Genomic DNA, 144,179 nt, shown 5'->3' on the forward strand with positions numbered 1-144,179 from the left:
AATAGGGTCGTCAAGCTTCCACGTACCCTGAATATCAACCAATTTAGACAACCACTCGTGTAATTCACACAGAAAAAAGCATAAGAATATCTCGTGTTCGTTTATGAATAGGTATCTATTTAGCCACTCTTCCTTTAACAAACGTGGATTCTTGTTTTCCTGGGATGAAAATGCATCAAGTTTCCTATATATCCACTTTTAAATATCTTTCTTAATGGGAAACCACTTATCACACATCCCTCAGATAGATCTTGGTCCCAACAATGGAACCATTTGTTGGCTTAAGGGGTCTTGACCCAGGTTCAAAGTTAGTTGTGCCAACCAACAAAACCCTAAACTGCTAGCCCTTTCAGTAACAACCCGCATAGCGCAGGTTGAAGTCTCACCCAAAGTAGTATTGGGGGATGATAGAACTAGGTTTATGCATCTAGAGGTTAGTTTAATGGGCTTCTACGGTTCCTAGGTCTTATTTAGATTTTCGCGAACCCTAACCCTTAAAATATAGATAATTGCAGTCACTTGCAGAAACAGAATCTAACCCTTTGCAAAGAGATTTAAACATTCATAACATCAATTAAATGAGCTGATCTACTACTTTCACACATCAATTACATGTTCATTAATTTAAATTCAGATATCAGAGCAAAAATATAAAAACTTCATAAGTAAATATAGATGCACATATACACAATTATAGCTTCAAAAACAGTCTTTATTGATATAATATTTCTATTATAGACTCTTCTTCCTTGTGCACTAAGATGCGAGGGTATACGCACTCAGCCTGTAGACTTACCAAGGTCTCTGTGCACTCAACAGCAGGAGCCTTCCCCTTCACCTAAGTACAGGAAACAGGCTTCCCTGCCTTAGCATATTTTCCCATATAATGATCTTCTATTCAAGTTACTTTCTAGACTTTCTATTACTCCTCTATATATAGCCTTCTCTTTAACAATACTATGGTCCACAGACCATGGGCGAGTCATAAAAATCCCTATTTTCTAACAAACTAAGGGGCTAAAGCCCCTTTTGACTCTTATTACCTTCATGCTCCGCTCCCTCAAAACGCGGAGACTTTACAAGTATACAAAAATTAATTACAAAATTTTACCCCAGGGGACCCTATCCTAACATGGATTGTACTAGCATGTGTAAAATTTTCTGGTGTTAACAAGGGGATTCAACATCATCCATAGATTTGGTAAATCTTGGACCCTGATAAAGATCAAGAGGTTGTATAATGTGCATGCCATCTACTTCAAAAATCATAGTCTTCCGCTTCAAATCAATTACTCCATAATTATCGAAATCCCAGTGAATGCCCAATAAAGTCGGGTATGGATATTTATCCCCAATAATATCAATAACTTCGAAATTTGCATAGGTTTTAACACCAGCTACATCAACCTAAACATCCTCTAATATGCCAACAAGAAGAATGTAGTATTGGTTTTCCATCCGCAATTGAATAGTGGATGAGACCAACTTGGGTTTTCATAGAGCTTCCCAGGTTTTTCTTGGCAAAATATTAACATCTGACCCCAAATCCAACATGGATTCCTTGATTTGAAAACCTGCAATCTGAGCATCTACTCGAAACTCCCTTCTAGTTTTCTTCATATTTCTTTGTACCTGTCTAGAATACCACGCAAGTAGGTTTCCAAAAATCAGTTCCTTGGAGAACACATCATCCTTAACAATGGTCTTCAACCTTTTCCGCAACTGACCAGTGAGCTGCTCATCATTCATAATTTGCAAAAATAATTTAAACCAATCCATTATAGGTCAGAAGTGTTCTGCAAAATCCTTCTCCTCGTGAGACTTTACTTGCTCCTTGTTGGGCATGGAATCCCCCCAAGGCATGTTTTTGGGCTCAAAGCCCAAGTTTTGACCGAATTTTGTTGTAAAGCTCCACGAATTGCAGGCACGGGGTGCAAAAATTATAATAGAGTCACAGGGTTTTCCGCCCTAGTTTTGTAATGTAATGTCAGCCTACCCATGGTCCGTGGACTATGGGATTGTATAAATAGAGCAAGGCTCTAAGTGTAGAAATATAGATAAGTAGTAGAGAAGCAAGAGTCTAAGTGACTAAGTGAAGCATGTCTTTGGGTCGTAGAGTAGGAGAAGGCTCTACAGCTAAGTGGGAAGAGGCCTAGTAGTCCGCAGCTGAGTGTGCAGACCCCTACAGCTGAGTGCGCAGGGCGGAGTCGAGTCTGTAACCAATGAATGAACGAATAAAGAGAATTTCTATCATAATTATGTGTATCTGTTCTTGGGTTAATGCATGTTTGATATAATTTGCGAATATATTGTTTATTTACTGCGCGCACTTGTATGAATGCTTTATATCGTTAAGTATAACTTAAAGCATGCAAGTAGGCTAAGATAATCAACTAACATTGGAATATCAGTAAAGTCTTGGGTAATAACACAAAAGCACAGTGTTCAGCCCTTGAGTAGGGTTGCGCGAAGGCAGTATCTCAGGCTGTGAGGGATGGGAAAGTGCGCGAAGCGACTTGCGCATAGGGTCAAACCGCAGACCACTGGAACTCATTATACATCTCCAGGGTGCAAAAACCTGGTTCTAGCACCCTCCCATACTACTTCGGGTGATACCTTAGTCCGCACTCTGCAGACTATTGCCGAAAGGGCCAGTAGTACCGGGATTTTTTTGGCTAAATCAACTCTGAACCTAGGTCAGGCCCCAATAAGCCAACAAATGGTTTCGTTGCTGAGACTGGGATCTGCATAAGATATGTCAGATGTCATATCACTAGAATCCGACAAAGAAAGGAATTGAAGAGTGGTTGGACAGGAAGATTCACTAGTTCGCAGCGCAGGAAAATAGGAATCCACGAGTATCAAAGGAAGAGTGGTTAGAGCACTACTTATATATGAAAATCCAAGAAATTTTCTTTGCATCCTTCCCCTCTGAGTTGTACGAGTGAATCGCGAAGCTAGAAGATAGTCAAGGAAGGTGTAGGCTTGACAAACCTATTGTGTGGAATCCAGAGGTGGTGCGCAGACTGGAAGCATTGGAAGATAAGATCGCGCACGCTGTGGACCATTGGCTCGATCGAATTATAGGAGGGTTTCATTGTAGATACTTCAGTCAGCTATAGCGAGGCGGAATGACACTTCCTCAAAGGACCATGGGTAAGTACATTAAATCTTTGAACACTTGGATTAAGATGCTACTGTGTGAAAAGCGGGTTATACGAATAAATTGATGTTTGGGACTACACGAAGTGGGAGGATCTACAGAAACGAGGGTAGCGTAGAACTAGAAACTAACCCCCTGATTTCACCTCTGTGGGAAAGCAAGGAAGAGATTGCGAAGGTCTCACCAAGGAGTGCGATCAGTTTGATAAGGCAATGAATTCCGCACATACTACTTCCACCTACACCACCGCCAATCTCACCATCTTCATCCCTATCTTTGCCTACACCACCTCCTCCACCACCACAATTCAATATGGCAAGCACAATAAAAATTTTGGTGCTCAAAGGAGTAGGGAATGAAGATTCAGACCAATTTTGGTTCGTGGTAAAGGTTGTATGGGAAGCGCAGGGAGTCATAGATGACAATATAAAGAAAGAAATGCTAGTCAATGCCTTGCAGGATCGCGCACTAATGTGGTACATTAAGCATTCCAATGACAATCCAAATGTAGGGATCGCAGATATCCAAGCTACGCTAAACAGGGAATTTAGCAGGCCAAAATCAGAGACACGGTCGATTATCGGATTTAAGGAAATCGCAATGCTTCCAGGTGAGATCCACTGGGAGCTGGAACAAAGGCTGAAGGGTATGATTCATGAAGCCAACATGACCTTGATGGATGGGCAACACCGTGCATGGTTTGTAGTGTCACTAACGCCGCATCAAAGGACCACGTTGTCACAGCAGAAGTTATCCACTCAAGTCGAGGCCTTGGAGATCACAATGAGACTGCATGAGACCCCGATACAAGATCCTAACCTAGGAGTCCAACAGAACACGCGCAGTTGAAAAACTTGTGTCTTGATATCCAAGAGTTTGAAACAAGACAGGACAGCTCGCTCAGGAGTGCGCGAGGAGGTATGGTGCATAAAATGTAAGGGCCAGGGAGATGACAAGGACCATTGTCCAGTCTTCGTGAACTACCTGGCGGGAGGAGGTCCAATGCCATTGAGACCAGAGGCACAAATAGGACCAAGATCGGCGCTTGCATTATGGTGCGCGATTTTTCAGATAGGAGGGAAGCATGCTACAAATAAGTGTCATCTAGTACAGAAGTATACGTAGACTTCCCAACAGTTGTTCTGTAATTTCTGCAGGTCAGTAGGGCCACGATGAATGTACCTGTAGAAGTTATGAACTAATGATGGATCGGACTCCTACCTACAGAGTTCAGACAGAAACACGAGCCCTCGATCAAAATGCATAGATGGCACACACTGGATTTCAGGGGCGCAGACGAGGTCAAGGTGGAATGGGACCAGGAAAGGTCACGGCCAACTGATTTGTTACAATTGTCGAGGGCCAGGGCATTATGCCCATGATTGTACAAATGTGACAAGAGTATCCTGCTTATATTGTACCCAGTTCGATCATGAGATAGAGGACTTGCCCAAGCTGATAGCGAGGCTATGCGATAAAGGAACACTCCAACCTCCCCCAACTCAGAACCTGCAAATGATGAGGTCTAAGCCGCGCGAGGAAGACCTGAATGTAAATATCATGCTCTGAAGCAACATTACGACAGGGGATGACAAGGGCAAGCAGCCTGAAGAGAGTTCCTGGGTTCACAAGACTCCAACAAAGGAACCAGAATTTGATTTGGAGTGTGCTAAGGAGACATTCATGGAAGCTAAGAAGAGCTTCACGAAGGCCTCCACTTCAAGTAGTAAAGACAAACTAGAACCGAAAATGGACCCATCAATGCTCACTACCTTTCTGAAGACATGCATGAAGTTGCTGCACAACAGCAAGGCTGTGAAGGGGCTGCAAGAACTCATAACTAGATGTTCTGGGACCGCGCCAGGAGAACTGTGCATAGTCCGGAGGCTCGGCAAGCACACAACGAGAATAGGAAGAGAGATGAGATTGACTGCACAAATCAGGGAATATGAAATGGATCAAGTGATTTTGGATCTAGGATCGGACGCAAACGTCCTGCCAAAGCAGACATGGGAGCGCATGGGCAGGCCCGCATTGCAATGGTCTCCTATTCAATTGTGAATGGTGAACCAACAAAAAATCCTACCTATGGGGAGATTGTAGCGAATAACGGTAGATATCAAAGGTGCGAGCGTGCTTGCAGATTTTGAAGTGATAGAGATTGTTGATGACAGTAATCCCTATCTCGTGCTACTGAGAATAGAATGGGCCACTGACATGAATGGAGTGATAAATCTAAAGAAGTGCAAGATGATTTTTGAGAAAAATTCACTATGCGTAGTGGTACCTTTAGACCCTGCGGAAGGATCGCACTACACAAAGCCAGTGTGCGACTATGATAGCGATGATGATCTAGACTATATTTACAAGATAACTGTGCGGGAGCAGGACTGGGTGAATCCAACAGTGGATGGTAGGATTTCGTGGGAGCGCAAAAGCTCTTGCACCTCAGATTCGAACGAGGAGATAGAACAATGGCAAAACCAGTTACACGAGGTAAACACGCTCAACTGCAACATGATGATAAAGTCAATGTGTTGCATAGCAACGGAAACAAGAGATCTACCTATCTATGATGGGTTGAGTGAGGTGGATGATTTCCTGAACGAATTTGAAAGAGAAGTACCAGAACAGCAGCATTTCAACACTCTGAAATGGGCACTACGCGCTACGCCCACAAGATGGTGGGGTACGCATCAAAGAAGTTTTAAGGACTAGTGCGAATGTATAAGGATGATGCTCATGTGGTTTGGAAAGCCTCAGATGCGGATGAAAGCTGGGTATGATGAATGAAACAGACCGTGCGCCGACCTCTCCAGATGGGTACAGGCGTATGATGCGCAACCAGCATGAATGAACACCTTCCTCACGATAGGAAACACGACCAACAAGTAGGAGCAGGCAAGACAATGGCACAAACGATGGCCAGGAAGTATGATAAGACCAAGCGTGTCGAAGATTATCTGCGTGGAAGCCTTTGACAAAGTATGCGAAGTACTGAATGCGGTCCACCATGTGAACCGCACTGACTGGGACCTGCGCGTACAAGTGTTCTATGGGCTTATAGGACCATGTGAAAAACCCTACAAGCACTTCTGAAGCTGAAGTATGGGACAAATGTTGTAATCCCTATGGAGCATGCAAAGCCTAGTCTGTGCATAGGAGCACCCGTAGATATGATGGTTCGTGAAGCCTGGAAAGGAGGGATCACACAGCCGCAAGAAACAGAACACATGGGATTTGAGGAAGAAATCCAACAGGGAAACCTTAGACTCCACAAACTTGAAGAAGAAAGGGTACGGTTAAGGAAGAAAAGCGCTTTGATGGATGCGTAAGTCAAGAAGTTGGAGGATAAAATCAAGGAATATTTTCTCACCGAAAAAACTAGGATGGTAAGGCAAGGTGCGTATGATCATACTGATAAGTTTGAGAACTATCGTTGTGAATTGATTAGTCTGATGCCTTGGCTTGGACTGCATATTGCTAAGCATAGTGACCAAGGTAGCACGTTGCAAAAGGTGAAGTGTGCGATGCTGACCATACCAATAAAACGTGGGGATTCTCCAGGAGCCATAATGGAGGGTTTGATGGAACTTCACACGAGTGGTGTAGCCACCTGACTACTGAAGGGAAGGATAGTCTTAGTGCTCCAGGCAGTTGGAAGAGAGCGTGGGACTATAAACTATTCTGCCCAGGAGCTGCATGATATTAGAGATGCGCGTAGAAGCAAAGAGTCACAAAGTTTGTGACCACGCACAGGGGCTTGCGCTGCCATGCGGGTTGGCCAAAAAGTGACCGTTGAAGTCACTATTCACGATGGGATTCTCAACTTGAGGCCAAAGGGAGCGGGTGGAAGGCATTTAAGACGTGATTTATGGGTAAGATTTGAGAAAATATGCAACCAAGAAAGCATTAATGAACCACAATTGGAGGGAACGGTCGAATTCGAATTCAAAAAGTGCTATAAAATACAAAGGGCTACCCAGCAAACAACACTTGGTCATTTTCGAATTGAGTGATTGAGTAGAGCCCTAAGTATTGTGAGCCGAGCATTGATTAAAGGCCCTAAAATCATGAGTGATATATTGCAGCCCAGATACAATGACAGCAACTAAGGATGGTATGGGGATAGAATAGTTGACCACCGGCGAGGCTGCGTAGGCCCTAACTATGGAGGATGTTCCAGAAGGTTTCGGGATTGTGGCAGAGATCCTGAAATCACCGCGCACGCAAAGACCCAAGAAGGATAAACAAGCAATGGCTCCCGTACGTGTGTCCCCGTGGAACCCACTGCGCAACAAACTGTCGATGGAGGAGAAAGGGAAAGTTGTCACTATAGAAATAGATGAAGAAGAAGAAGATCTGTAGGCCCTTATCATCACAGAGGGAGAAGACAAAGGCATGGAGGCGGATACTCAACCTATGCACTCTTTGAAAAAACTATCCGCCTATGTCCCCCCACAATAAGGGAAGGCCAAAGTGCCCAAGGACCTGGACAACACCAAGAGTTCACTCCAAACCCTGCTCCTCCCATATGGCATTATGTTTGAAGGCATGCACTTGGGTCGCATGCTGACCATGAAATTTGAAGATTGGGACCTCGGTGACCGCGAGAAATTCCCTCACCTTGAGAGTGGAAACCTCATGAAGCAGAACACTGCGGGGGTGGTAACAACATTGGAACCATGGAAGTGGTTGTGCGATGTGGAAAAGGCTGAGCTACTAAACCTACTATGGGTACCACATTTCCACCATGCCCCAATAACCATTTTCGTCATCAGGTAGCTGCTTTGCCTGGTGCATGATGGGTATGTATGGCTGGAGGAGCCCATCCCCATCACTATAGACCTAATTCATCGCGTTTCCTGGCTTCCATACAAAGGAAAGTACCCTGCGACCATATCGGAAGGAAAGGGCAGTGATTTGGCCCTTGCAGAGGTTATGAAGATGAATTACAAGCTCGAAAAGAAGAAGAGGGGCTACATCATCTCCAGCATCAAGGATAAAGTAGTATGCATGGCAACCCAAATCTTGGCAGGCAAAGTTATGCGGAAGTGTCGCGCAGACGAGGTACCTGTGCCAGTGGTCGCACTAGCCAAGCAGTGCGCAGAGGGGTCCAGTTTAACTGGTCTGAATTACTCTACACATAATTCTTAGAGAATTGTCGTGAAGCCTAGGAGCAGGGTAAAACCTTCCACTATGTATGGCGATTGTTGTTCATAGTGCTCGTAGCTGCGGAATTGTCAAAGGACAGTCAATTCCCCATAATTGACAAAGAATTACCGGAGGTCGCGAAGTATGCTTCACTCTAGGCCACGAAGGATTCTACAAGGATACGCGATAGCAAGATCTTCTAGGTGCTCATGGAGATGAACATTTGAATGTGTATCAACTGGAATCCGCACTTGTCACCCACGGTTTACAATAGTCTGCAGAGTTTTGCAAAATATAAGGCATACATGCACAACATATATATCAGAGCATGCAAGGATCCGATGAAGCAACATATGAAGCTACCTTTTGTAGCCACAGATGATGCCATTTTCACTGTCTTGGAGGCATGGCCTCCGGAATGGCGCGCCCTAGACATTGCAGAACCCGAGAGGTCGATAGTGCAGAAGAAGAAAGACGATGCCAAGTTGCACAGCGCATAGTTGGCCAAGAAAAGGTAGAAGGAAACAGCAGAAGCCGAGGTGCGGGCAGCGCAAGAGGTAGCACAGAAAGCAGCCGAACAGGAAAAGGCTACAGCAATAGCAGTAGCACAGGTAGCTGCCACGAACGTGGGGGAGGCCCAAACAACGCCTTCGCAAGGGCAGGAGGCAGAGGAAGTAGAAACAGCAGAAGGAAGCACAAACCTAAGGACCGCGTCCACACAGTTGAAGCGCCAACACCTAGTAGAGTGAGGAGGATTGAGGAAGAAGGTCAAGGCCTCGAAATTGTCCATTGACCTTATCACCCTAACAGAGGGTGATCTGCATGACATCGGCGAGATGGTGTGCGATGTCATAAATGAGGCTCTTCAAGATTTCATGCAGGAGCACCAGACTATGTTGGGGGCCCTCAGAGCACAACTACAGGACTTACAGGTGTGCCCCCCTCAGGTTGGTACCCTTTCAACCAACCTCGCAGTTGAATCCACAGCAGCAGAGTAGATGTTGCACGCACAGCTGACGAACACAATCGTGTTGTCGGAAAGGGCTCTGGTGACACCAAATGAGGATGACAGGCTTTCGGTTAGCATGATGAAAGGTCTTGGGGTTAATCTAGCTACCCTTCTGTGTGAGACATTATATCTATTACAGGATGGGACAACGGCAAAGCTGCGTGCTAGGCAGATCCGCGTGCTCCAAGTCCTTAGTGAGCAGAAGATAAACATGGAACAACTCAGCTTGCAGCGCGATGAATTAGTGTTGTAAAACCAACAATTGGTGCAGGTGATAGGCGACGCTTGCCGAAGCGTCCTGAAGCTAGCCATCACAGTAGATCTACCAGTGGAGGTGAGGATCCACAGGTTAGTAGCAGGAGTTTTCGAGGCCAGGGAAGAAACGAAAAAGGTTTAGTTGGAGTTGAATCTTCATATCACCGAGCTGCACTTACAGGCGCAGCCATCCACTCCCCGGGAAGTCAAAGAACAGCGCGCTAGCACTATCACAGTGGGATTGAAGGAAATCAGAGGTGGAGTGTGAGACCGCACCAACATGTTAGAAGAATCACTTGAGGTCCTCACAACTCTGCAGGAGGACCCCAACATCTTGTTACACTAAAAAATGTCACCATGACCACTTACAGTTAGTGTGGCTCAAATCAACAGTCATGCTACCCTCTTAGGCAAGTCTTATGCCTCTGTTATCCATCTCAAACTCAAAGAAGAGAGAAAGTCTTGTAAAAAATATGTTTATCTCTGGGGTCGCAGGTTCTCTCTAGCCTTACCTGCGGGGACGCTGACCATGTTCACAAAAGGTGCGTCCTTGGACGCTCTGTATGTTAAGGGACAGGTGCATCCTTCTGTAAAAGGCAAAATGCGCGAGTTTCATCTTAAAAAAGTTACTTGTGGTTACTTCTAGAACTTTCTAGAGGTCGGTTTGATGAATTGGATGCGCCTCCAGTTGGTTCATGTATCTCTATTAAGGGGGAACTTATCCCATCAATAAGGGAGCTATCCCACCCAAAGAGGGGGATTATCCCATTGATGGTGGACCTGAATAACCTCTTTACAGCACTATAAATAAAGACATTGAGCCAGAGGGAGGGGAGGTTGGAGCTATACATTTTCTTTGGGTAAATGCTGCAGGAATTAGGACTCCCATTTAGAACCTTGTGAGGAGAGATTGTCTTTGCTTGATTCTACTTGGAAGTGGGTGAGCTTTGTCAAAGTAGAGGAAAACCCTTGATGGACCCTGGGAGGAACTTGCACAACACCAAGGCCAGGTTGTAAGAGTTTCTTTGTTTCGTTATTAATACAAACTGGTTTATTTTTCTCAATAGCTTGTGTTAATGAGTTATTTCATGTGTTCCTTGGTCTGCATGTTGGATATATGTTTTATTATATGAAATGCAAGTGCTTGGTAATTGTTTGATTGTTTGTGGTTGCAGGAGTTGACTTGAAGGAGGAGCTCATCCGGATTGGCAAGGACGGACTACAACAACCGCGTTTTGGAATAAGGTAAGCCTAAACACTTGTAGTTTTCATGTTTTAAAAGGTATATTTAGAGAAAGATCACTCCATTTTGTCTTGTTTGTCGCTAGAGAGTTTAGGCTCCTAGGGAGGTCAGTTGTGTCCGCACAAACGACTTTTTCCGCCACGACAAATTGGCGACCATACTGGGGAATCCATTAATGAGAGAGTCTTTTCCTTTGTGTGAACTTTGCTCTGTGAAAATCACTTTTATTTTCTGGTTTTTGACTGTGAGAATTAGTATTTGGGTGGCTTAGCTTTAGATTTAGTTAGATTTGGTTTTTCTCAACTTTTCCAGAAGGACGCACCCTCTGAGTACTGCACAGTGCGTCTTTGGACGCGCTGTTGCCGTTTGCACAGAGCGGGCCCGCACCTGTTATAACGGGTCGCCTGCGTCTTCCTGTAAAATTTAGGAAAAGTCCATTTTTTGCTTTAATTGCTTTTAGATTTTGATTTTTCTTAGTATTTTCTACCCAGATCCTTTAGTACCCTGTCAAGAATTTTCACCTGAACTTGTTTTGTGAGCTTTGAGTGTTTTAGTGGATTTCAACGAAGTTTAGGCCTAGGGTTTGATTTTTCAATAGGTCCTGAAGTGACTTTGACGGTAGAAAGTTGTCCAGCCTTAGATCTCTCTGGTTAGTCAGCCTTCTTAGAAGTCGGGCCTGTCGAAAAGTCTCCTTGTGTGAGCAGCTTGCCATTTAAGTTGTTTTGGGTCAAATTTCGAATTACTTGTTTATAAAGTGTTGATTTCCATTTTACAAAAGAACAAAAAGATTAGAGTTTTGTTTTGACTAGTTTTTGGTTCTGCAATAAGCTAGTCCTTGATTTGATTGTGATCAAGTAAAACACCTTAGAATAATCATTGTTAGTTTTGGCCTCGTTAAGATTGCTTAGAGTAAATTTACCTTTTAGTTTGCTTATGAGTGCATTTTCATAGATTTTAATAGCTTGTTAAGATTGATTTTTGGTTATATTAGATTTATTTGCTTTATTAAAAGAAAAATACAAAAACATCTTCTTTAAAAGTCTTGTTTCAAGTAGCTTTTTGTTTTTGAAAGAGAAAAAGAGTTTTTTCGTGCATGTAAAGAGCGGTCATGTTTTTTATGCTTGGAAAAGACAAACGAATTGTTTCTTTGATTGTCTTCAATTAAGAAGTTGCTTTTATAAAGATTGCATTCTCTCAACTTTTTAGTTAAGCAATTCATCGAAAAAGTAAAGTAGTGGGTAAATCATCCTAGGTGCATTTTGTAGTGGTTTCGAGTCGAGTCAACACACCACTGGTTTCACTTCCATCACCTTTTGACTTAAGAAACAACCTTAAAAGTAACGCTTAAATTAAAATCAATCTAGTAATTTTTATTTTTCTAGGGCTCTGAAACACCAACATAGCTTAGGCTAGGGTCTTGGAGTAGGTGAGTACTTAACTCTCCAAGACTACAAAACCAAACAGATAGTTTATCTTGAGTAGATTAAATCCAATTGTTTCAGTTATACTCTGGGAAAGCTCCTCTTAAAGGAGAAGCACGAGCTCGTGTCCGAACCAGTGAGGGGATCATTCCTCCCTCGTTGGGAACGACGCCAGACAGTACGTATTACAAACGGTAAACCTCGGATTAACCATTGTCGAGGAGCCAGGGGTCACTTATCGGTAAACCTTGGATTATTGTCAAGGAGCCGGTAAGGGGATTGAGCTTGTTACTCTGCCCTTGCGTGCTGTCGGAGTTTAGACTGTTCCCCCAGGTGTAATTGTTGTGATTGGTAACTTTAGTGACCATAATCTTTAGGGTTCTACCGAGGTGACGGTGGAGGGAAGGTCCCACTGTACCTGGAGCAGACGTCGGTTATACTCACTTGGATTTTCCGGGGGGTTCACTTCACTTCGAGACGGTTAAAGTGGAGGAACTTGTGCCGGTCTATTCATTAAGCAGGTTGCCGGGGTAACTGTTCCACCCGCCATTTCTGTACTGAATCCTGCGAGGTTGGGCCTAATCACCAACTAGCGCTTTTGGTCCGGAAGACTACTGTTTGTGTGTGGTTTGACGCTCTAGATTATTTAGGCGTGTGCTTCAAATTTGTTTGCTTCTTTAGAAGACTTTAGGTGGTTTGATTTGAAATTTTTACTTTGTTTTCGTGTGTTGTAGTTAAAAATCTTTAATTGTGGCGGAATTACCGAGACAGTCCCGTAGACTTCGGGGCCAGTCTCCTGAAGTTGTTTCTGTGGCCGAATTGTTGAGAAGATCCCGTAGACTTAGGGGATCCCCTCCTCGAGACGACCCGGGTAATTTAGAAGGGTTAAAGGTCCTTGTAACTCCTCCTAGTGACAGTAGAGTAGGTTCACCTGAAGAAGGAGAATCTTCCTTGGTAGTCCATCCAGATTACCAAAGTTTAGAAACAGGTTACAATCCCGAAACTGTTACAGTTTCCGAGCTTGCTGGTAGTTTTTCATCTGCCAGTGAAACAGGCGAAGAACCTGAAATTTCCGAACCTGTTACTCCAACTTCTAGTGTCCCTGATTCACCGAGAATAGAAAGAATTATCACCGAAAATCTACCTTCTGGTTTGATTGCTATAGAAGAACTTGCTCCAGAAGAAGATATAGGTGTCTCTCACCTTGAAGGTCAACTTACTATTGATCTAAGGGAGCGTGAATCCATCTTTTACAGTCCTCCTAGAAGTACTTCTTGGTACCTTGCGTTAACCAATTTTTTAGACAACTCAGTCGGTTTTTCCACACCTCGTACTCCTTTTCCACCCGGAGGTATTCATACTCCCGTAAATATGTCTGGTCAGTCGTCCGTGTTTACACAAAGTCCTGAATCTTTTTTACACGGCGGTCCTTCTGTTCCCACTGGGTATCAGTCACTTTCTGGTACCTTTGCGGGGGCATCTCCTCAACCCATTGATCATGGGTTATTTGCTGGAAACAGTGGTAATATACCATTGGGTGTAGGAGACATTTACATGATGTCAGGTTCAGTTCCCGTTTCCCAACCTCAAGGTGGCCAATTACCGCCTGGGGGGCAACCTCAAGGTACACAAATCGTGTCTAGAGGGCAACCTCAAAGTCAGTATGTACCTATGGTGCAATACTTACCTCAAGGTCAACCTCAGCCTCAATATGTACCCCAAGGTCAACCTCAGTATCAATATCAACCTCAAGGATGGCAACCTCAAGGATGGCAACCTCAAGGGTATCAACCCCAAAGTTATCAACCTCAAGGGTACCAACCTCAAGGTCAAGGTCAACCCCAGTATCAGTATTTACCTCAAGGTTATCAACCCCAAGGTCAATACTCAAGTCAAGGTTATCAACCGCCTCAAGGTCAGTCATATGTTCCAAGCATGGGCACTGCACCTTACAATTATCAATCCTACCCTCAATCTGGTTATGGATCTCAGTACCCTCAACCTGTTACGGGTCAGTACCCTGGAATGTTAGTGTGGGATCCCTCACAGGGTCAACAGGTGTTGCAGCCAAGTGTACAGATGCTTCCTCAAGCTGGACAACCCGTAGTTTCTGGTCCAACCCAGCAACCGCAACCTGTCCAGCCAAATGTTCAAACTTCTGTAGCTTCGGTAGTTACTCAGCCGTCAATTGCACCTAGTACTCCATCTCAAACGGCTGCTGCAACTATCGCTACATCTACCATACTTACTTCTGGAGTATCGACGGCTCCAGTTTCTACTGTCCCTGTTACCGCACCTCAGACATCTTTACCGTTGTCTGGATCTACGATTCAAACCACGGTCCAGATGCCTGTAGGTCAGCCTGGTATAAGTACGGTTGTGACTACTCAACCTCAATTTGTTCAACCTCCGTACCAGGGACAGTACCAACCTGGGCAAGCTGTCCAACAACCGGTTTACCAGTATCAACCGTATCCTGGGTACACTTATCAACAACCTCAACAACCCCAGTACGGTCCGGTTAATCCTGGTTTTCCAGGAGGATATAATATCCCAAATGCGACTCCTGTTCCTAGTTATCCTGGATATCCTCCTCCTGGGGCTGGTATTGTGACCCAGAGTTTTAGAGATCCTAACCGGCAGTTACCGTTTATTGCAACTTTGGATTTACCCGACTTGACGCGCCTAACGAACGATCCAATTCAATATCTTCAGTTCTGGCCGCCAATGCCAAATAAGTTGCCCAGTGATATACCCAAGTTCGAAGGTAAGTCTGGAGAGGATCCGTCCAATCATGTGATGACTTACCACCTCTGGTGTGCTTCGAATTCTATCTCAGATGATTCCATCCGCTTACGTCTTTTCCAGCGTACACTCATTGGTCTCGCGGCCAAGTGGTACATTGAGTTACCACGGGCCTCTTTTTACAACTTTAGCCAGTTAGCTACCTCGTTCTTAACTCACTTTCAGTTGCCGGTCAGATACGATAACGGCACGGAGTTATTAACTTCACTAAAACAATCGACGTCCACGTATATTTCTGATCACATTCATGAGTGGAGACGTCGAAGGAGATTAGTGAAAGTTTTTATCCCGGACCAAATCTTAGCTGAATGGTTTGTCAAATCATTATTACCGAAGATTACTGAAGATGTCGCTAAGGCCGGAGTAGTTACTGAGGAGCAAGTCATTGCTCAGGCACAATACCTTGACTTAGTTTACACTCAGTCGGGTACGTTACACGAGAAGATTCCGGATCTTCCAAAGTCGAATCAAATCGCTGCTGCTCCTTCGGGATCTCATGCCGCTGATGGTATGATTGGTATCGTGACTACGAAGAGTAAGAAGAAGTCTTCCAAGGCCTCCAATACTCCAATAATCACTTTGCCAGATTCTCCGACAGGAGAGTCTTCTCCTCCTGAACTTACCGCCGACATTCACGCTGTAGAGTCATCTACGGCCAAATCAAAAAACGGTGGAAAGAAGAAAGGAAAAAAGAAGGCTAAAGCAGACAAGGCTCCAAAGGAGAAAACTGAAAAGTCGGAAACCAATGACGAAAAACGCAAACCTCGATATCCTTGTCTTATTTGTGAAGAGGATCATTTTACGAGAGATTGCCCTCATCGGGCCGAGGTTGTAAAAATAGTCAAAGGTTCTCCCACTCCTGCTGTGTTAAAAAATCCATTTCCAGAGCAGGAGAATAAGATGATAGGTTCTTCTTCGAATGCCAGTGAAGAACCCATTTTGATGATGTCTCATGTGAGGATTGCGACTCGATCGCAAGATTATGGTAGTAAGGCTCCTGTTGATGGCAAGGAAGCAGAATCTTCTCACTCTAACCCATCAACCTCAGCTCCTGGTTCCGATCCACTACAGATCGAAAAACCTAACCCAGACTTAGTGATTAAGCCGCCCGCCAAGGGTGTACTTCGAAGGTCTGCTTTCAATCCACATGCGAGAGCAGCCCAGAATTACAACATTGTTGAGGACTTAGCTGTTTCACCTTCAGCAATGTCGGCACTCGAAGTGCTGCAATCATGCCCAGCACAACGGAAATTGCTTTTGTCGGCTATCGGAGCTGTCGATGTTCAGGACCCGAACCTAATGATCTTTGATCTAGAAAATAGTACACCACGTCTCCCCCATCAAATGGCTTTCCAAATTCCAGTGATAGTCAAAAACAGGCCTATTCATCGGACTGTGATTGATGAGGGAGCTTCTACGTGTATTATGTCGATTCAATGTTGGAGATCGCTTGGTTCTCCTTCGTTGAACCAATCCCCCACCATCCTTAAGGCCTTTGATGGCCGTGGGTTCCGTCCGTTTGGTATTCTACAAGAATTGCCTATAGGGGTTGAAGGTAAAACCGTTAGTCTGGATGTGGAAGTGGTTGATGCCCCTCTAGACTACAACCTTCTTTTGGGTCGAAGTTGGTCATATGCTATGACAGCGGTCGTTTCATCGGTCTTCAGAGTAATTAAATTTCCACATAACGGTAAGATCGTGACTATTGATCAGCTGACATACTTTTCATCCGATCCAGCCTCTTCAGAGAGTATCCAGCATGTTGGTAAAACGACAATCCCTTATAGGGATGTTGGTGTAGGTTTAGTTAAGGATTCCGGTTTACTGGGAACTTTTCCTCTCCCTCCACTCAACGCAGATCCTTCATTTGCAACCATTCATATGATTACATCAGAAAACATTATTTATGATGATCCTTGGTTCGTCCCATCTGACTCTGAGATAGACTCACTCGGTGATGTTATGCCTTTGAGTCCATATGAAATTGCTTATGAAGCTCTCATGTCTTTTACTGACTTTCATTCAACCGAAGTCGACCAAATGAATGTGGTCAGTGAAGAGTCACTTTTCACCTCACCCTTAGAACGGATAACGTTTCCCGAAGTCGTGTCATCTGACGAACAACTTCGCGAAATCCTAAGTGTAGACGATCTACCATGGGAAGATCTCCATCACAGATCTTCGTTTTTACCTAAGGATGATGCATTTGAAAATGATTTTTCATCTATCTTTACCGCTGAATATGTCAAAGACGCTCAGGATCCAACGAAACATTCTGATTCAGAGTTGAATTTAGGGAATATTTCTCGTACTATTCCCATTGATATTTCAGTGAAGCCCGGAATCGAGGAAAACATTCATATAGGTGCCGCATGTACTGAAGAAGAAATCCAAACTTACAAGGCCCTATTCCAAGAATTCCGCGACGTGTTTGCCTGGTCTTACGAGGAAATGCCGGGAATTGATCCTGCCATTGTTATTCATGAAATAAAGACCTACCCGGATGCTAAACCCGTCCGGCAACGGTTGCGTCAAATTCACCCTCGAAAAGCGGCTGCGATTAAAGCAGAAGTCGAAAAGCTGTTGAAAGCAGGTTTCATTTATCCGATCCCGTTAACGGATTGGGTATCGAATATTGTTCCGGTCAACAAGAAACAAGGAACAATAAGAATCTGTATCGACTATAGGGATATAAATCGAGCTTGTCCAAAAGACAACTATCCTACGCCTTATATCGATCAAATTATTGATGATTGTGCCGGAAGTGAAATGTTTTCCTTCATGGATGGTTTTTCGGGCTATAATCAAATCAATATTCTACCTGCCGACCAACCAAAAACGGCATTCATTTGTCCATGGGGGACATTTGCTTATTGCAAGTTACCTTTTGGGCTTAAGAATGCCGGGGCCACTTTTCAACGGGCGATGTCTTATGCATTTCATGATATCAAGCACATTGTGCAACCCTATCTCGATGATTTGCCTGCTCATTCTTTACATCGAGCTGATCACCTTGTCCACCTACGAGCAATCTTTATGAGGTGTAGGCATTATCGAATTCGGTTGAATCCCCACAAGTGTGTTTTCTGTATAGAAACAGGTCGATTGCTGGGATTTGTTGTTTCAAAAACCGGCATTCGCGTCGATCCCTCGAAAGTCGAGGCTATCATCAAATTGCCTCCTCCTTCGAGTTTGCGCCAACTCCAAAGTTTGCAAGGGAAAGCGAACTTTTTACGCCGATTCATCCCAAACTACGCCGAGGTCACTAAAGGTTTTACACGGTTGTTGAAACAGAACGCACAATTCTTTTGGGACGAGATTGCCCAACAATCTTTTGATGCACTTAAACACGCGTTGACCCATGCACCGTTATTGCATCCTCCCAACTACAACCAAGACTACTTCTTATACCTCGCAGCTTCGCATTCCACCATTGGAATGGTGTTAGTTCAAGAAGATGAATTCGGAGCGGAGCATGTGATATATTATCTTAGTAGGACCTTGAATCCAACTGAGCTAAAATATTCGCATGTGGAGAAATTGGCCCTGGCAGCCGTTCAAGCTGTCCAGCGTTTCCGTCACTACATTCTTCTCCGCAAAACTACAGTTATTTCGGATTGCAACCCTATGATTTATATTTTGACAAAACAACTGCTAGGGGGCAAGTACTCTAAATGGATTGTTATCCTGCAAGAGTTCGACTTGGAGTTCGAGAAGTCCAAGTCTAAGAAATCCTTAGTTTTTGCGGAATTGATGTGTGATTTCCCGAGTGCTGACACAGAGACTGTGGCAGAGGAGTCCATTGCGGACGAATCTTTGTTTCTTATCAGTACTGTAGATCCGTGGTACGGGGATATAATCATTTATCTCCAAACCCAAACCTTTCGGCCTGAAGCTTCCAAAGCGGAACGTCGAAAAATTCGGTTTCAATCCCAGCCATACAAAATTATTGGAGATACACTTTATCGCCGGGGGGCAGACTTAGTTTTTCGACGTTGTTTAACTCACGAAGAGGCTGAGAGGGTTTTGAATGATTGTCACTCTGGAGCATGTGGCGGTCATATGTCTGGGTATGCCACAGCTCAGAAGGTGTTGCGCGCTGGTTATTTCTGGCCGTCTATGTTTAAAGATTGTATCATTGCAGTCAGGAAGTGCCACAACTGTCAAGTGTTTGATCGCAAGATGCGCGCTCCACCTGCTCCTCTCCACCCTATAATTGCCGTTGGTCCATTCGCCAAATGGGGTATCGACTTTATTACTTGTAACCCTCACTCGGCCGGGGGGCATGCGTATATCATCCTTGCGGTTGATTATTTTACTAAGTGGGCCGAGGCGATGCCTACATTCGACGCAAGCGGCAAAACAGCTGCAGTTTTCGTATTCAATCATATCATAACTAGGTTTGGTGTCCCACAAGCAATCATTACTGACCATGGGAGCCATTTTCGAAATGTCATGATGACTGAGCTTACAAGCCAGCTTGGTTTGCGCCACGATAGCTCTACTCCTTATTATCCGCAAGCCAACGGTTTGGTTGAGTCTATCAACAAAGTTCTAGTTACCATGATCCGACGAACCATTGGTGTTCATCGGTCGAATTGGCACAACATGTTATTTTCAGCGCTATGGGCATACCGAACCTCAGTGAAAAATTCAACAGGGTTCACTCCTTTCCAGCTAGTTTATGGCTTAGAAGCTGTGTTACCCATTGAATGCGAAATCCCATCACTTCAAATGGCTGTCGAATTACTTCCAGCTACTTCCGAAGAGGAGACACGTTTATTGTACTTGGCTAAATTAGATGAGACTCGACGTGACGCTACATTGGCAATCGAGACTCACGCGAAACGAATGAAAGCTCAGTATGATAGAAATGTAACCCCTCGAAGTTTTTCGGAAGGAGACCTAGTACTATTATATGATCAAGCTAACGATAAGCTAGGTGCCGGAAAATTCGTTCCCATGTGGCATGGGCCCTACATTGTAAAGCGAAAGCTAGCAAAAGGGGCTTATGAGCTAGTTGACTTTGATGGGGACTCTTTGGGTAAACCCAGAAATGGACTTTACCTAAAGAGGTATTATGCTTAAATGATGGGAATGGAGAAATTTTTTAGATAGGTTAGATTTTCTTTCTAGCTAGCAAGTGTGTTAGTTTAGTCAGTGTGCTTAGCTTAGAGAGTGTGGTTTTTCGTCGTTATTCTGGCTTATCTTGGTTTTACTCTTGATATTGCAGATGTCGACGCCTCTCCAAACATACATTGGATTTGCTGATGGTGCTTGTCGTAGTACACGGAACATCTCTTCCGCAGCTTGGGTTATCTATTCGCCCTCTGACGAGTTAGTTTCTATGCATGGGGTAAGCCTCGGTCAAACAACGAACAACATTGCAGAATACAGTGCAGTGATTGAATTATTATCCGAATCTATTTCATTTGGAATTCGACGTTTGACAGTGAGGTTAGATTCTGAACTTGTTGTATTACAGCTTAATAGAGTTTATGCCATTAGGAATCCTGTGTTATTAAGGTTGTTTTTGAGAGTGCGTCTCTTGGAACGTGAATTTGATTACATTGAATATCAACATATTCCAAGGTCTTTGAATACATTAGCAGATGCAATTGCTTCTCGAATGTTGGACAGACATTTACGATAATCATGCAAGTAAATTTAAAAACATTTCATCACATATGTTAAACAAGATAAGCCGGTAATAGTGATATATATAGATAGAAGTGTGTCAAAAAATATATACATCGTCTTCGATCATAGGTTGAAAACACCTTATGATCGGCAAAATGATAGTACAAAAAAAGTCAAAATGTCACATGTGACTACAAAAGTGACTAGTCAATCACTGGTGGTGCTCTCTGTATGACACCACTGCGCGGGCTACCTTACGCAAAAATCTCCTAAACGGTCCAGGGACCGCGACTACAAAACGCTGAAGCCTGATAGGAATATCGTCCATAGTAGTCTCAGGTATGTCTGCCGTGAGACGCTCTAGATCATGCTCCAACTCAGCTAGTACGTCTGCAGCCGCGTCCTGTGGGGCCGGTACCGGTGCAGCTGGATGTAGTCTATCAAAAGGCCGGAGGTTGGCTGGACGCTGTGGACCAACATCTGCATTTTGAAAAATTTTACTGTTAGTTTTGAGACGATATATATGAAAAATAAAAAAATACATAATTAGAAAACTTGTGAAAATAAAAGTACCTCTGTCGTCCCATTGTTCTCCCTGTGGAAGAACCATGTCCGGATCACCTCTGAAATCCATTCCGGCATACGGAAAGTCCTGTATCGAAAAAACCTGGTCCTCTAACCAGTGAAAGTAACTATCTGAGAATCGAACTACTGCCGCGCCCTCGTCAGGATGCCGGGCCATCACCGCAACCCATCGTATCAGCTTTGGCTCCCGAGGACCCAAGATATCAACAGTGAGTTGCTGAGGGATCAACATTGGAACTCTCTCCAAGGCAAAGCTCACGACTATAGGCCCATATCCAAAAGTCTTTAGTCGTCCGTTCTTTGCCTTGGTCAGTTGGCTCTTCATATGAGCCGACACAGCTTCACACCAGTTGAAAATGGTGCCTTGGTAACAGTCAATTGCCATCCGCATTTGGGATCCGGAAGCAATGTGTAAAGCGGCCGCGCCGCAAATTCTGGTAACCGTGAACGCTATGACTTTGAGTTCCGGTAGAGTGATGTGTTTTATCTCTATGCCTTTTGAATGGTGAGCCCCACGTGTGCACCAATCCTCGCGGAGACTATCAAGGGATTGGCCACCCGGCCTAGTCCCCGCAAGACTGAGTTGCTCACCTCTGTTCGGCAAGCCAGTGAGAAAGTATACATCCGAGGGCTCTATCTCGAGCTGGTGCCCTCCTATGTAAAAGCATTGTTCTTGAACGTTCCATCGCTCAACCAGCCATTCCAAGAATCTTACCTGGCCCCTCATGCCCGGTATGGTCCAATATTTGTATAATCCGCATGCTCTTAGGGCATCCAGAGAAGGTTGGTGATTTATTGCAGCTTCATCTTCCTCTACATGCTCTCTTTCTCTCCAGTCTAACATGATTAATGCCCTGCATATCAAAAATAGCAATTAGAAATTGATTTGGGAATTTTTGGTGGTTTTTTGAGGGAGTTGGGGTTTTGAAATGCGCACTTCTCGGAAGACGCACCCCGGCTTTGTAGCACAGGGCGCCCGGACGCAGCTGGCCTGAAGGCGGGCTGCGTCTTCCGACCGTTTTCCCGTATGAGAAAAAGTCGGGGGACGCAGGTCACCCGAAGGGCACCTGCGTCCGCTGAGAGGCGCATTCCAAAACCAAAACCCCCCCAAAAAATGAAACTAAGACCTAAAAATTAATTCTAAACGGATAGAAATGCAGAGTAGGATGTGTAAAATACCTGGATGAGACGGCGTTCGATTCCGACGGTCAGATTTTCCGCAGCGACCACGGGAAGTTTCTTGTCAAAAGCTCCTTTTTCAACCTCCAAAGTCAAACGGTAAAAATGACATGGTAAAAGGTCTTTTTATAGGTTTTTTGGGTGAATTAGTTCATTTTTTACCATGAAAAGATGTTTTTCGATGTATTTTTGCCTATTTTAAACAGGTATGAGTAATGTGTCGCTTTTGTGCAGGACAAAGGGATTTCGAGGGAAATTGTAATTTTTTCACAAATAAAATATCAGAGTCATCTTTTAAGCCCTTTTCTGACTCCTAAAAAATGAAAAGATCGCCGAGTGTTTCTTTTACACTCGTTAAAACAGAATTAAAAGACGGTCCCCTTTTAGCTCTTTTCTGACCGTAAAATCGGGAAAAGATTGCCGGGTTTTTGTCGTTTCAAACTCGATAAGGAAATAAAACGACGTGTCCTTGATCGCTTTTTACTTTTCAGGTCGACGACACTATTATGAAAGTACTCCTTGGTCGCAAGATCAAGCGGTTCCCCCAGGTATTATTTTATACTTTTTCGGGCTTGAGGGACACAAATATACGAAAAAGTTCAACGTGGAGTCTCCTTTTGTTTTTTCAGACTCTCTAAAAATGAAAAACGCCGAGTTTCTCCTATACTGGACTCGTTAAACTTTTACAGTAAAGGACCTGTTCAATTACAAACAGGAACGAACCACTCCTTCCTAGGGTTCGAATTTAAACTAGGTTGGACTCGTCCGAAGGATGAGCTTATAATCAAGCATATGTTATCCTCCTCAAGCTTGTTAAAAATAAAGAGGTACTTGCCAGAAATGGTGGGGGAAAAGAGAGAAGAATGAGCCTATTTGTTACCTTTTATCTCAAAAGAAACTTTATTACCACTCTTGAACACGACACTTTTCATTCACCTGGGTTGGGAAATCTTTTTACCTCACAGTTGACCAAACCACTTTGAAAGTCTTTAACCGGGTTCCGGGGATTAACTTTGAGTTATTCGTCACCAAGCCATCTGTCGTGTCGTTATGTGTTCAAGAGGTCTGCAAGCAAAAACTTTCATCTGCAAAATACTTGTCATCCATTTGACCATCCCTGAGTCAGTCCTTACAGCAACATTTCTTCAACTTGAACAATGATTTCGTGTTGCGGGCTTGCCTGCAACGGGTCGCTTTCTATCGACATCGACACATTATCTAGAAAGATGACTTAGGAATCGACAGCACCTTGAAGTCTGCATGCATCAATGGCAGGTTTCTCGCCTTTGACGTCAGTTTACATCATTGACTTTCGATCAAAGGATTCCGTGAAGTGTTCGACATCAAAACATCTATTCACATTTCACGGGTTGTGCTTGGTACTTTGAGAACCATTGACATTACTGGTGGTTTCTCTCACGCTTGTTAACAGTTTGCATCATCGACTGGTAATCAAGTGGTTTCTAACATGTTCGACATCGAATCATTTAATCACATGGCTAGAATCGTACCAATTCAGGAAGTAGAAGTGAAGACCCTGGATCTAGTTTCTACCATCCAGGCTGCGAGGAGTTTTGTATTCATTATCTATGTAGACTAATCATAAACAGATGGCTGCGTCCATACTGTGTCTACAAAAGTCTATAAAAAATGATGTACTGCAAGATCATTCCTGTATCAGAATAGTTAGTCCATTAGTTAAAGTTTTGAATCTGAGTATGGGAATGCCTACCTCAGTGATGATATAATCTTATCCATGTATTTTGTGTTGAAAATTGCAGGTTCCAACCAGGCCATCCACAAGACAATCCTTGAAATGATAAAGCGCTTCACCCTTCCTAGAATTACAAAACCCTAAATCTATTCCAGGCTTCGCACTTTAGGGGGCAATCTGTTACACTAAAAAATGTCACCATGACCACTTACAGTTAGTGTGGCTCAAATCAACAGTCATGCTACCCTCTTAGGCAAGTCTTATGCCTCTGTTATCCATCTCAAACTCAAAGAAGAGAGAAAGTCTTGTAAAAAATATGTTTATCTCTGGGGTCGCAGGTTCTCTCTAGCCTTACCTGCGGGGACGCTGACCATGTTCACAAAAGGTGCGTCCTTGGACGCTCTGTATGTTAAGGGACAGGTGCGTCCTTCTGTAAAAGGCAAAATGCGCGAGTTTCATCTTAAAAAAGTTACTTGTGGTTACTTCTAGAACTTTCTAGAGGTCGGTTTGATGAATTGGATGCGCCTCCAGTTGGTTCATGTATCTCTATTAAGGGGGAACTTATCCCATCAATAAGGGAGCTATCCCACCCAAAGAGGGGGATTATCCCATTGATGGTGGACCTGAATAACCTCTTTACAGCACTATAAATAAAGACATTGAGCCAGAGGGAGGGGAGGTTGGAGCTATACATTTTCTTTGGGTAAATGCTGCAGGAATTAGGACTCCCATTTAGAACCTTGTGAGGAGAGATTGTCTTTGCTTGATTCTACTTGGAAGTGGGTGAGCTTTGTCAAAGTAGAGGAAAACCCTTGATGGACCCTGGGAGGAACTTGCACAACACCAAGGCCAGGTTGTAAGAGTTTCTTTGTTTCGTTATTAATACAAACTGGTTTATTTTTCTCAATAGCTTGTGTTAATGAGTTATTTCATGTGTTCCTTGGTCTGCATGTTGGATATATGTTTTATTATATGAAATGCAAGTGCTTGGTAATTGTTTGATTGTTTGTGGTTGCAGGAGTTGACTTGAAGGAGGAGCTCATCCGGATTGGCAAGGACGGACTACAACAACCGCGTTTTGGAATAAGGTAAGCCTAAACACTTGTAGTTTTCATGTTTTAAAAGGTATATTTAGAGAAAGATCACTCCATTTTGTCTTGTTTGTCGCTAGAGAGTTTAGGCTCCTAGGGAGGTCAGTTGTGTCCGCACAAACGACTTTTTCCGCCACGACACATCTAGCACTTAGAGACCAAGGCGTGAGAACTCCAAGAGCAATATGACAGTGTCCGAGGAACTGTGCAGATAGTGGTCCTCACCTAGCGGCTTGTTAGGGTGCAGCAAGCTAAATCACTAAAGGAGCAGGTGGATGCGGCATGACACAAGGAGGCAGTTCTTAATGCGTGCATCTAGCCTTGGATCGACGAGGCCTTCACCATCACGGTAGACATCGAAGGCAAGCTCGCGAACATACAAGGGATGCACACATTGATGCAGAGAAGCACCCCAGACACAAAGGTCTCAGAACAGCGTATGCAGCAGATCTAGCAAGCAACAGCTCAGTGTGCTGCTGACCTCCACGCAGTCCGAGAAAAGTTGGAGGGACTCCGCTCGAAGATCGCCACGCCGACAGAGTGACTCGAGGGTGAGTCACGATGTTTGTGTTGGGGGCCTATTGGGCATGGAATGCTCCCAAGGCATGTTTTGGGTCTCAAAGCCCATGTTTTGACCGAATTTTGTTATAAAGATTCATGAATTGTGGGCATGGGGCATGAAAAGTATAATAGAGTCATAGGGTTGTCCGCCTTAGTTTTGTAACGTAATGTCGGCCTACCCATGGTCCGCGGACCATGGGAGTGTATAAATAGAGTGAGGCTCTAAGCGTAGAAAGATAGATAAGTAGTAGAGAAGCAAGAGTCTAAGTGACTAAGTGAAGTGTGTCTTTGGGTCGTAGAGTAGGAGAAGGCTCTGCAACTAAGTGCATAGAGGCCTAGTAGTCCGCAGCTGAGTGCGCAGACCCCTGCAGCTGAGTGCACAGGGCGGAGTCGAGTCTGTAACTGAGGAAGGAATTAATAAAGAGAAGTTTTATCATAATTCTTTGTATCTATTCTCAGGTTAATGCACGTTTGATATAATTTTCGAATATACTATTTATTTATTGCGCGCACCTGTATGAATGGTTTATATTGTTAAGTATAAATTAAAGCATGCAATTAGGCTAAGATAATCAACTAACCTTGGAATATCAGTAAAGTCTTGGGTAATAATGCAAAAGCGCAAAGTTTAGCCCTTGAGTAGGGTTGCACGAAGGCAGTATCTCAGGTTGCGAGGGACGGGAAAGTGCGCGAAGCGACTTGCACACAAGGTCGAACCATAGACCACTGGAACTCATCAGACATCTCCAGGGTGTGGAAACCTGGTTCTAGCACCCTCTCATACTGCTTCGGGTGAGATCTCAGTCCGCGCTCTGCGGACTGTTGTAGAAAGGGCCAGTAGTACCAAGATTTGTTTGGCTAAATCAACTTTGAACTTGGGTCAGGCCCCAATAAGCCAACACTCCTACAGTTCACTGAGAGATCCTTGTGAAGAAATTAACTCACGGAAAAGTTCGGTTGCATCCCTATAATACTCCTTTTTGCTTATTTGGATCATACAATTTATTTGGAAATGTGGGTCTTATAACATTTGGTTGATCAAGTGTTCTAATATCAGCTCTTGTCTCCTTTCCCCCTCTCATGACAACATCAATATTTGGTTGCGTTGAAGAACTGGGATCATGGGGCTTTGCATAGACTAGATTAGCTCCTTTAGCCTGGTTTTGATCTTCCCATCAAGTAATAATTTTAGGGCAGTGATCCGGATCTTGGGGGGAGGCCCCCAAGATCTAAAATATTGAAATGGATTTTGGGGGAGAGGCCCCCAAGATCTAGAAAATTGAAATGCCAGAAGAAAAATAGGAGAATGCCCAATAAACAAAACCACAAAGAAATTTTTTATTAAAAACAAAGAATAATTGTAAAAGCTACATTGTGTGGACAAACTGTCCTTTTACAAAATGTGACTTGTTACTTATAGTATTTTTCAGTTACGATACCATAGGTCAATTCCATGGGTGAATGAATACCATGGGTGGATGTCACAATACCATGGGCAAATACCATGGGTGAATGAATACCATGGGTGGATGTCACTTACAATACCATGGGTGGATAAAAACCATGGGTGGATGAATACCTTGGGTTGATGCCATTTTCCATTCAGATAATTCCTCCCTCCTTAAGAAGTAATGCTCCCCATTGCATGAAGTTACCTCGATCGAAACCTTTGTTGAATATGAAGAGCCACTAAAGAGAAGGGTTTTATGTGGTTAACCCATAACCATGATGAACGAAGATCTGAGGATAGAGATACCCTGCAATGCTTGTGACCAACTGCGATACTGACAGTGTGCGAACTAGAAAATGGACTTTGATGAAGCGTGGGTTTGTGGATGACCCATAACCATGACAAGCGAAGATCCGAGGATAGAGATACCTTGTAATTCTTGTGACCAACTGTGATACTAAAAGTGTGCGGCCTAGCAAATGGACTTCGATGACAAGGATTTTGTGTGGTTGACCCATAACCGTGATGTTGGTTGTTGATGAAGTAGTAGTTTCCTACATAGCCTGGGGTGGGAGGGCATGTCTCCAAAGAACCCAAGCCCAATGCTGCTATGCTGAAACTGATGAATGTGAAGCAGGTGCCTACTAAAGCGAGGTGGGAGGGCACGTCTCCAAAGGGAACTCACTTTGAATGCTGCTCCAGAGTTAAAATGGACATAGTTCAGTCAATATAACTCATAATATTTATTATAACATGTTTTTGGAAACAGAAGCACCATTTTTCATTTTCCCACATGTTGGAAATCATTATCTGGACACTCTAGAATCTCAAATTCACGTTGCAACTTTTCCACCGTCACAAAAGTTCTGAAAAAAATAACTGATTTTAAATCAGCCATATCTCCCACATCCGAACTCCGATTCCACCCGCTTTTTTTTTAAATTGAGATATTTTTCGAGAGGAGATCAAATCTACAATCACTTTATGAAATTATGCACCTAAATTACAAAACAAATATAGGAGAGTCATCGTCCATGAATTGTCATCAGAAACATTTATGTAACATAGCTGACTTTAAATCAGCGATATCTCCCTCATTCAAACTCCAATTTGACCGATTTGTTTTTTTAACTTGGGTATTTTTTCGCAAGGAATCCAGATATGCTTTTTTTTTGTAAATTTTTCACCAAAAATTTCATATCTGATCTGCAAACTCGTTGCCCAAAAACTTTCCTGCAAAAAAATGAAAAAAGAAAAATTCTTCTCGCTTGTTCCAAGAAAATGCTCTGTGGAGGACGTAGCACATGCCTGAAGCTTGTTGAATATTGCTACAAAATTTGAAACTGAAATATGCATCAAACCCTCATTCCCATGGAATCATAACCTGCTCTAATACCACTGATCCAGATCTTGGGGGGAGGCCCCCAAGATCTAAAAGATTGAAATGGATTTTGGGGGAGAGGCCCCCAAGATTTGAAAAATTGAAATGCCAGAAGAAAAATAGGAGAATGTCCAATAAACAAAACCACAAAGAAATTTTTTATTAAAAACAGACAATAATTGTAAAAGCTACATTGTGGCAGACAAACTGTCATTTTACAAAATGTGACTTGTTACTTATAGCATTTTTTCAGTTACAATACCACGGGTCAATTCCATGGGTAAATGAATACCATGGGTGGATGTCACTTACAATACCATGCATGGATAAAAACCATGGGTGGATGCCACTTACAATACCATGGGTGGATGAATACCTTGGGTTGATGCTATTTTCTATTCGAATCAGGCAGTCATCAGTTGCATGTGTATTTACTCGGTTATATGAATACCATGGTCTCCGCGGAAAAGGAAATTCCCTCACAACATGGCCTTCCTTATCATAGTTATAGAAGCTAATAAAGCCTCTTCTTCATGTCCTTCCCCCCTAGGATCCCTCCTCCTCACCCTCGAGGAGTGTCATTAACACAGAAAGCAGAACGATCAAGGCGATCTGCTAACTTCATCCAAAGACCAACATTGATCTGTATGATGATTAGGTGATCCAAGAACTCACAAAAAAAATTATTCGTAACATTGAAATACTTTTGTAGAATAGGACACAACCGAGGTAATTGACCAAAACTTTAAAAAATCTCACAATAATAGTTTACAGACATACCTTGAGGGTTGGGAAATGACTGGAATTGCGTATGACCCTAATAAGGAAGAGCATATGAGATTTTTGCAACTCTAGGAGACTACAGTGGTGGAGGTCCTATCGTCACACAAAGTGTCTAAGCACCGCGACAATGCTCAGAGTAAGGGCGATCACTCTTGATCCTTACTCATTCCGTTTAGACTCTCTCCTAGGAAAGTCAAGGGGGGTAGTACCTAAAGTAAATGGAAGAGAAAGCCTGTGGAACATGGGCTCTAGGAGATTTTAATGATGGACAATGTGACGAACGTAAATAGGTTTTGATTAACTCAGATGAATAGATTAAACGCTAACGTAACCAAGACACGACTACAGGATAGAAACAATTATAGACTGATTAAGTAAGAAAGGAAGTCATTCAGAATAATTTTCCAATATGTGATGAACAGTGACAATTATGAATAACCAATATAAATGCCAAAAACTTTAACATGCAAGAGATTTCAGATTTTAAATGATTTTCATTAACTGCCCAAGATCTAGAATTAATTAATTTTCTCCAATAAATCTAATTTAAAATGTTTGTCACACTTGACCATAGAAAAACATGCATTTAATAACACTAAGGAACTTCAAATTTAAATCTTAATTATCCTTAGTCAATAACTAAAGAAGGAAAGCAAATCAACGGGTTAAAAAAATCAAAATTTTTAATGGGCCATAGGCCACATTAAAAATTTTAATATTTAAGCAAAAACCACTTAATTTATTTCATTTTTAACTCTCAAGTCACAAATTTAAAATTTTTAGAATTTTTTAATGTTTAGGATTTTTAGGTTTTTCACAAAATGTTATGAATTTTTTAGATTTTTTAAAATTTTAGATTTTTTTTAACTTTTATATTTTTTAATGCTTAGAACTTTTTAAATTTTTTAATGTTTTTAGGTTTTTAAATATATTAGGTTTCTAGATTTTTATATATTTTAGAATTTTATTTTTTTAGTATCTTACATTTTTAGAATTTTATATATTGAAAATCGTAATAAAACCATAAATCAAAAAATAAAAATAACAATAAGGAAATCAAAATTAAACTAAAAAAACAGGTAAAAAAGAAAAAAAAGTCAAAACAGCAAATCGAAATAAAACCAATTGATTCAAAAATAAGATCAAATGAAATTTAAAAAAGAAAGTGCATACGCTAACTATATACAAACTAGGATAAAAATGAAATTTGATAATAATAATCATAAAAAAAAAAAAAAAAAAAAAAAAAAAACCTAGAAATATATGTTAACCCCTACCTAACCCTAACTTAAAAATACAATACAAAACTAAACTAAAGTAACGCATATATACAAAATAAAACAAAAAACGTCGAATGTCTCTTATGTTTTTTGCGGTTGCAAGTACTGACAGCGAAAGAGGGAATACGCAGGATTTTTTGCAGGTCGACGGATGGAGGAGGGTTTCAGCTGCAGTGATGGCTTAGAGCTTTCTGCAGGTCGATGGATAGGGTTATGGCAGCAGAAGAGATGGAGGTTGCGGGTGAGGAAGGAGGAGCGAGCAACGGACTAAGCAAGTAAAGATGAGGAAGGCCGCAGGGTTTCAGAACTTGCAGGCTTGGTCAGTGGTAATAGGGTAGCAGAAGGGATTTTGGAGCAGCGAGGGAAGGGCTAGACTGCGTGGAAGGAAAGGCATGGGCAGTGGCAAAGGGAAAGCATGGGAGCTAGGGAATGAAGGTTTTTATGACAGCGCTGAGGGAGTGGACGAATGGGAATGTACAAGAGGGAAGAAGGGTTTCGAAAGGCTGTCGTGGAGCTGCAAAAAAAAAAAACGCACAGGTGGCTGGCAGCGTGAGGAGATGAGAGCGAGGAGCTGGAGGTATAGCTGTCAGCGAGGGTTTGCTATTTCTTTTGCAGGTTTAGCAGCAAAGAAAACAGTGGGCGGCTACAAAAAATAGTGGGCAACTGAGTGAGGGTTTGGAAAGGTCACTGTTGGGAGGGTAGACAGAAGAAAAACGTAGGAAGAAACCTAAGATTTTCCAAATCTCATAAAAAAATTTCAGATTTAAAACTCTTAAAATAAAAATAATTTCGAAATTCTCCAAAAAACAACAGTAAAAACCCCAGGCAGCAAAGAAATTGTAGCCCAAGAATTCACAGATTGTAAAGTTATACTTATGCTTAAAATTTATCAATGAAACCCTTATGAAAATTCTCCATATTTAATTAAAATATTAAATCCATCTGCTTCATATTTGAACCTAAAACCCCTTAAAAAAACTCAGATTTGAATTTAAATTATTTAAAACCCTTGGACTACAAGATCTGGATATGATCACTGCAAAAATGATGTTTATGAATCCCAGATATCCAGATCTTACCCTCCAGGGCCTAGGTCTGGACTTCGCACAGTTTTATGCTTCAGATCTATAGTTGCAGGACACTAAGGAACACCCAAACAATATGTACAATGACCCAAAAAAAAAACTAAAACCCAGAAAACCCAAGTCAGAAAACTAAAGAAGATTATAGATCTATGTACATAAATGGCAAATCTATTAGATCTAGAGAGTGTGAGTCCGACTCTGCTCCCAGATCTGATGATCTGAGGCTCTCAACATCCAGATCTAACGATTTACTACAAAAGAAAATAATTTTTTTGAATTTTAAAGGAGGTACTGAGCTCAAAACCCTTCATGCATCACCCATAAAAAATATCTTATGATAAGCCCGAGATCAAATTCAATCTAGGCTCTTAAGAAAACACGGATCGGGTGTTGGCTGGTTCAACCGAGAACTTCCCCAAACGCCCGATGATCTAAAAATCAAGACTTTCTTGCAAAACTCAATTCGGTCATCAACATAGAGTGAGAAAATGATAATAAAATTTAGATTTAATAGAGATACCTGCTATTATATTCAAAACTTAAATTATCATTCAAACCCCAACGACTAAGAAAGATACATGTACTCAAATCACTTTCCGGAAAGCTATCATCAATGGCTAAAAGGAAATATATGCATGAAAATGTCACATCTTATAGTATTTCCACGAAGAGTAACACCAGCAGAAATTAACCCCAAAGCCTTTCTTTATTGCTCATGAAAAGATTACAAGACAGCTTTTCGCTTAGTACACGATTCAGAGATCGAATGATACTAACTGAAAAATGACCTCCTATTTAAAGATAAATCCTCCAATGGCTACTTCGAGTGATCATTGTTAAAGCAATCTCGATTGTTGATGAGGATCAAAATTTCTTTTAACCTCATCCATCAAAATTTTAAATATTGAGGAAATTTCGAATTTTTCAATTAAATGCATTTTAATAAATTCAAAAATTAAATTTTTGAATTAATTTCCTCAAAATTTTGACTTTGACTTAACCCCAGGGACCAAAGGCTTAAAATTTAGCAAAATAATTAATTTACCTTAGTCCCTGGAACTCTTAAAATTTAATTTTTTAAAGACCAACAAATTTTTCCCTCGAGAATTTAAATTTACCTAGGACCTAGAATTAATTAAATTTATGGCTTAGGATTTTAATTAATTTTGGCCAGAAAATTTAATTAATTAACCTATGAGGGGATAAATTATTTTCCAACCCTCAGGACACTTTACATCATGATTTTCACATTTTTTACATTACAAGGGGGAAAACCCATCTGAAAAGGACCCTCACAGACTACCCAATTCTGCAACACAAATATAATCTAGCAGATCAAGCAATTTGTAATAAAATAACTTAACCAAATAGTTAGGATTATTCCCAAATCACTTTTACGTAGACTCACTCTAAAATACTAGGACTCCCCTAAGATCCCAGTGACAAAATCCACTTCGGCTTTGGGGTAAGGCTGAAGGAAAACTCTATCGACCATCCGAGAATGGATTGGTGAGACAAAAAACCTCCCGAAATGTAGATCATCACCAAAAATTAGGTTTACCTAGGCAATTACATATACGACATGGATCTTCTAAGATTATTTACAATTTACACATGCAGAAAGGGTTTACAACATAACATGATGATCAGGCTAATGATGATAGTTGGACAGCACGAACACATCGATCAGGCGTTCTCCCTTTTGCGAAAAAAGGGGATGTATTTCTATGGGACGTTGACACGTAGTGGTCAACATCTAATCTACTTGGGGACACGTTGTTGCACTAGAGGAATGTGAGAATCCAGAATCTACATCCACGCAACACACAAAAAAACATAAGTAGAATCCATCCAAGAAATCATCATATAATGTTAATCACAAGAAATATATAAGCTCTTCATTTATTAACTATTCTAATAACATGAAAAACATAAATCTAAGTACAAAATGAAATATTGAATTAACAGGGAATAAGGTTAGAAATACAATACAAAGATGCCCATGGCATCAGATGCGTTCAATATAGTGCATACTAAGCATTTTCCTGCTTTCATGCAAATCTGTCGGTTGTTTCTTGAATGTGCCATGTCCAATTTTGCATACGGTAGGACTTTCTCCTATCCAAAAATCAAGCTATTCGTGACCATCTGATGCATCAAATCGCTTTCTCATTCTCTTTCTCTTGCGCGTTTTCTTTGTGGCGGGATGTATCACTGATGATGTGGAAAATTCTACTTCAAAACCCTCATATGAAGTATGTAAGATATGCATGACATGTCTCTCTTCATTCTGCATCTTCTCTATCAAGAATGATGGATCAGTCTCACAGGTGTCATGAGTTATAACTTTTTTTTTCCGAGGAAAAAAACGAACTTTTTTATAAGTAATAAAAAAGTTACAAGCATATGAGTTAACATTCCTGAAACCAACTGTGATATTGAGACCTGCATCAGTCCCAAAGAGAGAGCAAACACTTCTCTGTGTATCACCAGCCAACATATCCACAAAACAAAAAGTCATTTTTTCACCTAACAAAACCAGCTCGGGCTCATTGCCTATCCCACGCAACTTAGTCGAAATAGTGGACTGTCCGTATCCAAAAAATGTGGGTCTCCTTACAGAGGAAAACAACCCATGGATACCACCAAGAGCTCCATATGATTGGTCCAAAATAGAACATAGCAGAAACTAAAAACCAAAATTTACATCAACTCTGTTTTCAGATAGTGAAAGACTGTCAAAAGAAAAAACTAAAAACAGCTGATATTTAAAAATTATGAGTAAGGTGGGAGATCCAACACACGGATCTGATCCTGGTTCTGTTCAGTTATTCTCCACGAGCCCACAGCTTGTTTCAAACCTTCTTTAGAAAGCCTATCTGCTTCTTCATTTCGGTCCCTGTAAATATGATCAATAGAGAACACATTAAAATGGTGATTTAAATTTTGGATTTCTTCAAAAAGCGGCCTTAGCTAATAATTCTGACATCTATGTTTTCCATTGACCCAGTTGATTACATTCAATGAGTCCCCAAAGATCTGAACTGAGAAGATATTTATGTGTATGAGCCAGCATAAAAGGAGTTTTAAGGCAGACAGTTCGGCGAAATTGTTTGTTCCGGTCCCTAGGCCCACTGAGGCTTTTATAAAGTGACACCTGCTTAAATGGATGATAATTCCGGCTCCAGTTTTGTTATTCTGAGCTGCCCCATCGAAATAGGCCCAAGGGGTCCAATCTCTGATCAGTTCTTCCCTGCTATGAGAAGATGTCCGAGGTTCTTCAAGCTCCGGTATACTAGACAGTATGGCTGCGCTTTGGATAGCAATCACTTCCGCTGGAGTGGATTTTTCTCTAAAAATGCTTTTATTTCTTGCTATCCATATACCCCAGCATATAATGGGAGGAAGGTTCCTCAAATTCCTCTCTGAATATTGATTCCACCAGTATTCCCATGCTATTTGAATGGTTTCCCCCTCCCATCTTGTACTTTTACCTATTAATTTTTGCGCCTCTTCCCATACTTTCCTTGCAAAAGTCATGAGTTATAACTTGATCTTCCATGACTGGTGGATTAACCATGTGAGCGTCAACCTAATTTTTATCAATTTCAATTTTATCCGGGTCACCTTCAATTAACCACCTTTCAATGGAACAAATGACCTCCTCATAATAAGATGGAGCTTGTTGCAACAGATAAGGAGGCTTATGATCTATTGATGTTTCCTTGTATCTTTCATCCTCTTACCGATACTGAAATTTATGTACCTGTATTGTTATGGCATCCATCTGGCTAGAATGTTCAACCTTCATAGCACTGAATTCCTTGGCATGGTTTTCCTCCATGGTCAATAACTTATTCTGAAGACATATCTAACTGGCTTCCACATCTTTTATTACTTTTTCATTCTTTGTTTTCATGCCCATGAAACAGTTTTGCATATAGTTTATCTCTTTCTTATGATTTGCTTGCATGGTAGCTAATTTATTATTATAGTTGAATCTCATGATGGTCATTTCTTCATCCATAGTTAATAACTTGCTTTGCATAGAATTAATTTCTTTGCCATGATTAACTTTCATGGTTTCCATTTCCTTCTGCATGTCGGTCCTCATATCCTCCATATTTTGAGCACACTTTTCTACTATTGTGGTTACTTGATCAGAGTGTTTAATTTTCATGATTTCCATCTCCTCATCACGTTTTTCTAGTTGAGTGTATAAAGTTCTCATATCCTTGACGTTATCAGTCACAAATTTCTCTTGATTAAGCTCCATATTTTTTACTAGCTACATTTGACTGAACTTCATGTCTTTAACCAACTGCTTTAGTTCTTCTATAATTTTCTTATCATTTTGCCTTTCACTATTGACACTGATTTGAAAACTTGTCCCTGTTTTTCAACTGTCATGGATTTGACTTGCAACAGTACAAGTGGATGGCACATTCTGATATGGAAAATTGTCTTGAAATCTTTTAATGACAACTGGATCCTTTACAAGATCACTTTCATTCTGTTGCATAACTTTAGGGGCACAAGGCGAGCCACCTTGATCACCATATCTATCTGTAAAATCATTGACAATGTCTTGTAAAGAAGTGAATGAATCTTTAGGACAATTATTAAACCAATTCAAAGCATCACCCTCTAAAGAAAAGGAAAGCAAACGCATTTTGACATCTTCATGATTATACTAGGGAGAACTACAATATTTTATTATTGTATGAGAAACCTTGCAAAGATGCTTTATAACAGCGATTGAATCACCACTTGAGAACAAAGGCAATTTAATGGCCGCTTCCGGAATATCACGGAGAAGATCAGTAAAAAGACACGGGGTAAATGAATCATCCATGATGACTTGCTTGAAGGGAGAATGAGAGACCAAATGGATGATAGAGAGAAACCCCTGCTCAAGAAAATCAAGAGATCCACAAGAAGCGAGCTTCTAGTAGAAATTCTTGTAAAAATTGAAAGAAGTGGAGTCGCCACTTGAACATGAATCTAACTCTAGGATCCAAGAGGCAACAAACAACTGGATATAAGGGAGGGCTTCTTGTCTGAGAAATAATAAATGGAAGAAATGGAGTTGCCAACCAAACAATAAACGAACCGAAATGTCCAAGTGCTAAAGGTGCAGATGAAACGATTAATGAGATGACAAAAGATAAGGGGGTGAAAAGATTAAATGACATCAGGAAATGTTGTGCCACTTGATCAACTAATGAATGGCGGAAAAGATGAGATGACTAAAACGATGTCGAGGAAACCAAGGATAGAAAAACTCTATTCCCAGCAACGACGCCAAAAAATATTGTCATTGCCGACTGAAATAAAAAGATGAGAGATGAAAGATGAATGATGAAAGTCATAAATCCAAGGCCCAATAAGTCGATCCCCAGCGACGGCGCCAAAAATGTTGTCGCACAAAGTGTCTAGGCACTACGACAACACTTAGAGTAAGAATTGTCACTCTTGATCCTTACTCGCTCCATTCAGACTCTCTCCTAGGTAAGTCAAAGGGGGTAGTCCCTAAGGTAAATGGATGAGAAAGCATGTGGAACACGAGCTCTAGGAGATTTTAGTGATGAACAATGTGACGAATGTAAATGGGTTTTGATTAACTCAGGTGAATATATTAAACGCTAACATAACCAAAACACGACTACAAGATAGAAACAATTATAGACCAGTGCCTTTAATTTGAATTAACCATAGATTAAGTAAGAAAGGAAGTCATTCAGAATAATTTTCCAATATGTGACGAATAGTGACAATTATGAATAACCAATATAAACGCCCGAAACTTTAACACGCAAGAGCTTCCAGATTTTAAATGATTTTCCTTAACTGCTCAAGATCTAGAATTAATTAATTTTCTCCAATAAATCTGATTTAAAACGTTTGTCGCACTTGACCATAGAAAAACATGCATTTAATAACACTAAGGAACTTCAAATTTAAATCTTAGTTATCCTTAGTCAATAACTAAAGAAAGAAAACAAATCAACGGGTTAAAAAAATCGAAATTTTTAATGGGCCATAGGCCACATTAAAAAATTTAATATTTAAGCAAAAACCCCTTAATTTATTTCATTTTTAATTCTCAAGTCACAAATTTAAAAATTTTAGAATTTTTTAATGTTTAGGATTTTTAGGTTTTTCACAAAATGTTATGAATTTTTTAGATTTTTTAAATTTTTTTTTTTTTTTTTTTAACTTTTAGATTTTTTATTGCTTAGAACTTTTTAAATTTTTTTATGTTTTTAGATTTTTAAATATATTAGGTTTTTAGATTTTTATATATTTTAGATTTTTTTTTTTAGTATTTTACATTTTTAGAATTTTATATATTGAAAATCGTAATAAAACCATAAATCAAAAAATAAAATTAACAATAAGGAAATCAAAATTAAACTAAAAAAAAAGGTTAAAAAAAGGTCAAAGCATCAAATCGAAATAAAACCAATTGAAAAATAAGATCAAATGAAATTTAAAAAAGAAAGTGCATACACTAACTATATAAGGCTAAAAAAAAGGTCAAAGCATCAAATCGAAATAAAACCAATTGAAAAATAAGATCAAATGAAATTTAAAGAAGAAAGTGCATACACTAACTATATACAAACTAGGATAAAAATGAAATTTGATAATAATAATAATAATAATTAAAATAAAAAAAAAAAAAAAAAAAAAAAAAAAAAAAAAAAAAAAAAAAAAACTAGAAATATATGTTAACCCCAACATAACCCTAACTTAAAACTACAATACAAAACTAAACTAAACTAACGCATATATACAAAATAAAAAAAAGGTCGAATGTCTCTTATGTTTTGCAGCTGCAAGTACTGACGACGGAAGAGGGAATACGTAAGATTTTTTGCAGGTCGACGAATGGAGGAGGGTTCAAGTTGCAGTGATGGCTTGGAGCTTTCTACAGGTCGATGGATAGGGTTATGGCAGCAGAAGAGGAGATGGAGGCTGCGGGTGAGGAAGGAGGAGTGAGTAGTAGATTAAGCAGGTAAAGATAAGGAAGGTTGTAAGGTTTTGGAACTTGCAGGCTTGGTCAGCGGTAATAGGGTAGCAGAAGGGATTTCGGAGCAGTGAGGGAGAGGGAAAGCGTGGGAGCTAGGGAATGAGGGTTTTTATGGTAGTGCTGAGGGAGTGGAGAAATGGGAATGTATAGGAGGGAAGAAGGGTTTTGAAAGGCTGCGTTGGAGCTGCAAAAAAAAAAAAAAAACGCGCAGGTGGCTGGCAACATGAGGAGATGATAGCAAGGAGTTGGAGGTATAGCTACCAACAAGGGTTTGAGATTTCTTTTCCAGGTTTAGCAGCAAAGAAAACAATGGGCATCTTAGTGAGCATTTGGAAAGGTCACTGTTGGGAGGGTAAACAAAAGAAAAACGCAGGAAGAAACCCAATATTTTCCAGATCCCATAAAAAATTTCAGATTTAAAACTCTTAAAATAAAAATAATTTCAAAATTCTCCAGAAAACAACAGTAAAAACAAATTCGAAATTTTTTTCTCAGGAAACCCCAGGCAGCAAAGAAACTGTAGCCCAAGAATTCATAAATTGTAATGTTATACTTATGCTTAAAATTTATCAATGAAACCCTTATGAAAATTCTCCAGATTTAATTAAAATATTAAATCCACCTGCTTCAAATTTGACCCTAAAACCCCTTTGAAAAAATTTCACATCTAAATTTAAATTATTTAAAACCCTTGGACTACAAGATCTAGATATGATCCCTGCAAAAATGATGTTGATGAATCCCAGATATCCAGATCTTACCCTCCAGGGCCTAGGTCTGGACTCTGCACAGTTTTCTGCTTCAGATCTATAGTTACAGGATAGCAAGGAACACCCAAACGATATATACAATGACCCAAAAAAAATTAAAACCTAGAAAACCCAAGTAAGAAAACTGAAGAAGATTACAGATCTATGTAGATAAATGGCAGATCTATCAGATCTAGAGAGTGCGAGTCTGACTCCGCTTCTAGATCTGATGATCTAAGGCTCTCAATAGCTAGATCTAACGATTTAGTACAAAAAATAAATAAATTTTTTGAATTTTAAAGGAAGCACTGAGCTCAAAACCCTTCATGCATCACCCATAAAAAATATCTTATGATAAGCTCGGGATCAAATTCAAGCTGGGCTCTTAAGAAAACACAGATTAGGAGTTGGTTGGTTCAACCGAGAACTTCCCCGAACGCCCGATGATCTAAAAATCAAGACTTTCCTGCAAAACTCAATTCAACCATCAACATAGAGCAAGAAAACAATAATAAAAATTCAGATTTAATAGAGATACCTACTATTATATTCAAAACTTAAATTATCATTCAAACCCCAACGACTAAGCAAGATACATGTACTCAAATCACTTTTCGGAAAGCTATCATCAATGGCTAAAAGAAAATCTACACATGAAAATGACACATCTTATAGTATTTCCACGAAGAGTAACACCCGCAGAAATTAACCCCAAATCCTTTCTTTATTGCTCGTGAAAAGATTACAAGAGAGCTTTTCGCTTAGTACACGATCGAGAGATCGAATGATACTGACTAACAAATGACCTCCTATTTAAAGATAAATCCTCCAACGGCTAGTTCGAGTGATCCTTGTCAAAGCAATCTCGACTGTTGATGAGGATCAAAATTTCTTTTAACCTCATCCGTCAAAATTCTAAATATTGAGGAAATTAAGAATTTTTCAATTAAATGCATTTTAATAAATTCAAAAATTAAATTTTTGAACTAATTTCGTCAAAATTTTGAATTTGACTTAACCCCATGGACCAAAGGCTTAAAATTTAGCAAAATAATTAATTTACCTTGGTCCCTGACCTCTTAAAATTTAATTTTTTAAGGACCAACGAATTTTTCCCTCGAGAATTTAAATTTACCTAGGACCTAGAATTAATTAAATTTATGGCTTAGGATTTTAATTAGTTTTGGCCAGAAATTTTAATTAATTAACCTATGAGGGGATAAATTATTTTTCCAACCCTTAGGACACTTTACATCATGATTTTCACATTTTTCACATTACAAGGGGGAAAACCCATCTGAAAAGGACCCTCACAGACTACCTAATTCTGCGACACAAATATAATCTAGTAGATCAAGCAATTTGTAATAAAATAACCTAACCAAATAGTTATGATTATTCCTAAATCACTTTTACGTAGACTCGATCTAAAACACTAGGACTCCCCTAAGATCCCAGTGACAAAATCCACTCTGGCTTTGGGGTAAGGCTAAAGGAAAACTCTGTTGACCATCCGAGAATGGATCGGTGAGAAAAAAAACCTCTCGGAATGTAGATCGTCACCAAAAAATTAGGTTTACCTAGGCAATTTCATATACGACACGGATATTCTAAGATTATTTACAATTTACACATGCAGAAAGGGTTTACAACATAACATGATGATCAGGCTGATGATGATAGTTGGACAGCACGAACACATCGATTAGGCATTATCCCTTTTGCAAAAAAAGGGGGTGTGCTGCTATGGGTCGTTGACACGCAGTGTTCAACAGGTCCCATAGGAGAACTCCACAGACCTGGCCCTCTCATTCATGGGAACTCTCTAACATTATGTCCCTCAACCTAAGAGTGGGTACACCAAACGTGAGGTCTTGTAGCCCATAAAGGTGCCAGATATTTTAACCTATCTGTCAATGTAAAAATCTGATTCTGAAGACCCATAATAGAAGGATCTGTTGAAGGCCCACGGACTCTGAAATCTTATGGATAACCATCCATATCCTCTATTTCCATTGCTTGCTCCAAAGCATCTTGAAGCATGTTAACCTTCTGCTAAGATAGCAGAATACGAGTAATTGGTAACAAATCCCTGATAAAAAAATCTCTCTGGTGATGAGGATCAATAGGATAAGATAGTTTACTAATGGAATCCTTGAATGGTTGCATTCATTTCTAAGCATATTCCCCTTCTCAGAGGCAAATATCTAATAATGTCGTCAGTCCTTGTTGATTCAATTGTGGTAACTTAAAATCTTGAATAAACTCTTGTTTGACCTAATCAATACCAATGTTGGGGTTAGCATCGATCCGTTTTATAAACCACCTCAATGCTTGGTCCCACAATGTATTTTGGAATTCAATGAGATTAGTAGCATCTGGAATCTTAAGAGCTCTCCAAACAACTTCACACAAATACAAATGTTTCTCAACGTCCTCACACCCCCTTCCTGCGAACTCTGGGTATCTGGTAAGTGAGTCAGTTGTGACTCTAGCCATATTTGCTTGCATTGAAGAAATAAGTATGAATCTGTGGGAACCCGGTTGAGAACAACTAGTTGTACTTGATTGACTAACACCACTAAAACTACTTTTACCCTTAAGTTACAATTGAACTTTAATGAACTTGTGTACCTTTGAAAAGAGAAATTTTGGACTTTGTTATAGCACCAGGAGAAGGTCAAGGAGAGGAGGAGTTGTTCTAGTGGGTTGCGGAGTTCTATATTCTAGTATTGATTCTATAGGAATTAATCTCGTTGCACACCGGCGCAATAAAGGGGGGATCCAACCCCTCTCTAACCCCTCGGTTTTACTGTTGGGGCTAGTCGTGGAAAGAATATAACACAACCCAACATTCTCCCACTTGTTGTTTTCTTTCCACAAGGGGTCACAAGAGAGCTTAGTCATTCATCCAGCCCTGCAATGCCCATTGTTTCTCTACACCAAGAGAACTTCTCAGAGCTCATAGATTTTGCCAATGCATCTGCAGTATTCTTCAAAGTGTCCACATTTACCAGCAACACCTTTTTGTCTTCTACCATATCCCTCAGAAAGTGATACTGAACATCAATGTGCTTTGTATTTGAATGATAAGCAAGGTTCTTTGCCAAGAAAATTGCTCTTTGGTTGTCACAATCTATCCTTATAGCTTGTTGCACTAACCCTGTACTTGAACACAATATTTACAACCAAATTTCTTCCTTGCTTGCATGAGTGGCTGTCATGTATTCTTCCTCTGTAGTTGACAGTTCCACTACAGATTGTCTCTTACTCATCCAACTGACTGCACCTCCAAATAGGTTAAACACGTACCCACTTGTAGATCTTCTTTGATCTAGATCTCCAGCCCAGTATACATCAACAAAGCCACGGATGTCCAAAACTCTATCCAATCATAGTCTTCCTTGGTAACACAAACCATAATCACTAGTGCCACACAAATACCTGAAAACCCACTTCACTGTTTTCTAATGCTCCTTCCCTGGTTTTGACATAAACCTACTCAATACTCCCACTGCATGTGCAATGTCTGGTCTAGTACAGATCATCGCATACATCAGGCTACCGACTGCACTTGCATATGCAACACGGGACATGTCATCTTCCTCTTCTTATGTCATGGGAGACTGTTCAATAGATAAATTTACACCTACAGGAATAGGAACCTTCACCGGTTTACTATCTTGCATATTAAACCTCTACAATATTGTCTCGACATATTTCCTCTAGTTTAACCATAACTTCCTCTTTGCCTGATCTCTTTTAATTTCCATGCCCAAAATATAGTGCAACACCAATATCTTTTATGTCAAATTTGGAGGACAATTGGGTCTTCAAATCCTGGATAATTTCTTTGTCATTTCCAACCAAAAACATATCATCCACATACAATACCAGTTAAATAAAATGGTCACTAACTAATTTAAAATACACGCAGTGATGTGCCTTGCTTCTGGTGAATCCAAGTCCCTGTATAAACATATCAAATGTGTGATACCACATCCTTGGTGATTGTTTTAACCCATATAGAGACTTTTTTAACTTGCATAGAAGTTCTTTCTTACCCTTCACCACAAAGCCTTCAGGTTACTTCATGTATATCTCTTCTTCTAGATCTCCGTGAAGAAATGTTGTCTTCACATCCATCTATTCTACCTCAAAATCAAAAGTAGCAACAACAGATAAAAGTGATCTAATAGAAGCTACCTTGGCAACAAGAGAAAAAATATCACCAAAATCAATTCCCGGCACCTGGGAATAACCTTTTTCTACCAACCGAGCTTTGTAATTCTCCACCTTTCCTTCTGCATTCGTCTTCTTCTTGAATACCCATTTGCTGCCAATGGGTTTCCTTCTAGTTGGAAACTCCACTAGATCCCAAACCTCATTTTTGTGCAAAGATGCCATTTCATCAACGATGGCCTCTTTCCAGAGTTTGCCATCCTTTGAATCTACTACTTCCTTCACAGTTCTAGGATCATCATCAGTAATAGATAAAGCAAAATTTGAACAGAAATCAAATGGACTATACCTTTCTGGCTGCCTTCTTTCTCGAACTGATCTTCTCACAACCGAAGTTTGTGGCTCTTCATCTTCTGATTCCTCTTCTTCTGTAGAGTCTGATTCTTCCTCCTTAAACTCAAACCTAATCTTCTCAGGTTCCTTTGGTTGGACTTCATGTTTAATAACATCTTTCATCTCTCTAAACACCACATCTTGGTTGTACACAACCTTCCTTGTTCCTGGGTTCCAAATCTTATAACCCTTCAAACCATCCTTATACCCAATAAAGATGCACTTTTCACATTTACTATCCAACTTTGTTCTTTTATCCTTTGGAACATGTACATATGCATCACATCCAAATACCCTAAAATATGAAAGATAGGGTTTCTTACCAATCTGATACCTCTTGTGGAATCTTCTCCTCCAACACTGATGAAGGTGATCTGTTAACCAGGTAACATGCAGTCTCCACTGCCTCTGCCCAGAAGTCATGTCCTAACCCGGCACCACTGAGCATGCTTCTTGCCCTTTCCATCAACATATTTTTCATTCTTTCTGCAACTCCATTTTTCCCAGGTGTGTATGGAGTAGTCTTCTTCCGTTCTATACCACACTTCTTATAGAATTCTTCAAATTCCTTCTTGCAAAACTCTCCACCGTTATTTGTCCTCGACACCTTTATCTTCTTCTCTGTCTAGTTTTCGACTAGAGCCTTAAATTATTTAAACCTATCAAAGACTTCAGATTTCTTCTTGAGGAAATATATCCATGTATTCCTTGAGAAGTCATCTATAAATGATACATAGTACATAGAGTTACCCAGTGATGGAACCTTCATAGGTCCAAATACATCACTATGCACAAGCTCTAACATTTGTTTCACCCTCTTACCACCAGAGGAGAAACTCACCCAATTCTACTTCCCATATACATAATTTTCACATAAATCAAAATCCAGAGAGCTATTAGTCATACCTTCTACAATACTTTTACCATGAAGTATTCAAAGGCCCTTCTCTCCAATATGTCCAAGCCTTTTATTCCATAGCATGGTCTTTTCTCCAAAGACCACTAGATTTTATGCTCCACTTTCAGGAACCACAAAACTGTTGCACCCATCAATAATAGTGTTACCTTGCAGCTTGCACAGAGTTCCAATCCTAACTCCCCGCATCAATACCAATGCTTTCTAAACCATCTTGCAGGTATCTTTCTCGAACACTATTTTTACACTTGCATCATCTAGCTTGCTTACAAAAATCAGATTTCTGGCCAATGCAGGAATATATAGAACACCCGGAAGTGTTCTAATCCTTCCACCTTGCAACTTAAACTTTACTTTTCCACAACCAACGATTCTAGCCTTCTTATCATCCCCTAAGAAGGCATCACCACCATCATATTTCTCATACCTGCAGAACCACTCTCTATGGGGAGTGAAGTGAAAGGATGCACTTGAGTCAATCAACCATGCCTCATGATCTACATGTGTACTTGAAGAAGAATCCAAGTACACATCCCCACCTTCATCTAAGGTGGTTTTCGCCTCTGCAGAAGGAGCATCATCAGATCCCTTTCCTTTGTTAAGAGCTTTGGATTTACAGTCCCTTTTGTAGTGCCATTCCTTTCTGCATTTCCAGCACACCTTTACAAATTTCCCTAGATATTTAGATCTCCCACTCGAGGAATTATTTATGTTTCTGTTATGGGACTATCCTTGTACAAACAAGGCATCACCATTCTAGCTCTCCATACTTTTCCGTCTCATCTCCTCTGTCAGCAAGGATGAGACTATTTCATCAAACTGCAAGGCAGTTGCATTGCTACCTATTGCAATAACCAGACTATCCCATGAATCTAGTAGAGAACACAACAAAATAATGTAATTATATTCATCTAAAATTTTAATATCAATAGACAATAACTGGCTTACCACAGTATTAAATGTGTTCAGATGCTCTCTCACTTAGTCTCCATCTTTCATCCTCGGGTTATATAGCTTTTTCTGTAGGAACAGTTTATTCACCAGAGACTTAGATTGGTACAAAGTCCCTAACTTGCCCACAAATCCTTCAACGTAGCTTCCCCTGATACAATCAGCAACACTGAATCTGAGACACACAATCGTATTGTGCTCTTTGCCCTCCGATCCAACTTCTTCCATTCTTCATCGGACGCTCCCGTTGGTTTAGTACCTGGTTCTATTGTGATCCACAGATCTTTATCCACCAACAGATCCTCCATATTGAGTTTCCACAACTTAAAACTCTAACCATTAAATTTCTCTCTATCTTTCCACTACTCGCCATCTTCTTTCACCACCAGAATCGATCCCGCAGATCTCCCATTGAACAGGGTCTGCCACAGGCCCGAGCAAAACCCCTCAGTAACAAAGGCGTCCCCTTGAAGCCAAAACATCTATGATATGAAATGTAGGTTTTAACCCTGTGCAGGGGCACCTCCCCCTTGTGACCCCCCCACTACACATTGGCACAACGAAGGGGGGGCTCTGCCCCCCCTCTAATCCCCTGATTTTACTACTAGGGCTAGTCGTGGAAAGAATATAACACGACCCAAAAAATTCATCCTCAAAGAAAATTCACCTCATCACAAAATGAAAATCATCATCTACAGGGGTATCTTCATCTGGTATCCTAGTTAGTCAAGCATCTGGTTCAGGCATCTAAAATCCTTCCATCTCCCCGTGCATCACAGTAACTGCTTATGATCCTTCCATTCCACTTCCACTTCTACTTCCATTGACCACTCCTATTTCGTCATAAAAAGAACCTTCTCCCTTTCTTCCATTCCACAACTCCAGAGTCTCCATTTCTCTATTCCTCACCGCCGAACTCCTTACAGCATCACCTATGTGCTGCAACTCCCTTCTTCTAATCCTAACTGCCTGCAACTTCTTTCATGCCACTCTTCAGGTATTCTTTCCCTCTGCAATGCCCTGAAATCCCTTGCCTTCCGCAACTCTTCTTGATTCATTATATGAACTCCTTCATCCTTCCATGGCGACATTACATTCCTCTATGCTAATCTGTTCCCCCAAAAATAGAAACTTAAGCTGCCATTTGATCTTGTGGGAACGCCAACAAATTGTATTCAACCAGCAAGACTTTAATCCATAGAGGAATCTCTTTTAGTAGTCATCCTTATATTCCGAATTATAATATGGATTTTGCGTGAGAGAACGATGGGTGCTTCTCAGTCGCAAATTCAATGATATAACCTTCAAGAGTTGTGTTAACCCAATATTCAACACCCCTTGTTAACTTTTTATCCAACCAATGAAGGTCATCCAAATCAATTGTGGTCCAATTTCTTCACAACCTCGGTTGTATCGCAACCCTCGATTTATGGTAGAAGTGAGTCAACCAATTTTCTAACTTAGCTAGTTGCAAGTAGGTTCATAGTACAACGTATCTTCTTTGACCCAATTTAGATTCTTCTGTGTCAGTTTTGCTTGCTGCAAATTAAAGTAATCAACCCTTTCATGCCACCATTTTTGGATATCCCGATGAATATACCTTGGTCACATGATCTAAATCCCCTAAGAAAATCGAGGTCCCGACAATGGAACCATTTTTTGGTGAAAAAATTAATTTGAGTTGGACTCAGGGTTCAACTAAGGGTGCCAACGAAGAGGTCTGCGTAGTCTAGCACTTCGTCGGCATTTTCACCCCTTTGGAACAAATAATTGTCTCATCTGAGGCGAGCCAAAACTGTAAAATGATGTAGGGGGTATAGAGTTGATTAAGTATGCATCTTTCACAACTATTACTACATTCATTTACAACCATTCGACTCATGCACTTAACAGAAAATATACATATGCATAAAATTTTAAAAGCTCACATAAAATACACAACTGAATATCAAAATTCCCATCCTCCATATATTATTAAACAACAAATTTTAGTTATATGATAGCATCACCATTACAACTTGCAGAAATTATATAATTGCATGTGGATATCAAAACTGAAAACAATATAGAAACATGACATTACAAGCTAAGATCTCAAACATTACACAACACTAAACGCTACAACACAGTCTCAACATATACATGCACTGTCTATATCCCTGGCACGATCTTAACCTTGCATCATTGTCTAAACTTTGTTTCCCGCTACCTTCTATCTTATTTTATAACCGCGCTCGCTTGATCCATGGTTTTCAAATACCTTGGGCCATTACCTTGGTTCTACATTGACTACATCAAAATCAGCTCCTAGTTCTTTGGTACACGCCCTTATATTTGATTCTGCAAGTTCAAAAACATTTCACTGCTGCTTTGACTTCCATGTGCTCTATTTCCAATATTTTTTTCCAAATGTCCTTCACAATTGATATTCTTTCAAAAACAAAGGACCCAACAAACAGGGAGAAGGATTTAGCACACAACCCTGCACTGCCTACTGGTCGAGTAGTTTAGGCTGCCTCCCTGGAAATACTTCCCCGGAATTGAGAGGGATCTAGACCAACCTAGATATCTTTTGTGACCATTGGTACAAGGATCATAATGAGAATGTGGCCCATTAGAATAATATTCATTTCACTCAAGAGGAAATCTTGGAACAATTGGCTAATGTTTTTAGAAGCCAACGATGAACCAATGAACATCTACATAAGATTGAAGCACGACTGGAGCATATTGAATTTCATCGTCATGACTAAAGGGAGCAACCAGCACATGAAAATGTGCACCCGCCGTGTCTCCCACCCTAAAATGAATTTTATAGGCTACGTTCTAATTTTGTTAATTTTTTGGCCGGTATGGTTGTGTAGCCCTCCATAAATAAGGTGCAAAATATCAAATCATATGCTTTATATTCTAGCTCTCCTTACTAACATATCTGGTCGGAGTGAGGCAGGGTGAGCTTATGACAATCTGAATGTACCTATTTTCTTCACAGTAATATGAGTTTAAAGTTTTTTATCAACAAAAATAGATATATTATTATTATTATTAAATAAAACAAAAAAATTAAACTTAAGAACCACTGCAGTCGAGACTTTATTAATTTCGGGCTTTAGGCTTGCTTTAACACATTGTTGGCATTTTTTTTATAAAGCAATGCACCCATCTCTTTATTATTCTGCACATGTCCTGGCATATATACCCTGGACCTTTACTTTGTGTATGTATTTGTTTTTTTTAGACTCCCCTTATTGGGATTGTGTGTCCAAGCCCCACACGATGGCACATACACTCAAGGTCATTTGGTTGCAACTGCCACATCACGTTACAAGTCATCCCGCCAATTATAGAATGAAGTGTTTCTTTTGAAACCTTTTTAAAACCATCAAGATTAAATTAGTAGGATAGATCATCAAGAATGGTCCCCGTTAATTCCTTCCTGATCGGTCTTCCCTTTGTTGCATCAGCCTTCTCGATTCCTTTCACTATACAAACATTTTCAACTGGGTTTTTATTTTCTGGATGACTCATTATCCCACCTTGTATATAAGCCAAACCTTATTGATACACATTATTCGGTATGCCACATAGGCCCTCTCATAGTCATCCCACTCATTTTCAAAAATAGAGCATAAGCACCAAACTTTACCTTTTGAGCTCCCTTTAGGGGGATGACGTAAGTACTGTTGAGAAACCTAGGGTAGCTAGATTAGGTAATTTCTCTTACTTTGATAATTGCTTGTGATGTATTTTCACTTAACTTGATTAGCTTCTTCTTAAACTTTATTATTATTAGTGTTATTTATCATCAAACATCTACCAAACAATAAAATCAAAGATACAACAGGACACAAGATGTAAGTGATCAACCAGGGCCAAAACCTCTCCAAATGAGATAAAAACCCACAATAATTCTTCTCTTCTTAAAAAAATTCAATTGATAAATTCCGAGACATATGACCTTTACCAAGGCCCTCCAAGACCAAGTCAAACCTTGAATCCATCAACTTCTACAATTTCGACTTGACCAGCAGATTCTTTTGGACTTCGACCTATCCAACTCATTCTTCTGCAACTTCAATATGCCTTACAAACTATTCTGCAAGTTTGACCTACCAAACAAATTCTTCTGCAACTTCGATATGCCTTACAAACTATTCTGCAAGTTTGACCTACCAAACAAATTCTTCTGCAACTTCGACCTACCCAAGAAATTCTTGTGTCTAGCAACTTCTTCTACCCATCAAATGTAGAAACCCTAGCACGAGAGAGAGAGAGGCCCAAAAACATCGATCTAGTTCTTTATCTTCCTTTTCATCCTTTTTTCCAGCTTCTATCTTGAGAAGATCGAACTTGCTTGAGTGAGTCACAATGAGGTCGAGTTCCTTCTTAGTTATAGGATTGTGAGGGGTGCGAATTTCTCTCTTTTGGATGACTTGTCCCTTCATGTAGGTCGACTTGATCTTTTTTCCATGATGACCTCTTGGAGGGTCTTTTGATTCTATCTTGACTCAAATATAAAAAAAAATTACAATATGTAACATGCCAAATTGGGTCTTCAATACATGACAATGACTCAATTGACTTTATGACAAATCTAGAAGCACTACATGGGTGCTTCACCTAAAAATAAATCTCCCTTGAGAGCTAGTTGTAGACAGCACCCACAACTCTTTTTCTGCTAGGAGGAGTGAGAAGTACTTTCCATATGAGTTCAAGAAATCCAAGCCTCCTACCTTTGATGGATATTTTAATAAACCGGAAGATGCAGAAGCATGGATACTTGGGATGAAGAAGTTCTTCAAGTTGCATGATTATACAGAGAATATGAAAGCCAAGATAACTATTCTTAGTCTCAACGGAAAAGCAGACATTTGGTGGGAAGATGTGAAACGTTTCAGAGGCATCAGAATAGAGGAGTTGAGTTGGCATGAATTTAAGAGACTTTTCAAAAAGAAGTACTTGTTAGAGAGATATTATGACAGTAAGGCTAAGTAGTTCTACGAATTGAATATGGGATCTATGACAAATGAAGAGTATATAGCTAAGTTCTTATATTTGTTGAGGTATGTTCCATATCTTAAGGATGAGAATATGAAGGTTCAAAGATTCGTTAGTGGATTTCCATTATTATTTAAAGATCGCATTGAGTATGATCAGCCTCGAACATTGGAGGAAGTAATTGGGAAGTCGAAACATTATTATGAGTAGTCTAAGCATAAATCAAAACCTAAGTAGGGTTGGAAAGGTAATGACAAGACTAAAATAAAATGGGATAAGAAGTGAGGAAGGCCTCAAGATGTAGGTAACTAGGAGAATTCAATGTTGTACAAGAAGTTCAATGCAATTGAATGAGGACATGGATTTCAGTTTGAGGAGTAGAACAAGGGTGATGGCAAATCCTTTGCAGTGTTGGGCTTGTGACAAGAATCATGGCAAGAGATATTGTCCACAGCATCAGAATGGTAGACCTCAGAGTTACAGTGCTCAGGAGGCAAAGATAGTTGGGGATGTTGGACAGAGTACTCCTTGGATTTATGTAGCATTGGATAATATGAAGGCTAATAATCAAGCATCTATTATTGATATGGAAGGTAAGCTTTGAGATGAATTTTTTTCTATTTTGATTGACCCTGGATCTAACTATAGATATATAATTCCTAACCTAGTGGATAAATGTTGCTTGAATAAAGGAGTGCATGTAGAATCTTGGTTACTACAGTTGCCCACAAGGACCAAGAAAAGAGTTCATCATTAGGTGAAACCTTATACATTTGAGATGAATAGTATGTCTACATCATCACATCTAAATGTGCTTCCTTTGGGATCATACAATATGGTGTTGGGCAAGGATTAGTTGTACATTCACAAGACTAAGGTAGATTGTTATGATAAGGCTATTAAGTGCTTGGATGATGATGGAGAGAGGAGAATATTGCAAGGAAAGAAGAAGCCTACATCAATGAGAATGGTTACAGCTATGCAGGAAAAGTGCAGTAGCAAGAAAGGGTGTGTATTGTTTGTAGTTCATATTTCTAGTGACAAATGGAAGGATATTCAGGATGTTTAAGTATTGAAGAGGTACTCAATTTTGTAGAATTTTCAATATTTATTTCCAACAAATATTTTAGAGTTATCTCCTTGTAGGGAAGTGAAATTTTTTATTAAGTTGATGTCGGGAGCAACACCAGCATCAAAGGCACCGTATAGGATGACCACTCCAGAGTTGGTGTAATTGAAGATTCAGCTTAAGGAAATGATTCATAAGGGATAAATTAGGCCGAGTGTGTCACCTTGGGGTGTACCATTGTTGTTTGTGAAGAATAAGGATGGTACTCTCAGGTTGTGTATTGATTATAAGCAGTTGAACAAGGTGACGGTCATGAATAGGTATCATTTTTCTTGGATTGATGATTTGATTGATAAGTTTAAGGGAGTAGTAGTGTTCTCGAATATTGACTTGAGATCATGATATCATCAGGTACTTACCAAATAAGATGACATCTAAAAGATGCATTTTGTACTAGGTATGGGCATTATGAGTTTGTAGCGGTTCCTTTTGGTCTTACTAATGCTCCAGCTACTTTCATGTGTTGGATGAATAGTGTGTTGTGTCCTTATCTGTACAAGTTTGTGATAGTATTCATTGATGACATATTTATATATTCTAAGAATGAGGAAGAGCATGTAGAACACTTAGTAGCAGTTTTAAGATTGTTGGAAGAGAATTAGTTGTATGCCAAGCTTAGTAAGTGTAGTTTCTTTCAGACAAAAGTTCATTACTTAGGGCATGTTGTTTCCAAGGAAGGTATAGCATTGGACCTAGAAAATATTAGATCTATAATGAAGTGGAAAACTCCTATGAATGTGGATGAGGTCATATAATTCATAGGGCTACCAGGTTATTACATGCAATTCATCAGGAACTTCTCACAAATTGCCTATCCTGTTACATATTTGCAGTGAAAAGGGAAGAAGTTTGAATGGACTGAGGAGTGCGAATCTAGTTTTGAGCAGTTGCTTAGAAATGCTTTGGTCTTGAATATTGAAGATCCTAATAAATAGTTTGTGGTATGTACAAATCCTTGCAACAGGGGACTTGATGGAGTCTTGATGTATGAAGGATAGATAGTATGCTATGAGTCAAGTAAGTTGAATGGGCACAAGCAGAACTATGTGCCTCATGATCTTTGTTATAGACATTTTTGTGCCTTACAGCATTGGGCATGAAATGTCCATAATCCAAGGGATCCAAAGTCCCTAAATAAGTTGTTCCTACCCCTAAAGGAACAAGGTCAACCAATGACAGCTTCTCCCAGAAGTTCTCCACCAAAAACCACTCAGAAACAGTCAATTCAGGATCAATTCAGAGGCTCCACTAGCTGTCTGCGCTGAAATGCAAAGATTACACTGGCTAGGTGCACTGCAACGCAGGTAGAAGCACTACCAGGGTGCGCTGAGTGGGAAATGACAAATGGCAAGTTCATTCAACGAGGTGGAAAGACCATGGAAGCTTCCAGAATCTTCCTCAATGACACTTGCCTCAATGAATTTGACTAGTGATGAGTAAGAGGTTCTCAACCTCCAAGTGGAAGCAAGAACTGACAGAGAGAAGCCACAAGTCAAAACATGAGCTGACTCATCCTCTCTGCTCACATCTATATATGGATCTCTCACCCAGAGGTTCAGGAGGCTGGAATTTTGTATTTGCAGAGAATTGTTGTTGGTTTGAGATTGAGATTAGTACATTGGGTGATTTATGCTTTGTTGGAGGAGAGGAAGGGATTCCATTGCTGGGAGGTAGATGCTGGATCGGGCCTCACTTGGTTGTATCTCCTCTTGGAATTTATTTACTCTATCAATAAACTATTTGAGTTTCTCCTACATGTTGTATATCAATGATGTTTTGCTATGCTTACATGTTTAGCTTAATCTGATCTTGAGCTTTTTATGAATGTATACCTGTATCTTCTTGTAGTTTTCTCTCTCTTGTGATCTTGCAGGAATTCTGTGAAGCTGGGCCAGTGAGAGAGCTGGGAGCTGGGAGCTACTGAAGAGAGGAGCAGTTGGATCAGCAAACTAGCGAAAGACACAGGTTAGTTAGATCCTTCTTCCTCATTTACATTCCATAAAGAAGAATACTCGAATAGGTTTACCTGTTTGTTGCTAAGGCACTATCACCTCTTAGAGTGGGATAGGGGCATTCCGAATTGGATACTTTTCCCAACAACAAATTGGCGACTCCGCTGGGGATCGTATCTTGTTGGTCTATTTGTGTTTCTAGTTTTGTTCTTCTCATAAACTCAGGAGTGCTGAATCGAAATGCATTTGCCATTTTCAAATGCAAAGTAGAGATCTGCCACTCTAGTCCACTCACTGGGCCTGTTTTTATGATCTGAACAAATTGATCCACAAGTGCTCTAACAGCCCTTTGTGATAGATCTTAGTCCTCCTATAAATCATCCTCCTAATTGTACCTAATTGATAGCTTTTATCCGGCCAAAAACTGTTGATTTAACTGCAAACCGTAACCCAGAACCCAGAAACAACTCTCGTTTCTGCTTCAGCGCAGACTCTGTGAAGAGGTTCTGCATTTCAACGCAGGTCCCGTGAAGGCTACCTGCGCTGAATGTCAAAACCTCTGTGTTGGGAGTGCGCTGAACAGTCTTTGCCTTGTGCAGCTGTGGTTCCCTGATTCCTTTTGCTCAGTTTCATCTCTGTTTTTTGCAGCCTGTTATCAGTCAGTGTACCTATCTGAAACCCCTTTTCTTTGCCTCAATTCCGCCTCAGTTGTATAAAGAAACTGTATTTGTTCTTTGTGTATTTGTTACATCATTTGCAGTTTCCCATTACAAAAGTAAACTAGTCATACTGTCGCCCTTAGATCTAGACCTGTCATAAGTGTCGTTTTGATCTTAGGAGTGAGTTTGTTTGTTGTTCACAGTTGATTAAGCTTTTACTTTTGTCATTTGGTTTGAATTTATGCATTTCTAGTGTCGAAACAAGTAAATCACAAAGTGTCGTAATCATCTTTTTGATTTTGAAAAAGGAACTTGTTTCTGTTTTCACTTGAAATCGAATTCAAATTTGTACAACAGCTTTCTTTTTAGGCATCAATATTAAGAAAGCGAAAAGAAATACATGCATTTGTGCATTTTCATTTTGATAGTTTGCATGCTTTGATTTAGGGAAAAGTGCATTACAGTGTGCTCTATGCTCTTTGAGAAAAGTTTGTGTCTTCCTTTTCCCCTTGTAGCTAGGATTTTCATTGTTGAAAAGATATAAAAGCTTGATTATCATCTTTAGACTGCATTTAGGAATTGTATCATACATCTCGTGGTGATCCAAAAAGGCAAACTTCTAAGAAAGATCAACCTAAAATAAATTGAATGAACTTAACAACGCTTTGTAACTTAACGCACAACATAGAGGTCTAGGCTAGAGACGTGTTCCGGCGTCGTAAAGCCTGGTGACTGTCGGTCTCGCTGATGGTGGGTGATTCCTCCTGAGGGACGATAGCGCCAGTACGGATTGTGCTCCCACGTACCGTCGAGTATATATTGGGAGACCCCTATAGGCATAAAACCTTTATCCTTAGGAAACCGTGTCGGCCGCCCTACTGATCGCAATGCACTGAACACAGCATTCAGGAAGATTGACCGCCCGTACCTTAAAAAGTATTCTGCGGTTTTGCGAAAAGTTTGGCACACCCTCTACCTAGAACTCCAGAGCAGTTCCTTTTGGCCTTTTTCAGACTCTATAATGGAAAAATTCCATCCGAGCATTTGTCACTTCGGGCTCGTTAAAACATCGAAGGAGACTAGAGTCATCTTTAGCTTTTTTTCGACTCTTTAAAATTGAAAAAGCAAGTTGTGTCTAAAGCGTCTAAAATTCATTTAATTCGGAAACACATTTTCCCCTTTTGTATTTTGGTTGATCAAGTAATCCGCAATCGTGGAAGAAAGTCAATTGAAACCCCGTCGTTCGCGGAGGCTTACGAGTCAACCGTCTTTGTCTCCGGAATCGAAAACAGTACGGACAAAGTGAACTCGTTTAACCAGTTCAAAATCTCCTATCAAAGTTAGAACAAGTGTTCCAACAACATCTGAGATTCCGGTTACTCCAAACATTTCTGGAAACCCTGCCTCTACAGAAGAAGTTCAACAGCCACAGAGGGACAATGATACTGATCCTAGTCTGAGAACAAACACTTGTGTTACTGAGCCAGTTCCATCTGTAACCGGTTCAGAGAGTCTTGTTCCTCAAACATCTGTCGTTGTTGATTCAACCCCTTCTTCGGCACCAGAAATATTTTACGGACCTGACGGTCTTCCCCTTCCACCTGGTTTGATTGCGATAGAGGAAATTGTAGAAGATCCGCAAGTAAGTACTCCAACACATTTTGGAGTCGGGGTCACTCTATTTCCTTCAACATCAGAAGTTAGTCTACCACCAGTGGAAGTTCCTGTAGAATCGCTAGGTAATCTTTTGGATAGACTCAAAATGTCTAAACAACCGTCAACATCTAGGACTGTGTCAAATGACACAGCGACAATAGAACTCCCTGCCGTCACTCCGACAATGTTTGCCGGCATACCATCTGTCCCGACTAGCTCACAACCGCTAGAAGGAGTCCACCCAGGGACTATTTCGACAGTGTGGTCCGTTCCTGTTTATTCCTCCGGAATAATATCCGGCAACTCTTATGTTGAGACTCGCCAAATTGATCCATTTGGAGGTCAATTTGGGCAATCCAGTCCGCAAGGGCAGACAATCCCCTTGAGTTCCGAATTGCCACCGTATGGGGGGCAGTATGCCCTTTCTTTACCCCCTCCGGGAGGATATCCATACGGGAGTTCACAACAGTATTCAGGTTATACTGGAGTTACATCAAGTGGTTAGGTACCTATACTACCCCAACAACCAAGGGTTGTGTATTCTATGCAACAATGTGTACCTATGTCGAACATCCCGACTACACCAGCTATTGTGACAGTGTCGCAAGTTCAAACGTTGCCTGTTGTATGTCAACCTCAGATTTCTCAGGTTGTAATGCAACAGCCCCTTGACCCTGTGACTCAACCATAATCGCCTATTGGTGGGGTGACACAGGTCCAAACGGGTACAATTACCCCACACCTTGGTCCAACGGTTAGTATAGCACAACAGAACATGGCTTCGCAACCGTGGCTAGTGCAATATCAACAACCACAATTCCAACAAGTATACCAAGGTTCTGAGCAGCAGATCTTTGTGAACAGTGGACAACCGTACATTCAAAACGGTCAAAATCAACCACTTTACGGTGGTCATGTCCACCAACCGTATCAGTCATACCAGCATCAATTACATTATGCTGGTATGCAAAGGCCAACTGCTCAGGCAATTCCATCGTATCCTGGGTATGCTTCACCTAACCTGAATCAACAGTTACCATTCGTGGCAACTTTAGAGTTACCCGATTTACACCGGTTAACAAACGATCCAATTGCTTACGCCCCTTGGTGGCCAGCGATTCCTCACAAACTTCCTTCAAATATTCCTAAATTTAATGGAAATCCAGGTGAAGACCCATCGAATCACGTGATGACATTTCATCTATGGTGTTCATCAAACACCCTAAACAATGATTCGATAAGGCTTTGCCTTTTTCAGAGGACGTTAACGGGTCCAGCGGCAAAATGGTATATTGAATTGCCTAGAGCTTCGTTCGACAATTTCAGCACCTTAGCCACGACTTTCTTAACACATTTTCAATTACCGATAAGGTATGAAACGGGAACGGAAATCTTAACCAACTTCAAACAGACAACAGCCACTCACATATCTGATCATATACATGAGTGGCGACGTCGTCGTAGGATGGTAAAAACGTACGTTCCCGATCAGCTATTAGCTGAATGGTTTATCAAGTCGTTACTTCCGGCCATAACGGAAGATGTGGCGAAGGGGGGAGTCGTAACAGAAGAGCAAGTTATCGCTCGTGCGCAATATCTAGACTTGGTCTATACTCAGTCTGGCACGCTCTATGACAAAATACCTGACGCCCCTAGACCGGAATTTTCAATTCCTCCTCCTCCTAAATCAAACAGTGACTCTCATGCCGGAGATGGTGTGATTGGCACGACAAATGTGAAATCGACAAAGGCAAAATCTAAGAAGGCCCGTAAGATTTCAGATCAAAATGCAAAAGACGAAATTCTTGCTTCGGAAGTAAATGTTGTATCAGCAGATAAGGGCAAAGAAACCAAACAACCAGGAAGCAAGAAGAAACAAAGCAAAGGGAAGAAGAAGAAACAAGGAGAGTCATCTCCTGAGAAAACTTCTTCAAACCCTCCTGGAGATAGGAAACCACCCCCCTTCGGGTGTCAGATATGTGATGAGAATCACTGGACGAAAGAATGTCCATACAAAGCTGAGCTTAAAAGATTCTTTAAGAGTTCGCAAACCTCAGCTCTGTTAATTGATCCGTTTCCGAATCTAGGAACAAATCTGGTTTATAGTGGAAATGCTTCCACGTCGCAAGTGTTAATGTTGTCAATCTCGAAGCAGCAAAATGATGCTTTGATTTCGACAAGGAAAAAAGATTACGGGAATCCGCAGCTGTCGAACGGCAAGGAAAAAGATCAACCAAGCAGTTTGACAACAACTTCGACAGAAGTTGTACCACCCATCATTCCTGAATTAACAATAAAACCGCCAAAGGGAGTAGTACACAAGTCGACATTTAATCCTCGCGCCAGAGCAGCGCAGCATTATAGCATAGTGGAAGATTTGGCCCAATCGCCATCCGCTATGTCGACTCTTGAAGTACTACAAAATTGCCCATCCCAAAGGCAGGCTTTGTTATCAGCCATTGGTGGGGTTGATCCTAAGGATTCCAATCTTGTATCCTTTGACCACAAAGGATACGATCCTCAGTTACCAGCTCAACTAGCTTTCCTTATCCAAGTGAAAGCCCTCAACAAAACTGTTCATCAAACAATTATTGATGAGGGGGCATCTACATGTATTATGTCGATGAGTTGTTGGAAAACTTTAGGATCTCCAACCTTGTCACGATCCTTGACAACATTAAAAGCATTCGACGGAAGGACATATACCCCGTATGGTATCCTAAATAACTTGAAGGTTGAACTAGGGGGAAAACAGTAGAAATAGATGTTGAAGTCATCGATGGGAATCTTGATTACAACATCCTACTAGGAAGACCGTGGATCTATGCCATGGCAGCTGTTGTGTCGACCTATTTTAGAAAGATTGCATTCCCCTTTCAAGGAGGAATTACGATCGTCGACCAACAAAACTTCCTCCCTAATGGTTCACAAGTTACAGGAAGCATTCCCATGATCCATGGAAGCCCCCATTCGCTTCAAAATATCGGAGTAGGCCTACTAAAAGATCCTATACTAATGGGAACTTTCGCCCTTCCACCACCAATTGACTTGGTGGAAGTAGCGTCGATAGGTACCTGCAATATGATATCTTCCACGAAGATCTCAGAAGACGATATCGACATGGATCATGCAATGGTTTTGCCCCCAAGCCCAATAGAAATATTGTAGCAATCAATGTTTCTGGCATGGGAGGCGAACCCAAATCAACGCTCATCAAGCGTTTGGGTAGATAGGTCTAGAGAATATGGTACCCCTTTAGATCCTTGGTCGCGAGTGCATGGAACCGACGAAGGAATTCTACAATCAATGTTGATTGAAGGGGCACCATGGAATGATTGCCACCATCGTTCCCTTCTTCTAGATTATGAAGAAGATACTCAAGATGACCTTTATCACCCTTCAGTTTTTGAATTCCTTTCAAATACTGTAAATACGGTGGATTCCGAGCGAAACTTATCCAATATTGAAGAGACTCTAGCCATAAATATCTCGACTAAAACAAATGTTGTAGAGAATATTTATGTCGGCAAAGGTTGTTCTCCTTCAGAACTGGAAATACATAACGCTCTTTTTCGCGAGTTCAGAGATGTCTTTGCTTGGTCATATGATGAAATGCCCGGCATTGACTCGAGTATAGTTGAACACGAAATTAAGATGTATCCAGATGTCAAACCGGTAAGACAACAGCTTAGGCAGGTGCACCCCAAGAAAGCCGCTGCCATTAAGGCAGAAGTTGAAAAACTTCTCCATGCTGGTTTCATCTACCCGGTTCCTCTAACCGAATGGGTATCGAATATTGTCCCTGTTATGAAGAAACAAGGGACAATTAGAGTGTGTGTCGATTATAGGGATGTAAGCCAAGCTTGTCCAAAAGACAACTACCCTACACCCTTCATCGACCAGATAATGGATGAATGTGCCGGATGTGAAATCTTTTCATTCATGGATGGATTTTCCGGGTATAATCAAATAAATATCCGCCCACAGGACCAGTCAAAGACTGCATTCATTTGTCCGTGGGGCACATTCGCATATCGAAAATTACCCTTTGGTTTAAAGAACGCAGGGGCGACGTTTCAGAGGGCAATGAATTATGCCTTCCATGACATCAAGAACATCGTTCAACCATACCTCGACGACCTTCCGGCTCATTCGCGAAAGCGGACTGATCATCCGCAGCATTTAAGAGCGATATTTCTACGTTGCCGACACTACAAGATACGACTCAATCCACACAAATGTGTATTTTGCATCAGTTTTGGTCGTTTACTTGGCTTTGTAGTCTCAAAGGATGGGATTCGTCTCGACCCTTGCAAGGTCCAGGCAATCATCAATTTGCCTCCACCTTCAAATTTGCTTCAGATTCAGAAACTCCAAGGGAAAGCAAACTTTCTGAGGAGGTTCATTCCAAATTACGCCGAACTTGCTAAAGGTTATACACGTCTTTTGAAAAAGGAGGTACCCTTCGTCTGGGATCAGGTTGCGCAAGCTTCCTTTGATGCTTTAAAGGATTCCTTAATAAAAGCATCATTAATGTACGCACCCGATTATCAAAGAGACTTTAACCTGTATCTGGCTGCAGCAGATACGACCATCGCAATGGTTTTAGTTCAAGAAGTCGATGGAATCGAACACCCTATATATTCTCTAAGTAAAAACTTAAATGATACAGAAAGTAAATATTCTTATGTTGAAAAACTAGCGCTTGCAGCTGTTCAAGCGATACAAAGGTTTCGACACTATGTCCTCTTTCGGAAAACTACCATTTTGTCTGATTGCAACCCCATGACTTATATATTGTCGCGACAGTTGCTGGGGGGCAAATATTCAAAATGGATAGCAATCCTTCAAGAGTTTGATCTGGAATTTGTAAAATCCAAATCAAAGAAAGCTCTAGTTTTCGCAGAATTATTGTGTGATCTTCCATCGTCGTCCAACGATGAAACATCCGAAGAATCAATCGTGGATGAGAATTTGTTTCTGATATCTACAAGCAATGAGTGGTATGGAGATATAATAATTTATCTCCAAACCCAAAAGTTCAGGCCTAACACCTCTCACTTAGAACAAAAACGTATACGATACCAAGCAAAAGACTACATGATCGTCGGTGATACACTTTACCGTCGTGGTATCGATACAGTTCTGAGAAGGTGCCTCACCCATGAGGAGGCCGAAAAAGCCCTGAATGAGTGTCATTCAGGCGCGTGTGGGGGGCATCAATCTGGATATGCTACAGCACAAAAAATCTTACGAGCAGGATACTTCTGGCCAACCATGTTCAAAGATTGCATAACCGCAGTCAGAAGTTTCCATGCTTTTTGATAGCAAAACTAGAAGACCACCCACACCTTTACAGCCAATAGTTGTTGTCGGGCCTTTCGCCAATCCAATGGGGCATCGATTTCATGACATGTAACCCCACCTCGACCGGGGGGCATGGGTATATTATAGTCGTCGTTGACTATTTTACCAAATGGGCCGAGGCGATGCCTACATTAGATAACACTGGTGAAACAGCTGCCCTTTTCTTTTTCAATCATGTAGTCGCCAGATTCGGCGTACCACAGGCTATAGTTACAGATCATGGATCGCATTTTCGCAATCACATGATGGTTGAATTAGCTGCCAAGCTTGGGCTATCTCATGACAGCTCTACCCTGTATTATCCGCAAGCCAACGGACAAGTTGAAGCGATCAACAAGGTCCTGAAGCGTATGTTGCAAAGGATGATCGGAGTTCACAAAAGAAGGTGGCACCTAATCCTGTACTCAGCCTTGTGGGCTTACCGAACATCGATAAGGAATGCGACCGGGTTCACACCTTTCCAACTGGTGTATGGCCTGGAGGCAGTTTTACCAATCCAGTGTGAAATCTCGTCTCTTAAACTCGCAATTGATCTCCTCCCTGGAACTTCAGAAGAAGAGGCCCGTTTCTTGGAATGAATCCAATTGAATGAAACCCGTCGTGATGCCGCTTTGGCTAACGAAGCCCATAAGAAACGAGTCAAGGCACAGTTCGAAAAAAATGTCAAACCCGTGTCTTCTCAGAAGGTGACTTGGTCTTGCTTTACGACCAAGAATCCGATAAATTGGGAGCAGGTAAATTCAATTCTTTATGGATGGGCCCCTATATTGTTAAACGAGTGTTAGCAAAAGGAGCCTATGAGTTAATGGATTACAACGGAATTCCACTGGCGCAACCCCGTAATGGGTTGTACCTCAAGTGTTACTATGCTTAAATAGTAACCAGTATGCTTTTGTTGTATTTTGTTTTCGCTGAAGTGTTTGTTTTGGTCGAGTAATCCACCTTTTTATATATTGCAGATGTCAAACCTTTTGGAGACATGTGTTGGATATGCCGACGGAGCGAGTCGCAGTTCGCGGAACCTATCCTCCGCAGCCTGGGCCATTTTTGACCCAAGCGGCGAGTTAGTAAGTTTCAGAGGTGTATGTATTGGGCAATCAATGAATAACATCGCTGAGTATAGCGCGTTGATAGAACTACTCTCTGATGCCATCTCCCATGGTATACGCCGACTAATCGTCAGGCTAGACTCACAACTCGTAATACTACAACTCAATGGCATATATTCCGTCCGAAATCCAGCTATTTATCGCATGTTCCTAAGAGTTAAGATTTTGGAAAGACAGTTTGATCTAATTCAATACCAACATATTTCCATAAACTTAAACACATTAACCGAATCATTAGCAAACTATGTGTTAGACAGACATTTGCGACATTTATAAAAAGAAACACATCATCAATGTTGTACATATGGATCACATAACTCAACCAAAATAAAACCCTGAAAATCAAAATATATATATAAGCTGTTTATGGTTTACATATAATGTTCTGTAACCAAGAAAAAATCGGTCACATGACCCAAAAACTCAAAAATGCTAGGGGGCACCCTAGTCTAGTGATGCTCATGATAGCACGTCACGGCCTGTGCGATCATGCGTAAGAGACGAGTCCATCGTCTAGGCACACCAGTGGTATGCCGCTGCAACTGTAAAGGTAACTCGTCGATCCTCACATCCGGAATACCGAGAGTAAGGCTCTCAACCTGCTCCTGCACAGCTGTAAGGGTCTCGGCCACATCAAGGTCACGAAGAATAACCCTCCCGACAGCCTCTCCTGTTGGGGCAGCGGTTGGCGCTCTCGGGCGAACTGCTGGGCGAACAGGACCAACATCTGCATGCACACATGAGTTTGATTAAAGTCTTGATAGAATAAAGCATAAGGACATTATGAATAAAAACAGTAAATAGTGATATGGTCGAAGATTTTACCAATAGCGCCCCACTGCTCGCCGTCCGGCAGTACCAAATCCGGATCACCCCGGAAGTCCATGCCAACATATGGATACTCAGAATAGACCATCTCCTGACGCTCGAACCACCTGAAGAAGGTATCAGAGAAAGAAATCTGAGATTGACCAGCATGCCTAGACATGTGATCAACCCATCTCTGCATGCGTGGTTCAGTAGGAGAAGGCAAGTCGAGTGCAATGTACTGTGGCTGCATTAGTGGTATCTTCTCCAAGGCGAAGGCAGTCAAAATAGAACTGAATCCAAAGTTATTCAACTTCCCGTCCTTTACCTTGGTCAACTGAATTTTCATCTGAAAAAGTACTGCCTCACACCAGTTGAATACTTTCGGTTGGAGACACTCCAAGGCATGCTGCATATAAGATATGTTGGCCACATGAAGAGACGCACTACCGGCCATCCTACCAATAGTATACAAGATAGACCTAAGGGACCTGTCAGCAACCTCACGGATAACGATCTTACCGTCTTTACTCGGCTGAGATCCTTCCTTGCAATACTGGCGGACATAGTCTCTGACAGAGTCACTCCCTCAGGCCGAACCTGACAAAGAAACGGGGGCACCCCTCCTCGACAAGCCAGTCAAGAAGTAAATGTCTACTGCGGTCAAGGGGATAGATTTGCCCCTAATCTGGAATACTTGGTTGATAGGATCCCAAGCATCGAGCAAATACTGCAGTAAGGAAATCTGCTGCCTCATGCTAGAGATGCGGAAGAACTTCAGCAGGCCACAGTTCCGCAGCGCGTTCACCGTGACAGGATCATGTAGGGCAATCATGTCCTCTTCTTCATGTTCTCGTTCTCGCCATGTAAGGGTCATTTTGCTCCAATATCTCTGAAAAACAAACATGAGATGAGTTAGATCCTGGTTTTGATGAGAAACAGGCAAAAATTTTCATCCAAAACTGTGCAATAAAATCCTTTTCTGCGCCCAACGCACCCTGCACAGGGTTCCACCTGCGTTGAAGGTCAAACTGCCTTCATACTGCTTGACATTCAACGCAGGTTTCGAGTGCACAAGCTGCGCTGATGGCAGAGCGACCCCATCAAACCCCAGGGGCTCAGAAAAATAGGAAAACAAGCACAGAATGCAGAAAGGAAACCATGAAAAGAAAGAGATCAAGTTTAGCTCCTACCTGGTCCAGACAGCGCCGAGAATCGTCCACAGAATCTCCTGAAATCAGCTGATGAAAATCAAGAGGAAAGAGGCACCTCCAAAGCTCCAACAAACCAAGTTCAAATGAAATGGTAAAATGAGAGGTAAAAACACTTTTTAATAGCTTTTTATGTAGTTCAAAGTGAAATATTAGTGTTTTAATCTCATTTTCAAGCAAATGTTATTCATTTCTAACTAGTTTGATGCAGCAATTGAGGGTACATTACTATCTTTGAAAAGAGCAAAGCTATTTATGGTAAAAAATCAAAGCTAGACCATGTAATCGAGCAGTTTTAGCGCATAGTTCATGCTCGTTAAAAAATAAACATAAGATCGAGCAGTGTTTTTCCGCGTTTAAGCTCGTTAAAAAATGAACTATCCTCCGGTAAATAACAACCGTGAATGTTACATTATCAGCCATTAAAGCCTTGGTCGTGTTTGCACTGTCACCTCCACTTTTCCATTGGACGATCATTCACCTCCATTTGATTGTTTACCCATTTTGAGGAACAGCTGCGAAGAGTGATTTCACTAGCCATCCTTGTGACACTGCCGTGATTGGAAAATTCCAACCCTTACCTGGAATCAGCTGCTAACCCGTTTTATCACTCGTTCCTCAAAAGACGAGTCTTCTTTAAGCTCTTTTCATCTGACTCGTAAAATATGAAAATATTGCCGATTTTTGGCCTTCCAGCTCGTTAAAGCGACCGGAAGTGCTATCCCTCCTCTAGATTTTAATCTTTTTGGACCTGAGGGATTATTGCACAAAAAGATCGAGCGCTTGTTTTGTTCGGCTCGTTAAAACGATCGAAAACTCATCCCTTCTGTATTGTTTTATACTTTTTCGGACTTAAGGGATTAGATGACGAAAAAGGACTTTCGGAGTTGACTTTACGTACCTTTTCAGACTCTCTAAAAATGAAAAGGACCGAGTTATCTTTGTTGTTAGACTCGTTAAAAACATTAAATAGCGACAAACTTGTCTTTAGACGAGAACGAGTTTCACTATCGCTAGGCTCGTTAAAACATAGCGATGGGTTTTCCCGAAGGGCAAATTATAGAACAAGCATATGTTATCCTCCTCAAGCTTGACAAAAATAAAGAGGTACTGGTCAGCAATGGCTGGGGAAAAATTGGGAAGAAACTCAAAGAACTTTATTGGTAGCAAGTCGCTCTTGAACATGACACTTCCACTCCGTGCCTGAGTCGGGTTGGGTTGTTTCATTCACCGGTCACATCGCCATGGTCTCGCCATACCATCCATCTTTGGGGTAAATGCTACCAATCCATCACACAAGTGTCACCGATATGTTCAAGAGAAGTCATCCAGAGAAGTCAACCGTGTCCCATCCACTACCATACATTATCCTTCATCCTTTCATGACCGCCACCCTGAACCATATATCATCAGATCGTTTTCACCTCCATCAAAATCATTTGCTCCGTTCTGTGTCACTGATGTGGGATACATTAAGGCCCTCCTTTGACAGATCGCTTCTTGTCGACATCAGCTCATTATCCAAGAAGTTGATCTAGGAACAACCCCTTCAGTACTTTGAAGCTTGCATGCCTCAATGGCAAGTTTCTCACTTCCGGCGACAGGTATACATCAATGACCTTCGACCGAAAGATTTTGCGTGGTGTTCGACGCCAAGTCCTTTATTCACACCACGTGAATTGTACTGCAGTACCTTGAGGGTCATTATCATTAACAGTGATTCCTCTCGCGCTTGTTAACGGTTTACATCATTGACTGGTAATCAAGCGATGTCTTTCCATGTTCGACTGCAGAACATTTCTCACATGGATCGACTTGTACTTAGAGTGAAGATCGAACGAGTTTGAAGACCTCGGATCTAGTTTCATCCATCCGGGCTGCGATATATATTCAGGAAAAATAAAGACATTGACATGTACAGCATTGCAGCAGATAATCATCCTACCAAAAGGATGATGATTTCATCAAAATCATCAGTCTACCATCAGACGATTGTCTGTTCTATGTACAGAAAAATGAATTTATAAAGCTGAGCATGGGAATGCCCGCCTCAGCTAGATCATGAAAGCAGTATGAAAAATAATGTATTGTATTGTATCTTATTACAGGTCTCCTCCCAGCATTGGAAGAACTTCGGATCCTCCTAATAAAGCATTTCACCCGATAAACGGCCTCATACTTTAGGGGGCAACTGTTATAGACATTTTTGTGCCTTACAGCATTGGGCATGAAATGTCCATAATCCAAGGGATCCAAAGTCCCTAAATAAGTTGTTCCTACCCCTAAAGGAACAAGGTCAACCAATGACAGCTTCTCCCAGAAGTTCTCCACCAAAAACCACTCAGAAACAGTCAATTCAGGATCAATTCAGAGGCTCCACTAGCTGTCTGCACTGAAATGCAGAGATTACACTGGCTAGGTGCACTGCAACGCAGGTAGAAGCACTACCAGGGTGCGCTGAGCGGGAAATGACAAATGGCAAGTTCATTCAACGAGGTGGAAAGACCATGGAAGCTTCCAGAATCTTCCTCAATGACACTTGCCTCAATGAATTCGACTAGTGATGAGTAAGAGGTTCTCAACCTCCAAGTGGAAGCAAGAACTGACAGAGAGAAGCCACAAGTCAAAACATGAGCTGACTCATCCTCTCTGCTCACATCTATATATGGATCTCTCACCCAGAGGTTCAGGAGGCTGGAATTTTGTATTTGCAGAGAATTGTTATTGGTTTGAGATTGAGATTAGTACATTGGGTGATTTATGCTTTGTTGGAGGAGAGGAAGGGATTCCATTGCTGGGAGGTAGATGCTGGATCGGGCCTCACTTGGTTGTATCTCCTCTTGGACTTTATTTACTCTATCAATAAACTATTTGAGTTTCTCCTACATGTTGTATATCAATGATGTTTTGCTATGCTTACATGTTTAGCTTAATCTGATCTTGAGCTTTTTATGAATGTATACCTGTATCTTCTTGTAGTTTTCTCTCTCTTGTGATCTTGCAGGAATTCTGTGAAGCTGGGCCAGTGAGAGAGCTGGGAGCTGGGAGCTACTGAAGAGAGGAGCAGTTGGATCAGCAAACTAGCGAAAGACACAGGTTAGTTAGATCCTTCTTCCTCATTTACATTCCATAAAGAAGAATACTCGAATAAGTTTACCTGTTTGTTGCTAAGGCACTATCACCTCTTAGAGTGGGATAGGGGCATTCCGAATTGGATACTTTTCCCAACAACAATCTTGAGTTTGCAGCTATCATTCATGCATTGATGATGTGGATACATTATCTTCTTGGCAGGAGGTTCATCTTGACGAGTGATCACACTGGGAGGAGGTACTTATTTTACCAACCTAATCTGAATGTCAGCCAATCTAGATGGTTAACTACTCTCACTAAGTTTGATTTCGAGAACAGGTATGTTGACACCTAATCATCAGGATTGGGTGAATATAATGCAAATAGATAAATAAGTAATAAGAACAGTCATCGGGAGATGAAGTGAATAGTCTCTCCGTCATGTATATAATAAAGACCTACCTAAAGGAATAAAACACACGAATCTATTTTGGTTGAGGAGTTACTACCTGGTCTGACATGGTATCAGAGCCAGCTCCATTTTTGGCATAGTCTTGTAACTCCCTTCTGCTAGTTTCATGCAGTCTGTCCACTGCTGGGCTCTCTGTCCCTCTGTCCCCTCCACAGTCACTGCCACTGTCTAAACGCTGCGCATAGACCAGTCCGCCCTCTAACGGTTCTTCTCGGTGGTCTAGCTGGTATTGTTGGAAATTTAGTGGTATTTTTTTTACTATCTTGAGTCTGGCGCCTTAGACCACTCGGCCATCCTGATGGTGGTAGCTAGAGGAGATAGTTAATATGATGTTGCGATAAAGTTTTTTTTTGTCTGCAAGTGGTCTTATGTTTTGGTTCTGTAATAATCCTGTTGATGGTAGAGCTATATGCCGGTAACTGTCCCTGGGCTTGGTATTTCGATGTTCTGTAAACTCTGTCTGGTTTTTGATCTGGATCCTGTTGCTCTTGATGAGTTGTATCAAAGCGGAAAATCTGGTTCTAATACGTCTATAATTTCAATCTAAATATGCACTATACGGTTTTACTATCTCATACCCGGTCCCTTACCTCGCTCAGGCCTCCAGCTCGCCGGTTGTGACAGAAATGCCGGTTTCAACTATCTTTGCATTTCAGCTGCTTCTCCATCGATAACGACCACACTGTAGATGTATGGCTTATTATTATTATCATTTGCAGTGCTTATTGTTAAAGATTGTGTCAATACTGTGTCTAGATGTCGAGGGTGGTAGTTTGATGGTTGTTGACCTGTAAGGATTGCAAACCATTGTTTTTAGCCTACAGAAGCCACTCAACAACACTGGATTGCCACCTACAAACAAGACCTGATTCGATAGCAGATCCTCCTGGAAGAAACGGGGAACAGTCTTTTGCAATATACATAGGTATATTGGTTCCGTTTCCTATGGAGGCATTTTATCTGGTTCAGCTGTACGTGATTGAATTATTAGAGCATTTTTGGTCGAATAACAGAAGATTGTCAAGAAGGTTTTGAAGATGAAAAATTCCAGAAGTTGAGTTTGAAGACACGCTCAAAAATCCAGAAGCTGAGTTTGAAGACTTATATAATAACTTATAGATTATTTATCTTGAATTGCAACCATAGTGTAATACAAAAAAAAAAAAATATGATAGTCTATATGCATACAATATAGTTTTGATCTTTGTATATTAAATGAAGAAGGAAGAATAAGGTTGTAGTATTTTGAAGCACATTTTCCCAACAGAAGTATTTTTACAGTACACAGATTTTTGCCAGCACAAGTCTTTTTTTTACAATATGCATTCAATCATATCTATTGTGGGAATATTTCTCACTGGCAAGGAGAACTATCTTGAGTGGTCCCGGATGATAAAACACACCCTCATTTTCAATGAGTTGTGGAAAGGAGTGTGTGTTGGAGACGGGGATAATGAACCAGAACAGCCTACCTCAGACAAAAAGCTCGTCATTTGGGAAAACAAGAACAGCAAAGCTTATGCATTAATCGCAGCATCTGTAAATGAAGAGGTGAGTCGCCATATTTTGTCATTTTCAACTGCTTTTGAAGCCTTACAAAAGCTGAAAGAACTCTATGACTCACATTCTGTACTTGAATTTGTTCAACTCATGATTAAACTCTTCACTCTTAAACTACAAAATAATGATCCTCTTGCTCTTGCATATGAAGTAAAGTCTATAATGCATGATATCAAATCCACTAAGGTTGAATTGGATATTCCTCTTATCGCTTTTCTCAAGGAACTTTATCCTACTTACTCCAATTATCTTAAGTCATTGCAAGCAAATGGAAATCTCAAAGATATCACCTTTGGCTCTCTTGTGAAAAAGTTTTCTAAAAGAGAGAAAGCTTTTGGAAAGAAGACAGCCCCTAAATCTTCTGAAGAGGTTGTGTGCCTTGCTCATAAAGAAAAGTATCCTGCTCAAGATTCTTCAAGAGGGAGAGGTGGTTGAAGAGGGAGAGGAAGATATTTTAGAGGCAGGGGGGGCAGACACTCTTAAGGAGAAAAGGTAGATTTGCATTACATACGCTACAAAACAAATGGATCACATGATGCCTCTACATGCAAGCTACCATGGGACAAAATTGAGAAGCAAAGAAACTAACAGAAAGGTAAAACTGATGATACAGACAAAGGTAAAGCACCTGAATCCACTCACTAGGTTGTGGCACAATGTAACATTGGAGTAAATGAAGATTTATTTAATGCTTCACTTGCTTCTTTGAAAAATGATTGGTTGCTTGATTCAGGAGCAACCTGCCACATGACTCATAGAAAATATTTTTTTGAATAATTTACTGACAATGTTGATGGAGCAGTATACTTTGCAGACCAATCAAAAATCAAGCCATCGGGGCTTGGCACAATCAGGCTTAAACTTCCTGGTCTTCCAGACTTTCTTCTGCATCATGTTCTATATCTCCCATAGCTCAAGAGAAACTTGTTGTCCTTGGTCCACATCCGCCAGCAAGGTCACTCCATTCATATGTTTGATGGCAAGCTTGAGGTAAGAAAAGCATCTGACCACTCACTTGTCATGAGGGGAATAAAAGAAGAAAGTCTTATCAAGCTGCAAGGTGCCTCTGCTCGTGCACAACATTTCTCATACAATTTTCATCATGAAGAAGGTACACTTCTATCAAGTTTATTATGGCATGCTAGATTTGGACATTTGAACTATGACAGCCTCTTCTTGTTAAAGAAAAATGGTGTTGCTGGTTTGCCTACAATTCCTAGGAAACTTAAGCAATGTGATGCTTGCATTCTAGGAAAGCATAGCAAACAATCTTTTCATGATTCACATTCAACAGCACATAGAAAACTTGAACTCATTCATTCAGATTTATGTGGGCCAATGCCTATTCCTTCTGCAAATGGAAATAAATATATGATGACATTTATTGATGACTACACCAGAATGTGTTGGGTTTATTTATTGAAGAACAAATCTAATGCTTTTCAAACATTCAAGAATTTTCATAAATGGATTGAAAATGATGCACAATCTCATATTGGTTCTATTCGCACTGATAATGGAAAAGAATACACATCAAATGAATTTGAAAACTATCTTCACCAACATGGGATCAAACATCAAACAACTGTGCGTTATAATCCCCAACAGAATGGTGTAGCTGAAAGAATGAATAGGACAATCTTAAATATGGTACGATCCATGCTCTTCTTCAAAAATGTAAAGATAATGTTTTGGTCTGATGATGTTCTATGTGCTGCATATATAAAGAATAGATGTCCATCTAATGCTATTAGAAACAAGACTCCTTATGAAATGTGGTATGGACATGTTCCTTCGGTAAAGCATCTCAGGGTCTTTGGTTCCACCTGTTATGCCTTGATACCAAAGGTACATAGAAACAAACTTGGTGCTAGAAGTTGTAAGTGTATCTTCCTGGGGTATTCAAACACCTCCAAAGCATATCGTGTCTATGATGAAGTAAATAAAAAAAAAAATTGTACCTAGAGAAGTAATTTTTCTTGAATCATCCAAAACTGACAATGTTGTTGAGCGGCAACTTGATCGCTTGGATAGATTCGCAAAAGAAAAATCATTTCAAGAATTTGATAATCATATTCCACATTTTGAAGTGGGGATTCCTATACTAGATCAACATGTGGAATCTTCTTCTGAGGAACACTCTCCCCTGCATGAAACTCCAACAACAGATGATGCTTTAAGTGATGTGATTGATAGAATTGGGAGACTCAATCTTGATTCAGTCCCAACTCAATCAACGGAGCAGCCTGGACCATCTGAGAAAGGTCCCCCAAATTGGCTGACAAAGACACTTGAAAGTGTTCATCCTGATGAGGTTGGAAAGACAGGAACTAGAAATTCAAACCGGCAAAATGGAGGTGATATAGATGACTCTAATTCACCTATTGATATGTATGTTTCTTATGATTGTGAATTGAACTTGTCTATAGATTTTGAACCAACTTCCTTCAAAGAAGTTGCTTCTCATGATGAATGGAAAGAAGCGACACAAAAGGAGTATGATGCCCTCATAAAGAACGGCACTTGGAAGCAGGTTGATCCTCCATTAGGAATCAAACCAATTGGCTGCAAGTGGGTCTACAAGAACAAGTATAAAGCTGATGGCTAACTTGACAAGCACAAAGCTAGGCTTGTGGCAAAAGGTTTTACACATAAGGATGGGTCGATTATGAGGAGACTTCTTCCCCCACAACAAAATGGGCTACCATCTGGACACTCTTTGCCCTAGCAGCTCAGAACAGTTGGAAAGTCCATCAAATGGATGTAAAAAATGCTTTCTTAAATGGAGATCTAAAAGAGAATGTTTTTATGTCTCAGCCTGAAGGATTTGCTGTGAAAGGACATGAACATAAAGTATGCAAACTTGTGAAGTCCTTGTATGGCCTCAAACAAGCACCGCAAGCCTGGTATGAAAAATTAACTGAGCATCTTCTAAAACTCAATTTCAAACATTATGATCTTGATGATGCAACTTTATTTGTCAAGAAGGTTGGTAAAACAGTTGTATATCTTGTGGTATATGTAGATGATCTTTTGATGACAGGGAACAATGAAAGCTACATTGCATCCTTAAAGAAGGAATTGGGGAAAAGTTTTGAAATGACTAATTTGGGCTATGTTCATTACCATCTTGGTATTGAAGTAACTCAACATCCGAAGTCCATATTTCTTTCTCAAAAGAAGTACATTGGAGATCTGCTAAACAGGTTTGGCATGACAGAATGCAATCCTCTTACTACTCCAATGGAACAAAACTTAAAGCTCACATCTATTGAAGGAAAAGAATTTGAAGATGCAACAAAGTATAGACAGCTTGTAGGAAGTCTCAACTACCTAACTACTACCAGACCAGACATTTCGTTTGTTGTTGGAACCCTCTTCAGGTTTATGCAAAAGCCTTGTGAGGGACATTGGTCTACTACAAAAAGAGTTCTAAGGTACTTGAAGGGAACTCAAGACTTTGGAATCAAGTATACACAGGTGGACGACGTCAGCTTGATTGGATACTCTGATTCAGACTTCGATGGAGACAAAGAAACTAGGGTATCTACTTCAGGATATGCTATGAGTCTTGGATCAGGAGCTGTCTCCTGGAGATCAGGCAAACAATCAGTTCCAGCAGAGTCCACAACAGAAGCAGAATACGTGGCAGCAGCTGAAGCAACAAAAGAAATTGTGTAGCTCAGGAAAATTCTTGAATATTTGTAAGTAAAACAAGTACAATCAACTCCACTCATGATTGAAAATACCTCTGCAATAAAGTTGGCCAAGAACCCAAAGTTCCATGATTGAACGAAGCGTATCAATACTAAATATCATCTTATTAGACATCATGTTGAGGACAAAACCATCCATCTCCGTCATTGTTCCACTAATGAGAAAATTGTAGACATCTTCACCAAAGCGCTTGGAAGAGAAAAGCTTGAACGATTCATAATGATGCTTGGACTCACCAACATCCCTTCAGATTAAGGGGGGAATGTTGACACCTAATCATCAGGATTGGGTGAATATAATGTAAATAGATAAATAAGTAATATGAACAGTCATCGGGAGATGAAGTGAACAGTCTCTCCCTCATGTATATAATAAAGACCTACCTGAAGGAATAAAACGCACGAATCAATTTTGGTTGAGGAGTTACTGCCTGGTCTGACAACAAGGGACTTGATGGAGTCCTGATGTAGGAAGGATAGATAGTATGTTATGAGTCAATTAAGTTGAATGGGCACAAGCAGAACTATGTGACTCACGATCTTGAGTTTGCATCTATCATTCATGCATTGATGATGTGGATACATTATCTTCTTGGCAGGAGGTTCATCTTGACAAGTGATCACACTGGGATGAGGTATTTATTTTACCAACCTAATCTGAATTTCAGGAAATCTAGATGGTTAGCTACTCTCACTGAGTTTGATTTTGAGAACAGGTATATTGAGGGAAAGGAGAACAGGGTTGAAGATGATCTAAGTAGAAGAGTGCAGGTGAATCACATTGTAGTTGTGATATCTTACAGGACATATTTACAAATCCTTGCAATAGGGGACTTGATGGAGTCCTGATGTAGGAAGGATAGATAGTATGCTATGAGTCAAGTAAGTTGAATGGGCACAAGTAGAACTATGTGACTCATTATCTTGAGTTTGCAGCTATGCATTGATGATGTGGAATATTATCTTCTTGGCAGGAGGTTCATCTTGACAAGTCATCACACTGGGATGAGGTACTTATTTTACCAACCTAATCTAAATGTCAGGAAATCTAGATGGTTAGCTACTCTCACTGAGTTTGATTTCAAGAACAAGTATATTGAGGGAAAGGAGAACAGGGTTGAAGATGATCTAAGTAGAAGAGTGCAGGTGAATCACATTGTAGTTGTGATATCTTACAGGACATATTTATAGGAGTGGATCTTACAGGCAGGGCATCATAGTGACAGGTATCAATGGTTGAGGCATAGATTACAGTAGTAGGATGAAGGTGATAGGGATGAGAAGTGTCACCTCGCAATAGATGGTTTGGTTAGATTCGGGAACGGGATTTATGTACTAGATGATGGTGATACCAAGAATCTTATCTTGAGGATTTTCATGTCAAGCTGTATTCAGATCACCCAGGATATCAGAAGACATTGACAGCAATTAAGAAATTATACCATTAACCAAAGTTGAAGAAAGAGGTGGATGAGTTTTTTGTGAGATGTTTGTATTTTCAACAAGTAAAAGTAGAGTGTAAGCATCCAAGTGGGTTATTACATCTTATTTTGATTCTAGAGTGGAAATTGGAGGTCATTTCCATGGACTTCATTACAGGTTTGTCAAGGAAATTGAAGCAACATGAATCCATCATGGTTGTGGTTGAAAATTTAAGTAAGGTAGCTCATTTCATTGTGGTTAAGTCTACAAATTAAGCTAGTGAGGTAGCTCAAAGTTTCATTCAGGAGATAGTGAGGTTGCATGGTGTTCCTAAGAAAATTATATCAAACAGAGATGCCAAGTTCACTACCAAGTTTTCGAAGGAGTTGTTTTCATGTTTGGGAATAGAGTTATCCTTCAGCATCTTATCATCCGCATACAAATGGACAGACGAAGAGGGTCAACAAGATTCTTGAGGAAATGTTGAGGAAGTATGTCATGCATCAGTAAAGAAGTGGGAAGAGTATATTCCACCGGTAGAGAGTGCATATAATAATGGGTATCAGGAGTCCTTAAAGATGAATCCATTTGAGGCACTTTATGGGTGGATTTTAATACTCCTTTAAGCTAGAGTGGTCCAATGAATAGGGTATTGATTGGACCGGATATTTTGGCAAAGATGGAATAGGAAATGCAGGTTAATAAAAGGAATTTCAATGCATCACATGACAAGAAAAGGAGTTATGCAGATTAGCACAAGATATTTAAGGAGTTTCAAGTTGGGTAACATGTGTAATTGCGCATCAAGCCCAAGAAGAGCTCCTTGAGGATTGGGTCATGTGCCAAGCTGGAACCTTGGTGTTGTGAGCCTTGTTAGGATATTCTGACACATAGGAAATAGTTAAGTACAACTTGGTCTAGTATAGAGTTAGGTAAAGTGTGTTTCTTTACCTTGTACATTTTGTAACTTACAATCCGACGGTCACGATATGTAGTGATCCGACGGTTCATTCTCTCCTCGGTATTATCGACACTTGATCCGTGGCTTGACACCCGATTGGTCCATGATTTCTATTTAAAGCGCATGGAGGGTCATTTGTAGGGTAATCCGTGCATGAGATAAGCATATGTAAATTTTCATTCTTTTATTAATAAATTGCTTGAAGTGGCCGCGTTGGCTCAGGTCGTGGACTGTTTCCCTCTTTGAGGGTTTTAACCACGTCAAAAATACTGATGTATTGATCTGCGATCTGGTTGTGAGCGGTGTCCTTTGGTGTTCTGTCTGAGGAACTTACCCTGTAAATTCCTACATGGTATCAGAGCTATTTGAGGGCCGCGTCCGTTGGTGATCCAAATCTGAAGTCGGTAGAACTGCATCCGACTCTTGTTTCCCAGATCTACTGTTTCTGACTACTTTGGGGCCGAGAGGACTGCTCTATTGTGTTGGGAGAATCTATTCCAGTGAGGAACCCCTTTCGTTTCACGCGAAAAGGTTTCCGGTAGCCCTAGCTGCGTCATTTTTAAGATCTGGAGGTATACAGTGTTTATTTGCAGTTTACAGTTATTTTCTCTCTGTTTATTTTGGTTTCGGTTTATTTAGCCTTTTTTTATTACAGGATCTATACCTTTCATTTCTACGTATGCTCTTTTCCCTGCGACTCTGTGCGATCTGGGCAAATCAGAAACAGAAAGGAAGGATTTTTCTCATGCGTATGCACTTTTCCCTGCACCTTAGTGTGATCTCGGAAAATCAGAAACATTGAGAAAAATATTTAGTTTCCGGCTAAAGCTAAGTTTGAGCCGCAAGGTTCATTTTTAATATTTAGTTTTTCAGCTAAAGCTAACTTTGAGCTGTAAGGTTCGTTTTCTTTGCATGTCCGTGTTGGGTTTTGTGTTTTTTGTTTTGTACGGAAAAAGAGCTTTCTCAAAGCAAGCACGCAACCCAAAGCACCCCCCCCCCTCCCTCCCTCCCTCCCTCCCTCCTCTCTCTCTCTCTCTCTCTCTCTCTCTCTCTCTCTCTCTCTCTCAAATTTTTTGTATAGCTCAATTGGTTCAAAGCTATTTTAAGAGAGTAGAGATCTTGGGTTCAAGTCTCCATTTTGTGGGGGCGGACTTTTTCATTTCCGCACATTCCCGCACTTCGTCAGCAACTTCATCAACGTTTTTTCAAAAAGCCATAACTTCTTCATCCGGAAGCCGTTTTCAGAGCCTTTTTTTTTAAACCAGCCTAATTTTTTGAGATCTATCCATTGGAACACTTTTTTTTTTTCTGGAGAAAAAAGCGAACTTTTTATATATAAAATAGGTAAAAAGTTACAAGCAGATGCTAACGCATTCAGTTGCAGTGAGGAGAGAACCCTCAACTGACTCAGAGAGACATGACTCTACTCTGAAACTGTCCGAAGACACCCAAATAAAACATCCCCTGCAAGAGGGAGCAATACTGATCTCTCAACAAAAAGAAACCAACAGTCCACAGCAGATTCTCTGCCTGTAGCCAAAACACCATACACAAAAACCGTCTGTATAGTACAGTGGACCTCCATGAAGGAAAACAGCCCACTGTTTACAAATAAACATCGCCCAAAACACTTGGGCCGTGATGAAAAATTCACTGTCTCAGCAGAAACACAGAGAGATGATATTCAAAAGACATCTTTCCGTGACCCAAAAGGAACAAAAACTGATGAAAGACGTAACAGGAGGCACAAGATTAGACATAAGGAGGCTGGAGAGACTCCTGTAGCTGGTCATTTTGCTTCTCTGTCACTTTCCAAAAGCCCAAAGCCTACTGCAAAGCATCTTTAGAAAGTTTGTCCGCGTCTTCATTCCGGCTCCTGTATATGTGTTCAATAGAAAAGACATTAAAAGACTGTTTTAAATGCATAATTTCTTCAAGAAGAGGTCTCAACATATAGTTCTGACATCTACTGTTTCCGTTAACCCATTTAATCACATTTAAAGAGTCCCCAAAGATCTGAATTGCGAAGATGTGTCTGTGAATAAGCCAACAGAGAAGTAACTTGAGGGCTGACAATTCAGCGAAATTGTTTGAACCAGTACCAATGCCCACCGAAGCCAAGAGAGAATGAGAATCATTAAGATGAATGACTATGCCTGCCCCTGCTGAGTTGTTTTGTGAGGCCCCATCGAAGTAGGCCCACGGAATGTTTGGCCTTATTTGTTCTTCCCGGTTTTTGCATTTTTTGCTTGGTTCCTCCGGTTCAGGAATACTTAAATAAATGGCTGTACTTTGGATGGCAATGGTTTCAGCTGAGATAGATGCATCTTGAAAAATGGATTTGTTTCTGGCCAACCAAACTCCCCAAGAGATGATGGGAGGGAGGTTCCTCAGATTCCCCCCTGGATTCTGGTTCCACCATAGCTCCCAAGCTGCTATAATGGAAACCCCTTCCCATCTGAGATGCTTTCTCAATAAGCTTTGCACTTCTTCCCACACCTTTTTAGTGAAAGGGCAATTCAGGAACAGATGATGGATGGACTCTGAATCGTTTTTGCAAAGAGGGCACCTGCCTGGGCCGAGCATGAATCTAGCTTGTAAAATATCCCAAGTTGGGGCCTTCTTCTTCAGTACGCACCAGAAAAACAACCTAGATTTTTTTGGGCATTTTAACTTCCACAGGTGTTTTGCCCACCAAACAGGTTCTTCCCATCCTTTCTTTGACATTATGAAGCTGTACCCTGCTTTTGGGACATATGAGCCTGAGTCAGCATGGGCCCATACCAGCTGATCAGGTCTATCAGCAATCCTTACATTGGCTCTTGATAATTCCTGAGTGAATATTTGCCACTCATCCCACCATTCAGGAGCTAGATCAAGCTCTTCCCCAGATTTCCACGCTTGCCCCCATATGGAAGAATGACCAATCTTCTCTATCTGATTCAGATGAAGAATACCTTTTGAATCCAAATGTCGAATGAGACCCGGAGAAAGAGCATAAAGCTCATTGCACCCCACCCAAGGGTCCCTGCCTATTTTGACATTTTCACCATTGCCCACCTGCCAGGACAACCCTTGTTCGATGATTTTGAAGGCTTCAATGGTAGCTTTCCATATTACTGAGATATTTCTCCCTTTTTTATTTGGATCCCGGATCCAATTTTCCAGAGACATTGGATCTATATATTTGCGCTTGACTACTCTTGTCCAAAGGTTCTCTGATGAAATAATCCTCCACCCAGATTTGGCTGCCAATGAGGTGCTAAAGTCATTTAGATTCTTTATGCCCCAACCACCCCATTCTTTTGGTCTGGCGATCTTGTCCCAAGCAACCCAAGGGAGAACCGAGTCTTCCTTGGCCCCAGACCAAAGAAACCTGCAGCAGATTCTCTTTATCTTATGCAATATGCCTTTTGGTATCCAGGTCAAGGCTGCCCAGAACACTGGCATGGCCTGAAGCACAGAGTTTACCAGTGTCAACCTTCCAGCTCTAGATAGCCACTTGAAACTCCAATGGGCTATCTTAGCTTCAATTTTAGCCACCAGCCAGTTCCAATCTTGCTTTTTATAGGAGTTTGGTTTAAGCCAGAACCCCAAGTATTTGAAGGGCGCTTCCATAGTGTAAACTTCAAAAGGTAAGATGGCAGTGATCTGAGAGCATTCATTCCTGTTGAAACCTTCCATAATAAAATGGGATTTTCTGAGATTGATTTGCGTTCCTGTGGCTTTCATGAACAGATCCAAGATGTTCTTTAGTTCCTTCACTTCACTCAGACTTCCATTAGTAAAAAGCAAAATATCGTCTACAAAAAGAAGATGTGAAATGAACAGATTTACAGCTACTTCCAAACCTTTAATCAAACCTGTCCTTTTTGCTTCCATAATCAGCCTGCTAAGACCCTCTGCCACAAGGAGGAAAAGCAAGGGAGAAAGGGGGCATCCCTGTCTCAGTCCCCTTTGACCTTTGAAGAAAGGGGACGCTGCTCCATTGATTAGGACAGCAAAGCTTACACTGGTGACACATCCCATAATCCAATTGATGAACTCCAGCTTGAAGCCCAGATGTGTTAGCAGCATCCTGAGATAAGTCCAGCAAATTCTATCATATGCTTTTGATAGATCAATTTTTATCACAGCCCCTTTCTTGATTGTCTGTCTGATACTATGGATCGTCTCCTGCGCTACCCCTATAGCTTCATGAATCTGCCTTCCATCCAAAAAACCAAATTGTTCACTTGAGATGTTGTTTGACAAAATTGGTTTCAGGCGCACAGCTATAATTTTTGCTATGATTTTGTAGACACAGTTGCAGAGGGAGATTGGTCTAAAGTCTTCAAAGGAGTCAGGGTCCTCCTTCTTTGGAATGAGGGCGATGAAGGTAGAATTGAAAGGGGGAAACATCTCACCCTTCCTTCTAGATTCTTCCACCACTTCAGTTAGCTCATCACCAATTGAATCAAAAAAATGGTTGAAAAGTTCAATGGTCCACCCGTCTGGACCTGGGCTTTTATCTTTTGCCATGGATTTGATAATATGCTCAACTTCTTCCTTGGTCACGACAACCATTAAATTTTCAGCTTCCTCTTCTTCGACAAATCTGGGGAAACATTGGGCAGTTCTGATAATTTCTGCTAAAGTAATCCCTCCTTGAGCTGTAAAGAGATTTTGGAAATGGGCTTTACCCATTCTTGAAAGTTCCTCAAAAGAGGAGGCTTCTCTTCCATTTTGATCCCTGAGCTTCCAGATTGTGTTAGCATTTTTCCTGCCTTTAGCATAATTGTGAAAAAACTTAGTGTTCTCATCACCAGCTTTCAGCCAAATAGCCCTGCTTTTTTGCCTCCACTCCTCTTCCCTCTCGAGAAGGATCTTACTTCTTTGTTTTTCTAACATCATCATCTTGTCCTTTGAGGCTTGATTTACATATCCATCAGCCTCAGGCTCCTCAAGATCTCGGAGTTCAGCATCTATGAGGGAGAGCTCCTCATTCTGGGATATCTTCCGAGCTTTGGCCCACTCTATAGTTGCTTTTTTGAGTCTTTTAAGATTGTCCCAAAAATGAGCTCCTTTGCTTTCTGATGAAGAGCTGCCCGGGTGTATCCAAGTGTCCCTGAAGAGGATATTGAAAGACTCCTCCTGTAACCAGGCCGCATTGAATTTGAAAGGAGTAGCGGGTTTAGAAGGGGGCTTTTGAAAATCCAAAAGGATTGGAAAGTGATCAGAATTTCCCCCTTCTCCGACCCACTGCCGGAACATAGGGATGCTGTTAATCAAATCTTCACTTATTAGGAAATGGTCCAACCGCTTCGCCACCCTTCCCTCCCCAATTCTTCTGTTCCTCCATGTGGGCTTGACTTTGATTAGATTGACATCAATCAAATTATGTGATAGGAGAGAGTTTGAAAAGAAATCAGAGAGCGGGTCTTCCCTGGCTGAAGGACCCCATGACTCCGCAATCCCAATAGAGAAATTTAGGTCTCCGCCCATGATAACACTCCTGTCTTTAACAAGATCTTTTGAGAGCAAATTGTTCCAGAAAATCTCTCGCCCTTGACATGGCCCGTAAATATTTAGGATTAGAAAAGAAAGCCCCATGTCAGGAGAGGTGACCTCTAAGCCAAGAGCATGGTCCATGCCCCAAGTGCTATTGATCATCATCCTTCCATCTTTAACACCAATGGCCAGCCCCCCGGAATGGCCTACAGCATCTAAAGCATAAAATGTCCAACCTGGGAGGGAGGATCTGAGCATAGATTCCACCTCAAGGCTCTTCCCAAGGGTTTCTTGAAGAAAGAAAATGTCCGGATTGTAACGAGTAATCAACTCTTTTAAGGCCAGTTTTTTGGGTTTACTGGCTAACCCCCTACAATTCCAGGACAGAAGGATCATTTTACAACTTGGTCAGGGGTATTCGCTGCTCTAAGCGCCCCAGTAATGGACATTTGCTTCCCATCAGCAACGTCAAACTTTGCTTTGACCTGAGCTTTTGACAAATTCGATTTCCTACCCCTACCCTTTCTTTTGGAAGCTTGGGAAGAAGAAGGGCCTAAACCACCTATCGAATCAGGAGTCTCTAAAGACCTATCCTGCCTTTTGTCCAGGGATCTCAGATTATAATGACAGCTCATGGTGGAGGAAGAAGGAATTTGTTTATCAATAGACACATCTTCGCAATTCAAATCTATGTTGGGAATGGCATCAATAAGCTTTTCAGTAGAAATACAATCAATATTCCTATAAGAGTTTTGAGCTTCGATTTTATGGTTAACATTAAGATCATGGGAAAAAGAAACAGAACAATGATCATGAGTCATACCGAGATGATCCTCCATCACAGTGTCGGGGCCATCTGCTATCGGCTCCTGAGATTCCTTCGCCGGGGTTTCTTTGGCCTTTGGTTCTTCAGACATAGGCTTGTCGCTTCCTCTGATTGGCTCCTCTATATTACTGTTCCTCTCCGCCACAGCCGCATCCTTCTGTGCTCCCTTAGCCTCAGAAGCCTGTTCCTTTCTCACCTTTTTCTCCCTCTGCTCATCTGGTCTCTGCGGCCTTCTTCTACGATTACCCAAAGGGCAGTCCTTTGCCAAGTGCCCGTATACGTGGCACCTATAGCACCGAAAAGGAAGGTGCTCATAATCCAATGGCTGCTCAAACACGAATTCTCCATACTCCAGCTTTATAGACTCCGCTAATCCCTCCTTAGGATTTAAACGAACCAGAATCCTTGCCATTGTTCTTTCGAAGGTATGGAGGAAAGACATATCCGCTTCAAGATAAGTGCCCAGCAGGTCCCCTATGGATTTAAAAACTGATTCAACCCACAAGAACGGAGGAAGTCCTGGTGCTCTGACCCATACTAGGAACTCATCCGCCTTCTCCCTATTTGCATCAAAATTTGGCATCCATCTCTGAAACAGGACCGGGCGGTTTCCAATGATCCAGTTCCTCTCAAAGACCCAATCAGCATCTTCTTTATTGGCAAAACTAACCATGAACCATCCCTTTACTAATAGGGCCACTCTGAAGGAATTTGAAAGGGAATTTTTCCATTGGGTCTCCGCCCACTGGTTTAATGATTTACCTGATGGAGTCCTCCCTCTGGTTCTTCCTACCAGAGTGCATTCCGCCACAGTCAGCGCATCCTGAACTTGGACATCCATGCCGAGGACCAGGTTGCCTTCGAAGGTCTTCTTTTTCAGAGAAAAATCCTTCTTTCGGGTCGCCTCAGACTTGTCTTGACCCCGATCTAAAGGCCCTCCCAGGGGATTAGGGTTTGCACTGTCTTGATTGCCCTGAGGATTCCCACAGTTTACTATAGGAATTTGTGGCTCCGAAACTCCCCATGCATGCTGACCATCTGCTTCCAAAGCCACCTTTTCGCCGACCCCCTGTCCTGGATTCCCAGAAGTACTTGCACTTAGTGGGGTTTTCCCCACCTTCTCGAGGCTTACCTTCTCTCTTCCTCCAGGTAACAACCCTTCTTGACTAGGGTTTTGGGAGAGCTTTAAGGGAGAGCGCCCCACAGAATGCCGGTTGCTCCTTTCTAGATCCGCATTCCCTGTCTTCGAACCCCCGCCAACTGATCTCCAAATGCCATGCTTGGTCGGGAAGTTTATGATGTCTTCAAGCCCTCCGGAAATCCTGGCTGGGACTGAGAGGGGTTTCAACTTGCTGCCATGAAAACCTACAGAAACCTGGAATGGGTTCTTTCCCGGTAGAAGAAGTGGGGAGGTATCCTTCTTTCCTTTGGCGCATGGTCCGTCCACACCTGCCTTAACCTCTAACTGTTCGGGTTTCCACTTAGGGTTCCACGCGTCCTCCGAAAACGGCTCCGTATCACCATGGCTGCCAAAAAACTTAACCAAGTTTTGGGCGGTTACCTCTTGTCCCCAAACTGAAAGCAGATCCTCTGGCGCCGGCTCCAGGTCAACCGACTCGGAAGATTTAACCATGGTGAAAGAAAAAAACAGTAAAAAAACCCCAATACCTGACACTCCACACTGTGCTTAGCTGTAGGTGTCGATGCCGCTTCGGAACGGGAAAAACCGGTTCCCCAAACCAGCTGCTGTCTCTCCGTAGATTAGCTTAACTTCGCCGTTCCCCGTTTAGCCTTCAGATAAGCACTTAACAAAGGTCACTACCAGATAAGTCCTGCTACCTCTCCGGTTAAAGTTTGCAGCCGTTTTTACTGATAAACTTCCAGGTTAGACAAAACGGCTTCCCACCCGTGACCGTTTTGACCAGCCCGCCTCGAAACTTCCGCCAAAACGTCTACCCCGTACCGTAGCTGTTACCTTCTGCCATAAACTACCTAAACCCAGTACTGTAGCTACCTAGGCTGGCTTCCTAGGTGATCCCAGGTCGAACCCTTGAGGATTTACTTAGAAGTAAAGGTCTCTACAGAATAGCCTCAGGCCAAGAAAAGAAACCGAATCATCAGGATTGGGTGAATATAATGTAAATAGATAAATAAGTAATATGAACAGTCATCGGGAGATGAAGTGAACAGTCTCTCCCTCATGTATATAATAAAGACCTACCTGAAGGAATAAAACGCACGAATCAATTTTGGTTGAGGAGTTACTGCCTGGTCTGACAACAAGGGACTTGATGGAGTCCTGATGTAGGAAGGATAGATAGTATGTTATGAGTCAAGTAAGTTGAATGGGCACAAGCAGAACTATGTGACTCACGATCTTGAGTTTGCATCTATCATTCATGCATTGATGATGTGGATACATTATCTTCTTGGCAGGAGGTTCATCTTGACAAGTGATCACACTGGGATGAGGTATTTATTTTACCAACCTAATCTGAATTTCAGGAAATCTAGATGGTTAGCTACTCTCACTGAGTTTGATTTTGAGAACAGGTATATTGAGGGAAAGGAGAACAGGGTTGAAGATGATCTAAGTAGAAGAGTGCAGGTGAATCACATTGTAGTTGTGATATCTTACAGGACATATTTACAAATCCTTGCAATAGGGGACTTGATGGAGTCCTGATGTAGGAAGGATAGATAGTATGCTATGAGTCAAGTAAGTTGAATGGGCACAAGTAGAACTATGTGACTCATTATCTTGAGTTTGCAGCTATGCATTGATGATGTGGAATATTATCTTCTTGGCAGGAGGTTCATCTTGACAAGTCATCACACTGGGATGAGGTACTTATTTTACCAACCTAATCTAAATGTCAGGAAATCTAGATGGTTAGCTACTCTCACTGAGTTTGATTTCAAGAACAAGTATATTGAGGGAAAGGAGAACAGGGTTGAAGATGATATAAGTAGAAGAGTGCAGGTGAATCACATTGTAGTTGTGATATCTTACAGGACATATTTACAGGAGTGGATCTTACAGGCAGGGCATCATAGTGACAGGTATCAATGGTTGAGGCATAGATTACAGTAGTAGGATGAAGGTGATAGGGATGAGAAGTGTCACCTCGCAATAGATGGTTTGGTTAGATTCGGGAACGGGATTTATGTACTAGATGATGGTGATACCAAGAATCTTATCTTGAGGATTTTCATGTCAAGCTGTATTCAGATCACCCAGGATATCAGAAGACATTGACAGCAATTAAGAAATTATACCATTAACCAAAGTTGAAGAAAGAGGTGGATGAGTTTTTTGTGAGATGTTTGTATTTTCAACAAGTAAAAGTAGAGTGTAAGCATCCAAGTGGGTTATTACATCTTATTTTGATTCTAGAGTGGAAATTGGAGGTCATTTCCATGGACTTCATTACAGGTTTGTCAAGGAAATTGAAGTAACATTAATCCATCATGGTTGTGGTTGAAAATTTAAGTAAGGTAGCTCATTTCATTGTGGTTAAGTGTAGGAATTTACAGGGTAAGTTCCTCAGAAAGAATACCAAAAGGACACCGCTCACAACCAGATCTCAAATCAATACACCAGTATTTTTGACGTGGTTAAAACCCTCAGAGTGCAAGGAGGGAAACAGTCCACGGCCTGTCCCAACGTGGGTACAGACAATTTATTAATCAAAGAATGAAAATTTACATAAGCTTCTCTCATGCACGGATTACCCGAACAATGACCCTCCATGCGCTTTAAATAGAACTCATGGACCAATCGGGTGTCAAGCCACGGATCAAGTGTCGGTAATACCGAGGTGAGAGTGAACCGTCGGATCACTACATATCGTGACCGTCGGATTGTAAGTTACAAAATGTACAACGGTAAAGAAACACACTTTACCTAACTCTAACCTAACTCTATGCTAGACCAAGTTGAACTTAACTATATCCTATGTGTCGGAATATCCTAACATTAAGTCTACAAATTAAGCTAGTGAGGTAGCTCAAAGTTTCATTCAGGAGATAGTGAGGTTGCATGGTGTTCCTAAGAAAATTATATCAAACAAAGATGCCAAGTTCACTACCAAGTTTTCGAAGGAGTTGTTTTCATGTTTGGGAATAGAGTTATCCTTCAGCATCTTATCATCCGCATACAAATGGACAGACGAAGAGGGTCAACAAGATTCTTGAGGAAATGTTGAGGAAGTATGTCATGCATCAGTAAAGAAGTGGGAAGAGTATATTCCACCGGTAGAGAGTGCATATAATAATGGGTATCAGGAGTCCTTAAAGATGAATCCATTTGAGGCACTTTATGGGTGGATTTTAATATTCCTTTAAGCTAGAGTGGTCCAATGAATAGGGTATTGATTGGACCGGATATTTTGGCAAAGATGGAATAGGAAATGCAGGTTAATAAAAGGAATTTCAATGCATCACATGACAAGAAAAGGAGTTATGCAGATTAGCACAAAATATTTAAGGAGTTTCAAGTTGGGTAACATGTGTAATTGTGCATCAAGCCCAAGAAGAGCTCGTTGAGGATTGGGTCATGTACCAAGCTGGAACCTTGGTGTTGTGAGCCTTGTTAGGATATTCCGACACATAGGAAATAGTTAAGTACAACTTGGTCTAGTATAGAGTTAGGTAAAGTGTGTTTCTTTACCTTGTACATTTTGTAACTTACAATCCAACGGTCACGATATGTAGTGATCCGACGGTTCATTCTCTCCTCGGTATTACCGACACTTGATCCGTGGCTTGACACCCGATTGGTCCATGATTTCTATTTAAAGCGCATGGAGGGTCATTTGTAGGGTAATCCGTGCATGAGATAAGCATATGTAAATTTTCATTCTTTTATTAATAAATTGCCTGAAGTGGCCGCGTTGGCTCAGGTCGTGGACTGTTTCCCTCTTTGAGGGTTTTAACCACGTCAAAAATACTGATGTATTGATCTGCGATCTGGTTGTGAGCGGTGTCCTTTGGTGTTCTGTCTGAGGAACTTACCCTGTAAATTCCTACATGGTATCAGAGCTATTTGAGGGCCGCGTCCGTTGGTGATCCAAATCTGAAGCCGGTAGAACTGCATCCGACTCTTGTTTCCCAGATCTACTGTTTCTGACTACTTTGGGGCCGAGAGGACTGCTCTATTGTGTTGGGAGAATCTATTCTAGTGAGGAACCCCTTTCGTTTCACGCGAAAAGGTTTCCGGTAGCCCTAGCTGCGTCATTTTTAAGATCTGGAGGTATACAGTGTTTATTTGCAGTTTACAGTTATTTTCTCTCTGTTTATTTTGGTTTCGGTTTATTTAGCCTTTTTTTATTACAGGATCTATACCTTTCATTTCTACGTATGCTCTTTTCCCTGCGACTCTGTGCGATCTGGGCAAATCAGAAACAGAAAGGAAGGATTTTTCTCATGCGTATGCACTTTTCCCTGCGCCTTAGTGTGATCTCGGAAAATCAGAAACATTGAGAAAAATATTTAGTTTCCGGCTAAAGCTAAGTTTGAGCCGCAAGGTTCATTTTTAATATTTAGTTTTTCAGCTAAAGCTAACTTCGAGCTGTAAGGTTCGTTTTCTTTGCATGTCCGTGTTGGGTTTTGTGTTTTTTGTTTTGTACGGAAAAAGAGCTTTCTCAAAGCAAGCACGCAACCCAAAGCACCCCCCCCCCCCCCTCCTCTCTCTCTCTCTCTCTCTCTCTCTCTCTCTCTCTCAAATTTTTTGTATAGCTCAATTGGTTCAAAGCTATTTTAAGAGAGTAGAGATCTTGGGTTCAAGTCTCCATTTTGTGGGGGCGGACTTTTTCATTTCCGCACATTCCCGCACTTCGTCGGCAACTTCATCAACTTTTTTTCAAAAAGCCATAACTTCTTCATCCGGAAGCCGTTTTCAGAGCCTTTTTTTTTAAACCAGCCTAATTTTTTGAGATCTATCCATTGGAACACTTAGTTTCAGCATCTTTAGCTTTAGTTTCCATTGAAATGGAAAGTCAATACCAAGTTACCCTTGACAACACCAACTACTTCCAATGGTTGTCCTACATTGAGGATTTACTTAGAAGTAAAGGTCTCTACAGAATAGCCTCAGGCCAAGAAAAGAAACCGAAGGATGAAGATAAGGCTGCTAAATGGGAAAATAGGCAAGATCAAGCACGTGGATTGATAGGGATGTCTATTTCTCCAGATCTTAGATTCCATATTGCAGAACTTGATACTCCTGATGAAGCAATGAAACAAATCAATAAAGTTTTTGGGATTAAAAATGAACTTAGAGCCCATCAACTTGAAAATGAGTTGCTTACATTGGACCCTAATAATTTTTCTTGCATTGAAGATTTCTTGTCCAAGTTCAAGACCCTTAGATATCTCTTGGAAGGTGTTAAAGTTAAGAAAGAAGATAGTAACCTTATCTATTCCATTCTTACTAAGTTGGGACCAGCCTACTCTGTGTTTGTTTCCACCTTCCATTCTACAAGAGAAGCCTTCATTTCTCAAGGAACAGACTACAAGTCCCCTTCCTTTGACTCTTTTTGTGATTCTTTAATAAGAGAACAAGAAAAACTCTTACACCTTGGTCTTCTTAATCTTGGAAACTCTTCCAAGAAAGCGTTAGCCGCCCAGCAGCAACCAAATTCAAAGAATCCTAAGAAGTCATATCCTAAAAAGAATGGTCCTAAACCAAACAAGGGTCCTAAGCAATCTCAGCCTCAAAATGAAAAATCATTTCAACAAAATGATAAGACAAATAAAAACAAATGCAAGAAGACTGATAGACATTGCAACTTTTGTAATCGAGATGGCCACTTAGAATCCAAATGCTTTAAGAAGAAGCCTTGGAAGTAGCGATGAAGAAACATAACATCCATTTGGAGCAATCTTCAACTTCAACTTCATCTTCATGAATGGCACTTTATGCATGTGGTTGTCAAGCATCTCGGTCTGGTTATGCACTAAATGTATCTTCTTCTTCTCATTCTCATGAGTGGCTCATTGATTCTGGAGCTTCTTATCACATGGCCAAAAACAAAGCCATGTTTTCTTCTTTAAATGATTGTAACACCAAAAATATATATGTTGGTGATGATAGATCTCTTAGTGTTGTAGGGACTGGAACTGTTCAACTAGACAATGGTCAGTTTAATGATGTATTATGTGTTCCAAACTTATCCTGCAACATAACTCATTCAGGTGAAGGTAAAATCGTTGAATTTTCACCTCATGATGTTGTAATCAAGGACCTAAGAGATCCTAAAAATATTTTAGCTACTGGCATTGATGATGATTCTACAAGGTTGTATAAGTTTCACAACTTTGGGTCATCAAATCTTCCCTCAGTATTTGTTGCTCATAACGATGAAGTGAGCAAACTTTGGCATGAGCGATTTGGTCACTTAAACTATCGCTCCCTTCAGCATCTATGTAAAGAAAATATGGTGACAGGTCTTCCTATGGTATCTCGCAGAGATGGTGTTTGTTCCGGATGTGTACTCGAAAAACATCATCGGGACAGTTTTGAAAAACGTGCCTCTTGGCACGCCTCAGCCCCTTTACAGCTTGTGCATAGTGATTTATGTGGTCCACTTCCAGTTGTGTCATTCTCTGGCTGCAAGTATTTCTTAACTTTCATTGATGATTTCTCCAAACGCACTTGGGTATACTTCTTAAAACTCAAGAGTGAAGTATTTAACACATTTTTTGCCTTCAAGGCCTTTGTTGAAAAACAATCTGGACATCAAATTCTTAAGCTAAGATCTGATGAGAATATGTTAAAGACACATTCATCAACTTTTTCACTGAGAATGGAATTCAAATGCAACATACTGTTCCATATACTCCACAACAAAATGGTGTAGCTGAAAGGAAGAATCGCACCTTAAAGGAAATGGCTAATTGTATGCTACAATCTAAAGGACTTGATCTTAGTTTTTGGGCAGAAGCAATTAATTGTGCAAATTACATAATAAATCGCACTCCTACTAAGGCTTTAAAGAATATCACTCCAGAAGAAGCATGGAGCTCAATCAAACCAGATGTAAGTCACTTTCGTGTTTTTGGAAGTGAAGCGTGGGCCCATATTCCAGATGAAAAGCATAAAGCTTTAGAACCTAAGAGTGAAAAATGTACTTTTGTTGGATATTCTGAAGATGTCAAAGGCTATAGACTTATTCCATTTAAGTCCAAAAATGTTATTGTTAGAAGAGATGTAAAATTTGATGAAAATATATCGGCCTGCGAGCCTAGTCCGGCGGATGTGCCACCTCTCCCTATCTCTTCTACTTTTGAAAACATTTCTTCTTCAGATGATGAAAGTGAGGATGAAAATCTTCCCCCACCATCTCAGGATCCTCCTTCAACTCCTCAGCTTCCAAAATGGGTTCGTGCTACTCGAGATGCAGCAGGTGATCTTGTCGGTGATCCTACAGATCAGCGACGCACACATTCTCAGTTTGACAGAGCCTCTTCTTTACTGGCTCAAGCTCCAGTAAATTATGATCCTGACACCTTTGCAGAAGCTTCAGGCCATCCAGATTGGGAAGCAGCTATGAATGAAGAATATCATTCATTATTGGCAAATGATACATGGGATCTTGTTCCTCTACCAAAGGGATGAAAACTTGTTAGATGCAAATGGGTTTACAGAACCAAGTATGGGCCAGATGGGAAAGTTGATAAACATAAAGCTCGTCTTGTTGCTAAAGGTTTTTCACAAGTTGAAGGCATTGACTACACTGAAACCTTCTCCCCTGTTTCCAAAATGAACTCTATCCGCCTTGTTCTTTCCCTTGCTGCCTCGTTCAAATGGGAAGTCCATCAGATGGATGTTAATCTGCCTTCTTACATGGGGACTTGCATGAAGAAATCTACATGGAACAACCCATTGGCTTCATAAAAACAGACTCCAGCCTTGTATGTCGGCTTAAGAAATCCCTTTATGGTCTCAAGCAAGCTCCTCGAGCTTGGTATGCCAAAATGGATAGCTTTCTTTTAGAATCTGGCTTTTCTAGGTGTCATTCTGACAATACTGTCTACACCAAGAAAGTGGGCAAGTCTCTTATCATTCTTGTTCTTTATTTTGATGATCTTATCCTTACCGGTAGTGATCCCAACCTTATAAACCATGTGAAGTCCAGCCTTAAAAAGAAATTTGAAATGACAGACTTAGGACACTTACATTATTTTCTCGGTCTTCAAGTCTTGCAATCCAAGGAAGGTATTTCCCTTTCTCAGTCCAAGTATGCCTGTGATATTCTACGCCACTTTCACATGGAAGACTGTAAGCCATCCCCTTCTCCCTTCCAGTCTGGAGTCAAACTTTCAGTCACTTGTACTTCTCCTGAAGTTGATGCTACCTTATACCGTCAACTTGTAGGAAAACTTCTGTATCTAACCCATACTCGACATGACCTTTCCTTTGCCATTGGCCTTGTTGCTCGGTGTATGCAAAACCCACGTGAAAGTCATTGGAAAGAAGCTAAAAGAATACTTCGTTATGTTCGAGGTATAGTTCAGTTTGGGATTCATTACAGTGCCGAAGCATCTCCTCTATTGGTTGGTTTCACTGATTCCGATTGGGCTGGTGACCCTGATGATCGGAAGTCTACTGCCGGTTATGTGTTCACTCTTGGTTCAGGACCTATTACATGGGCTTGCAAGAAACAAGGTGCCATTTCTCTTTCATCAGCAGAAGTAGAGTATCGTGGTGCCGTAGAAGCTAGTAATGAAGCCTTGTGGCTTCGTCAGATCCTGTCAGAGTTTGGCTTTCAGCAACAGCATCCGACTACACTTTGGTGTGATAATCAAAGTGCCATTCAACTATGCAAAGATCCAGTCCAACATCAGCGCAGCAAACACATTGAACTGCACATGCACTTCATCAGAAAGCTCATTCATGACCATGTTCTTGAAGTGCAATATTGTTCAACAGATGATCAAGTTGCAGACATATTCACAAAGGCTCTCACAGAGGCGAAGTTCACTAAACTTCGATTTATGGTTGGAGTTCAGGAAGTTGTCATTAAGGGGGGATAGGCTCTAGTGCCTCCTTCCTTCTCCTATTGTGTCATATTTGTAAATCCTTCAATCCTATCCCAAGTTGTTCTTAAGGGGGGATGTTAGGATATTCCGACACATAGGAAATAGTTAAGTACAACTTGGTCTAGTATAGAGTTAGGTATAGAGTTAGGTAAAGTGTGTTTCTTTACCTTTTACATTTTGTAACTTACAATCCGACGGTCACGATATGTAGTGATCCGACGGTTCATTCTCTCCTCAGTATTACCGACACTTGATCCGTGGCTTGACACCCGATTGGTCCATGATTTCTATTTAAAGCGCATGGAGGGTCATTTGTAGGGTAATCCGTGCATGAGAGAAGCATATGTAAATTTTCATTCTTTTATTAATAAATTGCCTGAAGTGGCCGCGTTGGCTCAGGCCGTGGACTGTTTCCCTCTTTGAGGGTTTTAACCACGTCAAAAATACTGGTGTATTGATCTGCGATCTGGTTGTGAGCAGTGTCCTTTGGTGTTCTGTCTGAGGAACTTACCCTGTAAATTCCTACAAGCCTTTCAAGATCCTTGAGAGGATTGGACCAGTGGCCTACCTTGCACTGCCTCTGACGGTGAAATTCCATGATTTTTTCAATTTTCATTCCTTAAGCAGTATGTCCAAGACGTTCATCATGTGACTAAGTGGTCTGTATTGTAGGTGGAACCAGAGCCAGCTAGAACCACAATGCATATTGCAGCAGAAACAGCTCATGCTCTAGAATTGAGGAATCAAGCAAGTTAAAGTTCAATGGAAACACTTTGGTCTCGATGAATCTACATGGGAGATGGATGATTGGATGTGAGCTTTATACCCTTCATTATTTGTTGGTTCAAGCAAATGAGTTTTTGGTGTATATATATATATATATATATATATATATATATATATAGATAGATAGATAGATATATGGATGTTGTTGTAAATATCACAATGATTTGTGTTAAAAATCTCCAATAAGCGGTAGGTTTTTTTTTCTTTCAAGAGGATGTCATTGTAAATATTGCATTGAGCTATGTTATAAAGCTCCATGGGAAATATATTTTTTCTTTCAGTGGGTTGTTGGTCATAGGTGTTATAGAACATTGAGGACGGTGTTCCCCCAAGGGAGAGGGGTTTTTAACAACCCCTAGTTGATTTTCTATGTAAATAAAATATAACCAAGATCATGGGACATCTATTCCAACATGAATGTTAGGCAAAACATAGCGATGGGTACCTTTGGTGATTAATTTATGGCTATGGAAATTGGCAAAGGAAAAGTTGCAATACTTGGAATCTTATTTATGAATTAAAGGAAAATATGAGAAAAGGAAGGTGAAGAGACACATATTTGCATGAGAGGGAAATTGAAGGAAAATGAAGAAAAAAGAGGCCTCAATGATAAAAAGGCTTCTGAGTATCAATTCACAACCTTTTTTTAGTTAAGTTTTGGAGCTCTCTTTCATTCTCTCATTCTCTCATACTCTTGTACACTTAGAGAAACATTGGAGAATTCTTGGAGCATGCTTGGAGAACTTTAGTATTCACTTGGATTGGAGAAAGAAGGCAAAGGAAAATAGGAAAGCACAAGGAACAGATGGATCAGCATCTATAGCTAGATTTCTTTGTAAATAGCAGGTTGCATGTGTGATTTCCTTGTTGATTTCTAGGTGCACGATATATGTATGTGATTTTATGGTTATGTGTTTTCATTCACATGGAGATTTTCCTAGAGTGATAGTGGTTTTAGCCTTACCTTGCCATTTCTTGGATAGCCATGGTCTTGTGGGTTTTCCACTTGTTGTTTTTCTTATTTTTTCTCATGTTCCTTATGGTTGTGGGTTGGAACAAACGCTCTGGAAGTCCTGGAACAACTTGGGTTGAGTTACTATTACTTGAGTCTAGGTTAGGACAAACGCTTTGGAGCCCTTGGTGGATTGGGTTACTAGTCCCTGGAGTCGGGTTGGATAAATTCTCTGGAGCCCTAGAAGGATGTGGGTTGATTTACTAGTCCTTGGAGTTGGGTTAGACAAATTCTCTAGAGCCCTAGAAGGATGTGGGTTGAGTTACTAGTTCCTAGAGCCCTAGACAGCTTGGGTAGAGACCAATATGGTTGGTGTTAGTGATGTCCAACCGTAGAGGTGGAATCATTGTGGTTGAGGGTTGAGGTGGTTCAGCTCAATCTATGGCCGGGTGGTACGTGGAAGTCACTGACTTGGTTGGTATTTTCATATTTTAATATGAGAAATTTTCCTATTGTGATCTATGAGTACTTGTAGTGATTATATTGGTGTTATTGTGGCTAAGTTTCCATGGTTTCTATGTTGGTTATTTTCTAGTTATATGTTGGTTATATGATGTGTACCATCTATGGCTCTTATCATGAATCATTTAGTTATTGATGGTTGATGAATATATGGACTAATAAGTGTTGTTGCAACTACGCGGAGAGGGCATAGAGCCTTCTTAGTGATTCTCAGATGAATCTCATACTCTTATGATCAGATATGCATTCATGACCTGTAGTTTACATGTTTTCCAAGTGTTTCACGAAATGTCTAGTGTGTTCTAGGAAGTATAGGTCAAGTTCTTCCTTCAAGTTTGAATGTTTAGCTTTTTTTCATGTCAAATATGATTCTGGAAAGTCTCATGCAATTCTAGGCAGTGGTTTGGAGGTTGGCTTGAAAAGGTGGCACAGATCCTGGAACCGCATGCTCAAAACTGAGAAATTTAGGCCATAGTCACATTAAAGCAAGCCTATTCATGTGGTTGGAAGCCTATAACCACACTTTGTCTTTGTTATACGTGCGTTTGGGGTGTTATGTCTGAGAAACAAGGTTCTAGCTCAGGGATTGACCACCTGGGGTGTTTCTTCAGCTCCTGGTGATCTATAGTCCCTGTAGGATGTCTGTTTGAGGTCAGTTTGTAAGCCCCACTTCCTTCACTAGAACTAGGAGGTCAGGTCCGTTCATAGTAACACTCATCTCATGTTTACCCTGGCAGGCTTGTGAATTTGGATAACTTTGAGAGGAGGCATTACAACAAGTGTCTCCTTCTCCTTCACTAGTTTTTTCTTCTTCTTCTTGGAATTTCACTCTTCTTTTATGCTTCCAGCTATTGTAGATCGAACTTCTTGATTGATCCTTCAATTGAGGTCGAATAACTGCCAATATATAGTGAATCTATGAGATCAAATTCCCTTGATGAGGGCAACTTGTCCTTATTTGAGGCCGACTTGGTGGAGGAGGCCTAAATGACTTATTTGACATTAAAATAAATTTCTTTCTTGAATGAAGAAGCCCAAGAAGTGTCTATTATATGATGACATGGACAAGGACTCTTGACATTAACCCTAGAAGCATACAATGGAGGCTTTGACCTAAAAATAAAATAATAAAGCATGAAACCAATTCTTAATAAATTATTTTCTTTCATAATAAAATTTATTTTTCTTTATTTTGACAAATACATTACATCATTACTCAAATACAATTATGAAGACCAAAACTAGTTACATTTTTCAACAGTCCCTCTTAACTAGGGAGGCATTCCTACTATATACAGAGGTACATGGAAGATCTCAAAATGATATGCTCTATGAAGAGTCACACCAAACACAATGCTACAGATTAGATACCTGGCCAGGGTAATATAATTAGGTGGGACTAAGGTGTACTTAAGCTTTAGCCACTCTAGGTACCATTATGCTTTTAAGCTCTAACACCAACCCATGGATCTAGGCATGTATCCAAGTTCGGAGCTCCAATACCAATGCCACCCTCCCTTCTTCGATATCTAGACGTCAATACATAGGTAGGCCATATGTCCTCCCAAACATCTTTTCACTCCAAGATGCTTTATCTCCCCTAATCATATATATCCACCAATCCAAGCATGCTTCAAACTTTCAACCTTTTTACGGAGATATATTGAAAAACCACAACCCCAATTAGTAATAAACCTTCAAATATGTTAAAATTGGTAGCTAGGGGTAAATTCCATGTGGGTCATCTCATTTATGGCAGCTGATATTTTTATTGAATCCCTCTCATCAAGAGGTGTAGGATTTATCTAAAGATCATCTAATTCTTATAAGTATTTATGAAGTTATGAATTTATTTATGTTATAAAACAAATTGTCAAGTCGACCAACAACTTGAGTAGGCTCAAAAGCCCAATAGACATGTCTATTCATCATCCACGTTTTAGTATAAATAGAAGAGGATTTGAAGTCATTTTCACACACTCTTCATGTGATCTCCTCTCCACGTCTTTGGGTTTTTGGAGAAGGAGAAACGCTGAGAGTATACGCTAGTGTATGATGCCCTAGCCATAGTACAAACATGCCCTAGCTGCAGGTCATAAAGACACTTATGTACAGGTCATGGAGACACTTATACGCAGATCATGGAGACTTCTTATACACAAATCATGGAGACCTTATACGTTGTCTTTATACGTTGTTCATAGTGGATGTTATACGCTGGTCATTGTGGATGTTATATGTTGTTCATAGAGGATGTTATACGTTGGTCATAGAGACACTTTAACACATGGAGAGCACAACAAAGAGGTTGTCATGACATACGGACATACGCAGCAATGGAGATCTACGACATGGAGACTCTATACGCTGTCATGATATACGCAGCAAGAATGCACAGCATGGAGATGCAATACACTGTCATGGAAACACTTGCATATATGCAGCAATAGAGACTCTTTATACACAGTCGCAATTATGAAGAAGAACCACTGTCAAGACATGAGGCTGCAATCAATGCATGAAGCCACAGACAATGCATGGAGCCACTGTAAAGGCATGAAGCCGCAGAGAGCCGCAGTCAAGCAAATTCAAAGTCACAGTCAAGGTCATGGAGTCGTAGTGATTTCAGTTGTCTCCTTGGATGGGTTAAGAAACCATAGAACTAAAGCCTATCCATTCTCGGCATGGCAATCTTGATATGACAAGGAGCAATCTTAATTTCGGTGGCAGTCCTGTAGCAGACTTGTCATTGGATAACAGAGAAAGACCTATTCTATATCTATATATATATATATATATATATATATATATATATATATATATATATATATTACAGTCTTACTATGACTTGATAATGAGATAAGGATTTAATGAGGAGATCCTTGGCATACGTATTCAGATCTAGCATAAGGCAGTCTCAACATGTTTCAAAGAACAGTGACAAGGATCGCATGATGATGAATGAGATTATTGGCATGGACAATATGATGATGAATGAGATCATGGGCATGGACAGCATGATGATGAATGAGACCATGGAAGATGTAGCATAGTGGGCATGATAAATAATGAGTAGCATGATGATGAGAGCATATGAGAGCAGCTCAGTCATCAAGGCTCAACACTGTGACAGTAGCATGATATCACACGGTTATGTGCAGCAAATGGATGAGAGGTGGCACTATGATAGGTGAAGGAGTCACCTTAGAGAATCAGTGGAAGCAATATGTCTTCAACTGATCTCTGCAGACATCAAAAGTCAAAATGTTGACTTCTATTGTAAATGTACTATCTCTCTCTCTTTCTCTGCTGAATTTTGAAGAACATAAAAGAAGAATTGATCAAGGGTTTCACCACATTGGGGTTTGTCCCTGGCTAGCACCACATCTTGTGTCCTCTTGTCTTGGCTTGTCTTCTACGATTTATATTTATGTTCTATCTGCAGTTTACTTTAATGCTGATGTGATTGCTAATCTGGAAAAGATATTGGAAAATTGAAATAAATTGCTCTAGCATAGAACATACCTAAAATTAACAAAATATATATATAAGTAAACACAAACCTTCGAGGTCCTCAATCATTCTAATGCCATTTATACCATCATCAATTTATCTAAATAGATCTTGTTGGAATATTTCTACTTTTATTTCTTCAACAACACTAAAAGTAGCCTCGGTACTTCTCAAGTCTTTTATTTGCAAATTTATGAATCATGAACATCTATCTGAAGTACTTTAATTCATTCTTTATTAAAGGTATTTACTATGACTGTCATAATATGCCCTCCCTCTTAACTGGGGAGATATACCCTTTCTTCTATCCAACCTCCCTCTCAAGTCAACAACTTCCTTCTTTTATAACATCGGAGTAACTTTATCCTCTCGAGGCTTCATTTCTTTCTGAACAAGGTTATCTTAGTCATCAGCATTCTTATTGCTTCCTTTATTCATCATTCTCATCATTATCATCAAGTCATCTTCAATTATGAACATATTCAAACATTATGAAGATTATGTACTTGTAAATATTCAATGGCAAGTACAACCAAATAAAGATTTATAGAAACATGAAGTCAATTATATCAAAATCATGTCATTTAATTGAAGTATCAAAACAATCAAGCTTTAGATATTAAATACCTAAACCTAGTTGGGTTTATAATTAGAAAGGGTCACATATTTTATATACTCGACTTTAACATCTTACTAAGGTTTTGTCATAAACCCTAGACTCCATCTCTGAGACATAAAGCCTTAGATATCAGTAATTCAATCAAGATACCTATCCAATAATAGTACTATACATTTAATATTTCAACAAATTCTTTCGAAATTTCATGACATATTCTACTAGGGTTTTGTTATATACCCTATATTTCATTAATAAAACTAAATCATCAACAATCGAGTTAGCATACTCACATATACATATCTAAGGTTTTATTATCATGTACTAGCATCTCATATCAATATCTACTGGGTTAACCCTAAATACAAACATCAAGACATCAAAGTTAGATATACAACAATATTAATCAGACTAGGATTTTGATCATATGAAAGAATGTATACCTATGGTTTCATTCCTAGGACCTTACTTTAACTATCACAAGGGTTTTTTTCATAAACCCTAAATCACCAATTTCTAAAAATATATGGTTTCATTATATAATATAGATATTAATAGCAAACCCTAAAGGACTAGGGTTTTACCACAACATTATCAAAACCATAAACTTCAAAAGAATAGGATTTCATTATATGTTCTAGACTTTATCAACAACCCCTAAGTAGGTTAGGGTCTCATTATTAACATTGAAAAACCCTTAGCGAGGCTAGGGTTTTACAGTGAACCCTAAAGGTTAGGATTTCACAAGAATGATTAAATGACAAGAGACAATATAACAAGGGTAGATTCAATCTAACGATTAATCACCCTGATAAGAATATTTATGATTCAAAACCTTAGACATAAATATGTTAGTGTTGTAAATCAAATAAAAGAGAATGATATACCTTTTGTATGAATAAAACCTTGCAACAAAAATTGTAGTCTAAGACATAGCTTGAGTTGTTCTTTAACAAACCTCATCGACTATCATTCTGAAGAGGTTCCTTTGCAACAGAGCTTCTTTCATGGCTAAAATGTTTCCTTGGAAGTTTCATCCATAACCTTTGTGTATTTAGCAAGCTTTCCTACCAAGGAAAATATAAATAAAGGATTATGAGTATGAAATACAAACAAATCTCGATGTGAGAAGGAAATAAAACATAAAAAATGAAAAAAAGAACAATATACTTATCTTTTGTTAAAGTGGTGAAGGCTCCCTCTTAATCTAATCTTTCTTAGGGATACCTACAACTTAAACAATCCAAAAAGTTATAACAAGATATATTAGATCTACAAACTTTAGAAATCAAAACATTAAAGAAAACATTGTAAAACTTAAAATAGAAGGATATGCAAGGTATATTATCCTTAAGAGACTTTAGCAAATAAGTCTTTGACTTCAAATTTTTCAGTCTTGTTCTTCTTGTGTGGATCGTCATCAGAAATATTTGCATGTTCTCTTTCTCTCTTCTTATTTCTTATATTTTTAGGACATTGAATTTTTTAGTGTCCCATATTATGAAAATTGTAGCATTCAATATTTGATAGATCAACCTTCTTCTTTGGTCCTTTGAACTTCTTGTATACTCCCTTCTTCTTGCGATGAGGAGGGTAGGCATTTGAAGTGTTATTTTATTCATCCTCCTTTTTGTCACTTACTAATGAGATGCGGGCTTCTTCTTGATTGCATGCATACCACATTTGTTCAAAGCTTGGTGTGTCTTTCCAACTTCTAAGTCATGATGAAAAAGAGCTCCAAGATTTTGGTAAACCTAGTAGTGCAACAATCACAAGTTCTTTTTAACTTCATTAATAGATTAAATTTCATCTCTTATTTTGAAGATCCTTACAAAATATGATGATACAATGCCATCTTTCATCATCTTTATTATTATGAATTCATTCTTCAAACTAGTTATCTGACCAATGTTCTTGATGGTAAATAACCTGGAGAGGGCTTCATACATTTATTTTGCAGATTCTATATTAGATATGTATGGGATTATATTTTCCTTCACTCAATATACAATCAAATTCATGGCCTGAATCATTAGGGATAACTCAGATAATCGAAGGAAATGTGAAGGAGATTAATCGAATCTAAAATCAGAATGAAATGTGAATCTCAAAAGCGAAGAAGTATATCTCATAGCACAAGGAAAGAAGAAGCCCAATGAAGTAGGAGGAAGCTTATGTTTGGCTCATGTGTAAAATGATTAAAAGTATTGCATGACTGAATTAAATTAAAGGACCAAAGTTCTTTATGATTGTAGGAGTCGAAAATACAAGAGGATAGAAAGGTCCAAGTTTATTGAAGAGTTATATGATGTTGACTTATGGAGTAATGGACCAGAAAATGATTTATCTCTTAAGAGGCTGACTTGATGGAAGGCGTTCTTGGTCTAGGTAAAAAGGGTCTTGGTCATCTCAACTTGATTTGAATCTACTAGTGGAAAAATTTGATTGGGTTTTCCCCCTCGTACGGGTTTTTCCCTGGTTGAGTGCCTACATCTTGTGTTCCCTTGTTGTCTTTGAAGTTTTGGAAATTGTCTTGGTAATAAATGTGTAATAACAAAGAATAAGAAATAATAAATAATCACAAGAAATTGTCAATTAAAGGAGAAATCAATGAGCCCAAGAAGGGTCATTTTCATAATAATTTTGACTTTGACTTAGTTCAAAGATCTGAGAGCACTCAATGGGTTCTTTGACCTATTTATCATTGATTCAAGCATGAAACCCATGCTTTAATAATTCAATATCTATATATATATATATATATATATATATTACATCATGACTAAAGTACAATTATGAAGACTGGCACTAGTAACATTCTTCAACACTCCCTCTTAATTAGGGGGGTATTCATAATTACATATATATAGGTACCTGGAATATCTCAAAATCATATGTTCTACGAAGAGTCACAGTACACGTAGTGCTTACAAATTGGACACTTGACCAAGGTATCTAATCTTGTTGGGACTAAGGTGTGTTCCAAACTTTAGCAACTCTAGGTACCATCAGGCTTTAGCCCTAACACCAACCCTGTAATAGCATGTGTGGCTCTGATACCATGTTCAAAAATCAGAAAGGCAAAAAGATTCTCTTATATTGATAACTACTTGTGATATTCTTGTAGTCGTATTAACTTCTCTTTATGTTCTTCTTTTATCTTCTTTTCATCAAGCAATCATCAAATCAAAAAATGACGATCAACAATACCAGATATAGGCACTTAACCAGGGCTAAAACCCCTCTATAGGGGAAAACCCAGTCAAACTATTCCACTAGAAAATTCAAATCAAACTTGACACAATCCAAGACCTTAGATCAGACTAAAATACCTTACTCACTCCACCATGTCATCCCTCAAACTGTCCTTCCAAGCTTCAAATATCAACTGCAACAATATTGCATCAAAGACAAAATTTCATCCCTACTGCTTCAGAATTTCGGCCCAACTTCAGATATGCAACTTCGGCCCTCCTCCAGCTCTAGAATTTCGCACATGTGAATCACAAGAGAGATAAAATGGTCTCTAAACTACTTCTCTAGGTTTTCCTCTTCTTCGCACCCTCTTTCCTTCTCCAACAACTGTAGGTCGAACTTCCTGGTTGGTACTTCAAATGAGGTCGAATAGCTATGAATATATAATGAATCTATGAAGTTGAATTCCCTTTATGAGGTTGACTTGTCCTTCTTGAGTCCTACTTGGTGGAGGAGGCATAAATGATCTAATTTATATCAAAATAAATTTCTTGTTTAACAGATAAAGCCCAAGAAGGGTCTTTTATATGATGACAAAGACAAGGACGCTTGACATAAACCATAGAAGCCTACAATGGAGGATTTGACCTAAAAATAAAATCATAAAGCTTGAAACCCATGTTTAAAAAATAATTTTATTTTCATTCTTTTGACAAATACATTACATCGTGACTCAAATATAATTTAGAAGATCGACACTACTTACATTCTTCAGCAATCCCTCTTAACTAGGGAGGTATTCATAATTATATATATACAGAGGTACATGGAAGATCTCAAAATGATATACTCTATGAAGAGTCATAGCACGCAATGCTACAGATTAGATACCTAACCGAGGTACTCTAATTGAGTGGCACTAAGGTGTACTCAATCTTTATCCACTATAGGTACCATTAGGCTTTTAAGCTCTAACACCAACCCAGGGATCTAGGTGTGTATCCAAGGTCGAAGCTCCAAGACCAATGCCACCCTCCTTACTTTGGGATCTAGACATCAACACATAGGCCGACCAGATGTCCTCCCAAGCATCTTGTCACCTCAAGATACTTTATCTCTCCTAATTGGCTAAATCATATATATATCTACCAATCTAAGCATGCTTCAAAAGTTCAATCTTTTTATGTAGAGATCCTGCACAAACACAACCCCAATCAGTAATAAAATTTCACTATATATATATATAACACAAACCTTTAGGGTCCTTAATCATTCTGATGCTACTTAGATTATAATCATACACATCTACTCAGAAGCTTTAATTCTTCAATTTTTTAGTAACAAAGACAGAATTCCCGCCCTACTACTTCAAAACTTTCGGCCCAGCTTCAAGTCTACAAATTTGACCCTCTTGCATCTTTAGCTTCTTCACATGTCTAAGACAAAGAGAGGAAAATTCAACTTTTTCTTTCTAGACAAGTGTCTCCTTCTCCTTCGCTACTGTTTTCTTCTTCATATTGGAATTTTGCTCTTCTTTTATGCTTCTAGCTAGTGTAGATCAAACTTATTAATTGATCCTTCAAATGAGGTCAAATAGATGCCAATATATAATGAATATGTGAGGTCAAATTCCATTGATGAGGTTGACTTGTCCTTCTTTGAGGTCAACTTGGTGTAGGAGGCCTAAATGACATATTTGACACTAAAATAAATTTATTTCTTGACTCAAGAAGCCCATGAAGGGTCTATTGTATGATGACGTGGACAAGGACTCTTGACATAAACCCTATAAGCCTACAATGGAGGATTTGACCTAAAAATAAAATAATAAAGCATGAAACCCATGCTTAATAATTAATTTTCTTTCATAATAAAATTTATTTTTCTTTCTTTTCACAAATACAATACATCATGACTCAAATACAATTATGAATACTGAGACTAGTTACATTTTTCAATATTTACGCATGTTTATGCCGTGTTTATTGTAATTCCTCTTACCCTTCCCATTTTTCATTACAAGTGAAATCTAAGCGCAACACCTATCAACTGGATACTATGGAAAAAGGAAAAAATAAATCTTTTGTATAGGCATCAATTGGGCCCTTGAGAGAGGAAATCAACGAGAAATTTCCAAACATGTTTATTTTCTTTGATACAGTTTATACTACGGGTTCTAGTTCTAAATCTTGGAATACCATTTATGAGTTATTTGAGGAAGAATTGCCAGAGGAACCAGTGGATGCACCAATTGTCGTGACCGCGGACCAGGTGGCTTAAGGACTTCTTCACCAACAATTATTGACACCGCAAGGTCTCAACTTCATAAGATTGCAGCTCGGCTGAGATTATTCCCATATACAAATTTGATATGCTAAGTAGTGGAAGAGGTCGATATAACAGAATGGTTGTTTCTTACCTGTAGAGGAATCACAATTAGGTCCTTCAATTTCGAAAGCCTTCATGGTATGTTTCATTTTCCCTAGGATCAAGTTTTATATAATGCTCAATTTGTGGACAATTTTGTTACGAAATAATTTGATGGAAACGAGGAAAATTTACCCCAAATGATTAGAGGATGGATGCATAACTCCAATAAGTTTAAATAAGAATCTTCAGGCAAATATTTGATTGCTTCCCTTATCCCCCTTTTCTTAATTTGCTTATATGCTCTGTTGTCTATATTCCAAACAACATGTTTCATAATTTCTGAAGGATTGAGTCCCTCTTATTGAGGATTCCTCTCATGGCTATGTCTTTGACTAGGCTCAAATTTTATCAGACAACATGGCTAAGCATATTATTTATTTCCAGATTGTCGATAGTGTGCCATCATTTTACATGTATACATATTTTATAGATGTCGTTTGTTTCTCCCTTGATTTTCCATGCATGGACTGGAAGTGGAAACTTGTCAACCCCCTTCCCATCCACATATATCATAGTATTCTTTGGGAGGAGAATTGTTTCGACCACTTTTATTGCATTTTCCATCTGGTCATGATTCCTATTTACCAGACAGTTTTCAGCTTCAAAACCCCTAGGATGTTTGTTGCATACCTCTATGATTTGCTACGAATTGGAGCCTGATTCATTGAGGAAGAGATCACTTATATACAAATTTGGGGAACTAATGGATTTCCTCATGTTCTACCTCTTTATGTCCCAAAGAAACTATTGTCAAGAGAGATTGCTTACCAGACCATTTGAATTGGGATCATTAGAGAAATTTTGAGGCCTAAAATGGGACTCCTGAGTAATATTATAAAATAATATTGGAAATAATAAAATAATATTAGATTACATCATCAAATTTTAGAGGGAAAAAAGAAAAAACTACTTTTTCAACTTGTATTTTCAACTTATCTCCCTACATTTTTACTCAAATTTTGATCGGGAGCACTCATTGGATGCATAATTTAAATCCTCATCCAAGGAGTACCCATGTTGCATACTTTTGATGGACCCTACTACACGAAAAATGAGAAATACATGAAAAAATGTGATTGCAATCACATTTTTCATGTATTTCTCATTTTTTGCGTAGTGAGGCCCATAGAAAGTAGGAAACATGGGTACTCCTTGGATGAGGAATGAAATTATGCATCCAATGAGTGTTCCTGCTCGAAATTTGAGTAAAATCATAGGGAGATAAGTTGAAAATATGAGTTGAAAAAAGTAGTTTTTTTTATCTTTTTTATGTTTTAATATTTTTACTCTTTTACTCCAAAAATGGTGAACCATCCACCATGGCATAATAGCATTGAATCCTATTGGTTCTTATAAAGTGGATTTTAGTTGTAAATTTTTGTTTTGAGGCCCATTTTAGAATTAAAAAATTATTTTATGAACCCTCAAGCTTAAAAAGACTTCCAAGAATTTTTGGCCTAAACTCTCTTTGCAAGTTCTCATTTTTGCTATTGCCAATTATCAACATGCAAAGAAGGAAATTTTAGCTCTAAATGAGTTGAAACTTGCTACTATACCTTTCAAATATTTTGACCCTTCCAATGTGGCTTGAGATATATCCAATGAGGCACATATCAAAAACTATACTCATCAGCGGAATCAGTGATCCGAATAGAAAATGGCATCAACCCATGTATTCATCCACCCATCGTATTGTAAGTGGCATCCACCCATGGTATTCATTCACCCTTGGTATTCATTCACCCATGGTATTGTGACATCCACCCATGGTATCCATTCACCCATGGAATTTACTCGTGTTATTGTAACCGAAAAAGGTTATAAGTAACAAGTCGCATTTTGTAAAGGCACATATTGTCCACCACAATGTAGCTTTTACAGTTATTCTCCATTTTAATAAAAAAAATATTTGTGGTTTTATTTACTTTGTTTTCTCTCATTTTCTTTCTAGCATTGCAATTTTTCAAATCTTGGGGGCCTCCCCCCCAAGATCCATTTCAATTTTTTAGATCTTGGGGGCCTCCCCCCAAGATCCGAGTCAGTAGTTTCAGCATAGCAGCATCTGACTTGGGTTCTTTGGAGACGTACCCTCCCACCCTAGGCTATGTAGGCACCTGCTACTTCATCAACAATCAACATCATAGTTATGGGTCAACCGCACAAAATCCTTGTCATCGAAGTCCATTTGCTAGGCTGCACAATGTTAGTATCATAGTTGGTCAGAAGAATTACAGGGTATCTCTATCCTTGGATCTTCATTCATCATGGTTATGGGTCATCCACAAACCCCCACTTCATCGAATTCCATTTTCTAGACCGCACACTGTCAGTATCACAGTTGGTCAAAAGCATTACAGGGTATCTCTATCCTCGGATCTTCGTTCATCATGGTTATGGGTTAACCACATAAAACCCTTCTCTTTAGTGGATCTTCATATTCAACAAAGGCTTTGTAGGAGGGAACTTCACGCAATGGAGACCATTTCTTCTTGAGGAGGGAGGAATGATCCGAATAGAAAATGACATCAACCCATGTATTCATCCACCCATGGAATTTACCCATGGTATCATAAGTGGCATCCACCCATGGTATTTTAAGTGGCATCCACCCATGGTATTTTCCCATTGTATTGTGACATCCACCCATGGTATTGTAACTGAAAAAGGCTATAAGTAACAAGTCGCATTTTGTAAAAGCACAGATTGTCCACCACAATGTAGCTTTTACAATTATTCTCCGTTTTAATAAAAAGTTTCTTTATTGTTTTATTTACTATGTTTTCTCTCATTTTCTTTCTGGCATTGCAATTTTTCAGATCTTGGGGCCTCCCCCCCAAGATCCATTTCAATTTTTTATATCTTGGGGACCTCGCCCCAAGATTCGGATCAATTAGTATGATGATGTGTTTTACCATGCCTTAACTTATAAATCAGTCTGTTTTAAAGCCAAGAAATTGGCCCAGACAAATTTCAACACTTTTTTGTTTATAGAGATTACGAAAGAGCTTTGTTACCCATGCATTTGATTAAGATTCTGGAGGGAGATGGTTTTATAAATAAAACCATCAATTCGACATCACAGTCAACCCTCAAGTTTCCACACCATTATAGGTTTCTTCGACAGAGTAATCCTCTTTAGCAAATCCTCAGCTCAATTACTTGAACAAAGAATGGAAATCATATTTGGAAAATATATCAACTCCAGAAGACACAGCTAAGCAAAAATAAGCACTTGGAGATAATGTTACGTCCCCATAATACTAGTGTATCCCCCATTATTGTTATTGTTAGTGTACCCCCCTATTGTTATTATTGTTCCCATGTATCCCCCATGTTGTTATTATTGTGCCCCATAGAAGCCCATTATTATTATTGTTGTGCCCTTACATTATTATTGTCATGTAGGCTCTGATTATATTCATATATATATCAATGAGGTCTTATAATTTGTATCATCCAAGAATTGTTCATTTATGTAATGTAAAGCGGGCTTCACCCTCGATGAGGCTAATTTTTAAGTAGTTTATCTACCTTTTATTATTTTTTGTGAGTTGATTGCATAAAATTTGGTATCAGAGCATTGGATTCTAGGGTTTCGCTTCTTCAAACATGTCATATTTTAATTTTATATATAACTTTTTTCTATGAAGATTCAGAAGTTGAATTTGCAACCACATGGATCATAAATATTGGTGAACTTCAAGTATGAATTTTATATCTTGTTTCACTATATTTTCAGAGATATGATCCGAGGAAGTTGGGGTTTTTGCAAGATCCAGAATTCCATCTCAAATAGGTGACCTAGGGAAAATTGTCACAACTTTCTCTCCGAGCATCGGATTTGAATTTCATGAGATGTGAATGAAATTTCATAGACTGTAGTTTTATGTGTATCATTTTTAGGGCCAAATTTTGAAGAAATGACACGTGGAACTCCATACAAGTTCGCTCTACTAAACCAGTATATAATCAGGCCATCGTGGGATATTGGGCATAACTCCTTTTTGAAGAATCCAATCTTGGTCTGACTTGTGGAGTTGGGAAGAAGACTCAGAGTGATCCCACAAGATGAAATTTTATACCTTGGAGATTCAAAATTATAGAGATACAACATTTTCAATATCGAGTTCCTAAAAAGAAAGAAAAAGGTGTGTGTGTGTGTGTTTTTTTTTAAGTTTGCATAACTTTCGTTTGAAAAATCAATTTAAAGTGATTCAAATGGAGTAGTGAAGCATAGATATCATTTTTTTTAATCCAAAATGCCTCGAAACAAAAAAAAATGGACACACCGAGTAAGCAACCAGAAATCTCTTCTATGACGCATGAAGAAGAGGAAGAAATGCAACATGATATATCAAAATTTCGAGATCAAGTGCAACAAATTTCACTCTCACAAAGAGTAAACAAAAATGAATTGGAAGAGATGATGAATGCTAAAATGGATGGTTTATAACCAAAAATAAAAATGGACATGGGAGGCTTGAAGGATGGTTTAAAAGCATAAATGGAAGGTTTGACAAAATTGCTATAGGAAATGCTTCCTAATGGCGACAAGGTATTCCATGAAACTCATGATGAGAACAAAAGGAATGTTAATCATGATTTTAGAGACTCTAACTTTGGGTTGAAGACTAAACACATTCCAAATATCAATATAAGGAATTTTGATGGCAAGGATCTGGTAAAATGGATCGCTCAATTTTTACAGAGGAAATGATAGCACATTATGGGGATACAAAGAGAAACACCTTCTTTAGCCAATTGATAAATCTCAAACAAAAGGGTTCAATGGCGGAGCACATTGAGGATTTCCAAAAATTGAATATCAAGGTAACTGATATTGTAGAGGAGTATAGGATTAATGTCTTCACATGGAATTTAAAGGATAACATCCAAAATGAGGATCGCCTTTTGGAACCTGATTCATTGGAGAAGGCATTTAGGATGGCAAGAAAATTTGAAAGAAAAATTATAGAAACAAGGAAGTCTACCACTCACAACTATGAAGATGGAAGTGTTGTTGCTCCTAGTCTTCCACAACTTACAAGGTTGACACCACAAAAATTGGAGGAAAAAAGAGCAAAAGGGCTTTGTTACAGTTGTGATAGAAAATACACTAAAGGTCATAAGTGTGTTGAGAATAAATTATTATACATAGATTGTGAAGAGAATGAAGAAAAGGAACAAGAAACATCAAAAGAGGAGGATATACACCAGGAACAAACCCTAGAGAAAGAATAAATTAATCCGACCATATATTGTAATGCGTTGGCAGGAATTACCACTCCTCAAACTCTCAAGACAGAAGGATATATTGAGAAAAATGTAATATTGTTGATTTATTTGGGTAGTACCCATAATTTTATTCATTTTAAGATAGCCAAGGAATTGAATTACTTCATATATCCAACAACAGAGTGTCAAGTTATGGTTGCAAATGGAGGAACTATAAATTCCTCTAGAAAGTGCCATAATATCAAGCTAACCATGGGGGAATATGTATTGAATATTTCAATGCTCTCTATTCCAATGGGTGGTGTTGGTGTTGTACTAGTAGTCTAATGGTTACAATCTTTGGGGATGATAGCTTTTAATTTTCAAGAAATTTTCTTGAAATTTTTTTGGGAAGGAAAGAAAGTTAAATTAATGGGTATCGGAGGGAAACCAAGAAAGATAATAAGCTCTAATGGAATGACAAAGCTTCTAAAGAAAGAACAATGAGGTGTAATTGTACAATTATGCTCACTAGAGGTTAAAACATCAATATCATTTATTTCTCCATATCTCCAAAAAATATTGGACAATCATTTCAAGGTATTTGAGACTCCCAAAGGCCTCCCACCTATTCGTGAACATGATCATCCTATTCATTTGGTTTCAGGAAGTGTTCCTCCAAACATTAGACCTTACAGATATCCCTATCCACAAAAGAGTGAAATTGAACATATGGTTGCAAAAATGCTAGAGGTCAGTATAATTTAACCTAGTCAGAGTTCTTTCTCTGCTCCAGTAGTATTGCTGCACAAGAAGGATGGATCATGGCACATGTTTCTATATTATATGGAGCTCAAAAAGATCACTATTAAAGATAAATTTCCCATTCTTGTCATTGATAAATTGTTGGATGAATTACATGGAGCAATTTACTTCACCAATTTGGAACTTCATTCAAGATATCATCAAATTAGAATGAAGACTGAATTCATTCCGAAAATAGCATTCAAAACTCATGAGGGTCATTATGAATTTTTGGTCATGCCTTTTGGTTGTACTAATGCACCTTACACATTTCAAGGTTTGATGAATTCCATTTTCAAACCCACCCTTAGAAAATTTGTATTAGTATTTTTTGATGACATACTAATATATAGTAAGTCTTGGAAGGATCATGTTCAACATGGGTACAGGGTGTTCAAACTATTGGAGGAGAAACAATTATATGAAAAAATATCCAATTGTTTCTTTGGAGTACAGGAGGTGGAATATTTTGGTCATATTATATCCCATGAGGGTGTTAAGGTAGGCCCTAACAAAATTAAATCCATTAAGGGATGGAAAATCCCCACAACCATAACGAATCTTCGAGGATTTTTCAGTTTGACAGGATATTATCGCAAGTTTGCTAAGAATTATGGGAGACTAACAGCACCTCTAACAACATTATTGAAGAAAGATGCATTTTCTTGGAGTCCAAAAGCAACTAAGTCCTTTTAACATCTTAAAGATACAATGTGCCAAGCACCGGTCTTAGCTAAGCCAGACTTCACAAAAAGATTTATTGTGGAATGTGATGCCTTGGGAAATGGAATTTGTGTTGTTTTAATGCAAGAAGGAAGACCCATTTCTTTTGAAATTCATCCAATCAAAGGAAAGTATTTACACAAACCTATTTATGAGAAGGAAATGTTGGCAATACTACATGCACTAAAGCAATGGTGACCTTACCTAATGGGAAGGCACTTCAAGGTAAAAACATATCATGATAGTCTTAAATAATTTTTGGAACAAATATTATCTTCAAAAGAGCAGTAAAAATGGGTCACAAAGATGTTGGGTTATGACTTTGAAATCGTCTACAAAAAGGGAAGCAAAATGTTGTTGCAAATGCACTCCCGAGAAAGGATGAAAATGTGGAATCATTGCTTTGTGCCATTTCTATTATCCAACCTGATTGGATAGCTGAAGCAAGGGATGAATGGAATAATGACGAAGATGTGTGGACACTCATTCAAAATTTGCACCAAGATCCTAGTACATATGATACATTTAGACGGAAAAATGATTCATTGTGGTACAAAGATAGCTTATATCTTTGTATGATCTAAGTGGATATTGGTGGCCACCCACCTATTCCACTTGGACCCCCAACATTGTCTCTCTCAGTTTTTCGGTTTCCTTAATTGTAGCACAATTTACTATTTTTGGCAGTTTTTTGGATCCTGACCTTCCAGAGACATTTTGAGGCCTTAAACAATGTTTTTAGGGAAAATGAAGAGACCACAAACATCCAAATCATGTTTATTTTCAGCCTCTTCTTTAAGATATTCGAAACGAGGTATTATCATAGCCAAACGGAGATCGTATGCCAAAGTTATGACCTCGGGAAGTTGATGTACCAATTTACCCAAACAGGGCCCACAATTTTGGTGCTTCATCTCCTAGGGTTAGGTTTTTGAATGTCTAGGGTCTTTCATTGTTTCTCAATAAAAAATAGGCCTTTGAGCCTCATTGTAACATAGTCCAAAGGCATGTAGTGGCCACATCTCTTCTCAGAGATAAGCTACCATCGCCTGAGCTAGTTTATTTCCATTTTGTTTGTAAGCATATTTCACTATTCTAATATTAATGAAATGAATTGTTATTTCTACTGCATTTCTGTATTTATGGGTATATGTGTAATTTCTTGCATTCGTGTTTAAGTTCAGATTAGTGGTATCAGAGCAGTCTGCTCTTTCTCTATTTTCTTTGCATGTCCCCAATGAGGTCAGGGTATAAGGAGTTAGGGCTTGATTTGGTTGAACCTTTGCAAGACCAGCCTCTCAAACCCCAACGGCCTCCCATGGCGGAAGAAAATAAAGACGAGGGGGCAGGAGATCCTTTCAAAATATTGCTCGAGGAAGCCCTCGAGCAAAAAAGGAATGCGATGATGTGTAAATTTTCCCGGATCCTTCGATGCCTACCCACGGGATGTTGGGGCCTATATCTACCTCAGGCTGAGAAAGGTAGGATCTATGGTAACATCAAACCACGCTTAAACTGGTAGCTAGCCCTACCAGGTCAAGAGAGGGCTCTCTCCTTGTCAATCTCAGCAAAATATGATCAATAATGGCTTGAGATGACTGATGTAATGACTGATTTTAGGCTAGGTATGTGTACAGAGGTGTTTGATTGAATTTGATGATGTTTTGTTGGCTCAAATGTGAAAGGCAAATTTTGGCCTGGGGAATGAGGCTCAATTTTGCAGAGATCTCTATGGGGCAAGGTAGGCAAGAGATTTGGTACTTCAAATTGAGTGAGATGGAGAGGTTTTAGACAGATGAGGAGTTGAAAAGGGCATGAAGAGCTCAGGGATCCTTTTCAATCAGCTGAAAACATAGATAACTAAACAAACCCTAGGTAGAGCACTACATTTTCAATGTATTCTACCTTTATCCTTGTTTGATTTAGTTAAGATGAAATAAAGAGAGATATGGCATACATAAAACACATGTAAAGTTACAATTACAGAGGAAAACGCAATACCAAAGCAAGATGCCACATGAATCCCATAGAGTGCTGCAAACCACTGGTCTATTCCTTAACCAAACTGCTAAAATGAGTATACAATGAAGCTACAAGCTTTCCCAAAAGTCCAACCATGCTAATGACTGAAAAACTACAAGATATAGGCAACCAACAACTCATCCTAGCCTCTAGGGGTCAAGCTCATAATATTAGGAGCTTTTCCAACAAAATCTAAACTGAGAACTAAAAAGTAGGCAGTGGAACAGCTTGCCTCTAAAAACTAGGAAACTGATTCATTCAGTTGCAAACTACCTTTTGATGGATGAATCTACCTCTAAGAGTGAAAATGTAGCATAATTACATCAAAATCCATCAATTCATATTAAATTACATCATGAGTTTGACATTTAGAAGAAGAAAAGTCAAACTGTCAAGAAACTAGGCGAAAAACAGAGTATTTTTGGTCAAACTAAGCAAAATTCCTCCAATGCACCGCGCTGATTTCCCTATGCGTAGTGCCTTTTTACAACTGATTTTGGAGGCTTTCCTAGTGTCCAAATTTTCTCCAAGTGGGCTTGTTGCAAATATATGCCTGTCTACTTTCCATAACAAGTGGAATTTTTGAATTTGGCCTCCATTTACCCCTCCAAAACTAGGTTTTCCCAAGACTACTTCCTGTGTGTCAAAAAAGGGGCAGAAAGGTCATTTTTGGGGTGTTTCTGACCTTTTTGGAAGCCCAAAACCTATAAAAATTTCTTGGCCATTTGTGAGCATGCACATTTTTTCATGACAAATCCAAATATGTTGATTTTTTCTCAAAATGATGCCTCCATCAAAAACGAGCACCAGGTGGTGCGGCGCATTGGGCATAAAACTCTGTTTTTTAAGGCAAAAATTCCAAAATTACAAAAAGTGCCCAAAAATTTTTGAAATTTGGGCTGAGTGTCCTCCATTAAGTGCTATGCTGGGCCAAGGAAGCCTCAGCCAATATCTAAAGTTTATCTTGCGCTTTTTGCCTCCTCGATGTCTTCTTCAACTTGGCCTTCAAGTTCCTAATTCTTGCTTGGCACACCATATTTCTTGACAAATAGTGATATGCCATGTTTCTCAACTTATTTTTCTCGTTGATGGCCTTCTCCAGCATCCTCTCCATGTGGATATTTGTCCTCTCCAACCAAGACTCACGATCAGCATTGATTTCTTGCTCAAGTGTGGTGAACTTGACTTTCCTCCTTTTGGCAGCTTGTCGGTTTTCTCGTATGTTTCTTAGCTCCATTATGGTTTTTTGATCCTCTAGTTGTTTGTTTCTTTGCTCCAGATATTTGACTATCCACTTGGCTCTTTGTAGGTTGAGAGACAAATGCTGAATGTCAGCTTGTTGCTCCTAGATGATCTCTCTAAGCTTTGAGCTTTGTGAGCCCAAATCGGTGTCATCATCCTGAATAAGAATAAAATCTATCTCCTGTCCTCCTGAAGGCCCCTCATCCTATAATGGCCGCTTTCCCTTGTCCTGTACCTACTCTGCTGATGGAGGAAGTGAGACCCCTTCCACCCTGGGTGGAGATAATACTCGCTTTGCTGCTGCAAACAACCTTCTAGTGCCCTTTTGGTAGGTGACATATACTGGCACACTAGCAGTTTGTGTCTCATGAAGCTCCTACTGATGTGAAGGTTCACCTGTCTCATGAAAAGCTGCTGGAGGTACTTAAGGAGCAGTGAAGACCTCATCCAAAATGAAATCCTCCCATGAGATGTTCTGTAAACCGAGTTGATGCATGACCACAATCTTGATTAGTGCAAAATGATATATGTTGTTATACTGCTGCTAAGGAGTCTTCTTGTGCACTATGGTGGTCATCTTCTCAATGTTCCGGCAAATAAAATAGGGGAGGTTCATCATTCTCACCCTAGTGAAGTGCATTAGCAATCTGATATGGTAGGCATACAGGTGAGAAAACCAACCCTCACAGCTGAAATATTTGATTATAAGTTTCATCAAGGGAGCATATGAGTCTTTCAGATATCGGAAAGGAAAAACTCTGTTGAGATGTCTCAAATAGCCAGCCTTAATGTAAGGCTCATAATATTCCCTGTCAATCTGATGCCTCTTATTCCACTTCTCACCGATGTTGGGAATGCCAGTTGCTAGAGAAATAGACTCTGGTGTCAAGGTGAATGTCACACCTGCTAAAGTGACTTGGCCATTATGTAGATGGAGCACAAACAACCTGACCAACGCATGATGGTATTGGACTCTCTCTACCATCTCATAGAACTGATAACAGGATTGGTGCTGAAAACATGTGACAGCAAGAGGATAGGCCTACATCTCAGCAAGTGAAGTAGGTTCCTCTCGTATATGTTTGCCACCCTTGTGAGGTCTTCTTGGTGCATGCATTTCTCTAGGAGAGTCACTTTGTGTCTCCTCATCTCGGTCATAGGAAGGGTCAGATTCCATGTTTTCCAGATAGATGAGTATGAAGAGATTTAAGGTGTCTTAAATTTTGCTGCCAAATGTATGAAAATGTATAATGGACTGTGAAGGGAGAGGGTATGAGGGGTTTTGGGAATGATATTGACAAGTTTTTTGGGAATAGGGGGTTTAGGGAATAGTATGTAGGCTTAGGGATAGGAATTAGGGTTTAGGAATTTGTAGCTAGGGTTTGGGATAATGAGAATTAGGGATATGGGATTAATGAGAATTAGGGATATGGGGATTAGGGAATGGGTTGATGAAACTGGAAAATAACTTAGGGAATCAAAAGGTGAGGGAGTGATGAAGTGGACTTGACAGCAAAAACTCAAACTGCAAACCCTAAGCAATTATTTTTGAGCAAAAATTGCAAAGAGGTAGGGTTTAAAAAATTTCTCACTAAATCTCCATCAACATCTAGAGACACACATTCATTGGCATTGGAAGAATGTTTGACTTACTTGGAGAGGTGACAATCAAGCAAATTTAGCAATTGGATGAATTTCGTGGGTGAAATTAGGCTTGCAGCTCTATGCGCCATGCCACAAACCCAACGCACCGTGCCTGCTCTATGCGTCGCGCCAGTGTATTTTCTGCACTGTGGAGGGTGGCCCAATGCGTCGCGCCAGCTCTATGCGCCGCGCCCACGACCCAATGCGCCGCGCCCCTAAAACTTGAACTGTTTGTTGCGATTTTCCCTCCACGACCTTGCTCTAAGTTCCTCTTTCTCTTTTGGATGCAAATGAGTTCTTTAAACACAAGAAATGGTTTATATACAAAAGATTTTGATTTTTCACTCATAGAACCCACTTTTGTAATGTTTACATTTGACATTTTCCTTTCAAACTATGTTTTTAAGCAGTTTGCTTTATTTTTGCATTTGATGAACTGAATGATTTGATTTTTTGGTTTGCCTTGCAGGGGATGGAGTTGTTGAAGCTTGGTAAGGTGACCAAGGTTTCCATTGAAGTTGCTTACATATGAAAAAAAAATGAAATTACATCAGATTTATGCATAAAAACATAAAATACTATGTTTTTCCTCAAAAAAGGGTTTTGAGAAAAAATCAATCACTGAGTGAGTGATCATGAAAATTATTGTTGCTGGAAATTTATTCGACCTCCCATGTGCTTGTTGACCATCACTGGGCATTTTGAGACCTTATTGACAAAAACCCTAGACCTAAAAAGACCTAAAACCCTAAAAATGACTTTTACAGATTTAAAGACAAAAATTGACTGCAGCAGTTCTGAATGAATGAAAATAGGCCAGCACATGAAGGAAAATGTACAATAAGCCACTACCGTTAGATGATCCATGAACCTAATGGAATGCAGCTGATTGGGTGAGACACCTAGCATGCAATGCAACAAGAGCGTTTGATCACTTACGGAGGGATGAAGATACTGACACTAACATAGGTGACGCATCTTCATGCAGTAGCCACTTTGGAGGTGCCACTCCTTTTAAGGTGCAAGTTAACTTCGATATCCCCATATTTGAGGGCCAGATAGATGCAGACGTCGTAGATAAATGGTTGAATTTGTTGGAAGGATTTTAGTTCATGAATTTTCCAATCTGGAAAAGATTACTTTTGCACTTCTCAAAGCCACCCCACACGTCAAGGACTGGTGGGAAACCTACTATGAACAAAAGGACGAGAGGGAATCCTCACTGTTTTCAGCCACACCCACTTGGGATTCTTTCTAAGACGCCATCAAGGAACAATATTATCATTTCGAGAGCTATGAAGATAAATACATAAAGTGGACCGTGCTATAGCAGGGAAGGGACCAAGATGTATCGCAGTTCACAAATGTTTTCCATACCCTTCGCACGAAGTTGGTTATCAAGGATTCTGAGCAGCATTTGGTACTCAAGTACCATAGTTGTCTACATGAGTACATCCAGGATGAGATGGAGTTCCTAGATATCTTCTCACTCAGCACGGAATACTGATACGCTGTCAAGATTGAGTAGAAGTCTAATCAGAAGAAGCGAGACTTTGGATTTGTGAATCTGAAGCAAGGAAAAGGTGCCCCCAAACCAGAGAGAAAAGGCCAAAGCCAAGGCTAGGCGACCCAAGACAACCCGTCGAAGCCACAAGCAAAGAGAAACACCACAAATACAAAGAAGGACGCGGGAAAATGGTGTGATTTCCATAAGAGCTCCACTCACAACACAAGTGAGTGTCGATCCAAGTAGTCACCGGCGGCTGAGCTAAAGGCTTCCAAATCAGACGCATGTTCTGACTCTGAGTCAAAACCTGAAAAGGGGAATGACAAAGGGAAGTAGATCATTGATGCGAAGACCATTTCCATTGTGTCCACCACCAAGATCCAGAAGAATGAGCCTGAAGATCCAAAGGAGGGGGAACGCCTCTTCCACTCATAGATGTGGGTGAAAGGTTCTCTGTTGCAGTTCATTGTTGACATTGGGAACCAAAATAACCTCATTTCAATAGAGGTCATGAATCACTTGGGCCTACTGGTGACAGCACATCCACAGTCATACACCATCGGGTGGCTTCACCAAGGACGAGATCTCCACGTCATCCAATAGTGTCGCCTTCCCTACAGCATCAAGCCCTTCACGAATGAGGTATTGTGTGATGTTTCTCCTCTTGAAGTTTGTGATGTATTATTAATACAACCATACTTTTGGAAGTGGCATGTTGTATATGAGTCTAGACCTCACTCTGTGATTATTACTTTGGGCAATAAGTTGTATAGGATACCAGAGGTAGCCTCGCCTACTATCATCTCTTTGATCACTGCAAAGCAATGTAGTAAGATCATTTCCCAGACCAGGAAATTTATTTTCCTTATGATTCGTCCTCAGGGAAAGAAGAAGGTTGTGGTCATGACTTCCAGACATGGATCCTTCACACAGCAGTAGCATATGGACAAGGTCATCGAGGAGTACAGGGACATTTTCACCTCACCTACAGGGGTACCTCTACACTGTCAAGTCAAGCACTCCATTGATCTGACCTCAGGTGTGCCACTACCTAATGGATCGATCTATCAATGCTTTTTTCTGGAGAACGATGAGAACAAGAGGCAGATTCAGGATTTGTTCCAAAAAGGGCACATTAGACTAAGCTCATTACCCTGTGGGAGCCCCAATTGTATTGGTACATAAGAAGGATGGGACCTGGAGACTCTATATTGACAATCGGATGTTGAACAAGATCATTGTCCAAAATAGGTACCCAATCCCACGGATTGATGACCTTGAGGACTAGCTCAAAGGGGGAAAATATTTCAGCAATATTGACTTGAAGTCTAGTCATCACCAGGTGCCTATCGAACCCTTCGATGTGCGGAAGATTGCCTTCAAATCCAATGAGGACCTTTTTAGATGGTTGGCCATGCCTTTCAGGTTGACGAATTCCCCCACAACCTTCATGATATTGATGGATGACATCTTGTGACCCTCCACCAATGCATTTGCGGTGGTGTATTTAGATGAAATCTTGATCTTTAGCCAGAGTTGGGAAGAGCACCTTCGCCATATTCGACAGGTCCTTCAAACCCTGTGACAACACAAGTTAAGTGCCAATTTGGAGAAATGATTTTGGCATGACTCAGGTTCAATATGGGGTACATCATTAATGAGAAGGGTGTGAATGTGGACCCAACCAAGATACAAGTCATTCGGGATTAGTCAGCTCCAACCACTCAAACAGAGCTCTGCATCTTTTTCGGTCTTGCCAATTTCTACCGCAGGTTCGTGTTGGGTTCTCTCATATCACTTGGCCTTTAAGTCAATTCACCAAGTGTGGAGAGAAAGCAAAGTATTTTTGGTCTAAAAACCAACAGAAGGTGTTTTCTGAGTTGAAGCATTGCCTCTTCTCTGCACCAATTCTCACATTACCAGACCTGCAACAACCATTTGAGATTGAGACAGATGCCTCTGACTATGATATTGGTGCAGTTCTTACTCAACAAAGGCATCTAGTGGCTTACCACAATGAGAAACTTTCAGAGACAGTATGAAACTATCCCACTTACGATAAAGAAATGTATTCCATTGTGTAGGTATATTGTCAATGGAAGCATTACATTCTGGGGAATGAAACACTCATCCACACATACCACTAACCCTTGTAGTTCATACAGACACAAGGGAAGTTGCAGAATGATCGTCATCACAAATGGTCCACATACATGCAACAATTCCATATGAACATTAAGTACAAGAAGGGTGGCACCAATAATGTTGCAGACTACCTCAGCTAACCACCAGTCATGGCACTAATCATTTTTATCCACTCATGTGGGCATGAGACTTCGGGGTGGCTGCATCTTTACAAGCGTGATGCAGAATTTGGTAACACATACCAGACACTCCTGGAAGGTAAGAAAGTTCAAAATTTTCACCACCTGGGACACATTTGTGTTCCTTCAAGTAAGCGCGCCAAGATTATTTGGGAGGCGCACTACAATCGGGTCACTGGACATTTCGGAGTAGAGAAAACAGTGGTAGTACTACAAAAGTATTTTTATTGGCCGAACCTTTGTCAGGATGTTGGGAGGTACATTAAATCCTACACTATCTATTCCATTGCCAAACCAACCATCAAGAAGTAAGGCCTATATACTCCTCCATGGATTACATGTCGGGCCTTCCTTCTACTAAGCACGGAAATGACTTTCTTTTCGTGGTCGTCAACAGATTATCTAAGATGGTCATTATGGTGGCCTGCAAGAATGATATCACAGCAGGGGCCACTGTTAAGCTCTTCTTTGAGCGAGTGTGGGTACACTTTGGGATCTCATAGTCCATTGTCTTTGATTGGGACAGCAGATTCCTAAGTGCATTTTGGTCAAGTCTCTGCTCGATTTTGGATACCAAACTCACTAAGTCCACGGCTTTCCATCCCCAAACTGATGGCCAAACAGAAGTCATTAACAGGATGATCGTAAACATTTTGCGCATGTACAACTCGAAGCATCCACACACATGGGATGAAATCCTCCCCTATGTCCATCATAGCTACAATAGAGCTCTCCACAACTCAATGGGCCACAATCCCTTTCAGGTAGGGCTATGATTTTAGCCATTATGTCCCATTGATGTGGGCATACCATTTGAAACTAAACAGGCAGATTTGACTCATGTCCAGTCCGAAGTTGATAGGGATAACAGCTTCATTGAGCACATTTAACACATCCTCCAGTAGGTCCATGATATATTGGACAGATCCAATGCTAAGTACAAGCAGCACCATGATCGGCATCGGGTGTTGCACAAATTCTAGGTGGGCGGCAAGGTTTGGCTACATTTGCATAAGGATCGCCTTGCTGGACCCCACCGCAAGCTTCGCCCGCTCTGGTATGGATCATACACAATCACCAATGTTGTAGGGGACAATTCCTTTGAGCTTAGCATTCTACAGTTCCTTGGTTTGCACTCAGTGTTCAATGTAGATCGCCTTTGACCATACTTTCCACCATTGTTGGACACATCTAACATTGTAGAAAAACTCACACCAATAGAGCTAAACCCAGACTACATGGAACAGGACACAATTGATTGGAACATGGACACATAGATCAAGCCCACACCCCACCAACATTGCCATACATGTTAATTGGCCGACGGGAATCGAATCCACCCAGCCACGTGGCCGGCCTGCACCACGGGCAACCCAACCACCAAACACCAAACCTTAAATACGCCACCAACAAATATTAATGCTCCCCACATTTAATACTTAAAACAAACAACATCGCCCATTCAAAAATGTTGTGTAGGTTATGGGGCAAGCCGCCCAATGCAAACCTGACCCCCTAAAACAAATCAATACAATTTAAAAAAAAATGAAAGGCGGGTAAATATAGAGGGGTCGGGGTTTGACCACCCGACCTCCTCATTTAAATTCGGAATTACCAACGGCCTTCATTGCAATGTACGCCAACTTTGACATATAAACCCAGCATTTGCCCAATACGCCTAGCATGGAGCAACCAGGAGGATGCATGGAAACCGAGACGGCAATTTTGTAATTAATTTATTTGCAAGTGGAACCTTGAGACCAGAGAAAACGTAGGTGGAACCATGATTGAGCAAAATTCTCATGAGGGTGAAATTTTTGCAGCGTCCAAATTGGAAAAAATTTATGTTGATCTTACACCTCTCGGCAACATGAACCTGATGGTGCAGTCCGTTTCCTGATCTGAGCGGCATATTTTCAGAGGCCTGAAAGGGGGAATCTTTGAGGAATCTAGGGCAATCTAAAAGATTCCTTAAGCCCCAGATTTTAACTTTCTCAGAATTCAAAAATTTGACAATCGACTTGCACTATTCGACGCCACAAATCTGATGTTGCATTCAAATTTTCCATTTGATCATTCCATTTTTAGGCCACTTTTCAAAGTGGAGTGCAAGTGTCAGCATTCAACGTGCGAGCAATCCATTCCATGAGATTCGACTCCGCGAGATTGATGGTACGGCCAGCTTCGACAGTTTGACATCCTCTTCTTTAGATGGCCCCAGGGTGTGAGGTATATGCAGTATGTTCATATACTCTTTTGCTATGAGATGCATTGTGCTACACAAATCCTTATTTGATGTTTGATGTGGGATCTTGCTTTTTTACTTGTTTCATGATTCCTGCTTGATGCGACGTGGAATCATTTGTGGGATGTACTTGTTGTCAAGATTCGTCATGTTTTATTTTAGATCCCTTTGTCGTTATGTTGATGGGATAATCATGTGTCTCCATGTATGATTGAATTGAGATCCCTCCAATGCCATGTTGGTGGGATGTTCATTATCATTATGCATGAGTTTAGGTCATACTGATAGGAGTCCTTTTTTACTGAGAGTTCCTGTAGGGGAACATCTCTTGGAGCCACTCCTGCATGAGGGCATTTTTCCTTGTATGATAGCGACGTCACCACCTATGTACATCATCACTATTGACAGCTCTTAATGTAGCAGCCTACACCATCTTGACATCGGGGCTCGGAGATGTAGTCCCTCCTGGACGAACTCCGTTATCAACATCTTATTATTTTATGCTGCTGATGATTGTCATGTGTCTTCTTCTTTACAGCATGCACATGTATTCATGTATGTTCTTTTAAAAATGCAATTTGACACATCACTAAAACAAAAGGCCTTGGAAGGGTCCTTTGTCACACCCGGACCTAGATCAAGTGGTATCGAAGCAGTCTTTGCATGGATGTAAGTTGCAAGCATGAACAATGGAACATGCAGTGACAGAGGATGAAAAAGCGATGTACGAGGCCATGATAAAAAATTCCAAAAGGGTGGAAATAATGTATGAAGCTCTACAAAAAGAGACAGAGGAAAAGGAGCAATTGTAGCTTTAGTTGCGAACCGCAAAAGAGGCCCTGGAAGAACTGAAGCACAACAACCAAAACCTTCAAATAGAAAACACTAAATTGAAGATGCGTCTACAAGAAGAGAAAGAGGAAAAACATAGTTTGCTATGATAGCTGCGAGCAACAGACGAGGCCTTGGAAAAGCTGCAGCGTGACCCATGCGAGGTAAAAAGTAGTTCTCCGTCTTCATGTATGTTTCTTGATGATGATTTCGTTGTTTTTGAAAATCATACCACGGGAATTGGCTCCAAACTGTTGAAGAAAATGGGGTATGAAGGAAAAGGCTTGGGAATTAATGGCCAAGGCATTGTCAACCCCATCCAAGTAGAGGAATTACCCCGTCAGGCAGGACTTGGGTATGTCAGAAAGGAAGTTGGGGAATGCGTCAAGACAGCTAGCAAACCACCAACAACAGATGATGAGAGGTCCTCATCAGTTCTTTCCAAATCGACAGAGGAGGTAAAAGATGTTTATTTCCTTTCAGTTTCATCTTCACATAGTATGGTTACTGTTGGAGATTTGGAGATCCAAATTACAGGGACAAACATGAGGCTCCTTACCAGGATGAGGCATGAGGAGGAAAAAGAACCTGGTGTTAATAACCAAGGCATAACTCAACCATTCGAGGTTATGCAGAGACCTCCATTTGCAGGCTTGAGATACACCAAGGGAGAATGCTCGAAGGTGTCAGATTCTTCTGAGACATCATCGAAATCATCGAGGAAAGAGAATGATGGGAACACATCCCCATCATCCCATGGCAGTGCCCATTGTAGGCAAAGAGTTAAGGGAAGCTCTCATCACCATACTTACACCAGAGACAGCAAGGAAAGGTATAACCAGTTTCGATTTTCGAATGTGCATTTCAATTATAATCATGTTTTTAATGATGAACGTAAAACATGGCATTGAAAAACATGTACCTTTTGTGGATTACATAACCATACATTTTCTAAGTGTTGGAAAAGAATAGCAGTGCACCAAAGGAGGAGGCATGAAAGACCCTCTTAACAGCAAGTAAAGAAACATGTTAAGTAGATCTGGAGGAAGAAAACCTATTGCAGTTATTGCAACAGAGGTGGCCATCAAAGAGCCACTTTTTGGAGGCTCCATCCAGAGCAGCGCCTGAAAGACAAAGTGTCGGTGCATGAACCAGGTGAAACAATTGTTCGACAAGCAAAATCACCACAAGGAGATGACCCATTCACATTGATAAGTGAAAAATGGTTTCTGAAAATGTTAGCTTGTCGTGGTCGTGCTTTTGTAAATCATTTGTTTCATTTTAAGATGTAAAAGTGATGATGTGTTTTCCATCACTTGTTAAGCAACAATGATGTTTGGTCTTGTTTTGTGTTACATGATAAACTGTGAAAGTGATGTCATGTTTGTAGGTTTTAACCCTGTACATAAATTATCGGCATACGAATTATAAAACACAGAAAATAAACAATGTGAGAGCATAACACATAAAAGACATATACACAGAGATTTTCCCCTGGATCCAAAACCGATACTACCAGCTTGATTTTTCATTATGTTCCTTTCAATGTTACAATACATATTTATACATGCCGAAGCATCCAATACCATGGACCAAAAACCATCGCGTCCAAAACCATGTGTGAAAACCATGCACAAAACCATAGGTAGGTCCATCCAACCTAATATAGGGTCCAAAAAAAATTTCCCCGGGGCGCTGCCCCGGACCCCGTAGAGGGGGGCTACCCACCCCCCCCACGCAATCGGCACAATGAAGGGGGGGCCTCTGCAGCCCCCTCTAACCTCCCGATTAACTATGTAGACTAGTCATGGAAAGAATATAACACAACCCAACAATGTTTCCATCACTTGTCAAAACAAAAATAGTGTTTGGCCTTATTATTGTAAATCATGTGTTGCAGTGATGATGTGTTTTCCATCACTTGTTTAAGCAACAATGATATGTTGGCCTTGTTTTCATAGCTGGGGTATTGTTTCCATTTCGATGTAAACTTGACCACCGAGTATGTGTTATAAACTCGTGGCAAGTGTGGGATGCTTGGGTCATTAGTTGGTCATGAAAGTCAAGCATGTAATTTTAAAAAACAATGTACTACAGGTTGTAGAGGTGACAGGTGTCGGCTCATCGCTTAAGGCTCCGAAGAACAAAGGTGAAGTAGATGGAAGCGATACCTTTTCAGGACACTTGTGATGCAGACAAGGTACAGAGAAGTTGCAGATTATTTTTCATGCTTTTGGAGGACCAAAAGCTCCTCAGTGGGGAGGATTGATCCAGGTGGCTCCAAAGACACACACAAGACAAAAAGGGCTTATGGAATCTCAAAAATCAAAGTGATCAGAATCCTTTTGAACCAAGACCAAAGCGTAGATCTTGTCGTCCTGATCGCGGTGGTGTGAACAGTTCGTCAAACCGAGTCCGTATGCGAAAGTAGGAGCAGTCAAAATTCACACTTGGGTGGCTGGGAAGGCTTAAGGAGGTAGTAATTTGGACAGAATTCGGCCACCGGATTCCGGCCAACTTGGGCCATATTCTGGGCGAATTTGTAGCCTAATTAATTTGTCTCCTTCAGTCATTTTTTGAATTTTCAAAAATGGCTAGTTGTTTTTTTTACAAACATATATATATATATGTGTGTGTGTGTGTGTGTGTGTGTGTGTGTGTGTGTGTGTGTGTGTGGTGGTGGCGGGCCACCGCCGCCACCACCCCCAAAACCATGTTAACAAAGTTTTATTAAATATGGCCGACATGCCATGACACCCGTCGCCCGCGCCCCCCCCCCCAACTGCACCATACAAAATTTTATGTTTAATATGGGCAGGCAGCCATGACCCCACCGGACCTTCCAACAAATGCCATACCATATTAAACATTAATGTAAGGGTGGTGGGCGGCCACGCCCCACCAACATTGCCATACATGTTAATGGGCTGACGGGAATCGAACCCGGCCGGCCACGTGGTCGGCCCGCACCACGAGCGGCCCAACCACCAAACACCAAACCTTAAATACGCCACCAACAAATATTAATGTGCCCCCCATTTAATACTTAAAACAAACAACAACGCCCATTCAAAAATGTTGAGGAGGTTACGGGGAGGGCCGCCCAATGCTGACCTGACCCCCTAAAACAAATTAATACAGTTTTTAAAAAAAATGAAAGGCGGGTAAATATAGAGGGGTCGGGGTTTGACCATCTGACCTCCTCATTTAAATTCGGAATTTTACCAATGGCCTTCATTGCAATGTACGCCAAATTTTGACATGTAAACCTAGCATTTTCCCAGTACACCCAGCATGGAGGAACCAAGAGCACGCACAGAAACCGAGATGGAAATTTTTTAATTAATTTATTTGCGGGTGGAACCATGAGCCCAGATAAAAGGCAGGCCGAACCATGATTGAGCGAAATTCTCAGGAGGGTGAAATTTTTGCAGTGTCCAAATTGGACAAATTTTATGTTGATCTTACACCTCTCGGTGACACGAACCTGATGGCGCAGTCAGTTTCCTAATCTGAGCAGCAGATTTTCAAAGGACCCAGAGGGGGAATCTTTGAGGAATCTAGGGGGAATCTAAAAGATTCCTTAAGCCCCAGATTTTCACTTTCTCAGAATTCAGAAATTTGACAATCGACTTTGCACTATTCAATGCTAGAAATCACTTGTGCATTCAGATTTTCCATTTTATCATTCTATTTTTAGGCCACTTTTCAAAGTGGAGTGCAAGTGTTAGCATTCAACGTGCGAGCATTCCATTCCATGAGATTCGACTCTGCGAGATTGATGGTACGGCCAGCTTCGGCAGTTTGACATCCTCTTCTTCAGATGGCCTCAGGATGTGAGGTATATGCAGTATGTTCATATATTCTTTTGCTATGAGATGCATTGTGCTGCACAAATCCCTGTTTGATGTTTGATGTGGGATCTTGCTTTTTTACTTGTTTCATGATTCCTGCTTGATGTGACGCGGAATCATTTGTGGGATGTACTTGTTGTCAGGATTCGTCATGTTTTATTTTAGATCCCTTTGTCATTATGTTGATGGGATACTCATGTGTTTCCATGTATGATTTCATTGAGATCCTTCCTATGCCATGTTGGCGAGATGTTCATTATCATCATGCATGAGTTCAGGTCATACTGATAGGAGTCCTTTTTTACTGAGAGTTCCTGTAGGGGAACATCTCTTTGAGCCACTCCTGCATGAGGGAATTTTTCCTTGTATGATAGCAACGTCACCACCTATGTACATCATCACTATTGACAGCTCTTAATGCAGCAGCCTACACCATCTTGACATCGGGGCTCGAAGACGTAGTCCCTCCTGGACGAACTTCGTTATCAACATCTTGTTATTTTATGCTGTTGATGATTGTCATGTGTCTTCTTCTTTACAGAATGCACATGTATTCATTTATGTTCTTTTAAAAATGAAATTTTACACATCACCAAAATAAAAGGCCTTGGAAGGGTCCTTTGTCACACCCGGACCCAGATCAATATTGATGTTATATATTGGAAATATTTATTTTCATTTTTATAGTGATATATTTGTATCAAATACGCATTATAATACTTGGGTAGAATACATTATAAGTTGGATATTATATTAGTTTATCTTAGTATTTTTCTGTCATAATAATCAATCCATTTTCACCCATCTCTTTTCCATTTCCACTTAAGACTTTTATTGCAGGTAACTGGACACATATAAACTAGTCGGAACCACCATTTTCAATGGAAAAGGGTCTAACTTGGGATTTTGACAGGGTGGTATCCCAAATGTTGATGAGGTCATTTTTGGCCATCAATAGGTTCGTAGCAAAACAACATGTAACTGTAAACATAGCACATAATTACAATGCATAGTGGAATGCTTAGATAATTACAAGCATTTAACACAAGTCCTTGAAGCTAGGGTTTCAAACACAATTCCTTAAATCAACATAGCATTGCACATGAGCATTTTTATGAATAAAAATGCAACTGGTTGCAGGCTCTCCATGTTCCACCTATCCATAGACCATGTGGTTCATGAATTTCAACCATGGTTCACCCTTGAGCGGGGGCTACAACTCCACAAGCAATAGAATCTACACTTGAAGTTTTGAGTAAAACTATAAAGAGATAAGCAAAAAATACAATTAAAACAAAATTAGTTTTCTTCTTTTCCCTCCAAAATTCATAACTCTTATGTTATAAATTTATCTATTATTTTAGTATTTTTCCTTAGGAATCCACTTTTATGTTGAAATATTCTCTAATGATATTTCAATTATTCCATAAATTTGATCATTAAGCGAATAACAATAAATTTGAGATCTAAAGTAATAAACAGCATTAATAAAGTATTTTAGAATATTGTAAAATTTCTTGTAATGAATTGTTCCAATGGAATATTCATGTCATCTTATAGATGATATTAGTAATAAAGTAGTTTATTTTGGGGTTTTGTGGGAAGTTACAGGATTCAAGAATATGATTGAGGAGGAAATTGCAAAACCCTATCCGTGGTAGATGCGTCTAGTCGTAACAATCCTTGGAGGGAGGCAACGGAGAGATTTATGACATTGGAGAACAAGTCATTGATGTCTCCCATATAGGTTTTAACCCCGTACAGAAATTTCTTGCATACAAATTCTAGAACACATAAAATAAACAATGCGAGAGCATAACACATAAAACACATATACACAGAGATTTCCCCTGGATCCCAAAACTGGGACTACCAGCTTGATTTTTCATTATGTTCCTTTCAACGTTATAATACATATTTATACATGCTGAAGCATCCAATACCATGGACCAAAAACCATCGCATCCAATACCATGGACCGAAAACCATCGCGTCCAAAAACATGTGCGAAAATCATGCACAAAACCAGAGGTGGGTCCGCCCATCCTAACGTAGGGTCCAAAACCAAATTTTTCCAGGGCGCTGCCCCGGACCCCATAAAGTGGGGTTACGGGTATGCCTCAAACCCCTTGTGACCCCCCCCCCCCCCCCCGCTACACAATCGGCGTAACGAAGGGGGGCTCCGCCCCCCCTCTAACCCCCGGTTAACTACGTGGGCTAGTCGTGGAAAGAATATAACACAACCCAACATTCTCCCACTTGTTGTTTTCTTTCCATACGGGGCCACAAGAGAGCTTAGTCATTTTTCTAGCCCCGAAATGCCCATTGTCTCTCTACACCAAGAGAACTTCTCAGAGCTCACAGATTTTGTCAATGCATCTGCAGTATTCTTCAAAGTGTCCACCTTTACCAGCAACACCTTTTTGTCTTCTATCATATCCCTCACAAAGTGATACTGAACATCAATGTGCTTTGTCTTTGAATGATATGTGGGGTTCTTTGCCAAGAAAATTGTACTTTGGCTGTCATAGTCTATCCTTATAGCTCCCTGTACTAACCCCATACTTTAACACAACCTTTGCAACCAAACTGCTTCCTTGCTTGCATGAGTGGTTGCCATGTATTCTGCCTCTGTATTTGATAGTGCCACTAAAGATTGTTTCTTACTCATCCAACTGACTGCACCTCCAAATAGGTTAAACACATACCCACTTGTAGATCTTCTCTGATCCAAGATCTTTCATGTCGAATTTGGAGGAAAATTGGGTCTTCAAATCCTGGATAATTTCTTTGTCATTTCCAACCAGCAACATATCATCCACATACAAGACCAGATAAATAACACTTTCACCAATTAAATTAAAATACACACAGTGATCTGCTTTGCTTCTGGTGAAGCCAAGTCCCCATATAAATGTATCAAATTTTTGATACCACATCCTTGGTGATTGTTTTAACCCATACAGAGACTTCTTTAACTTGCATACCAGTTCTTTCTTACCCTTCACCGCAAAGCCTTCAGGTTTCTTCATGTATATTTCCTCTTCTAGATCCCCGTGAAGAAATGTTGTCTTCACATCCATTTGTTCTACCTCAAAATCAAAAGAAACAGCAATAGATAAAAGTAATCTAATAGAAGTTACCTTGGCAACAGGAGAAAAAATATCACCAAAATCAATTCCTGACACCTGGGAATAACCTTTTGGTACCAACCGAGCTTTGTACTTCTCCACCTTTCCTTCTGCATTTGTCTTCTTCTTGAACACCCATTTGCTGCCAATGGGTTTCCTTCCAGCCGGCAACTCCACCAGATCCCAAGCCTCATTTTTGTGCAAATATGCCATTTCATCAACCATGGCCTCTTTCCAGAGTTTTCCATCCTCTGAATCTACTGCTTCCTTCACAGTTTTGGGATCATTGTCAGTAATAGATAAAGCAAAATTTGAACAGAAAGCAAATGGACTATACCTTTCTGGCTGCCTTCTTTCTCGAACTGATCTTCTCACACCCAGAGTTTGTGGCTCTTCATCTTCTGATTCGTCCTCTACTGTAGAGTCTGATTCTTCCTCCTTAAGCTCAAACTCTATCTTCTTAGGTTCCTTTGGTTGGACTTCATGTTTAATAACATCTTTTACCTCTCTGAACACCACATCTCGGCTGTACACAACCTTCCGTGTGATTGGGTTCCAAAGCATATAACCCTTTAAACCATCCTTATACCCAATAAAGATGCACTTTTCATATTTACTATCCAACTTGGTTCGTTTCTCCTTTGGAACATGTACATATGCATCACATCCAAATACCCTCATATGTGAAAGAGAGGGTTTCTCACCAGTCCATACCTCTTGTGGAGTCTTATCCTCCAAGGCTGATGAAGGTGACCTGTTGACCAGGTAACATGCAGTATCCACCACCTCTGCCCAAAATTCTTGTCCTAACCTGGCACCACTGAGCATGCTTCTTGCCCTTTCCATCAACGTCTTATTCATTCTTTCTGCAACTCCATTTTTCTGAGGTGTATATGGAGTAGTCTTTTGTCGTGCTATACCACACTTCTTACAAAATTCTTCAAATTCCTTGCTGCAAAACTCTCCACCAATATCTGTCCTCGACACCTTTATCTTCTTCTCTGTCTGATTTTCCACAAGAGCCTTAAATTCTTTAAACCTGTCAAAGGCTTCAGATTTATTCTTAAGGAAATATATCCATGTATTCCTTGAGAAGTAATCTATAAATAATATATAGTACACATACTTACCCAGTGATGGAACCTTCACAGGTCCAAACACATCACTGTGCACAAGTTCTAATATCTGTTTTACCCTCTTACTACCAGAGGGGAATCTCACCCGATTTTGCTTTCCATATACATAATTTTCACAGAAATCAAAATCCAGAGAACTATTACTCATACCTTCTACCATACCTTTACCATGAAGTATTTGAAGGCCCTTCTCTCCAATATGTCCAAGCCTTTGATGCCACATCATGGTCTTCTCTCCAGAGACCACCAGATTTTCTAATCCACTTTCAGGAACCACAAAACTATCTCACCCATCAATAACATTTCTACCTTGCATCTTGTAGAGAGTTCCAATTCGAACTCCCCGCATTAATACCAGTGCTCCCCGAACCATTTTGCAGGTATCCTTCTCGAACATTGTTTTTACACCTGCATCATACAACTTACTTACAGAAATCAGATTTCTGGCCAATGAAAGAATATGCAGAACACCCAGAAGTGTTCTAACCCTTCCACCTTGCAAATTCAACTTTACTTTTCCATGACCAATGATTCTAGCCTTCTTATCATCCCCTAAGAAGACATCACCACCATCATATTTCTCATACTCGCAGAACCACTCTCTATGGGGAGTGAAGTGAAAGGATGCACCTGAGTCAATCAACCATGCCTCATGATCTACATGTGTACTTGAAGAATCCAAGTACACATCCCCACCTTCATCTGAGGTGGTTTTCGCCTCTACAGAAGGATCATCATCAGATCCCTTTCCTTTATCAGGAGCTTTAGATTTACAGTCCCTTTTGTAGTGCCCTTCCTTTCCGCATTTCCAGCACACCACCTTTACAAGCTTTCCTAGAGATTTAGATCTCCCTCTAGATTTAGATCTCCCACTCGATGACTTATTTTTGTTTCTGTTCTGGGACCATCCTCGTACAGACAAGGCATCACCATTCTGGCTCTCCATATTTTTCCTTCTCATCTCCTCCGTCAGCAAGGATGAGACTATTTCATCAAACTGCAAGGCAGTTGCATTGCTACCTATTGCAATAACCAGACTATCCCACAAATATGGTAGAGAACACAACAAACTGATGCACTTATCTTCATCTGAAATTTTAATATCAATAGGCGCTAACTAACTTACCACAGTATTAAATGCGTTCAGATGCTCTATCACCGAGTCTCCATCTTTCATCCTCAGGTTATACAGCTTTTTCCGCAGGAACAATTTATTCACCAGAGACTTAGATTGGTACAAAGTCCCTAACTTGTCCCACAAAGCCTTCGCCGTAGATTCCCCTGATACATTCAGCAATACTGAATCTGAGACACACAATCGTATTTTTCTCTTTGCCTTCCGATCCAACTTCTTCCATTCTTCATCGGTCACTCTCGTTGGTTTAGTACCTAGATCTACCACGATCCACTAATCTTTATCCACCAACAGATCCTCCATCTTGAGTTTCCACGACTCAAAACTCTGACCATTAAACTTCTTGATCTCTATCTTTCCACTGCTCGCCATCTTCTTTCACCACCAGAATCGATCTTGCAGATCTCCCACTGAATAGGGTCTACCACAGGCCCGAGCGAAACCCCTTAGCAACAAAGGCGTCCCCTTGAAGCCAAAATTGCTCTGATACCAAATGTAGGTTTTAACCCCGTACAGAAATTACCTACATACGAATTCTAGAACACATAAAATAAACAATGCGAGAGCATAACACATAAAACACATATACATAGAGATTTTCCCCTAGATCCCAAAATTGGGACTACCAGCTTGATTTTTCATTGTTTTCCTTTCAATGTTATAATACATATTTATACATGACGAAATATCCAATATCATGGACCGAAAACCATCACATTCAAAAACATGTGCGAAAATCATGCACAAAACCATAGGTGGGTCTGCCCATCCTAACATAGGGTCCAAAGCCAAAGTGGGGTTACGGGTACGCCTCAAACCCCTTGTGACCCCCCCCCCTCGCTACACAATCGACACAACGAAGGGGGGCTCCGCCCCCCCTTTAACCCCCCGGTTATCTATGTGGGCTAGTCGTGGAAAGAATATAACACAACCCAACATCTCATAACATGGCCCTCCTTATGGTGGTTCTAGCAAACAATATTGGACCTTTCAAGGAGGTCAATGTCCTAACTCAAAATTTGAATCAAATGACAAATCAAGAGATAATGAAGACACAGATGAAAGAGTTTTAAAAAGCTAGAGAAAAACCATCCAAGGTCCAATGTCATAACTTTCACAATATCTAATTAAAATGGAAGGAAAAATGGACATCAAACGCTACCAAGGTGAGATTAATGTGGCTAGGTTGAATCAACTGTTTTAATAGTGAGAAGTTTATTTCAATATCCACAATATAAAAGAAGAGATAAATATTTCATATAACCAACTGAAATTAAAGGGCATGCATTAATGTAATGGAAAATCCACACACACAAAAAGTGATAGGGTGATCCACCAATTACCAAGTCCAAGGTGTTTAAAACCCTCATCAAGTCCCAATTCTACCTTATTAGGTATGTAGAGGACTAGTGGATATGTTGGCATCACTTTAAGAAAAGGCAAGGGAAAAGTGTGCAAGAATACACCATCGAGTTCAAAAAATGGAAATTATGTTGGATATATCTCCCAATAACTATAACATATTGCTCAAGTATCTAGGGATCTACACAATGATTGATGAAAGCAAGTGATTCTCTTTAAACCTAGGAAAGTAGATGAGGCATGTGTGCAAGCACGGTACTTAAATAATATATGCCATAAGAAAATACAAACAAATGGTTCCAAATAGAAATACCACCAAGATGATTTTAAGTAGATGAATAAGGAGTGGAAAGGCAAAGACAAGAAGATAATAGCCACCACACATCAATACAAGAATCCAAACAAATACTACAACCATCATAATTAATGGTCACACTAAAGATAAGTGTTGGAAGCTACATTCACAGTTGAATCAAAGAACCATAGAAAGGATGCCAAGAAAAACCTGCTAGCCATGGATTAAGGTAAAATGAATAGAGAGGATGTAGATGAAAAGATCATGTGCACTATAGAACCAGAGATGATTCTAAGAAATATACATCATAAGGAAGAGAAGGAGATGACTAAAATCTTCCATGTTAAGATCCAAGTTAAAAATATCAAGGTGGATGATCTATTCAATTCTAGTTTGCATGCCAAACTCATAGAAAAATATTTGGTCTTAAAGCTTGGTTTGGAAGTTCATAATCATCCTCACCCACATCCATTTTGATTAGTAAATAAATATGCAAAGCTCACAGTCATTCATAATGTAAGATAATATTTGTTACAAGAGAATATCCTATCAAAGTGGAGGTAGATGTAGTATCACTTGATTTTTGTGGTGTAGTGTTTGGAATCCCTTACATGTGTGTGAGGATGCAATGTTCATGATAATATCAAATCTATATTCCATTTTCAAGGATGGGAAGTATTACATCATCAATGCAACAAAGTTGAATCCATTATCTCTCTTAAGTGTTAACCAAGCCAAGAAATTGAACAATTTTAGCTTGAATTTTGTATTGTTTTTCTTGGGAGAGAATCAACAAGGTGATGAATTAGTAAAATTAAAGGCATGTCTAGAGGGATGTAATAAAGAGTAGAAATATTAGTTGGAAGAGATGTTTTAAGCATACAAAGAAAAGTTTCAAGAGACTAAAGGGTTACCACCTAAGAAGGAAATGGAGCATGAGATATATCGTTTGCATGACTTACCTAACTTCCCATTACCAAGTAATGGTTAGATAGGGTGTCCGAGAATTAAATGAAGTAAATAATAGTTACACTTGTTGTTGAAGTAGGGGGTAATTTGACTGAGCATCTTACTTTGTAGGTCACCTCTCATCATAATGCCCAAGAATGTGTATCAACTGCAGAGACTTTAACAAGATCACCCTCAAGAATTGGTACCCTCTTCCCAAGCCAAATGATTTGTTAAATCAATTGTAGCATGTCAATTACTTCACCAAGTTGGATCTCAAATCAGGATGCCACTAGGTATGAGTTAAAGGAGACACCTAGAAGATTGCATTAAAGACAAGGCAAGATCCATATGAATGGCTAGTAATGCCTTTTGGTTTATGTAATGCACCAACTACATTTATATGTTTGATGAATGATGTCTTTCTAAATTCATTTGTGATAATGTACTTAGATGATATATTGGTTTAGATCTCTTCCAGGATAAGCATATCTCACATCTCATGCAATTTTTAAGGACTGAAAAAGCATCAACCGCTAGTTAAAGTTAAGAAATGTGAGTTTGCTCAATGACCATTGGTGAATTGATGGTATGTGATTGGTGGACATGAATTCAATATAGATCCCATGAGATGGAGGCCATATGAAATTGGCTAATGCCAACTAATGTCACCAAAGTTAGTAGCTTCATTCAAGCAGTGTGATACCTGCAAAAGTTCATAGCATCCTTTTTAGTTGTATCTACACCATTTCATGCCATAACAAATAGTTGTAAGAGTTTCCAATGAGGAAAGAATTAGTGGAAATCTTTAGATTCACTTAAACAAAATACTATACAATCACCAACTATTGCATTGCCTAATTAGCAGAAGCCTTTTTTAGGTGAAGATGGATACAATTAGATATGAAATTGGAGAAATCTTAACGTCAGTAGATAACTCGATATGCTATAATTATGAAATGTTTCATGATGGAGTCTTGAACTACAGTATGTATGATAAGGGACTCTACACCCTAGTTCAAACTTTTAAGAAGTTGAAGCACTATCTAATACACAAGGGAATCATTATCCAAATTTATCACTAGCCACTACAATATTTGTAGGGCCAAAGTAAAAATTAGCAAACCAAACTCTTTCAAGTGAATGGGGTTTTTCTAATAGTTACATCTAATCATCAAATATAAGAAGGGTGATCCTAAAAGTTGGTAGACATGTTTTCATGGCCACACGTATCCAAGATTATAGTGTTGATAAGTCTTATGCACATTGATCCTTTTACCACCATGATGCATCAAAGAAAGAATGCATGGAAGATGATGACTTTAAAAATTTGTTTTAGTAGTCACAAGGCTAAATTCATTCAAAAGAAGGTGATATCAAGGTAGGCTATCATCTCCAAAATACCTAATTCTAGCCTTAATTCAATCATCTAAGTGCCTAACTCAATTCCTAGCTCTATATTATTTGTACCTAAATTTAGTTTATATATTATATAAGTACCTAATTCAATTCAATTATTTAAGTGCCTAACTCAATTCCTAAGCCATTACGTTCTATGAGTACTTGAATTCAAATATTTAGTATATATTCCCTAAGTATCTAATTCAATTCAATTCCAAAGTGCCTAATTCATATATGTATATATTACCTAAAATATACTATGAGTACTTGAATTCAATTATTTAGTATATACTCCATAAGTATCTAATTCAATTCGATTCCTAAGTGCCTAACTCATATATGTATATATTACCTAAAATATTTTGAGTACTTGAATTCAATTATTTAGTATAAATTCCCTAAGTATTTAATTCAATTCAATTCCCAAGTGCCTAATTCATATATGTATATATTATTTGATTACCTAATTTAATTCCCCAAGTTCCTAATCCATTTATGTATATATTCTCTACATCCCTAATTCAATGCAATTCTTAATTCAATTTTCTAAGTGCCTAATTCAATTACTAGGTTAATAGCTTAATTCAATTCACATATTATATATTCTTATATACATTATATAAGCTTGCTCCATAAGCTAAACAAGTTTTATGTCCCTAAAGATGAAAGATTGGATCTTATCAAAGATTGATAGAACATTGAAGTGTTTGGAAGATAGTTGCCTATTGAAAATGAAATTAACTCATAGAAATATATAAAGCACACACAACAAACCAGACACAAAATATTGGCGGAAAAGGCTTCAGCCTCATGGCTTCCTCAGGGATTCTCTCTCATTTTCATTCCTTAAAATAATTGAATATAGTGTTACAAATAAATAGATGAGAGATAGTGTTCTCAAGATAGTGCGTGCTATCTTAGACACTTTTGGTTGAGATAATTTCTCCTTTGGTTGAAATAATTTCTCACCAGACACACACCAATATAGGAGTTACCTAAACTAACTCCTATCTTAGAGGAACAACCCAAGAGTTAGGCACAAATTCCTAAATTGGAATATTTAATTAATTTATTTATTTTTGGATTTATTATTGTTTTATGAGAGAGGCTAACATTGCCAACTTATAGGGTTTGTGTATCAAGCCAAAATGCAAGAAGATGGAGCTCAATTTACTAAAGAATGAATCATTTGTTGTATCAACACTACTACTAATAGAAATTAAGTTTTATACCATCCCTTACATGTATCCACTAGACCCTAGGATAAAATATCCATATATTTTATGGATGGTTTTCCAACCATTAGGAAGGGACATGACCATCTATTTGTGGTAGTTGACAAGTTCAATAAGATGGGCATTCATATGCCTTGTAAAAATACCATTGATCTAGATTGGATCATTATATTTTTTGTCATCCATCTCAGTGTATTTGGAGTGGAAAAAGTTGAGGAATCAGCTCACGGGACCATTTTTACCAGCAGTACCCTATTTGGCAAAACAGAGTTTGAAACCTTCCGGGAGTGTTTTGAGGCATCAAATGACATTTTTTGGGGGTAAAACTTTGTCGCTTCAGTGCAACATCATTTCATGTTTTTATAAACACAAAGATCATTCCAACTGCGCAAGAAGCGCGGCAATAGAAGTTTGTATGCAAAATTTATGTCACTCAGAAGTTGACCTTCCTGTTTTCACACCAATAGTTCGGGAAGATGTTGCGTCAACCCCCATTATTCATGGAAAAGGGGATAGCCACGTGTTTTTGATGTAAAAGACTCTAGAAGATTCTATATTATAACTCTAGTTAAGAGTTTATGTAGTCAAACTTAACCACTAGTAGGCTATCGGGCTATGTTATAACTGGACCACAAAGAGGAAGAGGCATTCCATTCTTTCAAGAGAATTTTGTTCCATAGCTAAGCAAAGATAGCCAAGAGAGATAGGAGGTAGAGCACACAAAGAGGCAGCCCACGGACCACAGGCATTACTTCTTTGTACCTGCAGCCATATTTCCAGACAGTGAAAGATAGCGAAGCAACCTCACTTTCCAGCTAGGTTTTCTCTCGAAATGGTTTCTGAGAGAGCATATCTTGTGTCTTGTGTGTGTGTGTGTGTGAACTTATTTTGTCATTCTCTACTTTTCTGCATAATTTTCACTCACATGCATGCAATAATTACAGTTAAATCTATAGGCCTTAAAGTCTAATAAAATTGTAATAGTGTAGAATCTCATATTTTTAAAATAATATTATCATATATGTTTTGATAAATTGTCGAGTGGAATATCCATGAAAGTTTACGATCATTCAGTATCAAAGCAAGTTTCTTTGGGTATTTTGTGGAGATTGCAGGGATCTAGATCGGCAAGGCTGAAAATCATAAAACCTGAATCATGGTAGATGAATCTGTAAAAGAACCTCATGATCTTGCAGAGATGAGGTTCTTGCGGATCGAACAAAAAGTCGCGGATATAAATGTTATACAACAAATTGACCTCCTCATCAACTCAAAGGGGAAAGACATGATAGCTAAAACAAAGACCACAATCACAAGCCTTGATTCCACACTAACGCTGGTTGTGCACTAACAACCTGCTTTATAAAGCTTGTTACCAAGCTTGGAGGTGCGTTAGTGACCCTACTAAAGCATGTTGCTAGTATGGGAATAGTGTTTGTGAAACTTGGTGAAGTTCCAAGGGTCAAAGGAACGAATTGACTCACAAATATCTAGATATTCTTTCCTAAAATTACTCAAGAAAAGCAAGGAAACATCCAAATTCGACCTATTTGGAGGATTTCTAATCTGAAAGAAGGAGGCAAATGGGAAAGAGCTAAAAAGCATGGCAGGTTCATTTGTTTTGCCCTAGTGAACTCAAGGAGGAGCTTGGCAACCCTAACTCAATTGCTATATAAGCAAAGTGAGGGCTATTATGAAAGACGTCAGAGCATTTGAAAGAATAGCATAGTTGACTGTTGAGCATTGACTCATATCATAAGAAGTGAGCAAGAAGGGAGAGAGAGAGAGAAGCTGGAGGGGTAAAGTAAGGCTGATACAATAGATGGTTGTAATCACTCTTCCAACATTAATATAGAACTGCAGTTGTACTGTCTACTCATGGCGTTGATACTATCATTCATTTAGTTGTTTGTTCAATGCCTATTAGCATGAGTAGCTTAGTTGTATGCAATTAGATGTTATTTTATATATTCATGTATTAGTTATCAGAGTTGTATGCTATGATTACGCTTGTATCTTCTATGTGCAGGACTTGATTTGGAGCCAGCTTTGAGGGAGTTCCACTTGCTTGCATTGTGATCTCCAAACAAATCTACACGGAGACTTGAGGTAATCTACTTCTAATGCTTTGATAGTTAGTTATTGTCTATGAACATGCATGTAACTTTGTGCGGTTGCAGATAATCTTACAGTCTGTTGAAGGTCCCAGGAAGACCTTTGAGGGTATCTACATTCTCTATACATCATGCATTTTACCCCATATCAGAATTGGCGACTCCGTTGGGGACTATACATCTAGTTCCCGGTTTACCTAGACTCTTCTATGTTTTCTCCTCCTTCTAAGAGCTCCCTATACTTCTGCAATCCCTTTCTAACCCACCAAAGATCTTGCTATATCTTACCTACAAGTATTCACCTTTAAATCTAATCTTGAAAGCCCTTTGTTTGATTGATTTCCTACACTAATGCAGGTTAGCAAGCTACATAGAGCTTTATAAAGCACTGTGCCTATTCACAGGGAGCGTTAGTGGGCCTACTAACTCTCTGCAGCCACTGTTACAGAGCGTTAGTCTCCCAATACCTTGATTTTTAGCAGTGTTTGAAAGCCAAAAGGGATAGGAAGCCTTCTCATGGACTGAATGAAGATCTGTAACTGCATTTTGCTAGAAAAATAGGTGTCCTGAAAAAAAAAAATAATAATAATAATAATAATAAAAATAAAAATAAAATAAAAAATAAAAAAAATAATAAAAATAAAAATAAAATAAAATTAAAAATAAAATTAAAAATTAAATAAAATTAAAAAATTAAAAAAAAAAAAAAAATTAGGAAATCATTTTTGTTTTTCTTTCTTAAAAGCATTTTTACGAAAGAAAGACTCACATTTTTTATTCATCCTTCTGTTTAGCTAGTTAAAAGCTGCTCTATTTTGGTTTCAAGTAGTTGTTAAGAAACATTGGAAATAAGTTCTTTGGTTATGCATGTGTTAAATGACTGAAATGCATGGAAATAATATGAATATGTGAAAAACTCTCACTTGTAGAATACAGCTTGTTTTCATCGAATTGAAAAAATTTTAAAGCATTGTTTTTTGCATGATTTATTGAGTCAGAGTCTCATCACATTTCATACATCAACTCCCCTACCAAAGACAATAATCAAGTACACATAAAATTTACCTAAAATCAATTAGTAACTCTTTATTGAGCAAACAAACATTAGCTAGGCTAGGATCTTGGGATAAGCAGAGTGAGTAAAACTGCCCAAGATCGAACACCAAACTAGTGTCATTAAAAGAGAGAAAAATTCCTTCTGCACTCATACTACCGGGACCACTCCAGTAAAAGCGGAGCAAAATACGAGACAACATCAGACTGTAAGTGAAGGTAGCCTGCCTTCTCTTACAAATCCTTTGGGTATTGTGTGTATTGGGGATCCCTTTGGGGATTTCAGAACTGAGTCAGGGACTCAGGTATCCTGCCCACACAGTATGTTGTCTACGACTATGTCCCCCCCAGTGGTATATGTGATCTGAGGTATCTTTAGTGGCCAAACTTATAGGGACTTACTCAAGGTGACTAGGACGGGCTGTCCTAGTACCTAACACGGATTGATCTACTCTGTCTTCAGTTTTTGGCAGGGTGCTCGCCTTCATGAGAGTACTTGGCCCCTCAATCTGAGGTTCGGGCGAAGCTCTGGAGTAACCGTAACCGTACATCTGGCCATCCTTCTATGTTATTCATTGAGATACTGGGTTTCATCTCTGGTGATCGGTGCTTATCAAACAGGGAAATTTCCCTCTATTTGCTGATTGATCCATTTAGTGTATTTTTTATATTTTTAGGCACCCGTGTGTTATCATTTTTGAGACTTCAAGAAATATCACGATAAAATTTATTGATAAAATTAACGGTCACCGTGGCTACATCTGGCCCTCATCGTCAATCTAGATGATTGCTAGGACTTCCTCCACTCATTGTGGAAGATCCGCCAAGCTCCAGTGAACCGAATTCCCCATCTTCGGGGAATCAGTCTCCCAGATCTCACTCAGGATCTGTTTGGACAACCGACGATTCAAGTTTTCCGAAGAATTTCTTTACCGAAGGATTCAGTCCTCGCTTAAACCCTCCGCTTATGAATCCGTCCGACCCAATCTTGGATCCCGTGGTACCTGTACTTCCTGCTTCAGTAGTTAGAACATTTCCATCTATTCCATCGACAACTCACGGGTTGTGGGACTTTAGGGACACTTTTGGTCCTCCACCACTTCCCTAGTCAACAGTCACCACAACACTAGTAATGGCGAATCCCGCTATCCCATTTGTCCCAGGTACAACCACTCACATGACACCTTCTACGAGCGAGACCCAGCCGATGTTGGGTTCCACTCCTTTAATGTCAAATTGCATACCTTCGACAACTGCCACATACAGCACTCCCTATATGTTGGCATTATGACACAGGTTTGGCACTATGAAACAGGTGTTGTCCTTGATGGCAACTCACTCAGATGGTAGATCATTGTTCAGGCTCTCAGAATGAAAGAAAAAGAGGTATACGCAGGTTCCCTTTGACGAAGTCACGTATACACATGGTATTGCCGACCAAAAGTCGCGTATGCGTATGCACGCACTTTCATGGACGAAAAAGTGCGTACATGTGGGAAAATTTATTTTTGGTCCATGGTATTTAGTCCTTGGTATTTGGACCTATGGTTTTGGACCATGGTATCTCGTCTGAAGTGTTGAACCCAGGTATTTGGTCCAAGGTATTGATTCTTTATGGTTTTGGACCATGGTATTGTGTAAGGCCTAAGACTATAAAAGGGGAAGGAGATCATTAGACAAAGGCATTGACTCAAGCATTGAATATCTTATGAATAACTAGATCTGGAATACTGGTCATTGGCTCATGATTCATAACTGGATCAAGGAAGACCCTGAGCGCAAGAAGAAGGATAAGTACTATTGATGGATCAAGATCTTAAGACTTGAATAGTAGTATCTTTGTGTGATTTTGATATGTTATTTTGGCACATGACTTGATCTATAAATCTGATAATCTGGGTAAAACTGATGTCTGAATAAGTGAAAAGGATAAATTATCTTTTATAGATCTGTACGCAGGTTCAGCGAAGCAAAGACGCGTATACACGCTGGTTCTGTAATTCAAAATAGCGTATACGCTGGTTGGCCTTAATTCAGCAGCGTATGCACGCAGGTTGTACACATTGAAGTAGCGTACGTCTCTTGAAATATGTTTTAGCTACTTCTGTTTATTGCTACAGTGTTCTGGGTTCAGAATTGGTGTCAGGTTATTGTTACTGTTTTCTGGGTACAGCATTTAGAGAAGTGACTATTTGATTCAGTTTTGTTTGGTGCAAAGGAGATGGGTTGATGCAGATATACTTGATGGTTGATTGATGTTATTCATGGATCCAGTCTGAAAATTTATGAAACATGGTCTCTAGAAGTAAAGAGAAGGTTGTAGCCTTCTGTAGGTCAGTACCTACGTACTAGTACCTCAGCTAGTACAAGAGCTAAGGGGGTTGTAGCTCCCTTCCGGGAGAAGCTGGAAAACGAGAGAAGGTTGTAGATTTCTGCAGGTAGCAGTCTACATACTGGTATAAGACTGCACCAGTACAAAATCATTGTAAAAAGAAGTTTCTAATTAAAAGAAGATAGAGACGAATTGCAAAGGTGGTTTTCACCCACATTGGGTTTCCACCTTATATCTTTGTGTCCATATGTGTGATGATTTGTTCTGTTTTACTGCTCATGTTTATTGTTCTTATGATTAATGAAGTCCTCATGCACTAATTAAAGATCAACAATTAATGAATCTTAAGTTTTATGATATACATTGGTTGCTTTAGACACAGTAACGTATATACGAAGTTTCCCATAGCTGAAGTAGTGTATACAAATCTGATTGTGAAATGAAAAATAATTGATTTGATAATACTGATCCACCCCCCCTCAATATTGTTTCCAACAATTGGTATCAGAGCAGGTCCTTCAGAAGAGGCTTGATCGCTTGAAGGAAGATCTATCATCATGAGCAACTACGAAAAGGAGGCATCTATCGGGCCACCAATCTTTGATGGAAGCAAATTCATCTATTGGAAGGTAAGAATCACATCCTATCTTCAATCTCTTGGTACAGAAGTTTGGGATATCGTGGAAACAGGATACACATTTCCATCAGCAACTCCTACAGATATGGCAGGTAAGAAGCAGTATGAAACAATTGCAAAGGTTGTCAATACTCTATTAGGGAGTTTATCTCAATCAGAATTCGTTAAGGTTATGCATTTCAAAACCGCAAAAGAAATATGGGACAAGATCATTCTGAGCTATGAAGGAGATGATTAGGTAAAACGTGCAAAACTACAAACTCTCAGAATCCAATATGAAAATCTAAGAATGCACAATGATGAAAGTGTGGCTAATTATTTCTTACGTATAGATGAGATTGTTAATTGTATCAAAAACTTGGGTGAAGAGATAAAAGAAGCTACTTTGGTTGAAAAGGTTCTAAGATCTTTGTCTTCTAAGTTTGAATCAAAATTTTCGCCCATAGAAGAAAAGCAGAATCTTCAAAGCATTACCATGTCACAGCTGCACGGAATCCTA

This window comes from Pinus tabuliformis, chromosome 3_1 (assembly GCF_031772625.1).
Source record: "Pinus tabuliformis cultivar Carrire ecotype Pingquan chromosome 3_1, CPIR1, whole genome shotgun sequence".
In the NCBI taxonomy this organism is placed as follows: Eukaryota; Viridiplantae; Streptophyta; class Pinopsida; order Pinales; family Pinaceae; genus Pinus; species Pinus tabuliformis.